Source organism: Muscardinus avellanarius (assembly GCF_963383645.1).
Source record: "Muscardinus avellanarius genome assembly, chromosome: 3".
Lineage (NCBI taxonomy): Eukaryota > Metazoa > Chordata > Mammalia > Rodentia > Gliridae > Muscardinus > Muscardinus avellanarius.
In genome coordinates, this window is record NC_137788.1 from 4,157,501 (window position 1) to 4,290,000 (window position 132,500).

General features: G+C 55.2%; 1 protein-coding gene across 1 annotated transcript; it reads right to left on the reverse strand.

Annotated features, from left to right (window-relative positions):
• Window positions 1–6,007: 6,007 nt before the first annotated feature.
• Window positions 6,008–98,269, reverse strand: NPHP4 (nephrocystin 4; the record flags this gene model as incomplete). Its single annotated transcript, XM_080691259.1, is given in 43 exon segments — window positions 6,008–6,148; window positions 7,044–7,187; window positions 7,374–7,553; window positions 8,063–8,234; window positions 8,902–8,987; window positions 9,473–9,558; window positions 9,959–10,115; window positions 14,303–14,392; window positions 14,969–15,149; window positions 15,226–15,452; window positions 18,285–18,494; window positions 20,728–20,852; window positions 27,171–27,351; window positions 28,124–28,284; window positions 40,972–41,159; window positions 41,787–41,978; window positions 42,120–42,311; window positions 43,616–43,670; window positions 44,093–44,222; window positions 44,445–44,475; window positions 44,607–44,658; window positions 44,770–45,090; window positions 45,428–45,471; window positions 46,773–46,829; window positions 46,955–47,022; window positions 47,348–47,488; window positions 50,208–50,275; window positions 50,344–50,402; window positions 50,665–50,762; window positions 50,824–50,850; window positions 59,989–60,163; window positions 60,785–60,857; window positions 60,965–60,991; window positions 61,237–61,375; window positions 66,926–67,108; window positions 70,105–70,231; window positions 70,871–71,052; window positions 74,703–74,839; window positions 81,442–81,597; window positions 83,753–83,817; window positions 84,746–84,918; window positions 91,328–91,480; window positions 98,135–98,269. Coding segments are annotated over 43 exon segments (5,589 nt in total).
• Window positions 98,270–132,500: the final 34,231 nt, after the last annotated feature.

The following is a 132,500-nucleotide window of genomic DNA, read 5'->3' on the forward strand; positions in this document are numbered from 1 at the left end:
TACTACCCACTTCTAGGGCCTCACTCAGAACATTCCTGGGCTCCTAAGGGAAGGAATCAGGCCCTCTGCTTGAACCCAGTCACACAGCCCAGTGGCTATGGAGTGTGGGAGTGTGTGCCCGTGGAAGAGCCTCGCCCCCCCCCCCGTGCCCCTTTATGGAAAGGGCAAAGGGACACCCACCTCACATCTGGGGGCCCAGCAGGGAGAGGGTCTCACAGTGCTGCGAGGCCAGGCTCTGCACCCTCCCCTGCACAGCGTGGGGTGAGCTGCACAGCCAGTGGGGCAGCAGGAGGCGCCACTGAGGGGGCAGGGTGGCGGAGGTGGCAGCTCCTTCAGGAGGACTGGGCTCTGATGGGGAATGTGCCGGTATTGGAAAGTTGCTTTGGTATTAATTTCAAAATGTAAAAAGTAGTCAGGGCCTGGGTGCTGCGCAGACATTCAGACAGAGGTCCCAGCACCAAAAGTAATTAGGAAGAGCACAAGAGTTGTAGCCCAGGGCCTTCATATTTTAAAGACAAAGCCGGGCATGGTGGCACACAGGCTTGTAATCCCTGCGCTTGGGAGGTGGAAACAGGAGGATCGCGCTGGTTCGGAGCCAGCCTCACCCTGTTTCCAAATAAAAAAAATACAAAATAAGTCTGGGAGTGTAGCCCGGGGGTAGAAGGGCTTCCAGGAACCCCAGTGCCACCAAAATAAATAAACAAACATATTTTAAAGACAAGTTTACATAATAAATAACTTTTAGCAGATAAGCTAAAACTCCCCAAGGATGCGGGAGGATGGTACAAGCCTTCCTCAAAGAGGGTGGTACCATGTGACCCCTGACTGTTAACCAAGTAACACATCTTGGTCCTAACAAAGGCCGGGCTTACACCTGACACAGGGACAGGACAGGCCCGCACCTGCAGGAGGAAGCTTTGGGTCAAGCAGGATGTGAGACAGTAAATCCTGTAATTATTTCAAAAGGTTTGTACTGGAGCTAATGGGTCGGGAGGAAGACTACTGGTTAGACAGATGGAAGATCGATCTTTACAAAAACTCTTCTAGGTACAAAAGCTTCGGTGTGTCACCTTCAAGGCACTCCACTACATCTCTCTCGTGCTCTCTGAAGTTGTGTTTTAATAATTTCTACCTCTTCTTTCTACCTTCATAATAATAAAAATTGCTGGAGTTTGCAGCAGTATAGTTCGGCTATTTTTTTTTTTAATTAGCTAAGAACAAGAACCCGCAGCTCCATCTCACACGGTTTACAGGCTCCACACTGACCGAGGGCTGGGGACAAGCCAGGGAGAGCCAGGTGGGGGTGCCCACCTGGGCACCTCGCCCTCTGCCCCTGGCTCCTCCACCCTCCCTCTGTCCTCTGCCCGGGTGCCACCTGCCCAGGGAGGAGCGACTCCTGGTCTAACACCTACATCCCCGTCTCCACACCCAGTCCACTTTCCATCCTCGGCTTCCTGTGGCCTCACAGGACGCGGTGTGCCTATGCATCCCTGTCTGGGCCCCAGTGAAGGGCTGGCTCCCAGGGCAACAGCGTCCATCTCACAGAGGAGCACTCGGCCCCGAGTCCAGGCAAGATGGTGCGTGAGCAGGCCAGGGCAGGGTTTGTCCTGAGGATGGATGGTTCTGTGTGAACCCAGGGTGTTCTGCCTCTGAGCTACACTCCCAGCCCTATTTTATTGTTTATATATATATATATATTTAGTGGTACTGAGGATTGAACCTGGGGCGTTCTACATCTGAGCTACATCCCAGCCCTATTTTTATTATTTTTTATTTATATTTTTGTGGTATTGGGGAATTGAATCCAGGGCATTCTACACCCTAGCTCTACTTTATTTGTTACTTATTTTTTTGTGTTACTGGGTTTTGAAACCAGGGCGTTCTACATCTGAGCTCTACTCCCAGCCCTATTTTTTATTATCTTTTATTTATTTATTGTGTGTGGTATTGGGGATTGAACCCAGGGCATTCTATTTGTTATTTGTGTGTGTATGTGTATGGTACTGGAGATTGATCCCAGGGGCATTCTACCTCTGAGCTACACCCTAGCCCTATTTCATTATTTATTTATTTATTTATTTGTTATTTATTTTTTCTGGTGCAGAGGATTGAAACCAGAGGCATTCTACCTCTGAGCTATACCCCTACCCCCTTTTACTTTTTATTATTACTGAGGGCCTAATGCTGAAGCTGGCCATGAACCTGATCCTTCTCAGGGTCCTAAAGTACTATAGGCGTGTACCACGGCGCCCAGCTTCCTCTTCCACTCTGAGAAGCCGGCCTGGGGCGCGGGCAGTCACCAAGACACTGACCGGGCACTGCCCCACCTCCTGCCCCACTCGGCAGGGACACACAGCTCTGCACAGCCCTGCAGGGGCCCGTGAGGTCCTGGACTAGCAGGCGGGGCAGCCTCTGGGGCCCAGGCCTCCCCGCTGCCGGCAGCCCCACAGCCCGAGGCCCAGGGAAGGACACACCTGCGTCTCACCTAGCTCTGGCCCTTCCTGATCTTAGCTGGTACATTTTGATACTCATGAGGAATATGCATGAAGAAGCTCCTTGTTGGTACATCTTAGGCATATAATTCTTTTTTGGGGGGAGTACTGGGGATTGAATCCAGAGGTATTCTACTACTGAATGACATCCCAGCCTATTTTTTTCCTTCCTTCCTTCCTTCCTTCCTGTACTGGGGATGGAACCAAGGGACACTCCAAGCCCTATTTGTTATTCTTTACTTTGAAACAAGGTCTCACTGAGTTGAAAGGGCCTCACTAAGTAGCTGAGGCTGAATGAGAACCACGATCCTCCTGTCTCGGCCTTGCTGTGATTCCAAGTGTGTGCCACCGCGCCTGACTTAATTTCTTATTTTGAAATAGGGTCTAAGTTACCGTATTCTGGCCTCTAACTTGTGATCCTCCTGTCTTAGCCTCCCAAGTACTGGGATTCCAGGCATGTGCAACCACACCCAGCTTAAACATGTCTTTTTTTTTTTTTTTTTTTTTTTTTTGGTGGTGGTACTGGGGTTCCTGGAAACCCTTCTACCTCCAGGTTACACTCCCAGACTCACCTGGTGTTGAGAGGTAAGAGAAGTTAGCATCCATCTTGTTTAAGACAGCAGCATCTGTATCAGTATTAGGAAATGGCCTAAAAAGATTTGAAAAAGACGTTTTCATTATTAATATATATTTCTTTTTTCTTTTTTTTTTTTTTGGTGGTACTGGGGTTCCTGGAAGCCCTTCTACCTCCGGGCTACACTCCCAGACCTATTTTATATATTTTTATTTTAAAACAGGGTCTCTTAAGCCAGCGCGGCTGGCTCCGAACCAGCGCGATCCTCCTGTCTCCACCTCCCAAGCGCGGGGATTACAAGCGTGAGCCACCACGCCTGGTGTCATTATTTATATATATTTCAAAAATTGGTTTATAGAAAGTGGAGTTCGGATCTGTAAAAAAAAAAAAAAAAAAAAGCAGAACCTGGTTACTGCCAGACACTCAAGTAGCCGTTATAATGCAAACTATCCTCACCAAAAGTAATTAGCAAGTAGATAGAGAAGTTGGGACCTAGGACTTTGACTTTTGTTGTTGTTGTTGTTGTTGTTGTTGTTGTTGTTGTTGTTGTTGTTGTTTGTGGTACTGGGGTTTCTGGAAACCCTTCTGCCTCCAGGGTACACTCCCAGAACTATTTTTTATATTTTTATTTGGAAACAGGGTCTCTTAAACCAGTGCGGCTGGCTTCGAACCTGTGGGATCCTCCTGTCTTCGCCTCCCAAGTGCAGGGATTACAAGCGTGCGCCACCACGCCTGGCTGGACTTTCACATTCTAAAAACAGGTTTGCATAAAAATTCCCCAAGAGTATGGGAGGAGGGCACTGACCTTTGTGAAAGGGGGCAGATAACCACATGGCCCTTGACCTTTTGAATCATTCTCGTCTTAACAACAGAAACCTAGATTTATACCTGCAATTAGGCAGGAAGGGTTTTTTGCCAGGCCAGAAATCCCTGTAAGTATAACAAAAGAAGTCTACATGGAGTTAAGGGGCAGACCTGCACCTAGGTTATAGGATTACGTGGTAGAGCAAGATGGGGGACTTTGTATCTATACAAGCTGTTTTGTATTTTGAACTCTGGTGACTTCCTTTCAGGCCACCCCCTATATTATCCTGCGATAATATAGGGCTGTAACTGTATTATTTCTTTTTATTTTGTAATAATAAACTCATTTAAGTCTTCAGCAGGAGTTCAGACTAGTGTATATCTATCCTAAGTCTAGACAAGAACCTGCGTTTACAGGAATAGTTTCCGGGAGCCTGACAGAGGTCCCCAGGAACAGTTCCCCCAAACCGTAGCAGTATCTTGGGATCTCCATTACCGACAGCTGAATCAACATCACCCCCTGTCCATCCTCTGGTCTCAGCTCTCCCAACACCGCACGACCTCTGAGCCTGCACCTGCCCTCAACAATGTAATCTCGCAGCTACTGCCCATCTGCTTCCCTAAACGCAAACAGCCTCCTGTCCCCACACCTACCGCTTGCTTAGAACCTTTCTGCGGCTTCCTGACGCTTTCTGATCAAGATAAAAGCCCACATTGTGGTCTAGAAGGACCCTGTCACGCCCTGGACACTTCAGCCTGCTGTCCTTCTGTGGAGTCCTCCCCTGCCCCGGGTGCCCCCCCCTCCTCCAGGGCACGGCGTCCTCCGGGCCTTCCCAGGAACTTCCTCTCCTCCCAGGAGGCTGCCGTGGACCTTCCTGCTCCGGGCCCAGCCACAGCTAAGAGTCCTGTTACCATCTGCCCCCCACCTCCCTGACAGGCAGGCCGCAGGCGCCAGGAATGCAGGAAGGATGGACTGTCTTGGCCCCGTGATGTCGCAGAGCTTCCTAAGAGGAAGGTCTAAAGGGGAGAAGCAGGCTTTAGACGCGTCTACTAGAGGGACGTGTCTGTAGGACTGAGTGTCGAGCCCAGGGGCACGCTGAGGAGCTGAGCGCTTCATGGAATGGCTCCGGCTTCTTGAGACCCCAGGAGCCTCTTTCACAAGGACCGGACAGTTGTTTGTTTGCCTGAGCAGGACTCAGCACCAGGCCTGTCTAGAGGAAAATCCACTCCCTCCAGAGGAGATGCGGTCCACACTTGGCCTGGTGCATTAGAGAAACTGGAGGTTTCAGTGCATGTGGGGCTCCCCCTCCGCAGCTCTTCCCTCAGGCCCTGCAGAGGGAGCAGCAGAGCCCCCCACCCCCGCTCCGGCCTTCAGGACCAGCTAAACCACACGCATGATTCTCTCTCCAAGACAGACCACATCCCGGTCAGAGCTCCAGCAAGGCTGACCACCTGTGAACAACGGGTGCCCGTGGGGTCTGCGCTGTCTCTGAGGTCACTGCCCGGCACAGCACGCCCCCTCCCGCGCTCCCTCCATCCCAAACACAGCTCTCTGGTGACTTCTGGTCTCAGCCCCGATCCCTGAGGCCCAGGCCCACGGGACTCTCCTCGGCTGGCCCCAACCATGTTCTCCAGGGAAATGCAAGCCCACACCATGCTTACGCTGACGAAGCAGGCAGGAAAAACACATGAAAACTGTCCAAAAATGTACAAGAGTATATTCGTATGATAATCTAAAAAACAGATACAAAATAATATAGTATAAAACATGGTGTAGCAAATGATATATTATGTCCATACAAAATCCAGTAAGAAAAACATAATTTAACATTTAGGACAATTCAGAAAACACATCTTGATAAAAGCAAATTAAAGTTATAGACGGCGGCGACCTCATGGGTCCGAGGATGCCAGGTCTGTGTGTCCGCAGGCAGAGCCTGGTCCCCGCCGCACCGTGGGGCTCCGTTCACGCGAACTCACTCGGAACTCAGTTCACTCAGAGCTCGGCCCGGAGGCCTCAGGAGGTGTTGGCGGGGCTGACTGCACACAGGCACCCTCTGTCCTCAGCCAGGCCCATAGGCGGTGTGGACAGGCCCTGGGGTGGCATGCGGCCGAGGCGGGAGGCGGCCCACCACGCTCACTGGTAGATGACCTTCACGCAGAAGGTCTCTTCGTTTTTGTCTTCGTGGTCGTTGATGTAGATCAGGATCTCCTCCTGTCCCGCTTTCCCACCAGGCGCGAACCGCAGGCCGATGGTGTAGGTCTCACCTCCTCCCACCTAGGACGCAGCAAGGCCTGAGTCCAGCCCTGAGCCGCCCACAGTGTCCCGCAACGACCTTTTATCCCCCTTAGGTGCCGGGGGTGGCACCAGGGCCTCGCCCTGCTACACAGTGCTCTAGCACTGAGCCACAACCAGCTCTAGCCGCTCCTAGAAACGTGGGGCAGGGCAAGGCGTGTCCCCACACAGGCACACCACGTGGGCTGCTGGCCACGGGCCACTCCTGCACAGGCTCAAGGCCGCGTCTCTCCCGGGCCTCTTCCCCAGCACCTCGAGACGGGGCCCCAGGCTGCCGCCTCCCTCAGGAGAAGCCCGGCTATCTGGGAATGAGAGCCCTCCAGACGTGTGCCAGGAGTGCAGATCAGTGGTAGAGCACACACCTGGCACCGGTTCAATCCTCAGCACTACAAAAACTAAACACAGAGCTCACAGACTGATGGCCGCCAGCCACCTGCCACCGCCCCTACGACCCTCAGGATGGGAGGTAGGCTTTCGGACACCGGATTTGGGTCAAATGGATGGGAAACTGCTGGGAAGGTCAGTGACCAGGACCCTCCTCGCCACAGTGCTGGCTGGGTCTGTGGAGACGGAGGAGCCTGTCAGAGGACTCGCTGGCCACCGGAAGCACCGCACCAGGACGCAGGGGCCCGTCACTGTCCCAGATCCTCTAGAGACGCCCATGGTGACACAGAGCTGCTTCCAAGTGCAGTGCTAAGCACCCTGCGTCAGGGCCCCAAGCGCCCCGAGGTGCCACTGCTGCGGGGAGGTGCAACCTGGTGGCCCCGTGCAGCCCCAGACACACCTGAAGGAGCCCTAGCCCCCGTGCAGCGCCAGAAACACCTGGAAGGAGCCCACCCCCACCCCCACACACACACAGGTGCAGCCCCAGCCACACCTGGAAGGAATCCTCCTTGAACTGCAGCAGGTCGGGGCGGTCACTGTGCAGGTGGTAGGCCCTCCGGGAGGGGTAGGGGTTGGTGTAGGTGATCCGCTTGTTGGCACCCTTTCCTTCTCCCACAGCCATGGTGATCTCAAAGGCCTGGGGGTGAGGGGGGGGGGAGACCTGAGCACGCCTCCCTGCCCGCAGCTGCTCCTCCTCCTCCTCCTCCTCCAAGTTCTCCCCAAGCTTCCCACACCCTGCAGAGCCCTGGATCTGGGCAGCCGGGGTCACAGGACCACACGGCGCCCCAGGCTCAGAGGCCCCGCGCTCTGCCCGCGCACACACCTTGGAGATGAGCGGCTGGCGGCAGGCGAGGCACAGGAGCCAGGAGGCCAGCAGCTGGTGGTGGTCCACATCCACCAGGTTCAGGTGCACGAAGCGGCTGCCGGCCCTCCGGGGCCTCAGGGCCACGTGCAGGTCCAGCACCGCGTGAGGCGGCAGCACGAAGGCGCCTGTGGGGTCCGTCTTGGAGAAAAGGAGGCAGGTCAGGGCGCGGCCTCTCAGCTTGCCACCAGGTCCCCGGACCCAGGCCCACCGGCCAGGACAACGCAGAGCGTACGACTGCTCAGGTTCCAACACAGCACTGGCCGGACCACCAGGGCTGCAGCCTCGACCCCTCCACCCAACGTCAGCATTCCCGGGTCACCCGTGCCCCACACTTCAGGTCCCCTTGCCTAAGTAATCTTGGTTTAAAACACGCAGGGCCGGCTAGGACTGTGCGTGGCCTCGGTGCCCAGGGTGTCTCTGGCGTCGTCAGTCCAGAGGTCCGATCAGTATTTCACGCCCAAGACTTCTAGACCCTGGCCTTTGGTTTATCATCCTCACCCTCAAGGTCACGTCTAACAAAAGGCGGTCTCACGACCGGCCAGAGCGCGCTGTCCAAGCCATGTTGGCCGCACAGCCGCGTCCAGTGCCATTGCCTCTGCAAGCCCGCCAGGCGCGCACAGTGAGGGTGCCAGCCCCAGCGGCTATACCTTCAGCTCCTGGGGGTGTGAGGTGAAGGCTCTCGCTTTCCGCACCGTCTGTGTCCCCCGAAGGACGAGGGACAGGCGGGTCAGCTGGCCTGCGACACAGGAGACGTCCACTCGCTGCAAGGAATGCAGGCAGACCTGCCACGTCTGCATGGGCGCTGCCAGCCAGCGGTCCCTGCCAGGGGAGGAGCGCCATCAGACACGCGGCCTCTCCACAACACACGGGCCACGGCACCCAGAGCCCAGCACTGACTACACAGGAACGCAGGCCCACATGCTGTGACACACGTGACACATCTGCACAGGTGGTCAGGAGGAACTCACCAAGACGCTCACCCGGCACGGGCAGCCAGCACAGCCTGTACCCCTGAATGCGGAGTACCCCCACCCTGTCCTCGGAGCCCTGTAGGAAACCTCCCAGCTTGCACTCATTTTTAAGGGGCTTCGGAGGAGGCAGGCGAGGCGGGCTGTGTAGCTGGGTGGGAGCATGGGCAACAACCACAGCTGCAGAGGATGGGGTGCTTCCCAGCCCCCCGAAGGCCAGGCACCCGGAGGAGAGGAAAAAGGAGAGCTGTGGTCCCTCCAGGGCTCTGCCCGGTGACCCTGGTGGGCACGTAACAGGTCGTGGCTCCAGCCACCTGAGCCACTCTGCAGAGGACACCCTCTCCAAGGCCCTGACGGCCCTGAAAGGCAAGGTGAGCAGGAGCCTCCTGCAAAGAGCGAAAAACTCACGGCCACCCGCTGCACCCCAAGGCTGGGACGGGTTCAGGGCCTCTCAGCACCCCATAGCCCGGCCTGCCCCTTCTCCCCCCACCCCCGATGACCAAGGTCTACATACGTACGTATAAATGATGACAAAGAAGTCTTTGATCTCTGGACTTGGGCCACTGGCCACCTTGAGAAACACGTCCCGGGGCTCCCCAGGGCCCTGCCAAGCAGACGGGGTACGTCAGGACCTGGCGCCACGCAACCCCAGCAGAGGCCAGTGTGAGCCGGCCCCTCCACCGTCGGTTAGCAGTTTCCCATACTAGTCAGCACTTGCGGAGCTGTTTACTGCAAGTGAAAAGCATTAGCTTCTTGATCTTGTATTGATTTCAATAATTATATCCCGCAGACTTTAACTGGCTCCTAACCCATCATGACCAGTCGCTGCCGCTGCCCTGCATACATGGTGACTACAGAGCCTTAGCTGCCGCTCCCACTCACGCTGTGCCCTCTGCTTCACGCCTTTCCTTGAAGTGTAAAGGGAGAGATCACAGAGCCGATCTGCCAGCAGAACTGAACTCATCCAGGAGGCGCTCGTGAGGATGTCAAGAGCGCCCCTCAGCACCTCGCAAGAAACCACTCAGCCCGGCCTGCGGTCAGGACACGGGTGCCGGGGGCGGGGGCCCTGGATGCGGCCCCGCCACCTACCACACTCTGGGCCTCACAGATGACGTTCGGGTCGCTGCAGCGAACGTGGAGTGGGGGGTCCTCACCCAGCCTTCCCACGGGAGCACCTGCGACAGGAAACCGACGCCATCACTGACCAGCACGCCTGTGGCACGTGGGCACCCCTACTGTAGCCTGGCACGCGTTTGCCCTTCCCTGGGGAGCCATGTAAAGGGGGACGGCGGCGCCATGGGGCACAGATTCACTTGGTTCCAGGGGTGCCAGCAGGGACGGCAAGCTCCCCACACCACCCTCCTGGGTGTCTGACGGGACAGACCTGGGCTCGAGGGGTGGAATCAGCCACAGGCGTGCACCCTGCCACCCCAGAGGAGGCAGGAAGTTTCACTGCAAACTGTAAAGGCAGGTGGCCGAGCGCCAACGCACCACAGTGCCTCCTGCCACCTTGGGGAGAGGCCTTGCCAGGCAGCCGAAAAGGCCAAATGGCGGGCGCGGGGCGCAGGGACCTGCCTGGGAGCGTGTGCCAGGGAGGCAGGCGGATGGCCTTCTTCAGGAAGGTGAGCTCCGGGTGGTAGAAGCGGAAGACCTGGTCCACCACGTGAGGCTGGGGCTCCACGGTCAGGCAGAGCACGGCGATGGGCTTGCCGCCGCTTCCTCGGAACAGGACCTGGGGGCAGCAGCAGCCCGGGTGTCAGGACAAGCACACGGCTGGGGGAGGCTCTGACCCCCTCCGTGGCCCAGAGTCTCACCACCACCCCAGAAGAGGGATGCACAGACATCATCAGAGCGCAGGGATGGGGTCTGCAGCTGCAGGTGCGCACCCCGAGGGGACCTGAGCCAGGGTCTGCTACCTCGAGGTAAGGACCACCTCAGTCCTAATCCCGCCTCCCGCGCACCCTGGGTGTGTGCGGGAAGTCCTTCCTGAAGGATCTCGCCATTAACCTCCCCAGGGCCTTGTGGGTGGCAATGGGTGGCTGTGTTCCTGGCTGAGCACACTGGCATGAGCTCGATTCCAGATGGCAAAAGAGGAGGCTGTGCCTAAGCCAAGAGAGTAGAAACAGGAACTTTCCTCTGAAAAAAGAAGTTACTTACTGAAAAACCTATTTGTCCAAAAGAGACATCGATTTGGACAAGTGATGTGACGGGCATTTTTGTTTTGTTACATGCACACACGTGTGTGTGCACAAAGGCCTATGCTCACACCCTTGCACACGTGACACACAGGAGAAGCCAGTGGGGGCGATGGTGTAGAAGAGGGAGCTGTCTGAACCTGTCTCACTTTTCCGTTTGGTTGTTGACGCCTATAAATATTCTTAATTAAAGGAAGGAAAGATCTATGTACTGTAAGCAAACTAGTCTCACTCTTTATCAAAATGGTGATGTAACTACCAGAGAAGAATTCTTTTAGAAAGTTTTTGTGTGTGTTGAGTGTGTGATACTGGGGTGGAACCCAGAGGTTTTTCTACCTCCGGGCTATACTCCCAGACCTATTTTATATTTATTTGGAAACAAGGTCTCACTAAGTTGCTGACTCACAAAATAGCTGAGGCTGGCTTCGAACCTGTGCGATCCTCCTGTCTCAGCCTCCCAAGTGCTGGGATTACAAGCGTGCGCCACCACACCCGGCTCTTTTAGCAAGTTTAAAACACAGGGTCATAGGACCTCGGAGCAATCGGCACCTCTCGGAAGCCTTAGCAGCAGCCTTGTTCAGTATTCTGACATCCAGAGGCTCACAGCCCAGCATCAGGACCAAAGGGGCGTGGCCAGCATGGCCAGCAGACAGCTATGTACAGGGAAACTGGGCAACCAAGCAGATGGTGGAGAGAATGGGCGCCAGGTTCCTCACTAGCAAAAGTGGAAATTACAATATGGAACTGAAGACTGGAGGAAGGAGCCCTGTGGTGGTGGACTGGCACTGGAAGAAGTCATGTGAGTTTATGGTCTTCAACCTACGCAGACAGGTCTGTGCGCACGCAGACACATGTATCCATGAATGCCTCCGTGTTGTGCATGCACAATATGTACACGTGTGTGTGTATACATCTGCATATACAGGCACACACCTCCTGGGTCTCTCTGCCCAGCAGCAGTGACACCCAGTGAGCAGGGAGCCACCCAGCACCCAGCCTTGGCTTCTAAATTTCATTCTCCGCGAGACGGAACCGGAGCTAAACAGCTGATTCCTGAAGCTGAACAGTGAAGTGTAAGACGGGCCAGGAGCTCCTTGTGGTGCCAGGCACTCAGGAGGGGCTCAAAGCATGGCAGGGCCATGTCAACTGGACCCTCGGGAGCCAGTCTGAAGGGGCTGCCAGCGTCACCAGGGTCGGCGGATTTGAGCGCAAAATAAACCATGGTAGTAAGAGCCTGGATAAAACAGGAACCCGCAGTGCGCGCGGCTGCCAAAGCACACTGGTGGAAGGCTGGACACAGCGAAGGCAAAGCTCCGCCTCTCGGCTGGGACGCCGCCGTGGGGGTGGAGCCAATGACGCTGGAGAGCCAGGCGCCGTCTCCAGTGGGCAAGACCATCGCTGCTCGCTACGGCCAGGGGGTGAGCGGGCAAGAAACAGAACGCACACGGTCTCGGGATGTCTTGTGACGGTACTTACTCACTGCCTTCCAATGACTAAGTACAAAATACTTAATGTTAGAGAGACGGGCATGACAGATGCTGTCTTAAGTAAATGAGAAAGTGCACAGCAGCAATGAGACAAAGAACGTCGTGTTCCCTCCAGGTCTGAGGTTCTGAGGACGACAGTGTCCTGCGGTGTGCCCGCCCCGACGCACAGTCGGGGAAAGGCGTGAACCCCACCCAGGGTGCTCCGCAGGACTGGCCACCCGGAGGCCCAGCACTGCCACAGGCACAGCAGGGAGCCCGACTGCGGCACGCCACAGCCTGGCAGGCGACAGGCTGGCACCAGGACACGTATAGAACATGAACGGGGGTTCGGTGAAATGACATAAGTGGCAATTCGTAATCCTCAGAGATCTCCATTTTCAGGACAGATGAGGCCCAAGTTTCCTTGCATACTGGGGCACTGGGTTGATAGCATATCCTCAAAGTCTTTAGAAAGAAATATGCATACATATAGCCGGGCGTGGTGGTGCACGCTTATAATCCCTGTGCTTGGGAGGTGGAGATGGGAGGATCGCGCTGGTTCGAAGGCAGCCCCGCTGGCTTAAGGGACCCTGTTTCCAAAAATAAATAAAGTATAAAATAGGTCTGGGAGTGTAGCCCGGAGGTAGAAGGGCTTCCAGGAACCCCAGTACCACCCCAAAAAAAAAAAAAGAAAGAAATATGCATATATAGAGAGAGAATAGTAAGGTCAACATGGCAAATGCTAACCACTGGGAAATTGAGGCAGACAGCACGAGAATTTTTTCTTGTATCTTTCCTCTAGACGTGGAATTGTCTTGAAATACTTTTCTTAAAAGCACAGAGTTGACCTGAAAGGGACGAAGGTGGAAAGGGAGGACAGTCTTAGCACCTCCAGGATGAGAAACCCCACATGAAACCCATGAGTTCATGACGAGATGCCAAGAAGCCCGAGGACCTTGGAGGTTGCTAGGCCACGACTCATCATTTTGAAAGTCGATAAGTAAAAAGGAAGGAATCTAACATTTACCCTAACATTATAAGGCAAAGTATATTTTACGGCGGCTGAACTGCTGACGGAGTTTTGCTTACAGAAGAATCAGCAAGAACGACAGACCTGGAATCTCTCCACCTCCTCCCAGTGGGACAGCCGGCGGGGGCGGACGGCGGCGGACAGCGTAACTGACGACCCCACCGCAGCCTCTGTGACGTGGCTGGCCCACGGTCAGGCAGGCCAACGTGGAGACCAGTGAGCACAGCCTGGACCCCAGAGACGCCCAGGACGGCTAGGCCCAGGGGAGAGATGACAGCGTGTGGTCAGGATAAAAAGTGCTTAGCAGTCTGAGAGCGACACTGAAGCAATTCTGGGGAGACTTCCGGGGTCTCCTTAAACTCCAGGTGCATGTGAAAGGAATGTTTTGATACAAAGATCATTTTAAATTTGAAGCCAGGCATGGTGGCGCATGCTTCCAATACCAGCACTTGGGAGGCTGAGACAGGAGGATCACACAGGTTCCAAGCCAGCCTCAGCTACTGAGTGAGGCTCTCAGCAACTTAGTGAGACCCTGTTTCCAAATAAAGTATAAAATAGGTGTGGGAGTATAGCCCAGAGGTAGAAAGCCACTGGGTTCCAACCCCAGTACCACAAAAACAAATAAATAAATAAAGTGAAAAACACTTGAAATCTTATTCAGACTTCCCTTATCTGACCGATGTGGCATTGCTCCCCTCCATGGGGTGTCCTGCAGGCGCTGGGGAGCAGCCAATCTCCCTGGTCCCCGCACCCAAAGCCGAGGGAGCCTCCTCCCATGCCTTCCCGCTGGAGCTCGGGGCGGCGCCTGCTGGGAATCTGGGTACCAGCTTTTGCCTCTGACCCCGGTGCTTAGAGACAAAGCATCTGTCCCTGTCACCTGCCTGCACCCCCACTAGAACCTAGGCTGGTGGACCTGGGGGATGGCCAGGACTCCCCAAACACACAGGAAGGCAGTAATCGCCTGAGACTCTGCAGCAGAGATAAAGAGCAGACAGACTCTTCCACAAGCCACAGCGACGTGCTGGGTGTAGATACAATAAAGCACCAGACGCAGCCGCTGCCGCCCTGTTAGAACATGGAGAACCCCCCAAGGCCCTGTCCCTCCCCACCAACCCAACCCCAACCCAGAGCCCTTCTCCGCAGGAGGACACAGGAAGTAGCAGGGTCAGGGGCCGTGCCCCACGGGGCCTCGGGGCATCGCGGACCGGCCCGAGGCTTCTGCCTTTACCTTGGCGTGTTTGGTGGGCATACTGCTAGTCCCCGGTGATCCGGCGTCCACGCCCTTCTCAGAGCTCAGCTCAGCGGAGGTCTGTGGAAACTATCGGCGGTCACAAGCAGGTCACAAGGTGGCCTCGGGGTGGCGGACACTCGGGCCACCCTCCGAGCAGTGATTACCATTAAGCAGCCTCACCCACCACACAGGGGGCTACAGCTGTCAGAAGCTCCCCAACGGCAGGCCCAGGGCGACCCTGCTCTGTCTGGAGCAAAGGCCTGGTCTCAGCCGCTGCCCCCGGCCCGCCCGGAGCCAGCCTCTCAAGCTCACGTGAGAGACGGCCTCATCCTATGGAACTGACCTCAGGAGGCCCTTCATGAACTGAAGCACACACCCCCAAACACATCGTGCACAGCCTCACCCAACACCCCCGGGCGGGTTCCATGTAGCGAGCACGCCGACCCCGGTGTGGATGGGGAGGCACACTCCAGCCGATCTGTTCACCCTGGCTGGGGAGACCAGGGTCTGGTCCAGCCTCGCCGGCCTGTCTGCACAGCACAGGTGCAGAGGGCCTGCCGGCCAGGCTGGATGGGGCTGGCTCCCCCTGCCCGGCACGTCACAGGGGGTGCACTGTTTCCATCAGAGCTGGAGCAACTCCCCACCAGACGAGCCTCCACGCACCTGCGCCGGGCCCGCGGAGAAGCTCTGGTACTTGAAGGGGATGTGGGTGGTCTCCCGGGGGCGCAGGTAGAGCTGGGGGGCCAGGCCACCGCCACGCAGGTGGAACATGTCCTCCTCCAGTGGTGTGTGCAGGCCCGCGGCCTCCTTGAAGTACCTCCACTCCCGGCTGTCCACGATGACGCTGGGGGCGGCACGGTGAGGACCGGGCTGGGAGGAGCCTCCCGCTCCCCAGGGCCACTGGAGGGGCTGGGCCTCACCTGAGCTCAGGGCGGTCGATCTCAATGGTCACGGTGTGCTGCGTGTTGTGGGGGTTCTTAAGCGCGAACTCGAAGAACTCGGCTGTGCCCAGGGTGGCGTAGAGCGTGTGGCGCGTGGTGATGGCCAGGCTCAGCACGCTGGCGATGCTCTCGGCCTTGATGCGCTCCCGGTAGGCGTCGATGACCTGCAGGTCCCGCGAGTGCTGCGCACGGACGCTCTGCTGGGCCTGTTAGACACAAAGGGCCGCCTGGCACGCGCTTCTCCCTTGGCTTACTGACCGCCCCCCACACCCAATGGACAATCACTGCAACCACTCTTCCTTGACCATGTGCTTTGGTGGAGGATGGGCCACCCCCGTCCTGGTCTCTGTCAGCCCTGGGACAGAGAAGGCGCGCATCTCTCCTCCCTCAGAAGCTTTACACAGCACCCAACGTCTCTGCCCCGGGGCACTGTGCCCTGCGTCTTCCTGGTAGACTGCTAGTACACTGCCCCCACTGGGATCCCGGCCTCGCCCTCCCTCTCCTCTTCCCTTTGGGATCCGCTGCCTGACGACAGCATCTGGTGCTCATGGTGCTCCTGGCCAGGCGGCAAGTCGAGGGACACTGTCCTCGCCTGCAGAGAAGTCCTGCCTGCCAGTGACCCGGTGAGTCTGCCATACCCCCAGGACGTGCCGGGAAGCCTGTCTCCTGCCCCCTGGGCAGCTCCCAGCATCCGCGTGCTCAGCAGCCACAGCCAGAGCGGCATCCTGGCCTCCACGCTGCACTGCTTCTTAACCACTCAACAGGCAGGAGGGGTGGTGATCTGCTGGGCCCCGAGGTCCCCAACACTCAGCACATCCCTGCCTGGCCCCAGTCCTGGTTCAGAGATGAGCAAGCCACCCAGCCAGGGCAGTGCAGCAGCCGCCACTGGCTCACTCCACTTCAAGAAAGCAAAGCTCTGTTCTGAGACCTGGCACAGTGCGTAACAAGAACCTCGGAAACTGCGCGTCCCTGCGGGGCCCAGGTGCGTGCTGGAGTTAGCGGATGGGAGGAGAGGGTGGGGCTGGCACCCAAAAGGACAGGGAGGTGCCTGGCCCTGCTGATGAGATGCAGACTGGAGCCGCCCCGCCCTGGGACTGTGCGCTCACTGCGTGAACAGCTGCAGAGCATGCACAGGGGCCAGAAGCCAGGCTGAGGGCAGGGGGCCTGCTGGCCCGCGCATACTGGCTTCCTGGCCTCTGCCACCCGAGTTCCCCCGCACAAGGAGACCAGCCCACTGGCCTTTCTTCCCAGCCCAGCCTCCACAAAGTGCATGATCTCCACCACAGGCCTGCGGCTTTGCACACGCAGCAGCTACCACTGACCTACAGCAGTTCCTATAGGCCAGGCGCTGACCTGCACCCCGGGCACAGAGCAAATTGAGTGACCCTCACGAGAAAGGCAAGGTACCCCAAGTGTCCCCAGGCACTGTGGGGGTTGGGCTCCCTGGCACTCACTCCCAGCCCTGGGACGCTTGCACACCCGGCCTCCTGCCCAGGCCTGTCTCCCTTGGTCTGCAGCGAATGCTATAGATACGACTCTGGAAGGGAAGGGACAGGCCCAGCATCCTCCACTTCCTGGTGTATGACCTTCCATGCCTGTGTCAGGATGCAAGGAGCTCGCCACACCTGAAGACCAGGCGGGACATGGCGGGCCAGCCCCACAGCACACGGCCTCACAGTCCTGCCCTTCCTAACACAGGGCTCTGGGGGCTCCAGAAGCGGCAGGAACCTCCCATGTGTGGCAAATTATGTTGTTTTCACCTCAAAATCCGGTGGCCTCCCACCCAGAGCATCATTAGAATCTAGTGAAAATCACTCTTGTGTTTATTTAGTAACCCATCATGATCAAACCTACTGCTGCGTTCAACATGAGGGCTCTGGGCACTGACCTCTTTATCAGAGCACACTGGCTCAAAGGGAGCCAATTAATAGCAACAGCTGGGTGCGGTGGCCCACGCGTATACTCCCACTACTGGGGACGCTGAGACAGGAGGATCCTAGGTTTGTGGCCAGCCTCAGCTACTTAGTGAGGCTCTGTTTCAAATAAAGAATTAAAAAATAGGGCTGGGGGTGTAGCTCAGAGGTAGAATGCCCCTGGACTCCATTCCCAGTACCACAAAAACTAAGTAATAATAATAACAACAACAACAACAACAGCATCTGCCCCTCTCCCAGGACCTGCTGTGCACCAGGCCCACCTGAGGGGGCTATCAGTATCCCTTGTGACAGCTGACAGAACAAGCCCCTCCTGCTTGGTGGGAGGAGGAACAGTGTGCTAAGACAGGTGGAAGCCCGCCCACGTCCCAACCCTCCAGAGCCTGGTTCACAGTCGCTCCTTTGCCCCGACCTCTGACCCCTGACCCTATGGCCCTGCACACGAGTCCAGGCTCCCCACCAGTATCCACTCCTTTCCCCTTTGGACTGAGTCGAGTGTTTCTGTCTCCCTGACTGAACCCCAGCCTGCTGGCAGGGACCAGCACTCCTCCATCCCCGGTGCCCACCAAGGGCCTTGCTCCAGCAGGGCTGAATGGACAGATGCAGGCTGTAATGTCCCCTGGGGGTCCTCAGGGGTGGCAGCAGCATCTGTTCCGGCAGATGCCAGCCCCTTAGGGATCTTTCTCAATGCCCTGTGGCTCCTTAATTCTGTGAACCCAGAAGGTATGACACCCCCTCCTCCATTTCCTAGTTGCAAAATATTACAGCCTATTTAGATTCTCAACCAGAAAAGGGAATGTTTTTGGCCAGAGTGATTAAACTGGCAACCAAAGTCATTCAGCTCTGGCCCTGAAAGCTCAGAATCCTCCACGCTTTCTTAAAAACCCCGGCTCCAGGGCACCCCAAGCCAACTGGAAGCAACCTCCAGGGGCAAAGCCCAACCATCAGCGTGTCTTAGAAGTTCTGAGGATTCCAAGCAGATAACTACCCTTGGTGGCTGAAGAGCCCAGTTCACTTGTCTCCTGCAACTAAGGCTTCGTGGGAGGTTGAGAGAAGACAGGGGAGAAGGGGAGACAGGTCACCACGGCCGGCAGGCGGACTCACCAGCAGACTTGTCCTGTGGCCGCTGGGCTCCCTTCCGGACTCAGATTCGCGCAGGCGCACGGACCTCATCCTCTCCAGCTTGCGCCTGCGGACGGCGTCCACCTCGCGGCCGGCACCCTGCGGGCCCGGGCCACCCCTCGTGTGGGTGAGCAGCACGGCAGCCAGCTCGCTGTCCACGTCGGCCAGCTTCTGCGCTTGAACCACGTTTTTTCCTGCTGAAAGGGTCCAAAACAGGAGTCAGGGGTGGGCTATGGAGGCCATGCTCTGCCGGCAGACCTGGAACAGCTCTCCCGGGCCACGGGTCTAGGTCCGATCTGGACAGTTAAGATGCTGGTAAAGGAGGTAACTCAGAGCCTGGTCCCCAGGGCCTCCCTCTTTCACCAGCCTCTCAAATAAAAGAAATTCAGATTCAGGTCCTTGGATGTCCTGTGACCCATACACCTCTAGGTAATTATCCAAGGAAAAGCTAACTCACGGGGGACTTAAAGGGCCCGCAACACCCACCCACACTCAGAGGCGCTCCTCCAGAGAGCGCTCCTGCACAGCCGCGTCCTGAGCTCTGAGGCTGGAATTCCCACCCCCACCACATGCAGTGTCACAAGCCCCGAGTTCAGGTCAGGAGGGGGGTCTGGCGAGGCTGCGGCCCCTGGCTGAGGGACCCTAGTAATCAGAGCAGACGAAGCTCAGGGCAGAGCTGACTCCAAAGCTGGGTTCCCGCCCCTGGGTCTCCTGTGGAGTGACAATTTATACCTGAGCACACAGTGAGCCACCGGCAGGCAGGACAGAGGCCCCCTTCCCCTCCTTCCCATGTGGAGCCAGGGCTACAGGTGTCAGGGACTGTGTTCAGTGACCGGCCATGCCACAAGCTGACAAACGAGATCCCATGACAACCTCAGCCCAGGAAGGGCAGGTGGAGGGCACCCAGCTCAAGACCTGGGCCCTCCAACCCCAGCACGGATTCTCTGCCCCACCCCTGGCCTAACCCTCCCTGTCTCCGTTAAAGAGTGCTGCTTCCAGGTCCCAGGCACAGCGCAGTACTTGGGAGGTTGAGACAGGAGAATCACAGGTTCGAGGGCAGTCTTAGCAAGTAGTGAGACTCCTCCACCTAGTGAGACGGTGTTTCAAAATTTTAAAAAATAAAAATAGGGCTGAGGGTGTGGCTCAGAGGCAGAATGCCCCTGGGTCCAATCCCTAGTACTACAAAATAAATAAATGATGCCATTTGATGGCGTTTTAGATACTTCCCACAGCAGGTGGCTGAGGCGTCTTAAGTGACTGTCCCACAGAAGCGCGCAGCACAGGACACAGGGCAGGGTGCAGGCACGCGAGGGGAAGCCCAGGAGGAGCCAGGCAGGGTGCTCAAGGGGATCTGCAGGACGCATGGCCCCGCAGGCACCCTCCTGGCTCGGTGAAACCAGCCACAAAGCTCCCCGTGGCGTTTCTCACCACAGTGGTCCTCACTGATGCCAGCTCCTGGGCGTGAGGGCTTCCTGCTCCTGGAGCTGGCTCTGCATGGCCCGTGGTGGCCAGAGGGACCAGCTGGGCACAGACACCTTGACAGCAGGCAGGAAGTCCAGGTGCTCATCCCAAGCCCCGGCCCAGCTGACCTCCATCGGCCTCAGTTCTACTGAAATGAGGTGCTGGCGTGGAGTAGACCGCAACCTGCTGGGTCTTATTATCAAGGGTCCTGGGTCCCCTGAGCATCTGTCCCATGCACGGCCCCTCTCTCTGGAATAATTACAGCTCTGCCTGGGGTCTCAGTGACTGGATGTGTGGGATCCCCCTAGCCTTCAAGACGGATCCTAGAAGCCCCATCCAGCTCCAACAAGCCCCAGGTCTGGCATCCCCTCCTACCTGCCAGTCAGGCCACCACACAAAACAGCTCGTGGCAGACTTGGAGTCACACAGGCAACGTCCCGTATCTGGGGAAATGCTACTTAAGGGGCCTTCCCACTTCCAATTCAAAGGACAAGTGTATATTCAGATACATGAGGTCTTTGATGTGAAGGGACAGAGAGACTTCCAGAGCTTCCCTGCTGTGGGAAATATTTCCACCAAACCCAGATCTTTCCCTCCAGACCCAAGCTTTTCTTTCCCAAGCTCTGTAACGGGTCAGGAAACCAACGGGTAGTTTCTACCCGCTTTTAAAACTCAGTTGGTGTTCACCCTGACCTTTTCCTCCTCGTTTCCTGGTCCCTAGGTGAGCAGGGACAGACACAAGACGCCGCAGGACCGTGGCTTCTGCAGAACAGCGCAGCAGCGGCAGGCCACACAGAGGCCCACACAGAGGGGCGGCGGGGCCCAGAGACCTACAGGACCACCGACAGGGCCCTGAGCTGGACACAGGCCATCGCCGCCACGGCGCGGTGCATGCGCACTCACACGCACACAGGCTGCCCCCTCCCCTCCCCTGCCCACGCAGGGCCCATGGTCTCCACTCACATCTTGGGCCTCCCCTCGAGAGAAGGCTGCCTCCGGGGAAGCGACTGGCTCCTTCGTTGGAGATGACCTGCGATCTGGAAGGTGGAAGCGAGCCGGCCTCCCTCGCTGTCTGTTCACTGGCGTGACCTGGTGAGAAGCGCCAGCATGAGGCCGGAGGCCAAAGGGAAGCCGAAGTCCAGCCAGCCTCGCCCCGAGCCTCAGGCTCCAGCTGGACCCCAGCGCCCAGTGCCCCGGCACCCCCCGAACCCGTCTGCTCTGAATGCAGCCTCATCTCGGAGACCCATCCTGCCATCGAGTTGCTGGCGGCCCCAAGACGGGAAACGCCACCATTCCCTGGCTGCCAAGAGACCCTGGGCAGAAAACAGATGGGCAACGCAGGACAGGGGCCCTCGCTCGTTCCGTGGCTGCCAGGTAACCCTGCAAGCAGGCCAAGGAAGAAAAGTCACGGGAGGTGAGCCGCTACTGCCTTGGGGGTCGGGATATCCCGGGAGGGAGGGTTGTGTGGAAATACCAGGGCATCTGGAGGTGCCTAACAAACACGGACCCCAAAAGTAAGGCTTCCCCAGGAGGGGCCAGGCCGGAGGGAAAAGCAGTGTCTGAATTCAAGAAACTCCCAGGAAACGGGCTGGGTGCTCAGAGGGGAACACACGCATCGGTCACACCAGAGCGGCAGATACAAGACACTTGTAGGCAGAGGCTGAGTCTCTCCCAGGAGGGTACCCAAAATGCAAGATTAAGGACAAAATTCTGGGTGATAAGGTGAAATAATCCAAGCCCCTTGCTCTAGTCCTGGGGAGGCCAGCCCGGGTGGAGGGTGGACAGCCCCACCATATAGAGCCGCTCCAATTCCCAGGGAGCAATGGGTCTTGTTAGGACCCATCTCTCATGTTCCCAGCAGCTCAGGATCTAAACCAAGAGCCCCCAAAACTGCCCGGCCTCTGGTACCAAGTCCTTACTGTGCCTGTGCCTCTCGAGGTGGGAGGACCAGTGTTCTAATGTCCGCAGTAAACGCTGGACTTCGAGGAGCTGATCAGTCCGCAGTAGCAGCGGCCTGAGCAAATGCCCGGTGGCACCGTGGAGGACCATCACTTGAGAGCCTACCTGCCAACTGCAGTAAAATCCGCACTCTACACAACTGGCAATTCCTTTCGACCTGGCATTTCCTTTTTTTTTTTTTTTTCTGGTGGTACCGGGGTTCTACCTTCTGGCTACACTCCCGGAGCTATTTTTATATATTTTTTTTATTTGGAAACAGGGTCTCTTAAGCCAGCGAGGCTGGCTTCAAACCAGTGCGATCCTCCTGTCTCCGCCTCCCAAGAGTGGGGATTACAAGCGTGCACCACCACGCCCGGCTTCAACCTGGCATTTCAAACCCCAAGTGAAGCCCCTCTAGTGGGTCATTAGGTGGACAATGTATATATTAGAATCAATAGAAGGTTGTCAAGCTTATCTTCAATGCCATACAGAAAATAGTTAAACAGAGACAGTTCTAACCAAACCTCCGTAGATTACCAACATAATCTCTTGTCAAATACCTTCAAGAACGAGAGCTGCCGTATGTTAATAAAGGGTGAAGAGTAATAGTGTATAATAAAAGAGGAGGGAATTGTGAGAAATAATTAGGTCTTTTCTGTCTAAGGAAGAGTCTGACTTGGCTCCATGCTGTAAAACTGCCAATGTGTTGTATTGTGTTTGTATTTTGTAAAGATTGTGAGTGCCAGCCCCTCCCCTGGGGCCCCTTCAGCCAATGGAGGACTGTGAGGCTTTGTTCCCACCAATGGGAACAAGGCACAGGAGCCCGGCAAGTTCCCGCCATGGCTCACTGGCGGCACAATCCCTTTTTGCAAAAAGTACAATTCGTCTTGCTGAGCTGCTTTCAAATATATGTCTTTTTTTTTTTTAAACAATGCCATAAAAATTTACTTCTAACTTGGTGATGCCAAAAAGACCAGTGAGGGTGAAGGTCCCGTGGTGGTGGAGAAAGGCAGATTTGGAAGATACAGATTAAAGCCAATTCCCAGCAAACTTCTCTTGGGGAGGTCCCCTAAGTGAGGGAGACAGCGTGTGCAGCCCTTCCCGCAAAACCTTGCATTCCGGCCAGGCGTGGTGGTGCACTCCTGTAATCCCAGTACTTGGGAGGCTAAGATAGGAGGATCACAGGTTCAAGGACAGCCTCAGCTAGTAGTAAGACTCTCATCAACTTAACGAGACACCCTGTTTCAAAATAAAAAATAAAATAGGGCTGGGGTATAGCTCGGAGGTAGAATGCCCCTGGGTTCCATCCCCAGTACCACACACACACACACACACACACACACACACACACACACACACACTCCTTGCATCCTGATCCCTGTTAAACCCTCTGCTCCGCTGGAGTGTTTCCGTGTCTGGGCGGCTGCAGGGCCACCTTCCTGCCCCCCGCAGGCTGCAGTCCGGTCAGGTGCCCCCACCCCGGCTCCTTCTCAGGCTCCTCAAAGTCAAAGCTCAGTGGGAGGGCGTGGCCTTCAGCCCTCCTCCAGCTGCTGCGCTGGCCCTCCCACGAGGAGCTTCCAGGCTCCTGGGGTGTCACACGTGTGCTCAGGCACCCGCTCAAAGCCTGAGGGTCTGCTAAGGCAGCCAGGCTCTGCCCAGAACTGGCTGCCGCCATCACTAAGGGCGAGACGGCAGGCACATCCCCTGCAGCGGCACCCAACGCCCTGAGCCACTCCTCCTCCAGCTCCTCCTGCTCCTGCTCTTGCTCCCCCTCCTCCTCGGCCTCGATGCCCGCAGCCTTGGCCCTTTGGCTGAAAGGCCCACCCACACCCAGAGATGCAGCCTCAGCTTCTCTCCCTTATCCTGCCACTGTGCTCCCGCCACTGTGCTCCCGCCACTGTGCTCCCGCCACAAAACTGTCTGCTCCTAATCCTGCTGCTGACCCCACGACACCTGGCTGCTCCAGTCAGCCCCGTAAGAATGAGGGGCCTGCCTCTTAGGACGAGCCTCTGGGCCGAGGGGTGCTCCTGGGTGCCTAGGCTGAACACCAGAGACTCCGCCAGCCACCACCCACCTCTGTCCCTGCGCTCTCCACAGGGCTCTCCTCTCCCCACACCAAGGCCCTCGGGCCCCCAACCTGAGGCTGTCAAGCCTGCACCCAGCACATTCGTCTCACCTCCCTGGGGTGCATTTAAGCCCTGGCATCAACGTCCCTCACGCTGCCACATCTTGCAGCCTGACTTATCTTCGAGGGCCAAAAGGACAGAATTCCCAGGCAACATGAGCACTGGACAGCCCAGTGAGCCACTGTTAGTTAGTCCACCACCACAAGGACTAGGGCAAAGGCCGTGGCAAGTAGGAAAAGCGTCCCAGGAGCCCCCGGGCCAGCGGGATGGCAGACCCACGTGCTGGCCAGAGCCAGAGCTGGCGCCAGAGCACCAGAGCGCCAGGCACTGATGGCCCCGCTGGAGCCCGGCCTTGCCCAGGACACCGAGCACCCGCTGGCCCCAAGCCCCGGGGCCTGCCGCCTGAGCTCAGGGCTGCCCAGGCCCCCGCTGCCCTGCTGCCCCTGGAGCTTCATGGTAGGCGGTGGTTTGTGGGCTGACAGGTCTGGGCAAGCTCGCTCACCACCTGAGGACCCGCTCCGAGTGGAAGCAGACCCTCCCTCACCAGTGGGCGGGCGCAGAGCACCTCCGCTCACGCTGGGTCAGCAGTTCACCGCCCGTGGGGAAGCCGGGAGCCCTCCGCAGCCTTCTCCACCACCTGTCTGGTGGCTGGAGGTTCCCGAGTCACGGCCGAGGAGGCCTTTGGTCCACTGCACCTGCCTGCAGTGGGCGCTGGCTATCTGGAGCCTGTAACGGGAATGGCTCTGGCAGACGCAGAGACCCAGTACACCGTCTCAGGTCGGGATGGGCTCAGGCCGTCTTCCCCAGAGCTCAGGCTTGCGAGAGGGCGGATGAGGACGGTGGCCGCAGCCATCAGGGAGAAGAGCAGGGCCACGTGGACAAGGACGCTGCTGGGCCTTGCTGCCATCTTCTCTCGGGATCTTCATGCTTATGCTGAGGCCTTGAAAGAGGACTCGCTGTGCGAGCCCAGCTCACACTGCACGCTTCTCAAGAGCAGATGGGTGTGAAGGCACTGCGCTGCAGCAGGGCCCAACGGGCCATCGGAAGCTGTGAGGGTTTCTCCCCTTTCGGTGAGACAGAGGTTATGCTGTGGAACTGCTCGCCTGCTGCAGGTGTGAAAGCCCCGAGCATGCAACCTGATGCAGCCCTGCGGCTCAGCACAGCCCACCACCACTTGCTGTCTGGCTCCACCCCTGGGTGCCTGTCGGTCCTTCACCGCGCTCTCCTTGAAGCGTGGGCTTTGCTGCCATTCGTCCCCAAGGACGGTCCCTCACCCTGTGGGCCCAGCTGCCCCTCCAGGAGGGCCGCCGAAGTGACAGCCCAGCCCCCAGCTGCCCCCTGCCCCTTTTCACAGCCATGATCACCAGGACAAAAAAAATACAAGCCAGTTTTTGCAATCCCCTCATGGCAGAGACCAAGAAAGATGCTTCAAGGTCAGGATCCGACCACCACCCGGGAGACAGCGTGAGGCAGCTGCTGAGGGTTGAGGGCCAGAGAGGAGGCCAAGCGGACGGTGCTGCTCTCCCCCACAGGGTTCCAGGAGCCCAGGCAGGGCTGGCGGGCACCTGTCTCCATCAGCAACACCTCCAATGGACCACTCACGGTGCCTGCAGCCAGCCCTGATCAGGGCCCAGGCAGAGACCAGGGTGCAGGCTCCACCCTGCATCTGCAACCAAGGCTTCCGCAGCCATCAGCCAACACCCTGGCCTGTGCCCACTGCCCCACGCATAATAAACACTTGTATAAAGAAATGGAAGGCCAAAGTTTACAGAGGAGACCAACCAGCCGTGCCCGCGGGCGGCATTTGTCCTTCGGCAGCAGCCCTGCCCGCCCAGCCCTGCCCGCCCGCCGCACACACGGAGTCCTCCAAGCTATCTCAGACTCTCTGTCCCACGGCTTATCTCTCGCTCCCAGGCAAAGTATGAAAATGACAGCTTAAGATAACATATAATGGAGCCCATCTTTCTTCTGAAGATAAGATTTTAAGGCCGGAGTCACTGCACAGTTGTGGCTGGTGGATTAAACATAGAACAAGCACCACGGCCCGGAAGCAGATGCCGCCCGCAGCGCCGCATTGCTGGGCTCCTGAACAGCGTCTGCTTCTTGCACGCGGCTCATTTATTTCTCCAGAACCTAATTGAGTTTTGCTGTTTCCATATTGTCTGTTTTGCAGGCTGCCTTGGATTCTACATTTGTAAACGAGCAGGCAGAAACCTCCCCCAGACCTAATGAGCTGAGCGCTGCCGCCTCGACTCTGCCGCCCTGCGCTGTCGCCGCGTGGTGGATGGTGCCCGCGGGGCTCCAGGACACGGAGTCGGCTGGGTCTGGAGGAATGGAAAATCCCCTAAAGAACTGACGGCGAAGTCTTCATCCTGTCCTCGCCGATGCCTCCAGAGACCTCGATGCCTCAGGCTCCTTGCGCTTTCAGTTTTGCCCCCCCTTTCAGAGAGCCCTCCCGGGGGTCAGAGGCTGTCGCTAGCCTCACAGGGCCTCATCTCAGCCCGTTGGCCTGGAGTGGACACAGGCGTGCACCCATCTTATACCTCAAAGCCTCTGCTCCACAGCCATCCGCAGCCCCTGCTCAGTCCTGGCCCTCCGCAAAGCCTCTAGAGTCTGAGGTAGGACTGCCCTGAGCCAGTCCTGGCCCAAAAGTCCTGCCCGCCTTGGCAGTCTCCAGGCTCTTCCCGTCTCTCTGATGAGCACCCTTGGGACATCGGATACGAGGTCACAATGCTCCAGAAAAAGGCACCTCCCCCTCGCCTTCCTGAGCTGCCGGGAAATGTCGAAGCATCTCTTTCCCCCCCTTTCACGGGGCAGTTCTGTGGGCTGCAACTCCAAACAAGAGAGCCCTCCTGGAACCCGGTCACGTCATCTGAGGGCTGCCAGAGATGGCCCATGGAGAGCATCAAGAGATACGGTGCAGCCAAGCCTTAGATGACCAATGATCTCAAGGCCGCGATCGAAACCAGGAACCCAGCCAGGTGCCTGTGATCCCAGCGCCTGGGAGGTCACGGCGGGAGGACTACAGGGTCGAAGCCAGCCTCGGCCACTTAGCAAGACCTTCAGCAGCCTACTGAGACCCTGTTTCAAAGTAAAACAGTACAAAGGGGTGAGGATGGAGCTCAGAGGTAGAACATCCCTAGTTTCCATCCTCAGTTCCAAAAGAAGGAAAGAAAAGGAGGCAGGTGGAAGGGAGGGAGGAAAGAATCAAGGACCCGGATGACGGGCCAGGCCAGCCCTGAGCCGGGCTCCCAGAGCCCAGCTCCTCTCGGGGGTCTCCTGAGAGCGTGCGCCCAGCGCAGGGGAGGCGCGGCCCCCAGGGCGGTGGCACGAGCCCACTTACCCACGTTGGCCAAGGTCAGGTGCAGCCGGCCCCTCACCACCGCGTGGACGCCGATGGGCTTCACGCTGCCGAGGCTGGCCACGTCTCCACTCACTACCATGAGGTCCTGCTCATACTCAGTCGCCACGACCTCCAGCTCATGTGGGACCTGCACGGCCGGCCGCCCTTGACGGAGGAGGTGCTGCAGAGCAGAGACGGTGCTCGGAAGGGAGGCCACCCACAAGCCCTCCCAGGGGCCGGGCAGAGGGGCTGGGAGGCCAGAGGGAGGAGCGTGGTGCCTGGAGGACCGGAGGACGGCCCCCAGGAGCACAGGGCCGCGGAGGGCAGAGGGGGCCACATCTGCGTGCCACGCCCACCCCCACAGAGGCCATGAGGACCGGGCAGCGCGGTGGTGGGCGGACGCAGCCTGCCTCCACCCAGGAGTGGGAGGTGACGTGACTCTGACCCGCTGGGGCCCCCTTCATGTAACGGAAGAGGATGGGAAGAAGCCCCGGGGAGGAGTGAGGAGCTGCGGGCCTTGGTGCCAGTGTGAGGAGAATGGAAACGCCCAGCAAGAGAGACTCCAATTCTAACTGCGACCATTAAAGAGCAACTCCTCACGGATACCGGGCCCACACAGGATCACACACTCCACCTCGAAGGGCGCCTCTGACGGCCCGGGGAGGTGGTGGCAGGCAGACCTGGGCCCTGCCGCCGGGAACTCACGCCGTCACCTTTGAAGGAGTGGCGGCAGCGTGCCCCACAGGCTGGCATGCAGAGAGCTCAGGGGGCAGGCCGAGCCTTGCCGGGCTAGGCTTGGGGGGAAGCGATCCTTTCAGCGGGCAGAGTGCTGGGTACCGCTCTTGATGGCTGAGCAGAGTCCAGCGCCGGACAGCGACAGAAACACTGGACAGACAGATCCAGTGGGGACACGGCACCTGCCGCATCTGTCCTGCAGGAGGGAGGGCCTCTACCTTCATCTGCACGGCCGCAGAGCCAATGAGGAGCAAGGAGTCTCCGTCCCACACGTCGATCTGCAGGGTCTGCACGGCGAGGTAGCGGATGAACCAGCGCTGCTCGCCCGGCTTCAGGAACCCGGGGCCCACGGTGTACCTCAGCTGGAAGCCAGGAGACCCTGCACAGAGGCCCCACACGGCCAGAGGTGACTGGAGTGATCTGTCATCTTTTTTTCTTTTTTTTTTTTTTCTCTTTTTTACTAAAGTATAAAAGAGTATTTATCTTGCATAGAAAATATAAACTTACAGGTCTTCAACTATATATGTATTTTACTTTAAGACAAGCAGCATCATGTACTTCTTTCAGGCATTAGGCAAGTGGGAAAACACAGTTTTGACTTTTTTTTTTTTTTGCATTTTTGTTAACTTTATTTTTTTTTAATATAACAATTTTTTTATTGAACATAAATAGTATACATTTACACTATATTTGGTGCCCTCCCCCCCCGCCCACATTTCCCCCCACACACACACCAATGGTTGTCCAGGTTAACCATGTCTTATTCATAATTTTACTCATGTTCAAGTGTAGACCCTTATTAATCGAGACCGGCCTTCCTCCTCTCCTATCTTACCATCCAAACTTAGCTAGTATTTCCCCTTCAATATCTGGAGTCTCTCTGGTATTCTTTGTGTTTCCTAGTTTGGGCATATTAGAGGAAACATATGTATCTTCTTCTTCTGTGCTTGGCTGATCTCACTTAACATAATGTTCTCCAGGGCTTTCCATCTTCTTTCAAATGATATAATTTTGTTCTTCTTTATGGCTGAATAGAATTCCATTGTGTGTATTTCCCATAGTTTTGCTATCCATTCATCTGTTGATGGTGATCTGGGTTGGTTCCATATTTTGGCTATTACAAATTGTGCTGCTATGAACATAGGTATGCATATGTTGCTGTAGTTCTCTGAATTCAACTCCTTTGGAAAGATACCCAGGAGTGGTATAGCTGGATCATATGGTGGATCTATTCCCACCTTTCTTAGGAATCTCCACACAGATCTCCATAGTGGTTGAACTAGTTTGCATTCCCACCAACAGTGTAAAAGAGTTCCTCTTTCCCCACATCCTCGCCAGCATTTGTTGTTATTTGATTTCTTTATGCTTGCTACTCTGACTGGGGTTAGATGGAATCTCAGTGTAGTTTTGATCACATCCTGGGACACAAAGAAAATACCAGCAAATTCAAAAAATGTAATATAATTCCTTGCATCTTTTCAGACCACAACGGAATAAAAGTAGAAATCAACAACAGGAAACTCGAAAGAAAGTATTCAAATTCATGGAGAATGAATGATACACTATTGAATGACGAATGGGTAAGAGCAGAAATTAGGGAAGAAATAAAGAAATTTATGGAAACAAACGAAAACAGAGACACAACCTACCAAAACCTATGGGACACCATGAAGGCAGTACTAAGAGGAAAGTTTATTGCATTGAGTGCCCACATAAAAAGGACGGAGAACCACCAAGTAAAGAACCTAATGACACAGCTCAAGGATCTAGAAATTCTGCAACAGTCTATTCCCAAAACTTTTTTTCTTTTTTTGGTGGTCCTGGGGGTAGAACCCAGGGGCTTTCTACCTCCAGGCTATACTCCCAGACCTACTTTATACTTTATTTGGAAACAGGGTCTCACTGAGTTGCTGAGAGCCTCACTAAGTAGCCGAGGCTGGCTTTGAACCTGCGCGATCCTCCTGTCTCAGCCTCCCAAGCGCGGGGATTACAAGCGTGCGCCACCATGTCGTCTGTCATCTTTGCATCTTGAAGAGATTTCTGCTCTAGTCATGATTACTAATTTCTGTTTCGTGATAGCGATAATAAACACATTAATCAAAAACACTGTAAAGTACCCAAATTAACAAAACCAAGAGTCACGTTCAGAAGACTCTGCTTCTCTCCGGTACATACGGAAAGCTCCCAGAAGACCGATGGCCTTCACCGCGACCATGGAAACCGGCACTGCGGGATGGGAGCAAACCCCGGTGAGGCTCACAGGGGGCTCGTTATTCTGAGCAAGCCAAATCCTAGGCAAGACGCAGCTACATCCACTGTCAAACAGGATATTCACACACACACACACACACACACACACACGCACGCACGCACACACTCACGCACACTCGCACACACCCACGCACACTTGCACACCCTCACAACACTTACACACTCACTCACACACACCCTCACACACTCATTCACACACTCATACACACTCTCTCACACACACACACACACACACACACAGCACGTGTGCATACACAGGGCTCAACCAGAGGTGGCCCTGCAAATCTGCCATGTGGGAACTTGGAGCCAGAATCAGGGGGGTCGCAGGCTCCTCTGAGAGGTAGGAGCCAGTGTGCAGCCTCTGCCTTCACCCTCAAGTGGCACTATCATTAACTCTAAATCGAAAGCCGGGCGTGGGGGCGCACGCTTGTCATCCCAGCATCCGGGAGGCTGAGCCAGGAGGAGTGCGGTTTGCAGACGGCCCCAGCTACTTAGTGAGACCCTCTGCAACTCAGTGAGACCCTGTTTCCAAAGGAAGAATAAAAAATAGAGCTGGGGTGTGGCTCAGAGGTAGAATGCCCCTGGGTTCCATCCCCAGTACTGCAAAAACAAACAAACAAACAAACAAACAAACAAACTAACTAAATTGACAAAAACGCCACTGACTCTCCATGAGGTGGAGTTGACGGAACCCATTCAAATCAGCATTTCCCGCTCTGTGAGCAGCAGCAGCGGGCCAGACAGCCCCGGGCGCAGCCTCGCTGGGGCGGGCGGGCGGGCGAGGGGGCTCCGCCCCGCACTGGCTGAGGTGAACCCACCGTCTGACCATAGTCCTCTCTGTGACGCCGTCTCTGGTCCGCTCTACCCACAGGGTGACCACAGGCCAGTGTCCCATCTGCTTCCCCCAGAATGGGCGACGGTGCGTACATAAGTGACAGCAGGTAAGGATCCAGAAGGCCCGAGAAGTGATCCATAGAGGAGAATGTCCACAGATATACAGACGTAAAGAGAGACTGACACCTGCAACCATCCCCCAAGAGCAAAGAACACATCCCTTCAGATACCTTTGGAGGTTACTAAAGACTGACAGTGTATTAGACCACAACGCGAACCCAACTGTACTCTACGAAGTAGAAACAACACACGTAATATTCTTTAATCACAATGCAAGAGACTAGAATTAGTAGCAAAGTTTTTTAAAAAACAAATTCATACCAGGCGTGGTGGGCCGCACCTGTAATCCTAGTACTTGGGAGGCTGAAATAAGAGGGTCACAGGTTTGAGGCTAGTCTCAGCAAGTTAGCAATTCCCTTAGCAACTTAGTGAGACCCTGTTTACAAAAGAAAATTTTTTAAAAATAGATTGGGGTATAGCTCAGAGGTAGAACACTCCTAGGTTGAATCAACAGTACTGGGGTGGAAAAAAATTAACTCTGTGCCAAAGGGCAAACAGAATCATAAAAGACTTTCTAGAAAATAATAATGAACATACCATTTATTAAATTCTCAAAACATAGAACCATCATTATAGGAAAATTCATGCCCTGAATGCTGTATGTTCATAAAAACAAAAGAATTGGGGTAAATGAGCTACTCAACTGAAAAACTGGGGCAAATAACAACAAAGGATACCAAAGAGAGGAAAAGGAAGGAAACGCTAGAGATCATGCAAAATGTAATTAATCAGAAAACAAAAAACTAGCAAACCCCATAGGAGGTAGCCTTGAAACTCTTCAGGAAGGTACAAAAGAGCAAAAATGTCCCAGTGGAAAGCTCCCTTGTTCTTGGACAGGGCATCTCCGACCAGTGCGCCGTGCCGTCTCCCCTCATGAGCCCTCACACTGAGCAGAATCGTCCTCGAGCTGCTGATACGTTCCCATGGAAACCTAAACAAACGAGGATGCCCAGGAAAGTGTGCAGGGCAGAGAGGCGGGGCCGGGCGCGCCAGGAATTGGAACAGCGCGCTGGGCAGCGGGGTCCGAGGGATGCAGAGGCACAGGCTGAGCTGAGCTCAGCACACCGCCCCGCAGGCTGAGAATGCTTTGCACAGTTTCAAAGTGTTGTTAAGAAAAAAAGAAGAAAATGCGACAGAAACCATATGTGGACCAGAAGGCCTGAAATGTTTACTATCCAGCTAGAATAGAAATAATTTGGCAATCTCTGGCCTAATGGAACAGGAGAGCCAGCAGTAAACCCAAGCGCTTAGGGAGGCTGGGCTGCGATGACAGGCGACCTCTCAAGTCACTGGGGGAAAAGGCCGACTTCTGGGTCCACCTAGACAGGCATCCACAAAAGAGAAAGCCGAGCCTGTGTCTACCATCGTACAGCAGGATAAACTGAAACAGGATCAGGAATCTAATGAGAAAAAAAAAAAAAAAGAGTCCTACAAGTCCTGGAAGAAGACGTGCCTGAACCTCTCTTCCCACCAAGACTCCTGACTCGCTGGGCATGGTGGTGCACGCTGGTCATCCCCGCGCTTGGGAGATGGAGACAGGAGGATCGCACAGGTTCGAAGCCAGCCGCGCTGGCTTAAGAGACCCTGTTTCCAAATAAAAAAATAAAATAGGTCTGGGAGTGTAGCCTGGAGGTAGAAGGGTTTCCAGGAACCCCAGTACCACCAAAAAAAAAAAAAAAAAAGACTCCAGACTTCAGGGGAATAAGAAAGGACTGACACCTGAGACTCCCTCCGTGACAGCAGCAGCGTCATACAGCAAACCCACCACAAGCCAAGGAGAAGACGAAGGACACGGTAAGGAACCTATCTGCAATTGGTATCAAAGGCAGTGGTCAATCTTTAGAGTTGCTAAAGCAGAGAAAGTAGGGAATAGAAGCTTGCAGATGAAATATAAAAGACACCCAATGTTACTGAGATGGATCTCACACCTCTCTGAAGACACAGTCCCACAGTTGACACTCCGTGTTGAGGGCAAGGTCATGGGGAAACGGGTCACCTCACCAGCGCGGGCAGGGCTGTGCAGTGATGTCCCTCGACACCCCGCCATGGTCTGCATGTGGTTGACTGTGTCTTCCAGAGGCTCCTGTGCTGGGCGCTGTGAGGTGTGGGGTGTGTGGTGGTGGGACCTTTAAGAGGCGGGGCCTAGTGCAAGGCAGTCAGGTCATGGGGCTTCACCCTGGGGATGGACTGAGTGAATTCTCCCAAGAGTGAGCTGTCATAAAGAGCAGAGCTGGCCCTGAATTCCTCTGTTCCCGTCTTTCCATGAGATTGCCCCTGCTCTGTCCTACACAGTGACCATGATGTGACGTAACCAAGCCCTGACCATAGCTGAACCAGTGGGGCCACTCAGCCTTCAAAACTGGAGCAAAAGAAACCTCTCTTGTTTATACATTACTCGGTCTCAGGCATTTTGTCATAGCAACAGAAAACAGCAAGGCCATCTTTGAAGTGTTTGATCCTGCAGTCCCTCTTCTAGAGCCAGATGCACAGCATCACTTGAAACAGCAAAGTACCAGAAATGACCCAAATGTCCATCAGTAGGAGACTGGCTGAATAAACGACAGATCGTCCACTCACTGGAGTTTTACAGCTATGGAGTAAGAATTCAGATAATCCCTATCTGCGGCAAAACCCTGGGTACAATGTTAACTGCAGCCTCCGAGGAGCAGCGTGTGCCTGGTGCGCTCCCAGCCGGAGAAGACAGACAGCAGCCAACACTTACAGATACGTCATTTTTTAAATAACAAAATGAAACACCTTTAGAAGGATAGACAAGAAACTCAAACCTGCAGGGGAAGAGAGACGGGCAGTTGAAGCCAGTGTCACAGGTGCCAGCCGGGCACCTGGTGGCAGGGACCCGGGCGGAGAAGAGCAAGAGGGGACAGGATGGCCGAGAGCCTCGAGAGCACCCCTGGTTACAGTTTTATGTTTTGAGCAATGGAAAGGTTCCAAAAATACTGAATAAAAAGGGAAGAAAAGCACACATAATATTGAAATCAACTAGAAACAAATGAACCCTACTGACTATCAAGTTGGTAACATAACTACACAAAGAAAAGAATTGTTTCAGCCAGGTGTGGTGGTGCATGCTTGTAATCCCAGCATTTGGGAGGCTGAGACAGGAGGATCGCAGGCTCGAGGCCAGCCTCAGCTACTTAGTGAGGCCCTCTGCAGCTTAGTGAGACCCTGTTTCAAAATAAAGAATAAAGTGCCGGGCATGGTGGCGCACACTTGTAATCCCCGCGCCTGGGAGGCGGAGACAGGAGGATCGCGCAGGTTCGAAGCCAGCCTTGCTGGCTTAAGAGACCCTGTTTCCAAATAAAAATATATAAAATAGGTCTGGGAGTGTAGCCCGGAGGTAGAAGGGCTTCCAGGAACCCCAGTACCACCAAAAAAAAAAAGAAAGAAAAGAAAAAGAAAGAAAGGCAGGAAGGAGGGAGGGAGGGAGATAGGGAGGAAAGAAAGAAGGAAAGAAAGAAGGAAAGAAAGAAGGAAAGAAAGAAAGAAAGAAAGAAAGAAAGAAAGAAAGAAAGAAAGAAAATAAAGAATAAAGCTAGGTGTGGTGGCACACGCTTGTAATCCCAGCACTTGGGAGGCTGAGACAGGAGGATCGCACAGGTTCGAAGCCAGCCTCAGCTACTGAGTGAAGCTCTCAACAACTTAGTGAGACCCTGTTTCCAAATAAAGTATGAAATAGGTCTGGGAGTATAGCCTAGAGGTAGAATAGCCCCTGGGTTCCAACCCCAGTACCACTAACAACAACAACAAAAAAAAAAAAAAAAGGAGAAGAAGTAAAATAAAGAATAAAAAATAGGGCTGGAGGTGTAGCTCGGAGGTAGAATGCCACTGGGTTCTATCCCCAGTACCACAAAAAAAAAAAAAAGAATTGTTCCCAGGGCTCTGGTCACCCACACGGAGCCCAGACCTCCGTGGGATAGAGCTGAGGACGGACGGCTGCAGAGACCCTCGGCTCCATCGACGTGCTCCTGATACTCACGTGAGCAATGTGGTTCTGAGGCACACGATGCACACCGTAAGGCAGAGTGAGTGAGCATGTGCTACCAGGAGGCACCGGGGACGGGTTGGCGGCTCAGCCACAGGTGACAGCGAGTCGCGTGTGTGTCTCCTGGCGATGCGCCACGAAGCACACGGCGCGGACAGTGACGCGTCTGCACTGAAGCCAGAACCAAGCTGAGCCCTGCCCTAGTGCCCAGGGCGCGAGAACCGCTGGGCACAAGGCGCAGACTCGGCAACTCGAGCAAACCATGGTGCGGACGCACGACGCGGGAGGTTGAGCAAGGTGATTACAGAACGATGCTGACCCTGGTTCGAGTCCCTGATCAACCCCCACACGCGGGGCTTGCTGGGAGACTCCCTACGAGACGCCTATGGCTCCGACGTGGCGACGGAGCTGCACGTGTCTAAAAGGCACCCCATGAGCCAGACGTGGTGGCGCACGCTTGAAATCCCAGTACTTGGGAGGCCGAGACAGGAGGACTGGGCAGGTCGAAGCCAGGCTCAGCTACTTAGCGAGGCTCTCAGCAGCTTAGTGAGAGGTAGAAGGCCCTGGGTCCCATCCCCAATACCACATAAACGGCACCCCGTTATGAATACGTGTGCACAGCAGACTTAGAGGTAAAGCCTCACCACATCTGCAAACTGCCTTCAAACGGTCCAGGGGGAGATAGACAGGCGGCTGAGGACAATTCACGGGAGCCGGCAGCTCCTGCTGGCAGGGGCCTGGGGGGCGGGGACGCGACTCTTGCAGCAGGACAGGAAGGGTGAGGCCCACTAGGGGGACGGCGCAAGGCAGAGCCGGGCACTGGTGTGCCGGGCCGCCACTCGGCTGGAGAGCTGGGCACAGGGAGACGAGGCCCTGGGCTGATCAGGGCTCAGTGGCTTCAGCACTCACCCCAGAACCAGCCCGCAAAAACACCCAAGGAAGCATGTTAGGAAAACAGACGTCCAGGCCAGAGCAAAGGAAAAAGAAGGGAGGGAGGCCGGGAGGGAGGAGGAAGGCAGGCCCGCACCACGTACATGGCGGGAAACGCAGACCAAGCGAGGAGAGCAGAGCATCACAGATTTAGCAGAAGCTTCCAGAAGGGCGCAGGGATGCTGAGCGAGGCAAACACTCAAAAATCAGCCCACTTCTGAAGACAAAAGGGTGACAGAAGGATGCTGCCGGCAACTTAGAACGCTGAACTCTGAGAAAACGCCGTCTACCTGGGCGTGGTGCGCGCGCTCACGATCCTCATACCTGGGCGGCTGAGACAGGAGGGTCACGGGTTCACAGCCAGCCTCATCGACTTAGTGAGACCCTGCTTAAAATAAACACGAGGGCTGGGGTTGTAGCAAATTATAAAGTTAACATTCATCCATGATTACAAAATATTCTGAGCTGGGCTGGGTGCGGTGGGACACACCTGGGAGACTGAGAGAGGAAGGTTAAGCCTCAGCAACTTAGTGAGGCCCTGTTATTTCAAAATAAAAAGTAAAATAGGGCTGGGAATATAGCTCAGTGGTAAATATCCTGGGTCCAGTTCCCAGCATCACACACACATGCGCATGCACAAACAACACACACACACACACACAAATTAAACTTATGCTCTACAAATCATGCTGGTGAGAAAATGAAAAGGACAAGCCACAGATTAGGGGAAATATTTGCAGGACATGTACCTGACTAAAACGGAAACTTGTAAGCTGTGCTCTGCAAGCTGGGCTGAGCGCGGTGGTGAGCACTTGTAATCTCAGTACTTGGGAGGCTGAGACAGGAGGATCAAAAGCTCAACGACAGCCTCAGCTACTTAACGAGGCCCTCAGCAACTCACCGAGACCCTGTTTCAAAGTACAGAATAAAGAAATGGGTTGGGGTGCAGCTCAGAGGTAGAATGCCCCTGGGTTCAATCCTCAGTACCACAAAAACGTACACACACACACACACACATACATACATACACACATACACATACATACACACACACACACATACACACACACACACACATACATACCTTGCAACTATTGTTCCAGTGTGTGCAAGCAGATACCTCACAGAAGATATCAAGATGGCAAATAAGCACGTGCAAAAGTGTTCAACATCATGTGTCATGAGAGGAAAACAAATCGAAAACAGCACGAAGGAGCCGGGCGTGGTGGCGCACGCTTGTCATCCCGGCACTCGGGAGGCTGAGACCTGAGGATCGCGGTTCACGGCCAGCCTCAGCTACTTAGTGAGGCCCTCTGCAACTCAGTGAGACCCAGTTTCAAAATAAAAAATAAAGAATAAAAAATAGGGCAGGGGCTGTAGCTCGGAGGTCGAATGCCCCTGGGTTCCAGCCCCAGACCTGCAAAAAAAAAAAAAAAAAAAACCAGCACGAAGATCCTACTACACACCTATCAGGACGGCTAAACTCCAAAACGCTGACAACGCCAAGCGTGACGCGGACGTGGAGCGGCAGGAATTACTCACCGCTGGTGGGAATGCGAAATGGCAGAGCCACTATGAGAGACAAGTTGGCAGCGCATTTCAGAACCAAACCTACTCGTAATATAAACAACCCACCAATCACACTCCCTGGTATTTACCCACATACGTTAAAGATTTACATACACTCAAAACCCTGCACAAATGTTTATGACAGCTTTATTCATAATTGCCAACACCTGGAAGCAACCAAGATGTCCTTCAGTTGGCAAATGGATAACCAAACTGATACAGACAATGGGATATTTTCAGCAATAAAAAGAAAAAAAAAAACCTATCAAGACATAAAGAAGCCAGGCGTGGTGGCGCACGCTTGTAATCCCGGCATTCGGGAGGCTGAGACCTGAGGATCGCGGTTCGCGGACAGCCTCAGCTACTTAGTGAGGCCCTGTGCAACCCAGTGAGACCCTGTTTCAAAATAAAGAATAAAAAATAGAGCTTGGGGTATAGCTCGGAGGTAGAATGCCCTTGGCTTCCATTCACAATACCGAAGAGAGAGAGAGAGAGAGAGAGAAGAAAATTTAAATGCACACTGTTAATAAAAGAGGCCAGACTGCAAAGGCAAAACTTTAGAGACAGTAAAAAGATGAGCGGCTGCCAGAGTGGAGTGGGAGGACCACAGGGCCAACACGGGGACACGGGGCGTGCGATGGTTCTGATGATACTTCAAGGGCAGGTGCACGGTGTCGTGCATTCGGTAGAACTGGGCTACGTAATGTGAGCCTTAGTGAGAGCCGAACTTCTGCAATCACGATCCATCAATACTGGCTCATACGTCGTAACAAAAGTGACAGGCCAGAGCGGGATGTCAAGAATAGGGAAAAAATGACTGCTGTGTGCATGTGTGCCTCTAAGATGTATGATTACAATGCACCAATAAAAGATCATATAAAATAAAAAAGAACCAGGGAAGCTCTGGACTATCTACTCAGTTTTTATGTAGGCCTAAGATGGCTCTGAGAAATAAAATCCATTTTTTTTTAAATCATGGACCTGTACGTTTGAGAACCGTGCGCTTTAAAATTCACATTACAGGCCGGGCGTGGTGGCGCACGCTTGTAATCCCCGCACTTGGGAGGCGGAGACAGGAGGATCACACTGGTTCGAAGGCAGCCGCGCTGGTTTAAGAGACCCTGTTTCCAAATAAAAATAAAAAATAGGTCTGGGAGTGTAGCCCGGAGGTAAAAGGGCTTCCCGTACCATGAATAAGTAAATAAATAAATTAATTAATTAATTAAAAATACACATTACATTTCAAAAACAGAAAGATAATGGATTTTATTTCTCAGCCCCAGATGACAGCCCTCCAGAGCCTCTGATCCGACCCAGTGTGACTTCGGAGCCCCCAGCCGTGCCTATCCAGGGACCCCATGCTGCAGCTGCCCAAGGGAGCCCGGGTCGTGCTGGGAGGGAGCGCCCGCGGCTGAGACTTGGCTATGTAGACGTGGGAAGAACGTTTCTTTTGGGGGTTGCTTTTTGGACTCTAACTTAGAATTCTGGACTTTGACTTTTAATTCACAATGCTAAGAAAATATGACTTGGGAGTTTCATTTCTTTGGACATCAACGGGCAAGGAAATTTAATTTGGGGGCTTTCACTTCTAGCTGGGAAATTCACCATGGAATTCCATTCTAAGCAGAAGCATCTCCACACGGCTGGCCTTTCCCACGGATGTTTTCCCAGGGCGCCCTGAGGGGCTACGCAGAGGCATCCTGTCCGTGAATAATCCACTGATGGGCTCGTAACGGAATCAATTCTCAAGCGGTGGGTCACTGGGGGAGGGCTCTTGAGGGGTGTGCTTGCCTCCCAGCCCCGGCCCTTCTCTCTCTCTCTCTCCCTCCCCCTTTCCCTCTCCCTCTCCCTTTCTCTCCCCTGCCCTCCTTCCCGGCAGCCAGGAGCTGAGCAGCTCTCCCTCACCACGCCCTTCACCACCATGCTCTGTCTCACCTCAGGCCCAGAGCAAGGGACCTGGCCAGCCATGGGCTGGAACTTCTGAGGCCAGGAGCCAAAATAAGTCTTTCCTCCTCTAAGCTGCTTTTCTCAGGTATTTTTGTCACAGCAACAGAAAGCTGACTACCACAGAAAGCATCTGGCTGGCACGGGAGGCGTTCCAAAGCAGGATGTGACCTCATGCATCCTTAGATCAATAAGCAATCGTGCGCCACAGTCCCGGTGGCCATTGCTGTACCACAGAAAGGAGCAGCAGAGACAGAGTCCAGTCACCAGCTACGAAGAATCCTTGCCAAGAACAAAGCATGTGCACCTGAGCACACGTCCAGCTCTAACTCGGGAAAGTGGGGTCGGAGGAACACCTTGACTTCAGGGCCGGGAAACAAGCCACACTCCAGGCCACGAGACGACAGATGCTCCGGGCAAGTCTGTGGCTTCTTCCACAAAGAGATGACAAAGAGAAAACGGGCTGGGCAGAATGGCGCCGCTGCAGACACAACAGCGCCTGGCGCAGGGCAAGGGGAACCCACTTTGGACAAAATATTTTAGAGGTTACAAAGTTACTGGGGAACTTTAGCATATTTGATGACATTAAGGAATTACTCTAGAGTAGGATAGAATAATATTATTGAGTTTGTGTTTTTCAAAAGAAGACTCCTAGCCGGGCGTGGTGGCCACACTTGTAATCCCCGCGCTTGGGAGACAGCGACAGGAGGATCGCACAGGTTCGAAGCCAGCCTCGCTGGCTTAAGAGGCCCTGTTTCCAAATAAAATATAAAATAGGTCTGGGAGTGTAGCCTGGAGGTAGAAGGGTTCCATCCCCAGTACCACCAAAAAAAAAAAAAAAAAGACTCCTTAGTTTTTTAGAGATACGTAAGGAAATATTTATAAATAAAGTTATGATATCTGAGATATTTTGTGTGTATGGTACTCTATTGCTAAGCTATATCCCCTGGCCTATCTTATTTTTTACTTTGAAACAAGGTCTGGCTAAGTTACCATGCCGAGGCTTGCTTTAACAGAAGCCTGGCCAGGCAGGCCGAGAGGGTACACGTGACCAGTGCGGATCTGAGCACTGGTGCGCTGGCTGGTCACACCATTCTTTCAAATTTTACAGGTATAGCAAATTTTTCACAGTATTTTTTTTTCCTTTGTTACTGGGAATTGAACCCAGAAGCATTCTACCTCTGAGCTACACTCATAGCACTTTTTTACTTTTGTTTTGAAATAGTGTCTCACTAATTTGCTGAGGCTGGCCTCAAACCTGTGACCCTCCTGGCTCAGCCTCCACCACGCCCCGCTCATGAGCTTTTTTTTTTTTTTTTTTTTTTTTTTTAATGCTAACCGTCAGCTAAACCTGAGTGCAGGCTTTCTTGTGCTCACCACTACACAAGCACTTACCAGCGTCAAAGGAGCCGTCTTTATCGATAGGAACGAGGATGTGGGACAGGGGGCCAGAGCTGGTCCTTCCAGCCTTCTCCAGCTTGACCAGCTGCAGTCGGGGCGTCGTGGCGGGTGGGAAGCGGTAGAATTGGAAGGTGAAATACACGGTCTTCGGCCACGGCGAGCCTCGGTAGTCCTCGGCCACTCTGAATCCAACAACAGCTCTGATTAGTCAGCATCCACAGCAGAGAACCTGGCTGTGCTGCGCACTGGCACGGGGAGCCAGCCTGGCGCTGGCTGCGTGGGAATGGGCCGCCTCAGTCACCAGCGAGGACAGCTTGGCTGTGATCAGGGCCCGGTCGCAGCAGCCACAGCAGGCGCCGTGGCCCTCCATGCTACTCTGGCATCTAGAAGCAGGCAAAAACCGCGCACACGTGAGTTCAGGACGGAAGCCTGGGTGAGGCAGGCTTCCTGGCACTTACACAGCTCTGGGTGGGTCCTTGCCAGAATAAAGTAAAAACAGATGGCAGTTCAAGGGTTCCCAACACAAAAAAATGATAAATGTTTCAAAAGATGGAAACGCTGGTCTCTGATTTGATCGTTACACATGTACTTGCATCAAATTATCACACTGTAGCCCATAAATACCAACAATTTTGTGTCAATTAAAATTTTTTTAAAAGAACAAATTAATTAATCAATTTGAAAAACAGACGGCGCTGTTCAAACCAGCACGAGATGAACCCAGAGTGGGTGCCAGGTCAGACCCACGTCCAAGCTGCTCCTGCTTAAGAAAGCCAGGGCAGGCGACGGACAGCAAACCCGCAATCTACCTGCTAAAGGCCTGGAAGTGCAGCACTATCTCATTGCTCTGCAGACGATCTGATTCTTCCTTCTGAGGGTTAAAGCGCACGGGGTCTGCAGGGCTGACGGCTTCCGCTGGCTGCCTGCTGGCGTCCAAGATCTCAGGAAAGCCGGAGGACTGCAGGAGGACCATGGTGGCCCTGGAGAGCTGGCTCCTGGAACTGGAACACAGAGACTCCTCAGGCAGCCTCCCGGCATGGGCTGCAGACACCCACGGCCCCTCTCTGCCAAGGGCCGGCCACTCCGAGTCAGCTGCGACGGCCAGCACTTGCCGCCCCAGGCCTCCCCGCGCCACACCTCACCTTCTGGTTTGTGCTCCCACAACAATGGGGGCGTGCAGAGGGGTGAAGGGCAGCTCCTGTAAGTGTTCAGCAGTCGGCGCTTCCAGGACCGAGCTGGTCTGGCTCAGGTCGGCTTCCAGGTGAGAGATCCTGCCCTCCAGCGGGAACTCCTGCTGAAGGAAACTCTCCAGGTGAGGCCAGGAGGATCCCAACCTGTAACCCAGGGGATGCTCGGATCTAAGGGGGTACGTCAGCCTTCCCCACTAGGAATACAGGAGGCTCCATTACACCGTAATTTTAATGAAGAATAAATTTTAGTTTAAGTATGGCCCATAGTATATTTGGGCCATACTTATACAAAAACTATTTGTTTTTTTTTTTTTTTCCTGAATTCAAAGTTAACTATTTTGAGCTGGGCGTGGTGGTGCACACTTGTAATCCCAGCATTCAGGAGGCTGAGACCGGAGGATCTCGGTTCACGGACGGCCTCAGCTACTTAGTGAGGCCCTCTGCAACTCAGTGAGACCCAGTTTCAAAATAAAGAATAAAAAAAAAAATAGGGTAGGGGGTGTAGTTCGGAGGTTGAATGCCCCTGGGTTCCATCCCCAGACCCGCAAAAAAAAAAAAAAAAGTTAACTATTTTGAATTCTTCCCTGTCATGGGGCAACCCGATCTGTGGGTCAAAAAAGCAATGAGACAGGAACCATGGAGCGTAGAGACAAGCAGTGCCAGGAGGCTCTGACGCCTGAGATGGTGAAGTGACAGCTAAAGATGCTTACGCAGCAGAAAGAGGAAGCTGCCCAGAACCTGGGGTGAAGCTGGTTCCCGGCCCTGGGCAGTGTGCCCCATTGCAGGCTGGTCCTTCATGTCCTGCGCTGCCAGTTATTCCTTAAAAGCACCTGACTCCCCTCCCAGGCAGAAGAGGAGGGTCTGAGGACCCGAAGCATCCCCTCCGCTGGATCCCCACACTCGCAGCACCCGTTCACAGGGACACCATGGAATCGGAGAAAACCCTCACATCACGTGACAAAACCTAGTGATCACTTCACACATACGTGAGCCCCAGGCACGCTTCAGAACAGGGCGGCAGGCTCCGCGCCATGCGTGTTTCCAAGTGAGTAACTAAAAGGGATGGTTTCCCTCGACACACTTGCAGTGTGAGAGCCAGTGCGGCCGCCGGGGGCAGGCAGGCTAGCCTCTGAGACCACGCTCTACAGGACCCCATGGCAGTGATGACACAGGCCTGTTGTAACAACCTGAGCCAGGGTGGGGCTGCGCCACTGCTCCACAGACAGCGAGGGCCCGGCGACCGCTCCAGCAGCGCCTTCCTTTCCTTCAGGTACAGGATTCTCAGGGCAGCTGCACCTTGAGACCTCTAGTGGAATACCTACGCAGCGGGGACTCAAAGGCCGCATCCTACCTCAGTCTCAGAGACATAGGGTGGCCACACAGAGTGCAGAGGTGCACCATGCCCCACCCGCTGTCCCAGCCACCTAACGGGGACTAGCACAGCTCACAGGTCCGAGGCTGTCCAGCGCTCAGGGACGTGGAGCCACGCAGCACACTTACTGCCTGGGGCCGGGGGCCGTCGGCTGGCCCTGGACTGGGCTCAGCTGTGCGAGGCCGGGTCGGGGACCGTGGGGAAACCACCAGCTGGGAAAGAGACAACTGCAAAGCAAGAGAGCTGGGGTGAGATACTCCCGCGCATTCCACCGAATCCACAAGGCCCGGACCCACGCACACATGCGTGCACGCGCGCCGGCTCAAACCCGGGAACAGGGCACAGCTCGGGGTCAGCCAGAGCAGCAAGGCCTGCACTCCCCTGCTCCGCAGCGGCCCAGATCCCAGAACCACCTCTCACTTCCCTTTGCTCTGATTCCAGGTAGATGCAACCCCATCTCCTCCTCATCCCAGCTTGAGTGGAAACGTTATTAACAGGGAAAAGTAAGTAGAGCGGGGAAGAAGGAGGACTGGTCTGAAAGGCTTGGGCCCACTTCCGGCCTGCCTCCAATCAGCCGCCGTGTCCCTGCAGGGCGCCTCGCTGCCAAGGCAATGGCCACACAGGCCGACCCAGGTCTGGACCAGGCAGCTGGAGGGCAACCACCCTTGGATCTGTGTCCTGACCTGTCAAGGGGGCAACAGCTGTCCCGAACCGTGTGAGAACTTAGCGAGGATTCATGGGAAGGGCTTGGCACAGCCCCAGCATGCGGCAAGCTTCCATAAAGATCTCTATTTATATTTGGAAAACGAATGCCTCTACAAGGACGCTGGCGTGGAGGGCGGCCGCCATCCTGGGCACTCACATCCTGGGCACTATTTCTGGTGCCCACTGCCGTGGGCACTCACCTTCAGCAAGGACGGCTGGCACCGAGGAGGGCTGGGCAGATGAGGGGGAGGCCACATGGGGACAGGAACAGTGGGGTCTGCATGGCACCTCCCAGGAGCAGGGCCGTCCCCTGGGTCTGTTCAGATCCCCAGGCTCCCCGGGGTGTTGTCAGCGTCTCCTACTCGGGGCCCCGGGCCACGCCGGGCAGCCGTGGGAACTGCTGTGGAGATCTCTCTAGGTGAGGACAGCCGAGTGGCTCATGTGATGTCCACCCGAGGTCCAGCTCCCAAGCAGCGTGCACCACACCAGAGCTGCCTCCCAGAGGCAACTTCTCTAGAAAGCCACCTTCCAGGGTGACACTGACAGTCACCACGAAGAACAAGCCAACTCTGACGTCACTCAAAGTCACACGGCCCGAGTCGCCCGGCACATAGGGGAGTGCCTCGGCCCGCTCAGGATCCCAGTGGAACCGGGGACACCCCGGCCCACAGGGCGGCCACTGGCCAGGCCAGGAGGAGCCCTCCCCGCCACACAGGGGCATCCAGAGCCGCACAGGGGTGTGTCCCCTGCAGCTGTGGCCACGGCCACCCGCCACCGCTACACAGCCCCCAGGGCCAGCCACTGCCTGGCTCCTCAGGTCCTCTGGGCGCTGGTGGCAAAGTGTGTCTGGGAGCGGGAAGGCGTAAAGATCACGCCTGCCTCTGTGTCTCAGGAGAGATGCAGAGGCTGTCAGTCCTAAGTGATGCGCAACCATTAGACGTAATTGCCAGGGAGAACAGAATTTTCTAAGTGTTGAGACACGCTTCAGACAGCCAAGTGGAGACGCGTTCTCATCAGCAGGAAGCTGCCACCATGACGCCCGGGCTGCAAGTCCAGCTCAGTCTGTGCACAGGCCAGGAGGAGCCAAAGGCCAGCCCCGGCCAGCTGTCCACAGCCACGGGGATACAGGGGGTGCAGCTGGTTGTAAAGAGTACTCAGGTAGCCTTGCTGGGCCTAGACTTACCCTGGGTCCCACAGGTGAGTCCTGGGGCGCTGGCACTGGCGGACCTGGGGAGAAGACAAGGGGCCATCAGGATCTGTGGGTCCCAGGGGCCCCGCTGCCCAGTCCTGGTCCACATCCGCCATGAGACACCTTCAAGTGGATGCCTGACCCTCCCTCTGCCACCCTCCCGTGGCCCCGCTGCCCAGTCCCAGTCTACATCTGCCATGAGACATCTGCAAGTGGTTACCTGATCCTCCCTCTGCCACCCTCCCGTGGCACAGACCATGCCTACAACTTCCTGCTCCCCTCTGGATTCCAGCAGAACAAAAATAACAAGAAAAGACCATCTACCCAGGAGGATCAAACCCATGAAGCCCCACCACACGCACTGCCAAGGCCCTCGGGCCCACTCCACCGGTTGGTGGGGATGGATGGGAGGGGTCCCGGAAGGCAGCAGAGGCCGGGCCAGGGGGAGCCCTGGGGCCTTGGGGAGCCGACTGCCCAGCCCAGCAGGCAGAGCCCACGGTCCCCGCCTCCTAGCAGTGCCCTCACCCCGCCCTGCTCCCTTCTGACAAGTCAGTGTGGTTCCGGGAACCCTGAAACACCCTTGTCAGAAAGGCCTGCCATTCCAGAAGCTCGCGCCCCTCTTGGAGAGAGCCAGCAGACACCCAGGGAGGCTCCTTTGTGGCCTGGCGCAAGTCAGAGGAGGGTGCTGCCGCCCTGCCCCCCAGTGCCCTACCCGGGCCCCCTGAGCATCCCTGGCAGACAGCGCAGGGCTCTATGTGGCCCCCGCCGCCTGCCCGCCCGGCTGTGGCAGCCTAGATGTGCAGTGGGAGCTCCACCAGTGCACCTTGACTTCATGTCACCCTAAATGGGAACTCAGAAGGCTCTGCAGGCTGATTTTGGTAACAAGGAAAAATTGCAGGAGATGGGTCCATTATCTTCGACTAAGAAAGCCTGCACTTAGGAGGGGGTGTCTGCGTGCTCCAGGCGAGGAACCCCTGAGCGCCAGGGAGCCGCTCCGCCAGGCACACCAACTCCTCCCGCACCCCGTCTCCAACTTGGGAGTCGCGAGGTACATGTTTTTTCAGGTGACTCTTTATATCGTGACTTATTATGCGAGTTTACCTTCCAAAAGAGGAAAACAGCCTAAAAAAGGTTTTGGCAGCAGTGTTTAAAGACACCTGCTATAAGCCCAGGGCGAGAGCGTCCAAGTCCACATCCCCCGGAGAAAGCGGGCTGAGAAGAAATATACATCAGGTCCACAGAGGAACTCAGCTTCCCCTGAACGATGACTGGTGGGCTTTGGAGACGGTCTTGCTCATCACACAGAGAACACCAAGTACTCCTGCTCGGTGGCACCCACTGTGCCTCCAGCTCCACAGGGTGTCTGGCGGGGGGCCCTACTTCCGCCACAGCACCCCTGGGACAGCAAACAACCACAGAGCAACACACATGTGTGCAAGGACCCCTGCCAAAAACGTCCACGGCAGAACCACTGAAAAGGCCTCAAAGTGCACCCAGGCCCCCAGAGACGGAGGTGCCTACGGGGGTACCACACCCATGTGCAGCAGAAGGGACCGGAAGGGGGCAGCCAGCGCGGACACGGGAGGCAGCTAAGACAAGATTCAAGTGAAGGGACATGCTGCCAGACACGGGGCCAGCCACCTATACTAGGGAGGGAGGAAGCCACGCGGAGCTGAGCTCTGCAAACTCACAGCTGCCACGGGACAGCGTGGCACACAGGGAAGACGCCTGCGCCTTTGCGCCGGTCAGTCAGCTCGTGTCTACACAGCCAGCACTGTCAACTGCAGCTGTCCTCCCCAGAGAGTGGCCAGGCTAGGCTCCTTTCCTGGCCGAGCTCAGGACTCTGGGTTTGGTGAGCCATCTGCACAGAGAGAAGAGGGTGGAGACTCAGAGACGGGCTTGTCACGGCCACACTGGGCAGTGGGGGCCGCCGGGGCCGGGCAGCCCTGTCACCAGCCTGCCCTCAACTGCACAGGCCTCCGAGAAGGGCAGACAGGGTGCAGATCTGCGGTTCCGTGACACCAGAGTGGCCGCCATCGTGGTGCCCGCTGACGGCTGGAGACGAGGAAGCACTCTGGCCCCGGCTGCAGCAGGTCCTGCCTCCTGGCTGGACACTGGCTCTCCCTGGCACTTCATTACTCCACAATCTGCAGGCTGCAAAGCACTGTCAACAAATGTCAACTGTCCACTCCAGTGCTCTGTCCGTTTGGAGAAGCCATGCACCCCACACGTGGCCAATCCCAGGCCTCGGGAGGCAAGGCAGGTGTGCCAGCCCAGCCTGGTGCAGCCTCTGAGAACAGAGCGGCTCAGACCGCACTCCGCGTGAGCAGAACAGCAAAAGCTACACTGTGAGGAAGCCACACGCAAACTGGTCCCAGGCCCAGACTCCCAGGATGCACGTGAGCCCCCCTCCCACAGGCCCCAGCAGAGGTGGTCCCTACTCATGCACACTGGACAGCGAACTGCTCAGATTAGCACCACCAGAGCCGGGCGTGGTGGCGGGCGCTTGTAATCCCCGCGCTTGGGAGGCTGAGACAGGAGAATCGCACAGGTATGAAGCCAGCCTCAGCTACTTAGTGAGGCTTTCAGCAACTTAGTGAGACCCTGTTTCCAAACAGAAAATATAAATATCTGGGAGTATAACCTGGAGGTAGAAAGCCTCTGGGTTCCACCACCAGTACCACCAAAAAAAAAAAAAAAAGATTAGCACCACCAGGAGCAGGACCAGAAGCAGAAGAAGCTCTCTGGCCACGCCATGGCTGCCCCATCACCACCACCCCACCAGGCTGCAGACAGGGCTGGGGCCTGGGGCAGGAGGGAGGTCACCTCCCTGCAAGGCTGGCACCTAGAGGGCGGGGCTGGGTGTCTGTCACATGCCCAGTGGCACCGAGAGCCCTCTGTCCTCCGAGGTCCTGTACATCACAGGGCCACACAACAGTAAAAACAGGGACCCGGAGGAAGGAGGGGAGGAAAGCGTTTGGAGCAGCTCTTCCCGGGTCCTCTGGCTCATTGGCCCCACGCACTGGATGGCGTGGAAGAGGAGAGGCAAGCAGCACTGGGGCAGGAGGGGCAGGCTGGAGTGCAGAGGTCCTCCCAGTACAGGAGGCAGAGCAAGCTCCCTGGAGCCTGGGCGGGGTCCCCAGGCAGGAGAGCCCGGCGCAGGGCTGGCGTCGGGACCCTTTGCCTTCCTGAGAAGCCTGCGACTGTGGCAAGGAGACTCCACGAGCAGACAGGACGAGAGGCTTCAAGGAGGAAAGTCTCAGCTTGCTGAACAACTGCCCAGTGGTGCAAACCTGCCAGAGTCTAACTAAAGGGCCGGCTGCGGATGGGCGAGCAAAGCCAGAGGAGGAGCCAGAAGGGGCGGCAGCAGGAGGCTGTTGCCTAGCAACCGCATCGGTGTAGGCGAAGGCAGGGAGAGTGGGCCTGGGCTGGGCAGAGGGGCAGCATGGCCACCCTGGCCACACCATGGAGAAGCAGGGCAGAAGCAATCGGCAGTGTCAGAAGATGTCGCTGGGATTACAGGAAGATGCCCACAAGTAGTGTCCTACCATCAGCCTGAAAATAAAGGATGAATCAGTACTTAACAGTCCTCTAGACACCAAGGGTTTACAAGGCAGGCCCGTGGGAAAAGCTTTTCCTCCTATTCGTGGGTGAGAGTCATCCTTCTCAGGCTTTCATCACAGCAGCGGGAAGCAGGGCAGATCTGGGAAGAGGTTTGATGATGGCGTGGGTGTGGGTCTGGGTGCGGGCCGCAGGCAGGCAGGAGGTCACGGTGCCCGGCGTGGCTCATCAGGCCCAAGTGGAGAAGGCAGGCGCCACCTCATGGCCGTCTCAGAAGCACCGTCTCCCACGTGAAGGCCACACTCTGACCCACCCTCTGCTGTCCTTCTCCAGCAAAACGCACTGTGTGATGGGCACAGCGGCTTCCAATCCTTTGCTAATGGGCGTCCAAAGGCTTTGTGGCGGCCCTACACTCTTCCTCGATGCTGCGTAACTGGCTGAATAGCCCTGATCTGCGGCCAGGGTGCTGCCAGTCTGAGGACATTCCCCCGCAGCAGAGCAGGCAGGATGGGGCACCAGCACACCTCCACGTATCCTAGGAATCGCCCCAGCTGCACGTTTCCAAGAGCCCCTGTACAGGGCTGTTTTCAAATCTATTAAGCAAACAATCCAAAATTCTGGCACCACTGGAACATTCAAAAGCAAAATATGGGTCAAGGAAATTGCAAAGCTGCGAAATATAAAGATTGAGTGCCCCCTAGTGGCTCCGGGCACACTCTTTTGCCGTAGATGATGAATAGACTGCTCTGCTCGCTGGCAACTTTATAGGAAAAATAAAAAGGATTATTCATAACAGAAAACCAAAGTACCTCACTTAAAGTGACAGCCACATGTCATTAAGATTTCCAGAGGAGCCGTATAAGTTGGTAAAATATTGAAGTAGGAAAAGTTTCCATCATAAGTTAAACACTGGTGGATATTTGAGTCTCTTATAGCGGGTCTTGAGAGGCAATGTCATCAAATGTCTGGAACCTGAGCTGGAGGCAATCATATTAACAGGGCTGAATGCAGCCATAAATCCAAATTAAATAAACCAAATGAAATCAGCTTCCCTTGGTGTAGCTCGGCGGGTCCCACAGGTAACAGACGCACATCACGCCGCCACGGTACATTTGCACAATGGCTCAATTGTTGATCCTCCCAGGAACCAAAGCAGACTCCTCTCTGCCAAGGACGTGAGGAGAAATCTTGTAAAGACCTAAAGTGTGCGTACCCAACAGCTCTGCATCTTAAGAAGCCAAACTGCCACTCGCTGCACCCAGCGGAAAGCAACACCCTGGGCTGCCCGGGCCAGGGGAGACGCAGAGCCGCCTCTGGGAGCCTTGGCTCGGGTGCTCTCCCTGGCTTACCGCACCACTCCAGCTCTGGACGACCACTGGGGACAGGCCGCTGCTCACCAGTCTTAGTCCTTCTGAGATAGCAGGAAGAGGGGCAGGACCACAAGAAACTATCATCTGATACTGGTGAGGTGCTTTCAGGAAAGCTGGCAGGGCTAGAAGGCCACCATTCAGTGGGGGGGGCAGTGCCAGGAAGAGCCGGGACCAGGAGTCCAGACCTCGGCCCTCCATCCGTGGGGCCGCCACCCCTGCCCGTTTCAACCATTCCAAATACATCCTCTTCCTGGCTTTGCTTTGGGGAACCACCCTCAAGGCTTCGGCCATGCCCCTCACCGAGAGGCATGCGACCCAGGACCCAGTGTCCACAGCCCGTCCCCCTCAGCCATGACGGGCACAGGCAGGTGATAGAGTGAGCAGCTCTGCTCAGGCCCCTACCGGAACAAGAGTTCAAGGAGCTGCGGGCTGGGACTGTTCAGCCCAGGGCGACCTTACAGCCCCTGGGGTCACGCCGCAGAGACGCTATGGAGGAAGGAGAACTGAGAGGGCAGAGGTGGGCCTGGGCAGACGAAAGGACAGAGGGGCCTCAGACCCAGCCATGCCTGGCGCCAGCTCTGCCGCTGAGCCGTGTCAGGGCCCAAGAGACGCCTTGGCCTGTTTCCGCTCTTCCAACCCTTGCACACAAGAGCTCTGATGGATCCCGTCCCCCACAGTGCGTTGCTGTGGCCCAGGCCCGCTGCACAGTGAGGAGGAGGGCGAGTCCCGGCCCCACTGCTAAGACGCCCTGGTGACAGTCCTGGGGTTGAAAAAGCCGGCCTCTCCCCACCGTCGGCACAAGCGAGGACATCGGGTCCTATGTCTGGCTGAGCACATGGCCAGTGAGCCAGCGAGTGGGAGGAGCAGGGTGTGTGGCTTCTGGGCAGAGCCTCCTAGAGGTCCCCTTCCTTCCCAGCCACTAACCGACAGGTCAGGACTGCGTCGGCCATGTGTGCCCTGCAGAGCAGAGCCGCCCCCAACAGCAAGCCCACAGAGCAGAGACAAGCGGCAGGCCCTGTGTGAGCCGCTGAGATGGAGGCACGCCTGCTCCCGAAGCGGACCCGAGCCGCACACCCCACGAACAGTGACTAAGGAGGGAACAGAGACAGGACGCTGGCATACAAACTGCACACAGCATCTGCAAAGTGCTGCGCACGCTGGGGAGAGGGCTCCGCCCTGGAGGCCCCGGCTGGGCTGCAAAGACCAGAGAAGTTTCCCTAAGAAAAGGTGAGACGTGGACTTCCGGGAAGATGGCGACCGAGAAAAGCGGGGCTTAAGAGCCCCGCTAACAACCAATCTCCATTACCACAAAATCAGCGCCTTTCATAGCCAGAAAACACCATCAGCAGAGAAACAAAAAAATCACCAGGCTCCAGAGAGAAAGCGGACTGAGAACAGAGCTCAGAGCCACAGAGGAGATACACCGGCCTCATGCCCGAGGACGCGGCAGCAGCGCCATACTGCCGGCGGCAGCGGCGAATTCACCGGACGGCTACAGCAAGCCGAGGTGAGCCGCTGCGGAACAGCCAGGCGGGATTTCTCGGCGCAGGGAGCATCTAATGCTCCCAGTGGCTGAGCTCAGCACACGCTGAAGGGATTCAGAGTGGAACTCAAAACCAAGAAGAAATACGCCAGCCTCACGGCTGAGGGTGTAGCAGCGGCGCCATATTGCCACCGGCGGCAGCAGCAGAGAATTCACCGAGTCCACTACAGCTCCATCTGCGTACTCAAGAACAGTGAGTCAAATTGCGGGCCACAGAGGAGAAATCCCAATACTGTACTCCCTGGGACTTGACCCAGTGGGGGAGTGGCAGTGGCAGAGATATCACACCATAGGAGAATGTGCAACCTGGCACCCCCCACAGTCTAAAGCAGCCTCTATCGACTCTCTGGGACGGAGACTCTGTGATACAACCCAGTAAAGGAGTAGTGGGGTCCGAGATACTACTGACTCGAGATCCAGAACACCTTAAGTGAAGTCATAGTGACCCAAGGGAAGAACCCAGAGAAGGCACAAACTTCCCGAAATCATGGGAAAGAGGAATAATACTGGAGCAATGAATGCCCACAACCCCACAACATCAGAACCCGATAAAACAGAAATTCAGAGATTTCTAGAAGATCAAATCAGGAAAATAACTTTAGAAATAATAGAGGTGCTTTGAAAAGAACTCAGAGAGAGCCAAAAAGAGATAAAGGATGCAATTAATGAAGTAAAGGCCTCAATTCAAAGCACAAACAACCGATTAGACCACATGGAGAACAGAATCTCGCTCTTAGAAAATATGGGCCCATTTTAAGAGAGCTAACCTAAGAATAATTGGAATAGAGGACGGAAAAGAAAGTGAAACCAAAGGGATCAACAATCTCTTCAAGGAAGTAATAGCAGAAAATTTTCCAAACATAGAGCAAGAGGTCGATACACAGGTCCAGGAAACTTATAGAACTCCCTTTAGACAGGATCGGAGAAGAGGATCCCCACGCCACATAATTGTCAAAATGACCAATGTGGAAGCCAAGCAGAGAATTTTAAAGGCAACAAAAGCAAAGGGCCAAGTGACATTCAGAGGCAAACCGATTAGAATCACTCCAGACTTCCCAAACCAAGTCATGAGACCCAGAAGGGCTTGGAGTCACATATTCCAAACTCTGAAAGAAAACAACTTCCAGCCAAAAATTTCCTACCCAGCAAAACTTTCTATCAAATTAGATGGGGAAATAAGAAGCTTCCATGACAAACAGAAACTGAAGGAATTTATGTCTTCAAAACCAGCACTAGAGAAAATACTCAAAGAGATTAACTACAAAGAAGAAATAGGTAACACACAGCAGAACCAGAGAAACAAGATTTTCCATCCAACAGACAACTAAGATTGGTTATCTGTGGATATTCATTATTTATGTTAGTCTTTTACCTATCTCTAAATGGTATCGTTTGCCTTTATTGTTGTTAATTTTTAGGATTTCTAGTTGGAATATTAATATACCTTCAGATATAGCATTTGGAAATATTTTATCCCATTCGATCAGTAACTTTTAACTCTGTTTACATTGTCTTTGGATATACAATATTTTTTTTTATTTTTTAGGGAGTTTGTATACTCTTCTGTTGCCTGTGCCATTGAAATCATATCCAAGAAATCACTGCCAATTTCAATGTTGTGAGGTTTTATGACCCAGATTTTCTCCTAAAAGTTTATAGTCTTAAGATTTATATTTAGGTCTTTTATCTATTTTGAGTTAATATTTGTATATGGGATTAGGTAAGGGTCCAATTTTATTCTTTTCCATGTAATTATTATTTTTCAACAATATTTAGTTAAAAGATTATTATTTCTACCACCAAATGTTCGTGGAAACCTTGTCAAAAATAACTTGACAATATAGGGAAGAATTTAGCTCTAGGATTTTATTTAACTCCAATGGTTTATATATCTGCCTTTAGAATAGTACTACACCGTTTCAATTATTGTAGCTTTATATGGTTTGAAATCAGAAAATATATATCTTCTAGCTTTGTTCTTTTTCGAGATCGTTTTGTGTATCTAGAGTCCATATTCCATATTAGGATAGATTTTTTTCTGAAAAATAAATATATAAATATATGATAGTTTCACCTAAAACAATAGAAAAAAATATTCTCTGGTAAGAAAGGTAATTAAGAGGAAGCATATAAAATTTGAATTGAATTAATTGAAAATAAATATTAAATTAGAAACATAAAAAAGGAACCCTTAAATAAAACTGGGCACTGGTTCTTTAAGAGACTCGTGACCTGGAAACACCTGAACATAGAGAGAGAGGCCAGAGTCTCGGGAGGACACCAGGAAGGAATCTGATCACAGACACAGGTTACAGCTGGGGAAATGGACGCAACTTTAGGCCAACATCTCTGTAAACTAAATGAAGTCGCCACTTTCCTAGAGGATATGCATTCCAAAATGTAACACAAGATGTAAAGTGCAAATGGACCGATGATCACGAGAAGCAATTCAACGATGGCCAGTCCCTTGAAAAGGCATCAGGCTCCCACGGACGACAGGCAAGCCGCACCGACCTGCAGGACACAGGCCCTGCCTCCAGTCAGCGCTCCGAGAGCCTGGGGAATTGCCTCGTGACGGGGACATGCCAAAGAGGGCGAGCAGACCAGGAGTCTGCACACCGCAGGCCCGGGGCAAGCTTGTGCAAAGAACGTGTGCTGGACGCAGCCACGCTCACTCACCTACGTGTCATCCCGCGGCTCCCAGGACACACACACGCTGCAGAGATGAGCAGCCGTGACAAAGACCGCCGGCCCACGCACCTAAAATATTATCACTTGGCCTTTACAGAAAAAAGGTGCTGGCCTTTGCCACGGGTGAACCTCCACTCTCAGCGCTGAACTCCTGAGCGAGAATGACAGGCAGATAGCCGGGCGTGGTGGGCACGCTTGTAATCCCCATGCTTGGGAGGCTGAGACAGGAGGATCACGCAGGTTCGAAGCCAGCCTCAGCTGCTTAGTGAGGCTCTCAGCAACTCAGTGAGACCCTGTTTTCAAATAAAATATTAAAAAAATAGGGCTGGGAGTATAGCCCGGAGTAGAATGACTGGCAGAGCTGTCAAGCCCCCCAAGTCCCTCTCTGGCCCTCCACCCTTCCGTGTTCTCTTTGCCTGTGTGCTCACGAGCGTGTGCACACATGCACAGGTGTGTGTGGTACTAGGGATTGAACCCAGGGACGTCTCACCACTGAGCTGCAGCACCAGCGCCTCTTTTTATGTGTTTTATTTTGAAACAGGGTCTTGCTAAGTTGCTGTGCCTTGGCCTCAGACCTATGATCCTCCTGTCTCAGCCTCCCAAGTACTGGGATTAAGGCATGTGCCACCATGCAAGGCGGATGAGGAGAGGAAGAAGAGGAGGGAGGAGGAAGAGGAAGGGGTAGGGATGTTTTGTTTTCTGGGCAGGTTTTTAGGTCTGCAGCAATACTGAGTAAGGTACAGTTTCCACATGCTCCCTGCCCCACCATCAGCATCCCGCCCCGGGGTGGCCGAGCTCTTTTTGCCCTTTAACATGTGTGGCTTCCCCGTTATCTCTTTTCAAGGTGTGAGCCCTGTCAGCACAGGAGCTACCAAAGCAGTGGTGCATCACAGATGCCACGCCCGTGTCTGGTGCCCGGTGACACCTGCTCTCCCGATGGGGTCAGGGCATCGCGGCTGTGGAGTCGAGGGGCTCCCTGGAGACACACTACAGCTGGCCATGCCCTGGGGGCCGCAGTAAGACCTGTGGCTCCGCCACAGTGAATCGGCTGAAAGGGTCTGTCCGTGGGTCACCGCCCACTGATGGGCCGCGGTGTGTCATGGGGGATGTGAGGCCTCGGCCCCACACAGGCAGGGCCGGCTCATCAGCGCACGGGCCCACCACGGCCTCCGCGGGCTGAGGCCTCTTCCGCCCATTTTTCTTCTCTGTTGCTCATCTACTTTTTATTGATTTAGAAGCACTCTTTCTACAATCTCTCTTCTTTCTAATCTTCTAATTCTTCGATGAACTTTTAATGGTGGTACGTTTTGCAAATATTCTCCGTCTGAGATCCATCTTCTAACTTTGTTCACAGACAAAACTTTGCTGATAGAACAGTGTTTCTATATTTTAACGTGATTCTGCTCCTAATTCTTCTTTTTGATTTATGCTCTGGCACTCCTGTTTAAGAAAGCCTTTCTAACCCAAGGCCATAATGTTCTCCGTTTTTGTTTCAGTTTTTTTCTAAGATTCCTTAAGCTTTGCTCCTTGTATTCAATCCCATTTTACAGAAAGCTGATGGGCAGAGGCGGGAAGCCGCTGTCTGCGATGGTCAGCTAGGAAGTGTGTGCTCATCAGTGACACACGCTGTTAGTTTTGAAAGTTGATTAAACGCCACCACTTGTGTGCGTCTCCTTCCTGAACCTGCTGAGTTCATTCGACATAACATGCTGCAGATTTCCATAATGATATGTACAGAACTATTTCTTTCACTGGTAACTGGCATACAGTGCCCCATTATTTAAATAAATCAGTTTATCTATCGACTCCCTGACTGGGAAGCATTTTGGAATTCTTGACTACTAAAAGCTGTTGCCAGCCAGGCATGGTTGCACATGCTTGTCATCCCAGCATTCAGGAGGCGGAGACAAGAAGATCACAGCTCGTGGCCAGCCTCAGCTATTTAGAAAGGCCCTTCGCAACTCAGTGAGACCCTATTTCAACAATTAAAAAGACTAAAAAATAACAATAAAACAGGGCTGGGGGTGTAGTTTGGAGGTACAGTGCCCCTGAGCTCCATCCCTGGTACTACAAAAAATAATTAAAAGCTGTTGTCATAGCAGGGTACAAAGCACATTCCTGTAATCCTAGTACTTGGTAGGCTGAGACAGGAGAATCACAGGTTTGAGGCCAACCTCAGCAACTTATCAAGACCCTCAGCAACCTAATGAGACTCTGTTTCAAAATTAGAAATAAAAAGGGCTGGGGCTGTAGCTCAGAGGTAGAATGTCCCTGAGTCCAATCCCTAGTAGCAAAATAAAGAAATAGCCTGTTGCTGGGAGTAGCTCCAGGCCCATTTTCTTGCACAGAGGCCTGGAAAGGCATTTCTGGGCTGTAAGCACTGGCTGAACACCACATGTGCGCATCCCAGCCCCGCGGCGGGAGGCGTCCTCAAGCCCATCCTCACTAACTCAGCGCGACTAGATGGTGGGACTGGCCGGGAGGAGTGAAATGAGTCCTCATTTTACTCTGCATTACTCCAACCACTGGTGAAACCGAGCACCTTTGCACAGGATTCTCAGTTACTCTGGCTCCTGCTCTGCCCTCCACACTCTCTGTCCATTTTTCTTTTTTATTGTTCTATCTCTAATTGATTGGAAGGAGCTCTTTGTGTGATCTTCTTTCTAATCTTCTAACTCTAAATTTTCCCAACATTTCTAAAGCTTTATTTTTAGTCTATCTGGAACTTATCTCTGTAAATGATACAAAATTAGAATTAAATTTTATATTTTCTAAACGGACAACTACCTATACCAGCACCTCTGTTGGTGGGCCCATCCGTACTCCTTGGGTAGGCAGAGTAGCTGCTCCCACCCCCAAAGATGCCCACATCCCAGTCCTCAGAAGCAAGAAACGGGAAGTCACGTAGCTGGTCATCTGGGTGGGTTCACTATGCTCACAACTGTCCCTGCATGTAAAAGGAGGCAGTGAGAGGCCATAGCTGGGGAGGCCGGAGGAGCCAGCCTGCTCCTTGGCAGACGAGGGAGGGAGGGGCCGAGGCACGGGCCTCTCGAGGCTGGAAAAGGCCCAGAGACGGATTCTCCCGCTGCCTCTGGAAGGAACCAGTCCTGCTGAGCCTTCAGTTGAGCCTGCTGGCTCGCTCTGGACTTCTGACTCCCAGAACCGCAAGATGACCAGGCTGCCTTGTTTCAAGTCTCTAGAGTTTGTGCAATGTGTCGGATCCGCGACAGGAAGCGCACAGCCCTTTCTGAAAGTTCTCGTGTATTGTACTTTATTTTGCCCCGTTACCTACTTACCTGTCTCTGCACTAACGCCATGCTGTTGTAGTTACTCTAACTCTACACCAAACTCTGCTGACCAAGAAAGATGAAGTCTCCCTCTTCAAACTATTCATTCTTCTCGACCGTAATTTGTTTTCTTGGTGGTACTGGGGTTTATGGAAGCCCTTCTAACCTCCGGGCTACACTCCCAGACCTATTTTTATATTTTTATGTGGAAACAGGGTCTCTTAAGCCAGTGCGGCTGGCTTCGAATCTGCGCGATCCTCCTGTCTCCCCCTCCCAAGCGTGGGGATTACAAGCGTGCGCCACCACGCCCGGCCAACCATAATTTTTTTTTAATTAAAAAACAAATAGAATATAGCCAGGCGCAGTGGCACATACCTGTATTCCCAGTACTTGAGAGGCAGAGGCAGGAGACTGCAAATTGGAGGCCAGTACTCAGTAACTTAACAAGATGTTGCTTCAAAATTAAAAATTAAAAAATAGGATATATCTCACAAAAAAAGAAACGCAGGCACAGGGGCAATACATTCCAAGCAGAAGGTAAAAGCCGAGACCCGAGAGTAGTGAAAACAGAGGCACAGGCAGCAACGCGCAGGCAGCGGGAGAAGGCGTCAAAGCCACTCACGCCTCGAAGCCATCGCAGCAGCCAAGACTTCTGCTTCCCCCAGGATGGGTAACGGTAGCTAGATGTACCTCCTATCTGAAACGAAGTTTTATAAAACAGACAAAATAGTAAAACAATGGTTTTGATGACACTGGACTTCAAGCAGCAAAGAAGCGTGATCCTGAGGGCGGGACCCAAAGGAGCCCCCGCCCACCGCCTGCATCCTGCAGGTCCAAGGTCAGAGGAGGGCAGGAGCCTATCCAAGCACTGCGGCCTGGCTTTGAGAAGGGGGAAGCCTCTGAGAGTTCCGAGACCCAGGAAGCTGGCGTCCGAAGCACACGGCAGAAGACGGGTGCTGAGCCTTGGGTACAGAATGTCCCCTGGACATGCTCATGTATGACAAAGCAAACATGTTCAGAGGTGAAATAAATGGACAAGGGTTCCCGTCTCATCAGTGGATAAACTCATCGATGGCTTAACAATCTGAACAGGCTTCCTGGGTGGTGGCTGGGCAGGGAGGGTGACTGCAGGTGTGACTCGGGACTCGATCTGTCCCGCGCCCTCCCCTTGCTCTCCCTGCCGCCACCGCCATTTATAAATCTTTCCTCCTCTAGGTTCTGTGTGTGCGGGGCTTAGATCCCAGTACTTAGAATGCAGACCAAAATACGGTGCGGTGTGCTGGGCAGACGGCACCAGGCAGTTACAGAGGGACCCGCTAACGTCCGGCAAAATGCTGGCCAGGGCTTCAGCCACCTGAGAGGGCGGCGGGGACAGTCTTGGTGCCGAGGCCAGACAGCGCCTGCTGCACCAGCAAGGGCAGACTCCTCACTCACAGGACTGAGCGGAGTGCCTGGGAAGGGCCGTCCCTCAGCGGGACAGTCAGCCCTACACCAGCTCTGATCCAGCCCCACCGACAAACTGAGAGCAAAGCCAGGGGGATCTACCCCTCCCAAAGCTCAAAGGTTCAAGTGAGAAAATGCTCAGTACTAAGAAAATCCCCAACATCCAGAATCCACTAAGCAAATAGAGCCCAAATCAGAAAAGAATGGACCCTCGACACTAATGACCCAAGGTACTAGAGTTAGTTATCACGGGGGCGGGGGTCCCAGCAGGTACAGTTAGCAGTAAAGTAAGTTCCGGGGTTCTACTGCACTCAGGGTGGCTAGGTAACAACGACATGCCGTGTATTTCAAAACAGCCGCAGAGCGGATTTTGAGTATTCTTACCATAAAGGAATGATAACGGAAGTGATGGACACGCTGACTCCCCATCTAGACGTTGCACAACAGACACATGTTGAAACGTCACACCGTGCCCCAAGAGCATGGACTATTATTTTGCACCAACTTAAAATAAAACTTAAACATGATCTGACTGAAAACTGAAGGCAAGGATATCCAAACGGTTAAACAAGGATAGCAAAGCAGCTAAAACTGTACTTCAAGTAAAATGGAGACGTATTCTGAAACGGCTCCGACAGAAGCCACTAGCCAGCCACCAACCGGCGAGTCCCCGCAGACGTCCCGGCAGCACCCGAGAAGGAGGGGTGCCCTGCGCACCTCTGCGCCCCACACCCCACGAAGACGAGACTGCCGGTGTGCACACTGCTGGTAAACACCGCTCTGAGAGCAGCCTGCTGACAGCAAGCAGCCGTGCGTCTGAGGACACGGGAAACACCTGCGGCAGAGTTTGGCGCCAAGCAGTCGACTGGAGTGTCGGCATGTGAATATATTTTAAAAACTCAGAAAATCCTGAAAACCACGAAAATGGAGGTCAGTACACCAAGCGCCCCGCCAGAGAGAGAAGTGAGCTCCTGCCATTAGCTGGACAAATAAATTCAACAAGACCAGTTTCCACAAGCTACAATCTCAATTCCTAAAGAAAGTCACTCCCAAGCGGTGGGACCCAGGCTGGAGCCCTGCAGACCCCAGGGACTCCCGCCCCTCTCCTGTGGCAGGATCCCCTCAGCCCAAGGGGTGGCCACAGCAGAAGATGCAGGGCCATCCCAACGCTACACTGGGCATCGTCAACAGCTCGTCAACCATGGAGACACAGGCAGGCCTGCCCCCTCAGGCAAGGACTGCCCCTATGCTGGGGGCCCTGGCCGCTAGCACCCTGCTTGGAATCCCCTCCTTAAACGACATCCTGAGATCACAGCCTCCCAAGGCAGCGCTTCAGGCGAGCTGGAAGTCAGCTGCGTTGATGGTGCAGGACAGAGCCGGAGCGTGCCTGGGGCGGCCTGACTCCCCGGCCCAGGTTGGCAGGGTGCCCTGCGACGTGCCCTCTGGCACCACTCACAGCACATCCACAGGGCTGGGCCCGGAGCTGCCTGACTCCCGGGCCCAGGTTGGCGGGGTGCCCTGCGACGTGCCTTCTGGCACCACTCACAGCACATCCACAGGGCTGGGCCTGGAGCTGCCTGACTCCCGGGCCCAGGTTGGCGGGGTGCCCTGCGACGTGCCCTCTGGCACCACTCACAGCACATCCACAGGGCTGGGCCCGGAGCTGTGGAGTAATGAACCAAGTCATGGCTAAAACACAGGTGAAAAGCCCCAGGGACGCTTTGTCATCTGCCCACCACTCACAGGGTCTTAAGCAAAATGCCAGCTAATTGGTTTGCATTAAAGCAGTCTGCGGCAATTATCCTGTACACTGACCATGAGCAACGGGCCGTGCTGGACTACGTGTCTTTCCTGGAAAGAGGAAAGCCGCGCTGCGTGCCTAGGGCCTCAGCCTTCCCTGACACCCACCTGCAGGGGACGCGGGGGGCCTCCTGCAGGACCGCCGCTCTGCCTTGGGGCCACTGGCACGCTCCAGGGGGCTGTCGGGGTGCTCGTCGGGGCTCAGCGAGAACTGGAACTGGATGGTTCCCGACTCCACCTGCTGCACCTGAGATAGAGGACAACAGAAATCAAGGGGGCCGCTCCCTCCACCAGCAGCACAAGGGGCCCCCAAACTCCAGGACAGGTCTCAGTGAGACCCGCACGCTCCAAAGCCACGGGTTCTCGGGTTACAGTCAAGTAACTTTCCGAGCAGAAAACAATCTGTCATGGCAATCCCAGAAAACATTATCTCAGAATGGCATGTACCCAGGTAAAAGTGCATTTTAATGTACTTAATAAAGCATACTACATTCAATTATTTAACATGAACACTGACTTTTTAAATTTTGTGTGCAGTTTCAACATGATATGCACAGCACCAGCCTCGGGATGGAGGCAGCTCCACCCCGGCGCGGTTGCCCCCTGTGCTCGCGGGTGCCCACCTCACCCTGGCTTCTCCAGCACCACAGCTGGGTCATCTTGGGAATGGCAAATGAGCAAAATCTAAGGACAAGGAACTTCTGAGACGGGCTTCTTCGCTCGCCATACAAGCGCAGGATTCACCCAGGCCGCTGCGCTTGCGTTGACAGACGGCCGCTTTCCACTGCTCGGGGTATTCTGCTGCGTGGCTGTCAGTTCGCCCACCCGTGGCTCACTGGGAATATCTGGGTGGCTTCCACTCTGCTGCTTCTAATCGGAGCGGCCATGACACTGCGGTACAGATTTCTGTATGAATGCAAGTTTCTATTTCTCCACGAGGAGGCCGCTGAGAAACATGGTTTGCGTATATTTGACTTATAAGAAACTACCAAGCTGCGCTTTGCTTCTGGGCTCTGTTCTGCTCCATGAAGCCACAGCAACCTCTCTGGTGGCACTCTGCACTGGCTGCTAGCTTTCTAGCATGCCCCAAGAGTGTGCAGTATGATTTCTTCAATTTTATTGTTGTTTTTCCAAACTGTTTTGTTGCTGCTGCTGCTGCTGTTTGTTTGTTTGTTTGGTTGGTTGGTTTTTGTTTTTTAGCAGAACTAGGGATCAAACCCAGGGGTATTCTACCTCTCAGCTCTACCCACAGCCCTATTCTTTGTTATTTTGAAACAGGGTCTCAAGTAGGTGAGGCTGAACTCAAGCCTAGAATCCTCCTGTCTCAGCCTCCCAAGAACTAGATTGCAGGCATGCACCACCACACCTGGCAAGCTGTTCTGACTCTTCTAATTCCTCTGCTTTGTCATACAAATTTCACAATCAGCCTGTTTTTATCTGTAAAAATAATTCTGCTGGCATTTGTGCTGAAATTGCACTAAGTCCATAGATTAATACTGGATAGAGCTGCCACTTTACCACGTGGAATCTTGCAGTGCATACAGATATTCCATCTCTCCCTTTATTTAGTTCCTTTTTACCTAAGCATGACCAAAATGAGAATAATGGCATCGGCAGAGGAACGTATGATAATTTTCAGCGCACAGCTCCTGCGTGCATATTCTTAGTTCATGAGGAGAGGGTTTGTCTGTGTTTTGTTTTCTGCCTTCCAACTGCTCCTCGCTAAAGAAACATGGACTGGTTTCACGATGGCCTCCTGTGCTTCCTGAGATCTCACTGCACTCACTTTATTCTGGAAGTTTTTCTGTCGATTCCTTGGGATCTTTTACACAGACAATCATGTCGTCTACGACAGGAATGGTTTTTACTTCTTCCTCACGACGTGAATGCTTTTCTTTCCTTGACTTACTGCGCTGGCTGGCACTCGACGCTGCCGTTGAACAGATGCTGAAGGCTAAGAGTGGGTATCCTTTACCTGTGGCCGGTCTTTGGGGAACTCAGTGTCTCGCCATTGACTATGATGTTAACAAACCTGATCTGTTGAGGAGGTTTCCTTCTGTTGCTAGTTGCTTGGGACATGTGCCATAAACGGAGGCCACACTTTACCAAGTGCAAATTTTTGCTGCACTTCCATTATTGTGAACCTGGTTTTTGTTCACCCTATGATAGTGAAATACTCCACTGACTTTCAAAGAAAACAGAGGCCTCTGTTTCTGAGATAAACCTCCACTCCGGCATAGCCTGTTGATCCTTCTGCGTGTGCTTGGGTATAATTTGCGAATCATTAGTTAAGCATTTTGCATCTCTGTCTATGAAGGAAATGGATTCCCCAGGTTCATTTCCTTGGTCGTTTTCTGGTTTCAGTATCAAGGTAATACTGGCCTCATTTTAGGAGTTAGGACTTGGTCTCATCTCCACTTTCTGGAAGTAAATGAATAAAACTGAGGTTACCTCTTCTTCAAGTTTGGTAGGATTCAAGGTGAAAGCTTTGAATATCCTTTCCCAAGTTTTTAAACGATGCGTTTAATTTCTGTGAGCACTGCAGGACTATTCAGGTCATCGCCTGCTCCTTCTGATGTTTCGTTCTGGTCTCTCTCCCGCCTTCCTTTGAATTACTCCATTTTATCTGTCTATTGTGTTTTTAAGTATCTCCTTATGTTTTATTTTTAGTGACTACTCTGAGGGTTTAAATATAAACACTGAAGCCTTCCCCATCTACTCTGCTTCAGGTGAAGTAGAAACCCGTCATCATATAGCCCTCTGCCTCCCTCCTTACAGTGCGGTCTTATCTACTACATCCGCATGTCTTGAACATCTCATCAGACAGATGTCTGTTTAACCAGCTAACATGTTTACAGAACTCAAGAGGAGACGCACCCTCTGGTTATCACTGCCAACGGCCCTCATTCCCCGCTGGCATGGCCTCCCTGTCTGCAGACGCTCCCTCGGCAGCCCTTCTGCAGCGTGCCCCGGGAGCCCCTGCGGTCCATCAAGGTCTTTATTTCACCTTTGCTCCTGCGCCGTTCTCACTGCGTACAGAGCAGAACTCCGGGTGCCAGGTCATGTTGTCGGCAGCTTTAAGATGCTGCTCTGCCTTCCTCCTGCCCGCCGTGCTTCCCAACAGGATACAGCCACCCGAATCACTATGTGGTTTGTGCCATCTTCCTACGGCTGCTTCCATGATCTCTACCTTGAATGTCCAGCAGTGTGTGTGTGTGTGAATTTCTCTGCATTTCCCTCTGCAGTCCACTGAACTTCTTGGATCTGTGGGTTTATGTCTTTTACCAGACTGGATAAGCTTTCAGCCATTATCTCTTCAGCATCATACACTTCCCCCTCCACCGGGTCCATGTACATGGGTGCTGGCCGCTTGGGTCTTGCTCCAGCGCCTGCCACCCCTCTGCTGTGGGGCGGGCCGTCCTCCTCTCCTCGGGCTCGCAGGCTCCCTTATCATCTCCATCCTGCTATGGGGCATTGTGCTACTTCTTTTTTTCCTTTTTTTTTTTTTTTTTTGGTGGCACTGGGGATGGAAGGGGCTTTCTACCTCTGGACTACACTCCCAGACCTATTTTTATATTTTATTAGGAACAGGATCTCACTAAGTTGCTGAGAGCCTCACTCAGTAGCTGAGGCTGGCTTCGAGCCTGTGCAGTCCTCCTGTCTCCGCCTCCCGAGTGCGGGGTTACAAGCGTGCCCACCACGCCCGGCTGCTACTTCATTCCTTAGGTCTAGAGCTTTCATTTGGTTCTTAGTCTGTCTTCTGTCTCTTTACTAAGACCTTCCAGCTTTCCATTTGCTTCAAGAGTGTGAGCTCCTATTTCCCAGAGCACTGTATGGCTCCTTTAAAGTCTGTCTGGCCAGACCAACGTTTGTGTCAGGTCAGCGCTGGTGCCTGGTAAATGCCTTTTCCCTACAAGTAGAGATTTTCCAGGCTCTCTGTATGCCAATTAACTTTAGATTGTATCTGGACATTTTGAAATTTACACTACGAGGCTCTGAGGCTGGTTTACATCTGTGATGAAAGAATGTTAATACCTGTGTTTGGCAGGAGTCGGCCTAGGGAGTCCAGGCCGTTCCTCCTGTGGCTGGTGCCCCACCCCCAGGCCATCCTCAGTGCCCGTGGGGGAGGGCCCCGGGATCTCTCCTCATGTGCCCCTCCTGGCCGCCGACCCTGGGACAGGCTAGGGCAGTAGTCCACCCAGAGCTCAGTTCCCAAACTCTGTGGCATGCTATCAAGGGTCAGATCCACTCGTGTGATGCCTGGGGCGAGCGCAGGACTTTGGGGACTGCCTTAGCCCTGCCTCGCCCCAGGGAGCGCTGTTTCAGCACCTACGTGCACACTAAGGCAAACGTCCCTGGACAGGCTGCTTCCCAAGCTGCCGCCTCCATGGCCCCTGAAGCCTTCCGGCTCCCCGGGCCCCTCTCTCCTCTCCGGCCACGAGTACTGCGCGGTGTGTGTACTTCCTGAGCCTGCACCTGAGTCCAAGGCCACGCAGTGACTTTCACAGACAGGCGAGTATGAAAGCGCTAATGTCCTCATCTGTCATTATTGAAGCCAGAGTATAATGTCTAAAATTAATAAACTAAGAAATAGCAGTAGAAGCACATTATTTAGAAAACAAAGGTAAATATCATAAGTCACTGCTAAGAACTGAAAGTGGCAGCTTCTGGAGATATAAATTTTAAAAAAGACATTTATTTGTTCTGGAGAAAAACAGGAGTTATTTAAGGAAAAAAATGTAATTGTGATATGTTATTCTGTTCCACAGTAAACAATAGAAAATGCTCATAACAATCAAACCCTAAAATCTACAGAGTCAAAGATGATGGGGTATTTATGCCATTTTTCTGTGACTACTATCTGCCACTTCTCAGCTGTAAATCCCTGAGGTCAAGGACATTTCCCTTAGTGTGCACATAGGAGACAGTGCTCCCTGGGGTGAGGCGGAGGTGAGGCGTGCTAGGGTCCAGGAGGCCTGGCCGGCCAGACAGGTACCCAGACCATCAGCAAGGGGCACAGGAGAAGCCGAGAGGGCACGTGGGCCACGGCTGTGGCCAGCTCCGCTCACCGTGTTCATCGTTGAGGGGAGTGGATCTCAAAGAGTCATCAGCCATGTCTGCAGACGTTTTGGGCTCTGCAACTCGGGGAGGGGGGTGCTACTAGTGTCCAGTGGAGAGGAGGCTGAGCATCCTCTGGTGCACAGAACAGCCCCAGCAAAGAAGGGTCTGGCACCAAAACATTAATACGGAGATAAGACCTCTCCCACGCTCAACCTGCTCCGCTCCTTCCGCGCTCCAGTTTCAGTGGAGAGGACCAGGACAGTCAGTTAGAGCTGAGCAGCTCTGCCACAGGCCTGCCGCTCTGTGCGTGGCTGAGAGCCGAGGTCCAGAGGCAGTGAGTGGAGGCACACGGGCTGGGGCTGGGAGCTGGACCCCCGGCTGGCCCCGGTCCTGCTCACCTTCATGACGCCACGCCAGGCCGTCCTCCAACGCACAACACACCTGCAGGGGGCGCACAAGGCAGCTCCTCGAAGGGGAGCGCAAAGCACCGTGTGTGCACACGGCCAGCGAGGTGCCGCGCGAGGGGCGCGTGGACGGGGACGGCGCCCACTGGCCTGGCTGAGTTACATCTGGCCGCGGCTCGGCCATCATCTTTGCCTTTTTAAGAGCACATCCATGACATGAAAAATTTGTGAAATATCTGCAAACGATTTGTCACCTTCTGGTCCTGACAAGGAGTGGATGCTGGAAGCTCACAGGAGAAGCGCCAGACGTAAGAAGGGGGTCTGCGGCTTACCTCCGCGGAGCTCATGCTGGCCGAGGGCACCTTGTAGACCAGACAGTGCGCAGGGTTGGGCTGGACCCCACCCTGGAGAGGCAGGGTCACCCTTCCGGAGCCAGCATCCGGCGCTGGGCTCCAAACAGCCCAGCGAACCATGTGCATGCATGCCAAGCTCGACAGAGACGTGCCCGAAGCGGCCTGGAATGGAAACAGAGCATATCCACGTGAGTCCCCGCAGACGTCACCTGGCTGCGTGAAGTCAAACTGGAGCCCGCTGCAGCACGGCGCAGGCACCACAGCTCCATTTCCAGAGAAGGACTAACGTGGGAAAGGACTGCGCCCCTGGTGCAGATGGCCCATCTTGAGACCCGCTGGACCGGACCCCTCACCCACACGAGTCTCCTGTTCCTGGATCAAGACAGCAATGGCTTCCTTCCCCAAGATGAGCACTGGAGCTAAGCCTCTCCTTTTCCCACGGGCCTTCCACCAGGTTCGTAAACTCTGTACCTCGCCAACTTCAAATCCATCAGGAAAATAGATACCAAGAACAGCACTGGGTGTTGATGCTCAGAAACCTTACAAAATGATGAGAGTAGGTGCTATTCACTGTAGGGGCTGAGCACGCCTGCTCGCCAGTGAAGCGCTGGCTCCGAACGGTGCATTTCGTGTTGGAGCGGACAGGAAGTGGGACAATCGGCGGGGTCAATGTCTATGTGCGAAATCTTCGCCTCCTCCACTGCTGGCCAGATAAAAGGAACAGACCCCAAGAAAACGTGTGGGTCAGCAGCACTTTGGAAGGGGCCCTCAATGCACGCTGCTGGGGGGCCCAGGGCCCAGAGGCTCTCTCCACCTCTGTTCATCACTGGTATTTTCCACAATCAAGTATCTTTAAAAATGCACATGCCAAAATGTTGACAAATGTGATGCGAGTACGCCCGGGCTTGCCGGCAGCAACTGAAGGGTGTGCGCGGGGCAGGCGAGGGCCGCCCAGGAGGCCACGCCCACAGCGCTGCCTGGTGTGTCCATGTCCTGGGACGCAGCTCTGCAGTGGCAGAGCGCATGCCTAGTCTGCAGGGGGCTCTGGGTTCCATCCCCAGTGCTGGGGAAAACAGAGGAGGAGGAGGACAGCACCCTCGAGGCATCCATGAGTTTGGAAAAGCCTCCTCCCAGTCAGGGTTTTGCTTTGTCTTTTCTGTGGCGGGTGCTGGGACTCAAGCCCAGGACCTGGCACATGCTGGGCAGGCCTCTACCACTGAGCTGCCCTCAGCCCCGACTCGCCACAGGGGCAGAAGACGCTCCCACAGGCCACAGCTAGCAGGGGTGCGCTGTGCGGTCCCAGCCGGGCCAGGCCTGCAGAGGAGGCTGCTCGGCTGGGGCCTCGTGTTCCCGCTGCCACACAGCCTGACTCCAGGGATGGGAGCCGGTGTTCTCTAACGCCGTCTGGCTTCACCTGTTACTCCCCTAACTTATTTCATTTTCAGTGTTGCACACAGCAGGTGATTTCACACCCAGGAAGGTGTCCTTTCCAGACCACATGGAGGAAAGTACACTTGGTGGCAGGGAACGTGAGCCGGTACCCGTGTGGCCATCACCCTCCACGTGGAAAAGAAGAAGCCAGGACACGTCCAGAGACAGCAACAGTGCCCAGGCACTTTCCATGGGCTGTCTTAACAGCTAAGTACAACAAAGGCAGGCTCTATGCTGACAAATAGGCTATAATCAACGTCCCCTAGCGAAGAGTCTAGAGCACAGGGCCCCCAAGGCACCCGCCCCGTGCTGCCCCCCACCACCCTGGCACACTCCCACCCGCACTGGGCAGCAGCACCCGGCGCCCCACCAGGCCAGGCACCCGGTGCCCCACAGTGCCCTGCAGTCCGTGTCTGCTCCTTGGCAAGTCAACCCCCAGCCCCAAGCTGCACTAATCCCACCCATCCCAGAGTATCTGCCCTCAGTTCCAACTTAGCTGGAATTTGGTAATAAAGAAAGCAGAGTGGGCCGGGCGTGGTGGCACACGCTTGTAATCCCCGCTCTTGGGAGGCGGAGACAGGAGGATTGTGCTGGTTCGGAGCCAGCCTCACTGGCTTGAGAGACCCTGTTTCCAAATAAAAATAATACAAAAAATAGGTCTGGGAGTGTAACCCGGAGGTAGAAGGATTTCTAGGAACCCCAGTACCACCGAAAGAAATAGATAAATAAAAATAAATAAATATAGCACTTTTAGCCGGGCGTGGTGGCGCACGTGGTGGCAGCGGGAACACGAGGCCCCAGCCGAGCAGCCTCCTCTGCAGGCCTGGCCCGGCTGGGACCACACAGCGCACCCCTGCTAGCTGTGGCCTGTGGGAGCGTCTTCTGCCCCTGTGGCGAGTTGGGGCTGAGGGCAGCTCAGTGGTAGAGGCTTGCCCAGCACGTGCCAGGCCCTGGGCTCGAGTCCCAGCACCCGCCACAGAAAAGACAAAGCAAAACCCTGACTGGGAGGAGGCTTTTCCAAACTCATGGATGCCTCGAGGGTGCTGTCCTCCTCCTCCTCTGTAATCCCCACGCTTGAAAGGCAGAGACAGGAGGATGGCGCAGGTTCAAAGACAGCCTCGCTGGCGTAGGAGACTCTGTTTCCAAATTTAAAAAATATATAAAATAGGTCTGGGAGTGTAGCCCAGAGGTAGAAGGGCTTCCAGGAACCCCAGCACCACCCAAAAATAAAAATAAATAAATAAATAATGTGGTTTGGGTTTACCAAAGAACCGACGCCAGTGATGTAAAGGACGTCTGCGCACCGCATTTCTTCCCAGTCCATTTATGAATTCCCGCTCTTAATTGTGATGTAGAGACGTTAACGTCCACTCCAAGAGGCCATCTATCACTGTGCATACTCGACTCTGCGACACTCAACACCATGGAAAGCACATTAAAATGGCCTCATTTTTCAAAATAATTACTGATTCAGTAATTGGAAATTAATGCTATCATGATACATAAAGCTTACTGAACTGTGTTTTACTATCAGCCAAGAGAACATGCCACTACTACAAAGACAGAGAAGGACCAGAGCCGAGCCCGCGGGAAGGTGCTCGGGCCGCACGTCCGTCCTGCTCCCAACACACAGCTCTCAGCAGGAAGGAAGGTGTCAGTGCCCTCTGCCTCCCTCGGCGCACAGAGCCCGCCACCAGGTGGGACCCGAACCCAGGGAGGAGCCTCACGTTGCCGTCCACTCCCGAGGGGCTGCTGAACACGTACTCCAGCTGGAAGACGACCACGAACGCCGGGTGCCGGGCCATCTCAGGGAGGCGCAGGCGGCTTCTCACAACCAGAGCCTGGTTTCCAGAACTGGGCCAGAAACACACACCGGGAGCCGTTAGTCTGCCTGGCCGCCGTCGCTCCTGCACGGACGGCGGGGGCCCGAGATGTGGACTCAGTGAGGCCGCTGTGCAGGTATCACAGCCAACGCCCCAGGGCCAGGGCGGCTGCGGGGGTGAATGGCACAGCCCAGTCACCAGGGAGCGCCAGGAGGGAGGAGCCCCTCCTCTGGGACCACTGTGCAGGGACGGCCGCGCTTGCCGGTGTCTGAGAGGCTGTGGTGAGGCTCGGGGGCATGGGTTTGGAGCACTGGGTGAACAGAGCGGCAGGACTCTCAACCTCTGGTTTTCCATCATTTAGGAACTAATCCCAGGACACATCTGGATCCGGCCTGCAAGGGCCTCCTCAGACCCTCAGAGCCATCACTGGGAAGAATCAAAATGCTAACTCCAAAGTTGTCGCAGCATGAAAATGGCGTTTCTCCAACTCTCCAGCTCTGGGCTCTGTTCTGAACGGGTGTGACCGAGAGGGGAGAGGGTGATGGGGAAGGTCCCCTGCATGGCGCGTGCACCTGCACCTGGCCTGCTTGACAGCCTGGTTCCCAGGATCCCTCCACGGCCCGCCCACCTCTCAACACCAGGCCCAGCCTCAGGGGCCCAGGGAGGATACCTGGTCCTGGAAGAGGAGCTGACTTTCCGGCTGAAGCTGGCCGAGCGCGTCAAGGCCACGTCCATCTCAGGCACCAGCACGAGCACCTGGGGCCTCTGCACGAAGCCCAGGCCGTTGTGCACGCCCACGTGGAGGCGCCGCTCCAGGACCTCCAGGGCGCCGCCATCCAGCGGGCCGCCCCCCTGCGGGAGGCGCAGAAAGCTGGAATGAATCTCACAAGGCTGGGAGAGGAATCGCCAGAGAAGCTCCGGGTACGCGGAGGGCAGAAGCCGAAGCGGAGAGGCAAGCTCATCCAATGCGGGGCACCTCAAAGGACGAAGCAAAACCGAGCCTGCCTGCCGCCTGTGAGGCTTCCTAGTGACTCGGGCTCCTACCCACGCCGCATGGTCCTCTCCACGCAGCACGCCCCAAGGCGCCTGAATTGCCACGCACACCTTCGGTCTCCAAGGCACGGTGGACGATTCTCAAGATACACCCACCCTTAGCTCAAGGTGTGCAGACAATAAGCACATCCATCAGTTAGCTCCATCAATAAGCCCCAGGCCCCCAGGATCCGGGAACTCAGTGATGGAGAGGCACCCTGAAGCAAGGCACGTCAGGTTTCAACTCTGTGTACCAGAGACTGGAGACTGGGGAGAAGGCGCCATAAGGAGGGTGCACGCCTAGGCAGTGAGTCATAAACCATCAGAAACGGATCTGCCCAAAGTGAGCACAGGATATTAAAGTGTTTCATCTTCTCAACAAATGAGCAGGCGCTCTAACAAGTGAACGGGGACGGCCCTCCGGGCGAGTCGTGCTTATTAAATTACGTGATCTTTGCAAAATGATCTCTGAATTTTCCAGTGTTCTTCACTGCCCATTAATCAAGCTGAATGGATCAAAATTCAGCCTATTAGTCTTTGGATAATGAAAATAAAACTACAGCGATAACTGAACATCTACCAGTAGGAGGGGAACAAAAACACAAAGAGTAGAAACAGGTGATAAAGTTGTTTGATGGAGATGCGCAAAACAACAATGAATGGACCTTCAAGCATCTCTCTGCTCTGAAAAACAGGATGACAGCCAGAACTAGAGCAAGAAAAGGCGCGGCCGTTCCTGTGAGACCACGATGCCTGGAACTGCATCTCCAGGGAGAGAGGAGCTGAGTCAGCCCAGCCCGGCACCATCAGACGCACAGATAGACCTGACGGCCTGCTGCCCTCACAGACGACCAGAATGGAAAACAAATGACTCGGCAGCATCCTCACGGCAACGTGACACGATCGCCTACCACAGGCCGACACCAGTAACGCACATGGCGTGCTGTGGTGAAGTCCCTGTCCCCGGGCGTGCACACTCGCTAGGACACAGACAACCAGGACACTGGAAGAAGCCAGGCACCCCCAGAGGGCTGGGCACAGCGCAAGGACAGTGAAGCGGGGGGCTGTGGAGAAGCCTGGTAGGGAGGGAGGGGACTCCCAGGAACAGGGCAGGGGTAGAGTCAGGGCCCATCCAGGGCACACAGGTTGGAAGTCTGGGAAGGACTGCGTACTCAAGGGAGTCAGCCAGGTGTCCAGAGGCCCAGGGGCCCAGCGCAAACCCATGGCAGGCTTCACCCGCGCGTGAAGCAGCTCTGAGCCAGGGAGACCAGCAGGGATCACACCCACACTGCAAATACCAGGGCCAGGAGAAGGGGGAGGCCAGCGCCAGTAGGTCTAAACAGGCGGGCAAGCCAGGGACCTGTGTTCCTCAAAGGCCTCTGGGTAGAGGGGTGAATGCACGCTCTCGGGGACCCAAAAGGACACACAGATTGGCCCTCCATCACGAGATGGCCTGCGCCCAACATGCATATGCAAAAAACACACAAGCAGCAGAAACCACCTGTGGCCACCGACCAAGGAAGGTACACGACCGAGCCTCTGGAGCTCCAAGGGGGTGGGCAGGCCTCCACCCTGGAGCAGGCCAAGCGGGGGAGATCCAAGCGGCCACCAAGGCCCCGTGGAAGACACCCCATCTGCCTGGCCGAGCCGGCTGGTCTAAGGCGGCTGTGCGCAGTCTCCTCCCCCAGCAGAAGTCTGAGCCTGTTCTCACAGAGGCAGAGGGTTACCGAAGGAATCAGCAGTACATGGACACTTTCAAGCCTCTGTGTTAAATCTGCTACTGCTGCAGTGGCCGAAGACAAACCCTGGCCCAGTGCACAGTCACAAGGCTGCGCGTCAGGGCCATTTCCAGCAGCCCCAGGTGACCTGCCATCTCACTGCACAACCGAGGGGCTTCCTGCCCAAAGTTCACCTGGTAAGAGGCAGACACAACACAAGAACGTTCCAGGAGGGTCACGATGGCCCAGCTGCCCGCCCACAGGAAGGCAGACAAACCAATCACAGCACGCTCACCTGGAGGAATCCCATACAGCAAAGAAAACGAGCACACACGCTGCACCACCTATCCATGAAAGGCACACAGTGCTGGGCAAGATAAAAAGAAGAGTGCGGTTTCGATGAAGTAAAGGTCAGAAGAGGAAAGCCATGGAGCTCAAGGTGCATGTAAAGCTGCAACACCAGGCAAAAGCGAAGATGAGCTGGCTGGTCTGGGCGGGGAGGACGACAACCAGCAGGCCCGGCTCCCCGTCTCCTCGCTGGGTTGATCATCCGCCACGGTTGCGCCACACACGAGGGTGCTGCAGCAGCCTCTCGGCCCTTTGTGTCGAGGCTGCTTTGTGTTTGGGGATCTTCCAGAGTATCAACTCTCTGGCCCGCAGGAGGGGGACAGGAGGCAGTTCACCCCCGTCCAGCCCTCGTGGCCCATTCTTTAGAGTGGAGAGAGCAGACAGGGCTGCCCTTTCTCATCATGGAAGGCAGAGCTTCCACGGCCCATTAGCCCAGGAGCAAGGGCAGGCTGGCACCAGGCTGAGCTGCAGGGAACAGGGCACAGCGCATCTCAAGGAGGCCTGGGCTGCACAGCGCATCTCACACCAGGCCGGGCTGCAGGGAACAGGTCAGAACCAGGCAGGCCCAGATGTGACAGCAGCTGGGCCCATTTCTCGAAGAAAAAAGCAAGAAGTCCCCAAGCCAGCAAAGGCTTTTCTGAGGATCTTCTGGTACTCACACAAGCTCAGCACAGAACATACAAGCGAGGCCTGGTCATGAGAGGAGGCCAGGGAACCACGCACGGCCCGTGTGCCGCACACGCGGCAGATGTGTGCATTGGGGCTCTTCGGGCTCTGTCCTTACAGGCCTTGTGAACACCCCTGCCTGAAGGGCAGGTAAAGCCCTCCAAGCACCCCAGGGCATTCAAGCACACCCATGGCAAACAGCGGTGCCCCACGCGCAGGCTCTCGGGCTACACGGCAGCTGGGCTTAGTGTGGTGGGCGAGGGAAGGCCTCCACCACAACACTTTGCAGGGTGAGACGTCGGATGCCTCCTGCCTCCTCCTGCAGCAAGCTACAGAGCTGCAAAACGTCCTCTGCAGGTACAGAGTATTTCACAGGTTCCCTGGCTTCGTTTGGTGATGGATTTACTTTTCCCGAGGACTGTACGACCTACTGAGATTAACGTTAACTGGTGTCTCGGGCTAACAGCACCTTCATCACCCTCCAAAACAAGAGGTGCGGGATCTGTGGGGAGCTTAGCCGCGAGGAAACGGGTCCTCTAAGACCTGCTATCCATGGCACCTTCAAGGAAAGAAAGAACGCACCTCTTCACTTAGAAAAAGGACAGGACCCACGTCGCATGGCCACACTGCCCAGCCCCAGGGCGCCAATGCTGGCTGGCAGCTCGCCGAGCCCAGCCCCAGGCGCACGGCCTCTGTTCAGACCAAGCTACCGTGGTGTGGGACGGCGGGAGACAGCACCTCCTGGCAGCGGTCGCCCATGAGGAGTTCCAGAAGCTCCTCCTCGAACTTCTCAAGGGAGGGGTACAGGGTGAAGAATAGGTCGTCCAAGTGCCACGTGGTGGCCTTCTGAAGGCGAGGCTTCCGGAGGACGTCACCTGTGGAGAGAGGGCTAATGTGAGGCCCTGGGACAAGCAGAGGGCCCGAGCCTGCCCGCCTCAGGACACAGGGAGGGACCTCCGGGCAAGGGGCACCTGCAGACCAAGGGAAATATACCAAGTGGTGTGTGTATGGGTTTATCTCTGACTCTCACTATGACATATAATTACAGTGCACCAATAAAGGTATTTTAAAAAAGAGAGGAGGAGGAAGTAGCTGCAGCCACTGGGCCGGAGCACAGGAAACCTGTGCGGGTCAGGCCAAAGCACCTCACTGGCTTAGCCAGGGCCAACTGCGTGTGCAGCCCACATTCTACCCAGACCTCCTCCAAGGGCAAAGCCTCCGCTGGGCGAGCCGAGGACGGCAACAACAGAAGCTGAGCAACGTCTGCTCGGTCCCCCGACACTGACTTCCGTAGCAAGAACACAGCCCACCGTGGGGCTCGGCCGCGCTCACCTTGAACCACTGGAAATGTGGGAACATTTATGCGCACGTTACGGCAACAACAGGACACAGACTGGACTGGCGCCACTAGGAAAGCATCCTGGTCCTGATCCAGAAGCTCCTGCTGGGGCTCCCCAAGGACCGGGGAGAATGATGGTCCAACGGAGCCCAGGGACTGGTGCCGGGCGGCGCACAGCGGGCCTCGACCTGGCTGCAAGGTCAAGACTCACCTCTGATCCCATGAGGAGGACCCTCTCTTCTGACAGCCCTGTTACTGAGCAACAAAGGTGCTGCCAACCCAGACAGGCACCACCCAGCACCACCCTCTGCCCGTCTTCACGCAGCACTGCCCCTGACCCGTGTCTACACCTCAGGGTCAGAAAGGGGAAGCTCAGTGCCCTCTTCGCCCACTGCTCCAGCTGTCTGCTCTGGGCCCCACTTCCTGAGGCAAATAAATGTTCAAAACCCAGGCGTGTCTGTGCAAGGCAACCAACCACCTGGCCTTACGCAGGCCAAAACACACACGAGGCAAACAGTGGGAGACTGTCACCCGTGGGCTCGGCCGGAGAGCAGCAGAGGACAGCGGAGCTGCAGGGGACAGAGAAGAGGGCACACTGAAGGCCCTCCGCAGGGGACAGGCCAGCTGCAGCCACCAGAAGCCCCTGGCCCCCAGCCCATCGCCGACGGGAGAGGCCGCAGCCCACGGGAGCGGAGGAGCAGCCACAGGTGCACGGCACCGCCTCGCCGGCTGTCCAGGGTGCTCACCAAAGCGAGAGGCCACAGGAAGAGGGCAGCACCTGGCCGCCTCAGACTCCGGGTCCTGGAGGACAATGGCACCCACCAGGGAGCACCGAGGCACGGGCTACCCAAATATGGCAGGCTTTGGAGCCAGACCGTGTGAATCTCGACTCTGCTCGTGGCCCCGGGCCCGCCGCTCTCCAGACCCCAGTTCCACAGCCGAGCGAGGGAGGACACAGCACCCACAACATCAGCGTGGGGCCAGCTGCCCAGTGGGTTCTCGGCACCCGCGGAGTCACTGCAGGACACTGTGGGCGCCAAGCCAGCGGATCGTAGGCCCGCACTCCCAGAAGAGATGCGTGTGTACACACACAACACAGATTACGGCCTCGGAGCCTGCAACAGCGCATCCTGTGGACTCCATGTTTGACTTAGCAAAGGAGAACACGGGCTGGGACAGGGTCGGCTGCCTCATCTGACCTGAGCGTGAGCCTGCCCGCCTCAGCTGAGCCGTCACAACAGAGACCCTACACACATCCACGATGATGGAAACCTACTATGCGTCAGAACTCCAGGGAAATGAACCAATGTTAGTGAACAGGCAAGTGTGCCCAGACAAATGACGAGACGCGAGGACTGGGAATCGGAGCAGAGCTCATTCGGTGGCCCTGACACCAGGCTCTGCGTGGACAGGCCGGTCCCGTGCACAGGTGTGTGCAGCCAGACAGGTGGACCCAAACCTGCTACCGCTGCGGCCAATTCTGATCATAACATGGTCACGTCTAAACTAACTATGCTCAGTGTAGTGGACCCCGTGACATGCTTCTTAAAGAACCCAGTTCTCTCAGGAAGGATCGCCTTGGGCTGCACTGCCAACCTCCAAGGGCAGCGACTCAGAGGAAGGAGCGGAGTCGCTAGGGCGCTGGGAAGGCAGCAGAGCCAGTGTTCCCGGGAGCGGCCCCAGCCTGAGCCAGAAGCAGGCTCTGGGCATCCCACACACGGACCCGGCGCCATTACCACAGCAGCACAGAGTAAGGAGGTCAGGACCCACAGGAGAGAAGACTGAGCAGCCACTGTTGCAGGTAGACGCCTCGAGGTCCTAGAGCCCGGAGGGTCAGGGCTGAGCACCTCCACCCAGCAGCCTTCGCTGGGCCACGTCCTGTGACCACCACGGGCTCTGGAGCCAAGGGCCTGGATCCCAAGCTCCGCTGGAGAAAGAAGAGCTGGCGGGAGCTGAGTCCTCTCACCACGCGTATATAGAGCTTTAACGAGGAAGGACCAGACGTCCAGGGTGTGCTACCAAAGGGGGCGTGGATTGGGGCTGAATTAGACAGGATCTGAATTCAGGACGAAAGAGCAACGGCTCACGCTTGCTGGGTACTCACCCAGCGTCCAGTGCTAGTGCTGGACCGATCCATCTCATTTTCCCCCCCAACGGAGCTCAGTGAGCAGCCCCTATTACTGTCTGCGTTTTATAGAGGAAAAGCAAGCCGCAGGCTTAGAGAGGCCATGAACTGGGACAGCCACCCAGATCACATCCACTCTAATCTGCAGACACTGACACGCGAACTTTCACCAAAGCCCTTGACAGCATCTCCCACTTTCCAGAGCCCCAATGCACAGCTCGCCCTGCACCCGCCTCCGGGAAGGCAGCCGTGGCCCATGCTGCTTCCCTGCCGCTGTGGGGGGGCATGGCCCCTGAGGAGGGGAGAGCTCTGGGCAGAGACTTTGCTCCGTCCTCCAGAGCTAAGTATACCAGGAGAACTGAGTCGCACCCTCTCCAAGCTGAGCACCCTGCGAGACCTCCCTCAGGGGCTCCGTCAGCCCTGGCCTGGCCATGGCCCAGGTCTCCATTCTAGAAGGCAGCCCCAATTGGGCCTGTGGGAGTGAGAGACCTCGCTCTACAAGTGTGAGCCAGCCTGGCTGGAGCCCTGTCCTACAGTCGCAAGCACAAGTGGCCAACCAAGACCTCAACAAAGACCCACCTCGACCCTCCTGCACTGCAGCCTTTACAAATGAACAACTAGCCAACACCCCGTGTGGCCTCGAAATAAAATCAAACCACCGCAGATCAGACAAGTGACTGCCACCACTGAGCAAGTCCCGGCCCTGCCGGCACAGACCATCACCCAGCAAGCCCTCCTGCAGGGTGAGCCCGGGGGCTGCACGTGCCCGGGCAGGACTCCCGGCGGAGATGGTAACGCCGCGGCAGCCCCAGTCTGCGGTCACGAGGCATGTCTTCACCCTGGCATCTCACACACAATCCAAAGCCAAGCGGCACAGTGCAACGGGCTTCTTCTCCAGATGGCCGCCCCAGGGGAATGGAGAGCCGCGCCCCTCTGCTCAGAAGCCAGTGCAGCCAGCGCCTCTCCTGCTTTCAAAGTCCCTGCTCGCTGGGTTTTAAGCGACAGCGTGACTGTCCCTCATTTCTGCAGTCCTAGGGCACCACCTACCTATCCCAGCACCGCGGTGCCAAACCCGAAGTTGGCTGAGTGCTGAGACCGCACCTCTGCCAACTCTGCTCCTCGAATCCAGAGCTCGGCTTGCCCCCGCACAGCCCCTGCGCCCCAGCCTCACACGAGGTCCAAGGACAAACATGGGGCTGCCTGGGCACCTACACTTCCCGTTCACCATCCCAGCACTGGCAAAGGCAAGCCCCCGGGACTCCCAGAGATGAAAGAGAGCGGGCCAGGCACCGGCAATGCCTTCTGTCTAGTTCCCGTTTCAATGACACCTGCTGGCAAGGGTTGGATATATCTCAGGTCCCAGAATCCCAGGTCAGCAAGACTGACAGAGTTGACCTAAGCCCCACAAATCATGATGCTCCCAAGGTCAGCAGAGGCCAACAGAGGTGCTCATAGGGCCTCCCGGCCCCAGAAGCCAGGCCCAGGGGACATGCCCAGGGAGACAGACTCCGTGAGCAACCCCAGGAAGTCATTACCTAATGTGACTGAAGCGCACCTCCCAGCATGGACCAGACGCTGTGCCACCCACGGGACGCCGGCACAAGCACACCGCACCAGGGCGGGGCTGCATCCTTCTTCAGTGTCTTCTTGAATGTTTCCACGAGCCACACCCACAGCACGCCGCTGCCCCCCCCCCAGCCGCCCACACAGAGCCAAAGCCAGCTTTCTCTCTAACGGATCGGGGAGGTGGCCACCCAAGACGCCCAAGGCTCTGGCAGCGCCACTGCGAGGGACGGCCACAGGGAAGGCTTCCAGAAATGCCCAAAGGAGCAGGAGGCCAGGGCGTGGCCAGCTTCCGTCACCATGACAACGACCTGAGACCATGCAGCCTAAAAGGGGAGGTTCACCTCGGCTCACGGTTTCAGAGGTCTCCATCTCTGGTCACTCGGCCCTGTCGCATCAGGCCTGTGGTGGCACAGACCGTCAAGGCAGGGCACATGGAGGAGGAGGCCTGTTCACCTCACGGCGGAAGGGCTGGGTCGGGCACCCAACACCTAACCTCTTCCACTAGGCCACGCCTCCTAAGGCCCCGCCACCTCCAGAGGCAGGGCACCGACCTCTAGGGAACAACCCAAGTCATGAGGACTGTCCTGCAGAATCCACTGCCTAGAACACCAACAGTGGACTCCAGCTGTACAAGAGCTGACCCAAGCCCATTCCTGGAGAGTCACTTCCTGAAAGCCACACATGAGGGCCCTTAGCCTTTCACGTGAACTTCAGTCTCCTTTTCTTTTTTCTTATTTTTGTGGTACTAGGGATGGAACATAGGGTCATTGTACCTCCAAGCTACACCCCCAGCCCTATTTTTTAGTCTTTTTATTTTAGAAACGGGGTCTCATTGAGTTGTGAAGGGCCTTGCTAACTAGCTGAGGCTGTCCCCGAACCGCGATCCTCTGGTCTCAGCCTCCCCAATGCTGGGATTACAAGCGCGCGCCATCACACCCGGCTGGACTTGAGTTTTCAAGTTCACTGCACATCTGTGTTCACAGCAGCCAGAAGATGGAATCAACCCAAGGCCACCAACAGACGAGTGGATAAACAAAATGTGGTCCACCCAGGTGATGAAATGTTATTACGCCTTCAAAAGGAAGGAAATTCTGACACTTGCAGTGTGGAGACCCGGACGACACTGTGCTGCGTGTACTGGCCAGTCACAAAGGACAAACCCCGTAGATTCCATGTACACGAGGTCCCTAGAGCAGTCACGCTCGTACACACAGATGCAGAGTAGGGTCCCAGAGCCGGGGGTAGGGTTTATAGACACAGACTTTCAGCTTGAGAAGACAAGAAATCATCCTGGAGACGGCGGTGGTGATGTGCTGACTACCCTCAACATCCACTTACAAACAGGTCACGTAGTGAACTCTACGTTATATATATTTTAGCCACAATTGAATATAATAACAGTGCTGGGCATGGTGGCACATGCTTCCAGCATTCGGAAGGCTGAGACCAGAGGATTGCAGTTCGCGGACAGTCTCAGCTACTTAGTTCGCGGACAGTCTCAGCTACTTAGCGAGGCCCTTCACAACTCAGTGAGACCTTGTTTCAAAGATAAAAAGACTATAAAAAATAGAGCTGAGAGTGTAGCTTGAAGGTACAATGTCCTTGGGTTTCATCCCCAGTACTGCAAAAAATAAAAAATAAAAAGAACTAGCCAGGCGTGGTGGCGCACACTTGTAATCCCAGCATTCAGGAGGCTGAGACAGGAAGATTGTGGTTCGTGGACAGCCTCAGCTACTTAGTGAGGCCTTTTGCAACTCAGCGAGATCCTGTTTCAAAATAAAGAATAAATAATAGGGCAGGGGGTTTAGCTCAGAGGTCGAATGCCCCTGGGTTCCATCCCCAGACCTGCAAAAAAATTAAAAATTAAAAATTAAAAAAAATAGGCAGGCGTGGTGGCGCACGCTTGTAATCCCTGCACTTGGGAGGCAGAGACAGGGTGATCGCACAAGTTTGAAGCCGGCCACGCTGGCTTAAGAGACCCTGTTTCCAAATTTTAAAAAAAGTATAAAATAGGTCTGGAAGTATAGCCTGGAGGTAGAAGGGCTTCCAGAAACCCCAGTACCACCAAAAAAATAAATAAAATAAAATAAAATAAAAAGACTAAAAATAATTAGAAAAGGGGGTGTAGGTCAGAGGTCGAATGCCCCTGGGTTCCATCCCCAGTACCACAAAAATATAAATAAATAATATATATATGTATATAGGAACAGTAATCACAAAGGTCCTGGCATAGTACAGTGAGGTCCAGCCATGGCGGCTCTCTGGCTCTCCTGGCCACGGTCACAGAGGCGGGGGCTGTGTGCTCGCAGAAATGAAGACAGATGGGGGTGAGGTGAGGCTGCCACCGCTGCACAGGCACACACAGCCCCGCCTGCACCCTCCCTCACCCTGGAGGAGGCAGGTCCTGAACCCGCACCCTCAGTGCCGAGGGAATCGCGGAGCCTTACCCGGCTCCCCGTGAGCAGGAAGCAGGCCGGGGATCTGCTGCAGGCCGGACACCAGGAGGTTCTCGGGCAGGAGGTGGAAGGCGGGCTCCAGAGGCGGGTGAGGCCTCAGGGTGTACTGCAGGCTACAATTCTCCACAAGGGTCAGGTGCTTGTTTTCTAGGGAAGAGCACCAATGTGAGGGCAGGAGCCACGGCCACCGCCAGGCAACCGGCCAAGAAGTGGAAATTTAGAGAAAACAGCACAATCTGTAAACCTCTGTCTAAGGAGAGCAATGAACAACTCTGCCTAAAACTGCAAACTACAGAGGTGACCCTGTTTGGGTTCTGTTTGTATTTCTTGTGTTTGGGGTGTTGACTGTTTGGGGAACAGAATCTCACTACGTTGCCCACATTAGCCTGGAAGTCCTGGGCTCAAGCCAGCTTCCCGCCTCGGCCTCCTGAGAAGCCCGGGGGACAGGCAGAGACCGCCACCCCAGCCCTGCAGCAACACTTTTAGCGGGCCAGCCCTCCCGCTGGATCCAGCTGGCATCATGGCCCTGCCCTCCCGGGGAGGCTGGAGACGCTCTGGCCAACGGGCTGCCTTCCTCTGGGTCGTAGCCTGCGGTCCATCGAGCCTATAAAGGAGCAGGACGTCGCTGGGGCTGGGGGGGGCCAATGCAGTCAGAGCCAGACCCCGCTCTGGGCTGTTCTCCTGCACTGGGCTGAGACACAAGCACCGGGCTTCCATCCTGCACAGGGGATGGGATCTGGACCACAGCAAAGGTAAGGCAGCTGGGAGTAGAGGTAAAGGGAGCCCCTGAGGCCCAGAACAAGGCAAGCTCCTGCAGAGCGCTCGGGACACCCAGGGAGGGGCCGGCACCTGAGGGGGATGGACAGGGTGACAGGAGTGGAGTACCCGTGCGCCAGAACCACAGGCCAGGGCATAAGAGGGTGCCGCAGGTGCAGCCTCCTGGTCCCCCAGTGCTCAGTCCTGTACTCCTGGGCTTGATTTCCTCCACTCCCAGAGGCACACAATACCATCACGGGCCACTTGTGGCTACTAAAATTCCAGATGTGGCAGGACGGGGAGGGCTGCACCAGTTTCAAATTCATCTCATTCATTTTCTGCTTTCACAAGAAAAGAGCTAAGTGTGAACTACTGGAGTCCTTAGAAACATGAGTACAACCGTATTTTTACCACCTAACCTCTCCAAGCATGGGCCCTTCACAATTTAAAGTGGCACTGGAAGGCACTGTATGCACATGGCCGGTCAAAGGGAAGACTGGCACAACCTCGGTGGGCAGCAAGAAGACAAACGCCAGCCGCTCGCCAGCCTCCCCTCACAGGGATGCCGGTGCCCTGGCCCTCACCAGGTCCACAGGGCGTGGCTTGACCGGGCTCCTTCAGAGCTGCCCAGGGTCACCCGCACACCGCTCAAGCTCCTGGATTCCCCTGACCATGCACAGGAAGAGCTCTGAGAACTGTGTATCTTGCTTAAAGGCCCTGATTCTAAGGACACTTCAGGAGTGGGGAATCTTGGCAAATAATTTAATTTGATTGAAAAATAACCTAAAAGCCAATCTTTATAAATAAAATTAAGTTCCTGATTGCTCCCCTATCTCAAGGTTCTCACCAAGTTCACTGGCGAGGGGCAGGCTCTCTGGCATATGAAGAGAGGCTACGGGGCACCTGGCTCCTCTCACGAAGCCTAGGCCCATCTCCAAGGACAGACTCATCCCCACTACTCCCAGTCCATACACCCTGGGGCCTCTACGATGTCCTTCTGGCCATTCCCACCCAGAGCCCCTCTGCCCACCTTCCAGCGGGCAGCAGCAGGGGCCGCGCACCCCTCTGGCTGGCCACCAGCTGGTGTCCCTCTGGCTGCTCAGGAGGCATAGCGGAGAGCCGCCTCGCTGGGGCCACACAGGGCCCAGAGCAGTCTCCCTCAGGGAGGGAGGGTGGGAAGGCCGCTGTGCTCATGCTGACCCATGACTTCACAGTTTAAGGTTCACTGGACAGTTAGTGGCCGGTGACCACGAGCAACAGCTTCATGCAAGAGGCCAGGAGACCGCCTCCCCGCCCCAGGTGGCTCCCACGGGCCACACCACTCCTGTGCACGCCTCACAAAGTGATGGATGGCCTCCTTTGGGGCTGGTCCATTACAGTGCTTTAAATTATGCAAAAATGCAAGCCTGGACACACTTGCCGGAAACTATTGAACAACTGAACTAAGCTGACAGTGGTTTACATTCAGAGCCGACAGGACAGAGCTGAAGTTGGGAACGCTCTCAGCCAGGAGCTCGGGGAGCGTGGCCAGGCCGGCTGGGCTTACGTTCCACGGGGTCCTGGAGCAGCGGGTGCAGAAGAGCACGGGGGGTGCCGTGGTACAGCCTCAACCTGGAAGACAGGACCGGGATGACGTCAACCACCACATCCCGCATGAGTCAGCTACATTCTCAAGGGAAAAGGGCAGGAGACCCACCTATACCACAAGCCGAGAGCTTCCAAGCGCTGCCAGTCATGTCTCCGCCCAGCCCTGGTGCTAAAAGCCAGGCCAAGAATGTCTGCCACACCCGCCGCCCAAGGACTGGGCAGCTGGCATATGCTGGGGGAAATTCACCCACCCTGAAATGTCCCAAGCAGGACACTGTCTGAGAAACTGCCATGCATGTCACTAGAGCAGAGCTCTCACCCAGGGACGACTCTGCCCAGGGCCATCTGGCAATGTCTGGAGAGGATCTGGTTGCCACAAGGGGCGGGGGTGCTGCTGAGCACCCTGCAGTGCGCAGCGGCTCCCACAGCAGAGGACGGCCGGCCCACATGCCAGCGCCACCAGGGGAGAAGCCCTGGCCCTGGCTGAAGTCACACGCAGTCCTGTCCATCGCTGCATGCCCAGCTCCTAACCACAGCCTAGCACACGGTCAGTGCTCCACCACGGCTGGGTGTCTACCGCTCCAGGCTCCTGCATGTGAGGCCCACACCGCCCAGTGCCCAGTAGCCTCCCGGGTGCAAATCCTTCTCCCACATACAGATGTTTGAACAACTTCCTGAAATCCCACCCGGAGCAAGTGGGAGACCAAGACATAGGCTCGTATGCAGCCTACAACAGGCCTAGCGCCCGTGGCCAAAGCCCGTCCTCACTCTGGCCTAATGAACAACTCGGCTTGCTGAGAAGCAGTTAACAAAATGAAAACCCTCCCACTCTACGCTCTCGTGAACACAAAACACCTACCAGGACAAACTAAAACTCTACTGCCACCAGGAGCAAACAGTCAAGTCACCCTGGAGTGAGGCCGGAGACCCACGCTGTAAGCAAGGCAGTTACCGTCTGTCCTGGGGAGCAGAGGCCGGAGACTCTGGCTTGTTGCTGAAGATCCGGAGAATTCCAAAGCCACATGACCAAGCTTCAAGGGTGCCATCCCGCCTCTTGCCCTCCGCGACCACTTCCACCACGGCCACGATATTCGGGTGGTTTAAGGTTGTATGGAAGTAGAAAGGCTGCAAAACAGAAACCAGAGGCCAGCTAGATGGCAGCCGGACAGTGGGCAGACATCCACAGCTGCAGAGGAGGCAGAGGAGGCCCTCTCCACGCGCACAATACGAGCATCCAGGACTCTACTCGCCCCGGTCCAGTGCCAGCCTGTTCAGGGTGCGAGGGAGGGAGGCAGGGCAGTACAATCCCTCCTTCGGAGATGAAAGATATGGCAGGGTTCCTGGTTCCAGGTGCTGAAAAGACTGCGCACCTGCCCCCAGGACAGGTGACACCAGGCGGCATCATGGTAAGACAGCCCAAGACAGAACAAGCCCGCTACAGACACACCCGCTGACCACCTCATAACCGGCCTCAGCTAACACTCAGTGCGGAAAACACCAACGGTGGCTTGCCGGCGCTGACTCGAACCCTGCTGTCTGTGTATGTTTCACAAAGTTCCGTCTGAACTGTGTTTAAACTAAGAAGGGGATTCTTAGATTTCTTTAGTGCTAAGTAATTATCCCCCGTTCAATGTCTTTTTTTTTTTTTTTTTTTTTTTTTTTGCAGTACTGGGGATGGAACCCAGGGGCATCCTACCTCCAAGCTATACCCTCAGCCCTATTTTTTATTCTTTATTATTCTCTATTTTTGAAGCAGGGTGTCACTGAGTTGCAAAGGGCCTTACTAAGTAGTAGCTGAGGCTGTCCTGAAACCTCAATCCTTCTGTCTCAGCCTCCCAAATGCTGAGATTACAAGCATGAGCTACCACGCCTGGCTCGCAATGTCTTTTATGATGAAAACCACCTTGAGACCTTTTCATTAGAAGATCTGGAGAAGGGAAGACAACCAAGGAGATGCTATTCAAATTGAACTTAAAAAATTTTAAGTTGTAGCCTCTCCATCCTGGACAGCCAACGAGAGGGCTCTGGCTCCCGCTGCCCAGGACTGAGGGGAGCCGGAGAGCTGGGACGGCAGGGCCCATCATCTCCGTGTCTAGCACATATGCTCCCTTCCCTCTGCCGCTGCTCTCCTGCTCCGTTCAATGGAATGCAGCGTTTCTAGTTAAACTGACCAAGACGGGCACGGGACACAGAAGGGGAGCTGCTAGCTGGGTCTGCCAACCCGTGGGGTATCTGCGTCCACAGCACTCACAAGGGGCGCTGAACTGGCTTCCAGACTGAGCTGGCGCAAATAACGGGGTACAGCCAGCTGGGTACAAAGACCACCCATGGCGGAGAGAGGCTGGGCAGAGGCTGGTCTGCGCTCTGTGATTTAAACTCAGACTAATCCTCCTATTAACGAGTCATTACCGTGGTGTCACTGGGAAAACGTTTACTGTAATCACAGACTGTCAGCCCAGGATAACAGAGAGACGCATTAAAACATCAGCCATGAGATATAAATCGTTATTCTATTATCTTTTATTGCAAAATGATAAAATAATGACCACTTACAGCTGACAGGTGGTTGGACTGAGCGAGAGTTATGTTTCTGTTTCTGAGACTCAAGAACTACTTAAAAGCCCGACTGTGAGCCGGCTTGTCAGTCTCACCTCCATATTTATACCTGTGCAGATGCTTTTATGAACACGGCCCACTCTTCCTTTTGGCAGTAAAACAAACATTTTAAACTCGCTACGAAGCAATCATCTCTCAGCTTAAAGGTCACCTTGAAGTGGCTCTTCCTGAAGGCAGCGGGACCAGCTGCTCAGGACTTCCCCAAGCGTGGCCCGACGGCTGCTTTCTTCCCCTCCCTACCACCAGAAGACAGTTACCTTAAGATCACACGCACGTGCGCACACACACACACACACACACACACACACACACACACACCAGCGACAGTCCCTGGTGCTCATCTCAGCAGCCAACCTTAGAATCTAAAACCCATTTTTTCATCAGAAGAGCCAGCCTACAGCAAACACATGGGCAGGTCTGTCAACCCAGTATTGGGGAGGCCTATACAGGATGATCACAGGTTCAAGGCCACCCTTAGCAACCTCACAAGACGCCATTTCAAAATATAAAAATCAAAGGGGCTGGGGTTGCAGTTTGGAGGCAGAATGCCCCTGGGCTCAGTCCCTGATACCCACCCCCCCAAAAAAAAGAGTCCACCTTCATGGGAAGCGCAGCATAACGAGAGGCGTTTGTGCTCAGACAGCCGTGTCAGCGTTGCGATCGGCTCATGAAGACACATGCTCTTTTCCAAAAATCACTTACTGACCCTCCAATGTGGAAAGAACCCTGCTGAAGAATTCATAAGGAGCCCAGGAAACACCCAGCCCTGAAGAGGCCCAGGCTTGGAGGTTCTATGAAAAACAGCTACGAACGTGAAAACGCTGCTCAGGCGCCAGCAGCCCCGAGACAGATAAAAGCCTCCCGGGCTGGAGACTGACCACCGGTGGCCGGCCCACAGTCACGCCCCCTGGACCGTGCGTGCCCAGGAGCGCCTGCCTTCCTGGTATGCAAATGGGATGCCGCTGGAATCCCAACAGCACTCTGCTGAGTGACCCCTGCAAACAGGTCCTCCGTCCGGGAGAAGTTAATTAACACCAACACCATACACTTTGAGAGGAAAATTCTATGCATCAACTGAAATTGCATGATTAAGAGTGTAAGTCAAGCCCATCGAATTACCTGCAGAAGGCCACTCCAGACAGAAGAGCAGAGCGGGCTCCTCGGCCCCTCACTCATCCGCATTGGCAAGCTCCCTCCCTGACAGTATAAACAGATTAATAAATCATTTAAATGCTCCCGTCCTAATGCCTTCATCTTCAAAAACACCGACACCATTCGCCTCGGGCCAGCAGCCATTTCTCACCCATGACAGGATGGAAATTGGGCTCTGCCGAGGTGTCCTTAGGAAGAGGCTGCACCGGGCGTCCGGGCCGACAGCCAGTCAACCACTAGGTAGCCACAAGCCAGGGGAGAGGGGCTGAGCAGAAAGTAGACCCTTAACAGAACACCTTCAGGAAGGGTCATAATCCAGCAGCTCGGCCTCACGCTGGGGATCAGACAGTTTCCTGGTCAGGGCGCCCCACACTGACTGCCCTGGGCGCAGCCAGCTCAGCAGAGCCAAACTGTCCTCCAAGACACGCACGATCCCAGGTTCCCAAATAGAAAGCGCCCCCCCCACTGCGGGGTGGGCAGCCAAAGCAAAGCGTCACACGACCACTGCCTGCAGCAGAGAACAGGGGACTAGCCAGCCCTAAACACCAGCGGTGCCGAGGCTGTGAGGCCCGATCCAGGTAAATGGCGCGCTTCACCTGGCTGAGAGGCCGCACGTGCCTGTCCATCCCTGCACACCCAGCCCCCAAACACAGCCTGGCCCGGGGCCGGTGCTCGACCACTGCTCCGCCCGCTGACTGAGTGCCTCCTGCTTCCAGGTGCCGCATGTGAGGCACACTCCCGTGGCCTCCGAGGTGCAAGTCGCTCTCCCACATAGAGGTGAGCAGTTCCAGCTCACAGTTTGAGCGACGTGCCTGAAATGCTGCCGGGAACAAGTGCGAAAGCAGGACCTGGACTCATCCGCAGCCTACATCAGACCCAGTGCTCGTGGCCAAAGCCAGTCCTCGCTCTGGCCTAGAACAACTCCTCTAGCGGGGCGTGGTGGCGCACACCTGCCGTCCAGGCGCACTCGGGAGGTGGGCACAGGAGGACTGAAGCCAGACTCAGCAGGTTAGGGAGGCCTCCAGGAGCTCACCTGGAGCTTGTTCTACCAAAGTTCTTCTGGTGTTCACACTTGGATGACAGAGGACCCCGAGACAGCTTCCACTCTAGAACGGGACTTCATGGTTCCGATCACACTGACGAGGAGGGCTCAGGACCTGCTGTCCACTCACTCGGGATGGGAGGCGTGTCCTCGGTGAGAGCAGGTGCACCTATCTCTGGAGGGACAGGATCCCTTGCTCCGGGTTTGGTTTGATTGTGGGGTACAGCAGGGCCCCTGTCTGGTGACCCTAAAGTAAATAAAGCCTGCACAAGAGGTGGGGCCGTGGCTAGCTAGGGAGAGAATTAGAGGGAGAGTTATGTCCGTCTCAAAGAGGAAATGTAAAAATTGCAGCAGTACTGTGGCCTCCAGGATTATTTTTTTTTTCAAGACACTCTTTTAGAGGCTGAATGAATTATTAACTGTCTCAGAGGAAGTGAAAGGCAATTCCTCTCCAGCAAGGAAGGGCTCAGCAGAGAGCTTAGAATTGAGGTGGGAACGGAGAGGTCTGAGGACTGCTTGCTGGGAACGGAGAGGTCTGAGCACTGCTCGCCTGGGTCCACTACACAGAGCCCAGAGGGAAAGAAGCCAGCATTACAGAGAAGTTCCCAGCTCGGGGTCAGGGCGGTGTGGGCAGCACAGGGCCCCATGGGCAGCGCAGCACAGTGAGGCTGGCATGCACCAGGTCCGTCAGCCCGTGAAGGCCGGGCAGCCATGCCGGCCCACGGTACAGCCCCTGATGGTGGATGCTCACCACGGCCAATCAGATCACCCCAGAAAGCAGGAAAAGATCTCACCCAGACTCAGAAGCACCTCTAAAAGACAAACAGGAGAGAGAGAGAGAGAGAGAGAGAGAGAGAGAGAGAGACACAGAGTGTGTGTGTGTGTGTGTGTGTGTGTGTGTGTGTGTCTGTGTAAGTAACCAGGTCATCTACCACTGAGCTACACACCAGCCCTAGTTGATCTTTTACTTTAAACAGGGTCTCACTAAGTCACTGCGTGCTAGTTTCAAACTTGCAATCCTCCTGCGCTGCCTCCCAAGCACTAGGACTGCAGGTGTGCACGCCTCGCCTGGCCAGCAAACGTTACTGTCTCCATTCCAGGGCGTGCTCCCAGAGCAGCTCATCAGCGCGACGTGACCCTGGCCACTGCCCACCCGTGGGAATGCTGCCCACCCCACCACACGTGCACATCAGCGCGCATGCACGCACACTCACAGTGAGGGGATTCTCCCGAATGAACTAAACTCGACCAGCACCTCAGCGCTGTATTCGGAATGGCTGGGAAATGCAAGGCAGCTGCCGGGCGTGCAGAGGTGGCCACGTGGCCACCAGGCTGGAGTCTTCCCTGGGCCACCGCTGGCCCCTGCTGCTCACTGCGGGCATAGCAGCCGGGGAGACACAGGCTCCCACCCGCCTGGGCCCAGGCATGGCCCCGTGACCACGAGGCGCTGGCCACCTGCCTGTTCCGCAAGCTCGCTAACCCAGGCCTCCCTGGGCACTCTGGTGACACCGGGACTATGGCCAGCAGGTGGCAGGTCACTGCAGACCCATGTTAAGGCTCCTCACTCCTCCCCACTTAAGTCCAGGTGTGAGGTAGCTGCAGTGTGGGCTACGCCAGGCTCTCTGAGTAAACTCCCGGTATCCCCAGGAAGACCCTGCAGCACTGACCAAGGAGGCACACGTGGCCGCCAGGGCCTGGCCATCCCCGTGGGGCCTTTGCCCTGCCCGAGGGTCTGCTGCTCTCTCATCCTGTAGGCCCAGCCTCACAGCAAGACCAGCCTTCACAGCCCTCCCTAAGCAGGTCTCCTGCTTGCCTGCTGGTGTCCTGAGAACCCATCACAGCTTGACAATGCTGCGTACCCTGCCTGGGTCACCCCGACAGATCGAGGCATGGATGGGCGAGCCCCCTGCTCTCCCTTGCGCCCAGTGGTGGCCCGCAGAGGGCGCACTGACCATGGGCCCGTGCACTCGGGGCAGCCACAGGAGATGGGGCGGCCCAGTGTTCAGGGTGGTCAGCCCCAAACTACCTGGGGGCAGGGGAATTGGCCAGTGCCCGTGCCACTGCCCAGTCTGGAGACAGAGGCATGGGTCTGGGTCCACTAGGCCAGCTTCTGCCCAGGCAGGGCAAGGCACCATGTCTTGATTTCAAGAAAGGAAGAAAGAAAGGCAAAGAGAGAGAAGGAAAGAAAGAAAAGAAGCCAGGCGTGGTGGCGAACACTTGTAATCCCAGCATTCAGGAGGCAGAGACAAAAGGCTGAGGCGGTCCACGGCCAGCCTCAACTACTTAGTGAGCCCTTTGCAACTCGGTGAGACCCTGTTTCAAAATAAAGAGTAAAAAATAGAGCTGGAGATGTATCTCGGAGGTAGAATGACCCTGGATTCCATCCCCAGTACCACAAAAAAAAAAAAAAAGAAAAGAAATGAGGGAAGATGGAACAAAAGGAGGAAGAGAGGGAGGAGAGGTGGCGGCGATGAGATCAGTCATGTCCTGACCTGGCTTCAGGAACGCCAAGGTTTCTAGCAGGAGCTGGGCCCCCCGTGTACGTACGTACGTATGTACACACACACACACACACACACACACACACACACACACACAGCGGGCACTTTCATCTGCTCAGGACGGCTGGCTTCCACTGTCTGGACACAAGCACCCCAGGAAGAGGCTGTGCGGTGCTGCTCGCAGGCCCCCTGCGTGGGTCCTCCCTGGCCCAGGCCCACGCACCTCATTGAAGACCACCCTGGGCGGCTGCCTGGAGAGCTGTCTGGTCGGCTTCACCGTGGTTTTACACGTTCTCCCAAAGAAGTGTCGGTAGGTGGCATCAAAGAGAGACACCCGCAGATGGTAGTCAACCTCCGCCAGCACCTCCAGCACTCCCTAGGAGACAGCAAGGAGTGAGCCGCAGCGTGCCCGTGTCGCGAGCCCCACACCCACCGAGGCGCTGGTGGCCCCCACCCATGTGGCCAGCTCTCCGCGGCCCAGTGTCCTCTTGCGGAACCACGTCTGTGGCAAAGCCACTCGTCTTTGGGGTTAGAAATCAGAGCACTCAGCCCTCCCCTGGCCAGCGAAGATAAGGGAGTCCGCTGGAACAGACACAGACTGAAGACACACCCAGCCAACAAGCCAAGAGCCCAGCTCCTCAGCTCACAGGAGGCGGCCTACGGCTGCAGGCAGCCACGTGGCCACCAGGTGGAGCCACGAGGTGAGAGCGTAAGGCCTGCTGCATTGCCCCATCCAACCACACCTGCAGCTTTTTCTGGCTACAGATTTGTCTGTTAGGAGAGCTAATAACTCACCTCTAATTAGGCCATTTTAGAAAGACTCCTTCCTAGTCATTTGCAATCAAATGAGTCCCTCAAAAACCAGGAACTAAATCCTCAACTTGCTAGAGTTATTTTGGGGTGGTATTAGCAAAAGAAAAGCAAATCGTTCAGGACTGACACACCATGGCTACAAATACAGAACAGAGCGACTCTGAAGACAACCCCTTTGCCCTCCACGTCCACCTGAGCGCCAGTGACGCCCAACCTCCTGGGCGTTTCTGCTTTCACCTTAGTTCTTCTGCTCCTGGTTACCGCCACCAAGGGCCCGTGCCGACCTGCTCTCCTCTCGTGCCTTCATCTAACAAACACTGATCAAACATGAATGCAGTGTCTACTCTGCTAGCGCTGTTCAGGCAGTAAGGACGCAGGAAGGATCGAGCAGACAAAATCTCTGCTCTCAGGGTAAACACGGAAGATGCAGGGAGGCGGAGACAGTGGGTGAGCCGTGTTGGACCTGCCAGCCTGGGGAGGCGCTCTTAGGAGACAGCACCTGACCACAAACTAAGGAGACAAAAGGTGCAGGGGCCTGGGGCAGAGAACCAGGCAGGGCACAGCAGCGTCCAAGGACATGGTAGGAGAGCTGGGGCGCTCGGGGCCAGCAAGAAGAGTGCTGACTATTTCAGTTACAGGATTCTACCTTCTTGTTTGCTGTCTCCTCAATGCTCCGGCCTCTGGGGCCTCCCTGACGGGCTAATTCCAGCGATGGCAAGTGGCTTGCCTATGGGAACATCTCTGACCAACAGGCCCACTGATGTAGCGCCTCTGCCCTCCCAGGACCAGGCAGCTGGGGCCAGTTCTACTCTCCGTGGCTACCGCAACTATCCAAAGTGACCAGTCCTGGCCTGCTTACCTGCCTTGCCAGGCCTTCCCTGCACCCCCTTCTACCTCCTGACCGGCGCCCTGGCCTGCTGCTCCTGGGGATCAGAGAAGGCCGTCCTTCAATGGCTGCTGTCCCCTGGTCTCAGGCCTCCCCACACCCAAGGAGAGGCAAAATTCCTCTATCGGGTACATTCCACAACAGAGAGCCCGCAGGGCTGCTGCAGACCAGGAGAGAAGCCAAGAGGCCCGGGGGCAGCTCCTGCAGCCCGAGAAGCCCAGCCTTTACTCCCACAGAGAAGAGAAGCCAAGGGAAGATCCGAGCAACAACCACCCAACCTGACTCAGGCGTCTCTGAAGACACCTGCGCTGCCATGCTGACAGAATGTGGGGCAGGGGCTGCGGCTGTCCAGAGGTGAGCCTCCAGGAAGCTGGCCTGGATGACGGGCGGCGGGAAAGGGGGCAGGAAGGAGAGGGGGTGGCCGCCTCACTGGACAGCCTTCCCCAGGCCCGGCTGACGCCCAACCTAGTGAAGGGCGACAGCGGGTTTTCTATCTGGGCCAATGGGAGAGAGGCAGCATCACTTTGGGACAGGGAGTTGGCAGCGGTCTGGGGGAGGGGCGCTTCCCATGCCCAGCCCTTGGGGACCACCGCGCCCTGCCAGTCCTCTGGCCCAGTCTACTGCTTCCCAAGTGACCGTCACCTCCGACTGGAACGTGAGCACCATGAGGAGATGTCCCTGGAGTGCTGGCTTCCTGGGCCAGGCCCTGTTGTAAGGCACTCGGCTCCCTACCAACCAGGACCCAGCCCTGCAGGCTTGGCCTGCTTCCCACCCAGCCTCGCCTCCAAGTGGCGCTCCGCCCGTTCTATTCAGGTAAGTTCCAGTCCCTCTGCCCATCTGGGCTCGGAGCTCCGGACAAACAGGGCCTGGGCAGAGCCATCCGTGCCCCCTGCACAGGTCCAAGCATACAATAAGTCTCAAATTCGATTGAAATATCTATCCCAAGTAAATACATAATGTTCAAAATAAAATTAAACTCAACAACAAAGTGGGGAAAATGTGCTAAAGTAATAAAGTGCCCTGAGCTCAAAATAAGCATGTGACACAGCCAGCTCAGTCCCTCCACAGCGACAGTTGCCACTGGCCAAAGCCATCGATGCTCAACTAAAATAGTGGGAATTTATAATTCCATCTAAGTCAAAGTGTGTGTGTGTGTGTGCATGCGCGCACCCACATGTATTCTGTTGGGGATTAAACACAAGGGCAGCCTACCTCCAAGCTACACCCCAGCCCTATTTTATTTTTTATTTGGAACAGGTTCTAAGTTGTTGGCGCTGGCTTTGAACCTGCAATTCTCCTGTCTAAGCCTCCCAAGTACTGGGATCATAGGTATATCCCACTATGCCCAGGCAAATTTTCTTTCTCCACATCCATTTCCAACTTTACTTCTGTTTTTTGTTTTTTTGTTTTGTTTGGGGTACTGGGGACGGAACCCAGGGCTAGTCCACCTCCGAGCTACACCCCCAGCCCCATTTTTTGTTCTTTCTTTTGAAACAGGACCTCACTGAGTTGCAAAGGACCTCACTAAGTAGCTGAGGCTCCCCTCAAATCTCAATCCTCCTGTCTCAGCCTCCCAAATGCTGGGATTACAAGCACGTGCCACCAAGCCCAGCTTCTCCTCTATTTTAATGGCTCTTTTTGTGTAGAACCAACTTCGCATTCCTGCACGGACCTGACTTGCTCATGGCACATTATTCTTTTTACATATATTCGTAGACTGGACTTGATTCCTAGTATTGGGGGGATTTTTATCTTGAGGATATCAGCCTGTGCTTTTTTATAGTATCCTTGACTGACTGGGCATCAGTCATTGCGCCCTCAAGAAAAGCACTGGGAGGTATTTTCTCTGTTCCCTTAAAGAGTTTGTCTAGAATTATCACTATTTCTTCATCATTTTATGAAATTCAACATTGTATGTATGTGTATGTGTTACTGGAAATAGAACCTAGGAGCGTTCTACCTTTAAGCTCCACCTCAAGCCCAATTTTATTTTTTATCTTGAATCAGGGTCTTGCTAAGTTGATGAAGTCTTCACTAGATTCCTGAGGCTGGCCTCAAACCTGTGACCCTCCTGCCTCAGCCTCACAAGTACTGGCACGCACCGCCGCGCCCAGTTTAACGTTGCATTTTTAACATCTGTAGGGTGTGTAGTGATGCTTCCTATTGCATTCCTAACATTGGTAATCTGTTTTCTTTTTTTCTCTTGACAAGTCAAGCTAGTGAGTTATCGCTTTCATTAATCATTTCATCAATCATTAATTAGCCAACTCCTACCTCTTTCACTGATTTTCTCTATTATTGGTCCCTTTATTGATTTCTGCTCAGATCCTATTTCCTTTCATCTATTTACTGTGCTTCATTTAATTGTTTCATCGAGGTTCTCAGCGAAGCAGCACTGGTTTTATACTTTTCTTATTTTCTAGCAGTTATATAAAGTCATAAATCTCCCTCAAAAGACTACCACTAGCTACATCTCACAATTTTTTTATTTCCTCCCAGAGCTCATTTCAAATTATTTTCTAATTTCCCTACAAATTCCTCTCTGACCTGAGGTTATTTGGCAGTGTGTTAACTACCGACTATCTGAGGATTTTCTAAGTCAATTATTATTGATTTCTAGTTTAACACCGCAGTAGTCAGTGAACACACTCTCTCGAGACACTGTGCTAGGCTGGTACTCGGTCTGTCTTGGTAAAGGCTCCTGTGTACTTGGGAAGGTTGTGTATTTAGAGCTGTCAAAGCATTTGGTGGTACTCTTCAGATCCTCCAAAGCCTTGTGGGTTCTTTATTTACTTACTTATTTTGTTGGTCTGTCCTTCCATCATGTTCTTCCTGAGAGAGGGGCTCTTGGGCTCTGACCGGGAGTCTGACGCAGCCCTCCCCTCCCACCTGACTTAGCCTCAGGCATCTGAAAGCCTTGCTCCCGGTCACCATGGGGCCTCAGAGGCCCGCTTGCTGGGCTGCGGTTGGCTGGAGCCTGAGGACTTGGATTTCAGAGCCCCCCACACCATGCTGGCTTGCACCCGGAGCCTGGCACCTGGGTGTGCTGGCGACACGCCACTCAGGCAGTCTCCACTCACTGCAGAAGCACTGCGTCCTGTGACGCCGCCGGGGAGGGCCCTCAAAGGCCAGGCGCTCTCCCCTCGCCTTTCCTCTGCATCCATTTGCTGTAGCAGGTCTTAGCTGTGGGTCCTCTTAGAGGATCTCCAACCTAGAGGGTGGTCTGGGAGCCCTGCCAGGGCTGCAAACACTTCAGGACTGAGGTGTCCTCTTGATGATCCTCTAATGAAAGGCCTTTTATGGCTGGAGGTGCAGCTCAGTGGTAGAGCTCTCGCCCAGCATGCACGAGGTGCTTGGCTGAACCTCCAGCACTGCAAAATAACTAAAAAAAAAAAAAAAAGGAAGAAAGAAAGAAAGAAAGAAAGAAAGAGAAAAAGTGCCCTTTACCTCCGTTAACTACTCCCGTTACTCCCGTGACGTCTACACTTTGTCAGACATTAGCACAGCCACAGGCATCCTTAGGGTTATGTGGTTTATCTTCTTCTGTTTATTACTTCACCCTGTTTATGCCTTTAGGTTTAAATATACATTCTTGTAAACAGCATATAATATGGTCTTACATGATAACTTTCAACATATTACTTTGGATCAGGTATTCAACCTGTAGGAATTATTACAGAGACATGTATACACTAAAACATTTAAAACTGAGATTACTCACTGAAGCGGTATCTATAGACTTTTCCAGAATATGACCAGAAAGAGCCTACCTAAATAAATGATGGTCCATCCATACAAAGATATACTATGCAATTTTAAGAAAGAATAAGAGAATTTTCATGGGATGACATGAACAATCCATAAAACATATTAAGTTCTTTGTTTTTGTTGTTGTTTGATTGTTTGTTTTTGCAGTACTGAGAACTGGGAATTGAACCCAGGGGCATTCTACCTCCAAGCTACACTCCCTGGCCCTTTTTTTTTTTTTTTTTTTTTTTTTTTTTTTTTTTTTGGGGTAATCCCAGCATTCGGGAGGCTGAGACAGGAGAATCGTGGTTCTTGGAAAACCTCAGCTACTTAGTGAGGCCCTCTGCAACTTAGTGAGACCCTTCAAAACAAACAAAAAAGTTGGGCTGGGGGTGTAGCTCAGAGGTCGAATGCCCCTGGGTTCCATCCCCAGTACTGCAAAAAAATAAATAAATAAGGGAGGGGGGGATAATAAAGGTATATTTATTTGTTGTGCTTAGAATTTCTGGAAAGTTGTACAAACAACAGTAAACGCTGGCTGTACTCTAGGACAGACAGTGGCACCGTGGGTGAGTCACTTTCCCTGCATATTCTTGTGAATTTTGAACTACATTACCTTTAAAAAGATAAAATAAGGTGGAGACATAAAATTTCCTTCAAAACAATCCCAGGAAGAGCAAGCCGTGACCATTCCCGTGAGCTCCTGGCAGCCGGGCAGCCACACCACGCAGAGTTCATTTCTCACAGGCCCTGCTCCTCTTCCTACATCTCAGGGCGGCCGTGAGGGCTAAGTGAGTCAGCACACTCACCAACAAGTAAAGCTGTGCGCGTAACCGCCACCGTGGTGCCGACACCATACCAGACCCCGCAGGGCTCCCGCACAGGGCTGGGAACTGAAGCATGGCGGACGTCAGTGGCTTAGCATCAGTCAGCCACTCACGGCCGGCGCTCCAGCGACTAATGGGGCGGGACATCCTCTACCAGCCGTGAAAGGCATGCGCTGAAGAAACGCCATGCTCACCCTGGCAGGGGCAGGTCCTCTCGGGCATGCCCATGGGCCATGACACTGAGCCTCACCAAGGCAGACAGCCAGGGCCTGAGCCCTGGAGGCAGCCCAGCCTGCCCAGGAGGAGGTGGGGCCACCAGACCAGCCCGATGTACAGAAGGCTCAGATGCATCCAGGCACCAGGGCTCGGACAAGCCCCGAGCAGAACCGCCCAGAGTCCCAGAGCTCTGCCCCCGCAGCCTAACTGCCAGGCCGACAGCAGGCTGTGCCACGCCGTGCACCAGGCCGCAAGGCCACATCTTGCAAACAGCCAGCTCACAAATAACCCCGCAAGTCCAATTACCTGGGTTTTTTAACTGCTCCACTGTGGGCAGAAATAACCCCTCTCCCAGTGTCAAGGTGCTGACCAAGTCGCTGCATCCCATGTTCGCTCTGCCGATGGGCCACTTTGCCCACAAACGCTGCCAAGGCCAAGGGCCGGCCGTGATGGGACTCGTGTAGACAAGTGAAAATCAGTATGCTAACTGGAAAGCTCATCGCAGCCAAGAGCATCGGACATCAACAGCAAACTTCATTACCTGCTGAATTAGGGGCCCATCAAGCCACTTGAGAACACACTGGAACGCAGTGGACTCCTTGGAAGGCTGGCGTGCTCGCTGCGGATGAGGGGGCACGCGCTTGTGCTCGGCAAAGACCCGGTGCCACTCACTCATCCTGCCCGCCTCTCACCGCCTGGGCCTCCGGGATTACCTGCACCAAGTTCAAATGAAGACAAAGTTGCCAGGGCCACAGAGGTCAGAGCAATTCTGAGTTTCCCAGAGGGACCTCCACCCCTGCAATGCCACCCCACAAACCCCAGGGCTAGCTGGCCCACGCCTGCCAGCCTCCCCCAGCGTGTGCCCACCGTGATCCAGAGAACACTCTGCCCCAGCCACGAGCCCTCAGAGCACAGCTACCCCGGCCTCAGAGACTAGCTCGGGATGGGCACACGCAGGGCAGCTCTGTGCCGCGGTGGGCTGAGCAGTGTACGAGGGCACCGGAGGTGAGTGGCGGATGCAGCCCAGCCCGCCACGGGCATCTTGGAGGGACCCAGGAAGCGTGACCCAGGCAGAGCCAGTAGCTGCACATCTCAGCCTCTGCAGGTCTCTCCGGGAGGGAAGCCCAGCCCAGACCCGAGGCCATCAGTCTGATGCTGCCAGGGGTCACCATAGGGACAGCCACCTTGAGATGAATCGGTGAACACCGTCATCCCAGTGCTTGGGAGGTGGAGGTGGGAGGATCATAGGTTCAAGGCCAATAGTCATTAGCCAGGCATGGGGATGCACACTTGTCATCACAGTACTCGGGAGGGAGGCTGAGACATGAGGGTCTCAGGTTCAAGGGACCACCTGAGGGTACCAATGGGGTAGTTAGTGAGACCCTGTTTCAAAATAAAAATAAAATAGAGCTGGGGGTGTAGCTTGGAGGTAGAATGCCCCTGGGTTCAATCCAAGAGCCATGAGAGAGAGAGAGGGAGGAGAGACAGACGGACAGACACATATACACACACAGGATCCAGGGCCAGTGGGCCAGATGTCCTGGGCAAAGCGCTGGCGGGAGGGTGCTCTAACACCAGTCACCCCGGGGCAGTCGAGCTGAGCGTGGTCCCTTGTTGCCAAAGCCAGTCTGGACGGGCGGGGCTCAGGTATCACAGCTGCTCAGGGCCGGCACCTCAGGTTTCTATTTGGCACCTCCATCCAGGCAGCACCCCCAGACTCCCTTCCGCTGGCGCAGCATCGGGGCCCTGGCCACACCCAGGGCTCAGCCCAACAGTGAACAGTGAGCAGGAGGACCGGCAGTGGCTCCGGGGTGAGGCTCGGTATCTGGAGGTCGGAGGTCAGTGGGGGGGGGGGGTCATCCGCGCTGCTGGAGCAAAGCAACGGAGCCCAGCATCACCCAAGGGAAACTGATCCTCGTCACATTCCCTGCCGCACAGTGGGGACGTTAGCTCCGCCAGAGTGTGTCCTTTGCGAAGCCGGGAAAGCTTCGCATTTTATTCCACCTTGACCGCTGGATATGCACAGCAAGATTCTGTGAGAAAAAAGTAAGAAATACACAGAAAGCATTTCTGCTGAGACCCGAAGGACACCAGCCATCCTACGGGAAGCCTGAAATGAGCTTGCGTTTCCATTCATTAACACCATTTCTTTTGTGTGTGTGGTGCTGGGGATTGAACCCAGAAGGGTTCTGCCACTGAGCTATATCCCCAGCTCTTTTTTATTTGGAAACGGGGCCTCACTGATTACCCCGTGCTGGCCCTGAACCTGTGATCCTCCTGTCTAGGCAACACCACTGCGCCCGGCATTTAGAACATTTGTACTAAAAAGAATGCCTAAGCGGAGCTACCGTGCTCCAGCCTCCAACACCTGGCAGACACTTTCTCAACGTGAGCGCAGTGAGCCTGTCACTTCAAGGAAAACCACCGCAATAAAAATGGAGTTTTCAAGCAACAATGAGAATTGGGGACATTTGTATCCTCCTCCATGAGCCCAAAGCTTCACACTTCAAGCTGTTCCTGGATGAGAAGGGCAGTGCTGTAGCCAATGTGCCCTTCCGGAGGAACGGCAGGGCGAAATGTGCCAGCATCTGGAAGGTCTACAAAACGCAGAGAACCGGTGTTCTCCAAGTGAAGGGGCATCACGCAGGTACAGAAGTGCACAGTGGGAAAGGTTCTGTGTGCTAAGAAACACCACGGTAGAATGAATCTAAGAACTACTGCTTCTGGAGTGCAGGCGTAGCACTGAAGAGCACCTACGACCATCTGAGGACAGATGACCCTCAGGTATTTCAATAAAGCAACACGGCACAGTAGATTAAGCCCCACAACAGGAGATGCTGTTTCTGTCCACTAAGTCAGGCATTAAAGATACTACAAAAATACAAAACCAGCTTTTTTTTTTTTTTTTTTTTTTTTTTGCAGTACTGGGGATGGAACCTAGGGACATTCCACTCAGAGCTATACCCCAGCCCTATTTTTTATTCTTTATTTTGAAACAGGGTCTCACTGAGTTGCAGAAGACCTCACTAAGTAGCTGAGGCTGTCCGTGAACCTCGATCATCCTGTCTCAGCCTCCTAAATGCTGGGATTATACACATGTGCCACCACCCCTGGCTCACCAACTCTCTTCTTAACAGTCTTTCCTGTTTTGAAAAATATCCTTGGTATTCATTTTGTCTTTGTGTGTGTGTGTGTGTGTGTGTGTGTGTGTGTGTTACTGGGGGTGGAACCTGGGAACCTTTAAACTCTAGGCTACTTCCCTAGACCTATTTTTATTTTTTATTTGGAAACAGGGTCTCACTAAGTTGCTGAGAACATCACTAAGTTGTTGAGGCTGGCTTCGAACCTGTGATACTCCTGTCTCAGCCTCCCAAGTACTGGGATTATAAGCGTGTAGAAATATACCCCAATAGCTTTCTTTCTTTCTTTCTTTCTTTTTTTTTTTTTTTTTTTTTTTTTTTTGGTGGTACTGGGGGTAGAACCCAGGGGCTTTCTATCTCCTCCCAGACCTATTTTATGTTTTATTTGGAAAGAGGGTCTCACACTAAGTTGCTGAGAGCCTCACTAAGTAGCTGAGGCTGGCTTTGAACCAGCACGATCCTCCTGTCTCAGCCTCCCAAGCGGGGGTGGGGGGTGCGCCACCACGCCAACAGCCCACCGCCACTGCTCCCCGCCCCGCCCTACTAGTTTTCAATTTCAAAACGTCTTTATGTTGCCAGGTGCAGTGATGCACAGTTATAATCCCAGTACTTGGGAAGCTGAAACAGAAGGATCATAGGTTCAAAGCCAGCCTCAGCAATTTAGTGAGGCTTTCAGCAACTTAATGAGACGCTGTTTCTAAATAAGAAATAAAAATGGGTCTGGGGGTATAACCTGGAGGTAGAAGGCCCCTGGGTTCCATCCCCAGTATCACCACCAAAAAAAAAAAAAAAAGTTATGTTAACATGTAACTGGTTTGTTGCTTTTTTAATAAATTAGTATTTTTAACAGTCTGTTTTGATTTCTAATATAGTAAACATCAAAAGATATAGCTCATAGAAACAAAACTTCCTTGGGGCCCTCAGCTGTTCTAAGGGGTCACCTCTCAACACACACAGCAGTGCATAGGAAAGGAAAAGGATTCTGCCCCCAGGACCCCAGGAGCCTTGGCCGGAATCCTGCCCTTCCCTGGAATGAGCCCTGCCAGCCAGGCACCCCACCAGAGGCCAGAGCCAGCCTGCGCCCTGGCACACTGCTTAGCTGGTTTTCCTCTTCTTTGTGGGTTCCTGGATCTGTTCAACATCCTGTTCTGTGGAAGGACTCTGCTATGGCTTGGGTCTGGAGGGTCCCCCAAAGTCCCATGGACTCAAAGAAGCAGGGCTCTGGCCATGATTGGCTCACTGGGGCTCTGGCCTCATCGGCAGAGGAATGAATGGGCTAATGGGGCTGGGACCTCGTTGAAGGAGGCGGCTCGCTGGGGGCGTGCCCCGGGAGGCCCACCTTCCCTCCAGTCCCCTAGTCTCCCACCCTCTGCTCCTGGATGCCCTGAGCTGAGCAGCCTTCGTCCTGCATGCTCCCTCTCCAAGAAAAGAATAGAGCCGCTAACCATGGGCTCAGACCTGAAACGAAGTCAAAATAAGTCTTTCCTCTAAGCTGTTCTTGTCAGGGATTTTGGCCAGAGCCATGAAGAGCTGCTAGCAGAGACCCTCACCCATGTCCCTGCATGAGGAGGGTAGCCCCCAACTCCAGCCAGAGATGATCAGTGCCAGGTTCAGAGGCCCACGCTGAGCCATCAAAGGTAAAGTCCTTCCAAGGAGGCCCCGCTGTCCCTCCTGCAATGCCCAGAGCTAGCCAGACCTCCCCAGTCTGGAGCCCCTGGGGCCAAGGCAGGCACAGGGAGACTCCCAGTGCTGAGGCGGGGAGGGCAGATCAGGCCACCAGGCCCCCCCGGGGGTGGGGGATGCCGCAGAAGCTGAGTGACGGGCCAAGAAAGGCCCTTGGAAGCTGCTCTTCCTCTGGCAGGCTCAACAACGCTTCCAGGGATGCCTATCCCCCCCTGGAGCCCGTCGGTATGACCCCTAGCATCCGTGACTGATGTCAAACCCCTTGAGGTGGGGAGACTTCCCTGGATTATACAGGCAGGCCTGATGTACTCACAAAGGTCCCCCCCAAGGGACAGGTGGGGTCAGAGAAAAAGTCAGGTGTCAACCAAGCAGGGAGAGATCCGGAGATGGAGGGAGGAGCCACCAGCCAAAGAATGTGGGTGGCTTCTAGAAGCCAGAAAAGGAAGGAAATCGAGCCTCCTCCAGAAAGGACCAGTCCTGCCCACGCCCTGACATTAGCCCAGGGAGACTGGGCCTGGACTTCTGACCTCCAGAACTGCAAAAGAACAGATCTGTGTTGGTTCAAGACACTGCGTTTGTGAGACCTTGTTACAGCAGCCACAAGAAACTCAGAAACTCATAGGGCTGTCTGCAACCTAAAAGCAAAAGAGGCCTGGTGGACACTCAAGAGAGCCGCCTGCTCTGGGAGGGCCTCGGAGCTCCTGGGCCTGGCCTCCAGCCAACAAGGCCCCTGCATCTGTTGGTCACCATTCACCTGTCTTGCACTGGTCAGCTCCTGACAGAAGGGCACCTGATTCCTCCCCTCTCCTTGGTACCCAGCTCTCCAGCAGACTGCAATAAACATTCACAAAATCAATCAAGGCCTCATTAGAGATGACCCTGGCACCTGGCTCTCCCCACCCCACCCCAGTAAAACACTGTGTTCTGATTGCCTCCTGATGAAGTGGAGACACGCACCTACTGAGAATGCCTGACAGCCAGGCCAGCCGTTTCTGGAGAGACGGACTCCCTGATATAGACGCTGCTAGGTCCACTGCCATCACTCACGCCTCCTTCCTCTTTCCTGGTGCCCTGGTGACCTCAAGACACAGCCCCACACAGAGCTGCTGCTACAGAGCAAGAACGTGCCAGCCCCCTCACAGGGTGGCCCGGGCTGGAGAAGCATCCATCCTGAAAGGGCCTGCCTCACGTGGAAGCCCAGGTGGGCAGACAGCAACAGCCTCAGGGATGAGTGACACCTGGCCCGGGACAGGGCCTCTCACCCCCCTACCCCACAGGCCCACCTCCTCGGTCCCCACCTCCACCGCTCCCAAATGACCTTCACTGTCCTGCAAGTTGTGAGCTCTGTGAAGTCAGCGCCGGGTCCTCAGCAAGGATCTTAGCGACTAAACAGGAATGCCCTGGGAAAAGGGCAGAGCACCACTGGGGCCAGATGAACACTAACTAGAAAGAGAAAACAGGGACGGCCCCATGCTTTGAACCCAAGAACAGGGTACAAGTAAGCTCTCCACGGGGAAAAGACATAATGACCCACTTCCATTAGGCCCCTATTGTGAGCCAGGTACTCATGAGCATTTCCACATTTATTCACTGTAGAGATGAGATTGAGATTCAGAGGGTAAATGGCCAGAATCACACAGTTAGTGGTGACCAGCCTAAAGCTATGAGAGGCCCCTTCCCCGGCCCGGCCAGGAGAAGCCAAAGGAGTCAAGACTTGGAGGGTAAGGAGAGAACACAGGTGGGAGGGCCTGGGGCCCAACTTCCTGATAGACCCTAAGACTCCGCCTCCCCGCCTATTTCCAATCTATAAAGCAAAGGCTGTGAGGTCTTAAGGTCTTGGCTTCTGCGGGTCTATTTCAAGAATATTTACCAAGCACCTACTGTGATCCAGATGCACAAAGATGGTAAATGTCCTATCTCCAAGAATCTAACAATTCAAAGGAAAAAGCCAGGACCAGCAGCACTGGAACTGACCCAGCCTCCTCTGGGAGCGCCAGCTGCCTTAAGATCACAGGAGTAGCTCCCTAGTGAAAGGAGCCAGGGGTGGAAGGCCCTTAGCCCCGAGAAGCCCCCTTCCCAGCAGTGAAGGAGATCTGGGCACCTGAGACCCCGGCGCTGGGATCTTTAGGGAGGACAGGGAGACCCATTAAGGGATGCCACCAGATATCACTCCGTGCTAAGCCTGGAGACGCCCTCCTGAAAAGAGCAGACGAGCTCTGCTGCCCCCAAAAGGGATCCACAGAGGAGCGAGGTGGAGACAGGTCACTCACAAGACAGAAATGTAATCAGGAAAGCTGGAGAGGCGAGCTGTAACGGAGGCCAGGGTTGGAACCGGGAGAGGCCTGCTCCAGAACCCCTTTCCCGGCACTGCAGGGGGCGGCAGGCTGCCTGCCTTCGCAGAACCAGAAACCTGGAGCGCCGCAGCGGGCGCAGGACCAGTCTGAGCAGGCCGGCGGGGTCAGCAGTGGAGGGGCTGGCGCTCCTGACCCAACTCACTGAGGCCTGGGGCCGGAGGGCTGGACAGGGCCAAAACTCGCGGGAGCATCGAGGCAGCGGGGCAGCAGGGAAGGAGGTGCGTGGACGACGCCACGGGGCACTCGACAACTGGCCTTCGCAGGAGCCCAGCGAGCGCAGCGTCCCGCGTGGGCTGGGGGCTGCAGTGGGCAGCGCGGCAGAGGTCAGCCCGCAGGAGCCCACGGTGCCCAACGGTGCCCGGCGTCCCGGGCGCCACTACTTCCAAGGCGGGGGGTGGAGGGTGCCACCTTCGCGGGCACGACCCCGGCCAGCGCCCGGCCACCGCGCCTCGCAGACGCCGGCGCCACGCAGAGGTACTCCGCAGCATCCCAGCGCGGGGCGCAGGGGCCGGCCCGCGTCGTGACCACCCGCGCCCGGCCGCGTCCAGCTTCCCCCGCGGCGCCGGCCCACTTGGTTCCGCCCGCCCGGGGCCGCGTTACCTAGGAGACCGGCCCGCCGCAGCCGCGCGGAGGGCGACCAGGCCCGCGCTTTCGACAGAGTCACCGCACCAGGGACCCAGGACCCGGCGGCCGCTGCCCAGGGGAGCCGCAGGCCCCGCGAACCCGCACCAGCCGAGGGGCGCTCCCGCCTCGCGGCCGCCGCGGCAGAAGCCCTGGATCGAGGCGCGCGGCGCGCTCGGGCCGAGAACCCGCCCCGCGTCACTTCGGTCGTCCGGACCGCGGAGCCAATCAGAGCCCAAATCGAAGGTACTGCTCCGAGGGCGCAAGCCAATTGGCCGGGCGGCGGGCCCGCTCTGATTTGCATAGACGACGGTCCCTGAGCCAATGGTAATGTGACTGGCGTGAGAAATAGCCAATGAGAAGATATCAAGGGCGTGGCTACAGGCGTCCCACGAGGTGAAGATGCTGCGGGCGGAACCTGCAGGAGCAAGCGGGATTCGGGGGCGCTAAAGTCGCAGGGGCAGGGCGGGACGGAAGATCCGGAACGAGGAACAGGATCCGGAGCTGGAGCCCCCAGGTGAGTGCAGGGGGAGACCCCGGCGGGCCGCGCCTTCCAAGGACTTACGCCGGGAGGGCAGCAGCGGGCACTGCGGTCCCTCTCCATCTCCTCTTCCCCGGCCCTACGTCCCTGCCCCCGCCACCGTTCTCACCTCCTCTTCAGCCTCCTCACCTCCTCCATCCTGTCCCTTCCCCCACCCCATCCTCTGGCAGCTTCCCTGTGTGTCATCCCGCCTGACCTTTCAGCCCGCACTCGGACCCCTGCCCCAAACTTCATCCCTCTCCTGACCGGCCTCTGGCCCCTCCGGTACCGCAGCCTCACCTCCCCCACGCCTCCATCCTTCTCATCCCCTCTCCCGGCCTCTGCGCAGCCCCATCGGAGCGCTCCTAGCCCCAGTCTTCCCCACCTCGGTCCGCGTCGCTCCTCGAGGCTCTGCCTGGTCCTGGCTGCCCCTGCGCCCCTCCCCTCCGGCACCTGACCCCATCCGCTCGCCCATCCCGTTCCCAGCCCCTCCTGTCTCTGGGAGTTGGATCCACCTTGCTCTGCATCAAAGGACCTTGACACTCCTTTCCGGCACCAGTTCCTCAGGCTTCCTCCACCCCACAACCCCATCCCAGGGCCCTACCCCCACCGTGAGCTTCACCCGCCGCCTGCACCTTGCAGCAGAAGCCACAAAGCACTTCACCTCCCTACCTGCTGCTGCTCCCGCGGGGCGCAGAGCCTTGGCTGCTTGGTGCACTCCTTCCTGCTGCAGTATCAGCAGCCGGGCAGACCTGCCCACCTGCCCACCCTCCTGTCCAAGTGCATCCTGCTTGCTTCTCCTGGCATCTGTCCTGGGGTGGGGGGCACCCTAAGGGGGACAGTACACTTTGCCTAGCACATCCTGGGCTGCTCCAGGTGGAAGCCCTTCAGCACCCTCTCCTGCCTTCCTCCCTGGCCACCATCTCCCTCCCCTCCCCACCCCCATTTTCGTGCTCAGCCTCACTTTGTGATTCAGCACTTTTGGGGGTTGGTAACTTTCTTTGCTTCCTGGCATGATAGAGATCTGGCTGAAGGCAGGTGGTCTGGACCCGGAGGCAGACACCTTAGAAACCAGACCTGAGCCGCCTGGTTGGGAGAGGGGCTGGCGCCGGGACCCACCAGTGGGAGTTGGTGGCCTTTCCCTCCCTCTCATTGGTCTGCCCGGTGTTGAGCCATATGCAAGGGGAGATGACATAAGTAATAGCTCCTGGGGAAATGGGCTATTAGCATTTATGGAAATTAATAATCCACATCAGAGGAGCAGGAACACCAAGTTCAGGCCGCAGCTGTCCCGCTGTCTGTCGCTTCTGAATTTCTTCTTCCTCTGCAACTTCTCCTCCCCCTCAACAGCACCAGATCCCCTGAGTGCGAGCGAGCTCCCACTCTGCTCTCCCGAGCCGCATCCCGGCCCCGCTTTGCAGGGCTCAGGGACCTGCGTGTGGAGCATCGCATCTGTCCACCTGATTCTCGCTTGGCAGGCACGTCCACTGCAGAGCCTGGGACAGTTCTGCCAAAGAGAGACGTGTCTCAGAGCCCCGTGCTTTCAGGGCCCAGGATTCTCAGAGTGCACTCGGCTCCCCAGGTCAGTCCACGAGGTCCCATGCAGCCTCCTGGGGAAGCGCCATCCTAGTCTGCGCTGGCTTCAGTGCCACTGATGGTGCCTGGGAAGCAGCCTGGGGGAGGCTTCCCTTAAGATGCTGAGACCCCACCCTGTTCTTCCTTTTGCTGCACCAGTGGGTGCATGCCAATCAGGACCCGGGACTGAGCCAGGCAGTGGGGTGAGGGGTGTCGTAAAAAAGCCTCAACTCCTTCTCACGTGTTTCTAGTGTTCAAAACCCTTGTGGCGCCGGGCGTGGTGGTGCACGCTTGTAATCCTCCAGCTTGGGAGGCAGAGACAGGAGGATGGTGCAGGTTTGAAGCCAGCCGCGCTGGCTTAAGAGACCCTGTTTCCAAATAAAAATATAAAATAGGTCTGGGAGTATAGCCCGGAGGTAGAAGGACTTCCAGGATCCCCAGTACCACCAAAAAAAAAAAAAAAAAAAACCCTTGTGGGTCTGGATACAGAGCCTAACCCGGCCAAAGCAAGCACAGAACTGGCTGCCCCCAGGAGATAGGGCCAGGCGGGACTCGGACCGGCCACGGTGTCAGGGAGCACAAGCACAGACAGCTCCGTAGGCCGGCCAACTTGAAAAGGCTTCGTACTCTTGAGCTAGCTTCCTTTTCTTTCTTTTCCTTTTCTGATCATCTTCTAAACTCAAATGATTCAGGAGGAAGTAAGTAGCAGAGAGTTTGATTCAGCAGTTTCCGGTAAGGGTGTGGAGGGAGGAGCTTCTTGTGACTGTTGGTGTTCAGGTGGCAACTAGGCAAACAGAGTCTCTGCCTAAGTCTAAGGAAGGCTTGCTCCACTCTTAGAATCCGGGGTGGTGGGGACCATGTTTTAGTTTCCAGAGATACTAGCCAGTAGCAGTGTGTGTTTGGTCCTTGGCTGCATTCTCAGCAATCACGATCATGTCTCCAAGGTCCCAGTGTCAGAGCATTTTCCTGGAGTCCCTGAATAAGGAGGCAGAATGGTGTGTAGCTGCGGGAAGCACTGACGCTGGAGGTATCCAAGGCCAGAGACCCGATGCCTCTCTGCATCCCTGCTCCCAGAACACAGGAGGTCCCACTTCAAAGGATAAAGATACTTGAGCAGCAAGGGTGGGCAACAGCTTCTCCAAGGTCACACAGAGGCCGGAATGGAGCTGGGTTAAGCCCTATGCTTCCCGCTTATATGGGCCCAGTCCCCTCCATGGCTGTCCAAACTGGAGGAAGCCAATGCCCCAAGGACATGACCAGCTGCCCTTTAGAAAGACCGCCATTGTGGTATCACTGCCGTTCATGAAAAGCTCAGGTCCAAGTCACTGGAGGGGCTATTGGGAGAGGGGAGGCGCCATTAGCCACAGAGAATTCTCAGGAATTCTAGTCCTGCCCGGCCTGGCAGGCACCTAGCCTGAGGTCACCATCATTCACAACCATCAAAGACGTGACCAGGTAGTTACAGGGGAGGCAGGAAGCCAAGGCCCTGGAAGAGGGACTCCTAGTGCTAGAACCACACAGCAGGGTGGGCTTGTCAGCAAGTACAGGGAAACTGAGGCACTGGGTAGCAATGATGACCTCGAGTCTCTTCCTTCCATCTCAGATCTCTGTGGCAGGTGACTCCTCCACCTTACGGCCAAGGACCAGCAAATGCCAGAAGTCCTCACCCCCATGTGGCTAGGAGACCAGGGCAATAGCTTTCCCCGTTTCGCTTTCTTTCTTGGTCCTCCTTCTCACCCTGGAAGCAGTCAGCTGGGCTCCCCCAGGCCCTTCTGAGGACCAGGCATCCATTAGATGCTCAGGTCAGGATTGGGTCCCAGGCCCTAGGGGATATGGAAACTCCTTTCTTGTGAATGGAGAGCCCCACCCACACTGCTTGTCCCCACATCGCCCACCACACTCCACCCTGGCCATCTTTGGAACATGTGTGTTAAAAGGTGGGGCATTGGTGACCGAGGTGATCTCTGGGCTCAGTGGATGCTGCAGAGGCCAAGGGAACAGGGGGTGGCCTGGAGAGCACATCACTGCCGGGGCGGGGATGGCACACACCCGGTCTTCATCCTGCTGCTCTGCCTGGGCTCAAGGCTTCAGCTCGGCCTGGCTTGGCAGGTGCGTGAGTCTCCTTCAGATCTCTTCACATCCTTTACCGCATCCTGGGAAGCTCAGAAAGGCCATGGCTAGGGCTCCTCTTCTGTGCCCCAGTCCATCCCCCGGCACCAGTGCTCCCAGGCGCCTAACTCATCCCTCATCCTTGCTGGACAGGGTCTCAGGAGGCCACTCCTGGCTCTGCAGAATGACCACAGAGACCTGGGGTGTTGGTGATGTAACGTCGTACATGTCCCTTGCCAGAGCCAGCCCCTCTGCCTGTCTTACCTGTTCCCCTGCACCTGCCTCCCTTGAATTCCTCCACGCAGGCAGCCCTTCTCCTCTGTCTTCCAACACACAGGCACCTGAAGTTGGCTATTCTGAGGCCAATGCTGGTCGTTGATAAAATAGGGCAGAAAAGGGGGTGGGGGGGATACGGAGAGAGGTTGGGAATCACCTCCCCCAGCTCCCACTTGCTGCCCAGACCCGGGCAGGATTTTCCTTCCCACGATCTTGCCAAGTTGTTATGTTGTTCAATTCAGTGGCTGGAAAGCCCAGTGTTTTTAGCCTGTTTTCTGTTGCTCTAACGAGCTACCCGAGACCAGGCGATGGATGAAGAGTGGGAGTTTACTTGGCTCACGGGTCTGGAGGCCGGGGAGTCCAAGAGCATAGCTCCAGCTCCGTCTTCCTGCATCAATACGTGGCGCGAGGGGCCACGAGGCAAGACAGGGAGAGGGTGTTATCTTGGGCCCTCCCTCCACATTGTAAGACCACCCATCCTGTCACAGAGACCCCGCCCTCATCACCTCTTCCAATCCTGATTACCTCCCAAAAGTCCCGCCTCCAAAAACCCTCAAGATAGGGATTTGGGTATTAAGTTTCCCATACAAGAATCTTGGGGAAACCACGGCAGAAGGCCTCCATATCTCCCCAGCTCCCTGCACCAGATCCAAGACAAGCCAGCAGCCACTCACCGCGTGGACAGTCTCCCCAGTGAGTGCGCAGCTGTCTGTGTCCTGTGGACCTCTGTCACTGGCCTTGGCCCTTCACCAGTGAAGAGTTAGTTCTCCCAGTTTCTGGCTCTCATTGCCGCTAAGCCACCTGGCTTCCTCCTCCTGCCTCTCTTTATCTGGACTGGCCAGCAGGCCCCTCTAGAGCAGGAGCAGGAGACCATCCTGGCATGGAGCGGGTTCAGTAAATGTCAGCTCCACCCTTTCCCGGCAGTCTGAGCCCCAACCATCACCCTGCCTGGCACCAAACGGAGCCCCCAGGAAAACCAGGGCAGAGCTGCTTGGGTTTCATGAGCCCGCTGTGGCCTCCTTGGATAGGATGCCCGGTCCTTGGAAGGGCCTGGGGGAGCCAGCTGACTGCTTCCAGGGTGGAACAGAGGACCAACAAAGGGGAATGGAGAGAGCCTATTGCCCTGGCCCACAGAAGCAGCCCCTCTGGGCCCGGGACTCACGCCTTGCCCCAGCTTCAGGCCTGCAGGGCCAACGAGCCTGCTGGGGATTGGTCTGCACACCTGCCTGTCTGACCCCAGCAGCCCACAGGCAGTGGGGGGCTGCAGAGCCAGCTCTCAGCGTACCCCTCCCCTTCAGTCCCTTGGCCGCTTCCTGACCTTTCAGACTAAAGTCAGCCCCTGATGTCCACAGTGGTCCAGCGTAGCTCAGGCCAGAAAGAGCTAGAACTCCACCTTGGGACCCCGCCGTCCTGAACTCTCAGTGGTATCCCTTGTAGATGTGGGAGGGCCAGGGACAAGGAGATCCGGATGAATCCATTCATTAGAAAATAAGTTTACAACAGTATTTAACCCATAAGTATCAGTGATGGGTAAAAGCCTTTGCAGCAGACATTTGAGGGGCTGATGGTGAACAAGACCCACCCAGCGCTGGCCTCTAGGGGCTAAGAGCCAGGAAAGGGATGCTGTTGCTGCAAGCCTGGAATGGAGGATGCCCTGCTAGGGGGACGGAGGCAGGCGAGGTTGTGATGGTCAGACCTGAGGAAGGACTGTCTGGGAGGGGTCCCTGCTGGGGCACGGCCACGGAGGGAGGACTGGGATGGTTGGCGCGTGGCCAGAGACCAAGTGTGATCAATAGCAGGAAAGTGAACATGGGTGAATGGAGTAGAAAGGAGGGTGTCCCTCCGGACAGTGATGGGCGGACAGAGCCTCTCAGTCTTTCCTCACGGGTCCACATGGGCTGCACAAATGAAAAGAAGTGGGGCAAGAAGAGGGCTCCCCGACGGGAAGCACCATCCCAGACCATGTCCCTGCTGGTTGTGCCCACAGATACTGAGAAGTAGGACTGGGGTCCAAGGGAGAGGTGGGATGTGGGGGTGCTGCCAATCACTTCCAGGTCACAGCCATGACAGTGGACGAGGTCATCTAGGGATGGGGACTGGCCGCGGGTACAGGATTTGAGGAGGGAGATGAAGGTCAAGGAGGAGGAAACTGAGCCGGGCGTGGTGGCGCACGCTTGTAATCCCAGCACTTGGGAGGCTGAGACAGGAGGATCGCAGTTCATGGACAACCTCAGCTACTTAATGAGGCCCTTTGCAACTCAGACCCTGTTTCAAAATAAAGAATAAAAAATAGGGCTGGAGGGTTAGCTCAGAGGTAGAATGTCCCTGGGTTCTATCCCTAGTACCACAAAAAAAAAATTACAAAATAAAGAAGTAAAAATATAGGGCTGGGGGTGTAGCTCAGAGGTAGAATGCCCCTGGGTTTCATCCCAATACTGCAAAAAAAAAAAAAAAAAAAAAAAAAGGAGGAGGAGGAGGAAACTTGGGTCAAGTGTGGTGGTCCATACCTGTCATCCCAATACTTGGGAGTCTAAGACAGGAGGCTTACACATTTGAGGGCAGTGCACAGTAACTTAGTGAGACCCTGATTAGAAATAAAAATAATAATAATTAGGGCTGGGCTGTAGCTTAGAGGTAGAGCACCCCAAGGTTCAATCCCCAGTACCAAAAATAAAGGAGGAAACCTGGGTTATTCCTAAGCCCATGGGGGAGCATGAACTGGGCGTGGGGGGCCATATCCGCCACAGAGGAGGCTGTCTGCTCAGGGAAATAAAGCCAGGCTCCCAGAAGCAGCAAGGGTGGATGGAGGCCAGCCTCCTGCTAACAGCAGCCTTCCCGCCACACTCCAGCACCTGGTCACCCCTCACTAATGGTCCTCATCCGTGTCTGACTGATGCAGAAACAGGCCCCAGAAGTCAGTGTGAGTCTCAGGAGGTCCCTGAGCAGCCGGAACCCGACGCCAGGCTGTTTGGGGTCAGAATTCGCACTCTGCTGCCTGAATGGCTCTTGAGAAACTTGAATAAAGGAAAGTGAGGAACGGAGGTGCCCAAGGGCTTGGCGGGCTAGAGGAGGGAAGCCACGTGTGCTCACCCACTGGACCCGCCAGCAGCATCCTCTGCACCCGCGCTCTTGTAGACTAGGTCCATGGCATATAATTCTGTTTCTTGACTTAAAAGAGCATTTCTGGGGACACTCGTGAACTCTGGGGCTGCGGCTCATCCTTTTCATTTCCAGTGGCTCTGCAGGGTGCAGCTGCAGAGAGGGCCAGGACGGGGATTGGAGGGGACCTGGGCTGGCAGAGTCATCATCCCACCATCAGGCCTGCAGGTCCTGGACATCCCCGGGAAGGTCCCAGGGCAGCTGGGCAGGCTCCATCAGTCCCTGGTGACTTCCCGGCCGTTCCGAGGCCAGGATCTGAGAAACGCTTCCTGGCTATTTTGGTGTGTTGAACTTTCCCGCCTCGACCTCTGAAAGCGGCACACAGGAAATGCACTTTGAGGGCTGAAAGCGCTGGTGGGAAGCGCTCCGCCGGGGTTCCTTTAACTCCCAGGAACGTGTGAAGTCCACATTCCACTGGGATGACCCACTAGCTTCTGTCAACCTTGAATCTAAAACTGCTTTTATCCTGGTGCGTGCTTGGCAAGAGGCTATTGTTAGCTTCCCAGGCCTCTCGGAATGTGGATTGTCCAAGGATGCCCAAGCACTTGCCCGCTGTCGGGAGGCCAGAGCCGAGTAGAGGGGGGACCCAGGTCGCTGCCCACCTGCCTGGGTGCATCTGTGTGAACCCTGTCTGCGCCCCGCCTGCACCCTGGCTCCCCTCTGTAAAGATGCGTCCTGTGGTCTCCTCTGCCTTCTCCCTCCTCCCCTCTGGCCTGCTCTCCCCACCTCTGATCACAGCTTCTCTCACCCCCGGGGGGTATTGTCTTTCCCCGCCAATGAGTAGATGGTATTTTTAGTCGTCCAGGCCAGGAGGTGTTCAGGTGTCATGCACAGGAGACCCGGAGCCACCTTGTCCCTTCTTCCTGCAAAGGACATGGGGTGCCTGGAGCAAGAATTGCAAACTCCAACCTGCCCTTCCCGCGGGGACACAGGTGCGCTCTGCTCCTCACGGAGAGCCACGGTCTCCTTGGTTACTGCCTGCTCGTTGGAGAGGCAGCAGGCGGCTCAGGGGACATGAGCCGCCCTGGGCTAGGGCACCAGGGGACTCAGGATGCTCCACACACTATCCGCATCCTGAAAGGCGGATTCGGGGAAAGCCCGTTGGAGCCCGTGGGCCAGCTCCTATGGGGCATGGACCCATCACATAACAGTTACCAGTAGGGCCCTGAGTAGAGGCAATCGAGAAAAAAAACAGCGAGGACCCCCCTTAAAAGGACCGACTCAGATGACACAGGAGGGCCAGCCTTGGGGCCTGGGTTTGCACCTGGGAGCCCCACAGCATGGCGGCAGGCTGCACTGTCCCACTTCCGCTCCCACTCTGCATTGGGGCCTGTGGCTGGGGACTGTCGCTCAGTCCTAAGAGACCCTCAGATCAGGAGCATGGACGGGGCCACTGCCCTTAAGGTTGTGGTGATGGGAGAGGGGACCGTGGTCCAGAGCACCGAGGAGCCACTGGGCCACAGGGAAGTGCCTGCAGCCCCATGGACACTGCAGTCTCCACGCAGCAGGAAAGGCAGAGGTGGGGTAGAGCCAGGCCCGAAACCAGTGGCTGGAAGGCAGCCTTAGCTGGAGAGCTGGACATGAAGGGAGAGGGCACCTGGCTGGGTGGGAAAAGATCTCGGGGCCCAGGCATCCCTAGCAGACACCCAGCTTCCTCTGTCCTGAGCTGGGGCACCCACCCAGCAAGTGGGGGCAGGGAAGCCAACCAGGTCCCACTCCTCACACCCCCATCCTCACACCCCCAATCCTGCATATCTCTCTCTCTCTCTCTCTCTCTCTCTCTCTCTCTCTCTCTCTCACACACACACACACACACACACACACACACACACACACACATACACACACCTGTACCCAGCCAGGCCCTCACCGCTGCATCACCCATGGCCAAAAGGTTCTGGCAAAGCCCACAGGGTGCTGTGGGGAGGATGCTGAGGAGAGGGTTTCTCCGCACCCTTCCGCAGCTGGTAACCATGGCAACCATGGGGAGCTGCTGGAGTGGCCCAGCCACCTGCTGGGCTGTGTGGGTGCCTGGCGGGGCCTGGCCAAGCCCCAGGGTGTACTGTGTGCATCCCTAGCATGGCGGAGAGTGGAGGGAGCCCCGGGCCAGAGGCCTCTTGCCCCAGCCCCCAGAGGGAATGACAGGGCACCTGTCCATGGCTCAGCAGAGTCCCCAGTCTCTAATGCAGCCCCAGACCTGGCTTCTCTTGCTTGGCATTATGGGACTGGGGTCCTGGACTCCCCCGCAGCCTCAGGGGTTCCACTCTGATGCTTATAATGCACCAGCTTCATTTAGGAGGAGGGAAACCAAGGCAGTAAAGAACCATGCTCCTTGGTAGTACCTGGGTTACCATGTAGCTCTCAAGCCCAGCCCCTCACCAGCATCCAATAGGCCTCTCCAAGAGCACGCTCTGCAACGGTCATTTCTGCCAACATCCAGCCCCTCCCAGGCTGCAGACCCCACGAGGATGGGGCTTCCCTGTCCCCCTCACCCTTCGCGCTCTGTGGGACTGTGAAAAGGCAGGACCCAGCCCCTGGGCCTGGTGGCTATCAGCTGACTGAGGACCATCAGAGAAGGGAGACCCCGGGCAGAAACCACACCTGTGCCAGACGCCCCTCCCCTCATCCCTGCTCTGCACACCAGAGGCATCCCTCAGCCCGGGCTCCCCTTCTCTAAGCCAGATGGCCTGGACTCAGTCCTCCAGGCAGCCCCTCATGCACGATGGTGAATTTTATTCATGCAAAAGTTAGTCCACTATGAAATGCCGGGTATGGTGGCACACGCTTGTAATCCCAGCATTCAGGAGGCTGAGACAGGAGGATCAGTTCGAGGACAGCCTCAGCTACTTAGTGAGGTTCTTTGCAACTCACTGAGACCCCGTTTCAAAATAAAGAATAAAAAATATGGCTGAAGGGTGTAGCTCGGAAGTAGAATGCCCCTGAGTTCCATCCCTAGTACCACAAAAAAATAAAAAATAAAGGTGCCACCCTGCATCAGCCATGTGTGCGCTCGCTAGCCCCAGGCTGAGTTCACAGAACCCTTGGGGCTCGCACAACACTCCTAGGACCCTCTGCCTGCCCATGTGTTGCTGTTCAGGGCTGCGAGCTGCATGCAGACGTGAGTAATGCAGTTCTAAAGAGTCTGCTCTGGGGGCACGAGCATGGCACACCTGCCCCTGGCTGCCCCTCTGCCTGCTGCACCCCAGGGCACTCATTTGGAATGTACCTGCTGCCTCATAAAGCCTCAGGATGGAGCCCAGGCTCCCTGGACCAGGAATGACCAAGGCTGACCACACCCCCGAGGCCCCACCCCCAGGTCTCTCCCCTGACCCGGGCACAGTCCTGCCCTGCACACCCTGTACAGAGAGCAGTTCCCAGGAGAGGACAGAGGCAGCCTCAGCCCCTGAGGCCCGGCACCCAGCCAGCCCAGGCAGGAGACAGGGTCGGCCTCCGGCCAGAGAGGGCGTCAAAGCCAGGTATATGGGGCCTGCGCAGAGGCAGCTGTGGTCTGGAGCTGCCACCCGGGCCTGGCGGCTGGACACATGGGCTCCATCTCCCCAGCCCTCAGCCTTCCCATTCTGCAGTCTCCCCCAGACTAGGACACTGTCTGTCGTGTTTTTGCAACAGAGGCACTTAATTATTTGGAGTTAATTCCTTTGAACTGCAGAAGCCATCCCAGGGCGTACAAATGGAGTGTGCCCAGGTGGCAGGCAGAGGAGGCCCAGATCCCAGGAGCAGATGTACGGGGGAGCCCTCTAGGCCTGCCGGGCGGAGGGGGCTGAGAGCTGGCAGCGGAGGACACTGACGCCGGTGCTCACTCTCATTGGCAGCTGGCGTTTGTCGAGGGTTTGCTCTCTGTCGGGCCTGCTTACTACCTTATGGTGCCTTTACTCTGTGTGTGTGGCACCGGGGGTCGAACCCAGGGGCATTCTATCTCTAAGCTACACCCCAAGCCCTTTTTTTGTTTTTGTTTTTCTTTTCAAACAGTCTCACTAGATTGCTGAGAATCTCGCTACATTGCTAAGACTGTCTTCCGGCCTGCAGAGGACAGAGCTAGAATGTGACCAGGGTGGACACTTGCCCCAAGCCCTAATATGCCCCCTTAATGAAGCAGTGCTCCCGTGGCCTCTCTCCGAGCCAGGCTCCCCAGGTACACCCAGTAAGCGGAGACCACAGGCAGGCGTGGCGAGGCCCGGCCCGGCCCGGCTTGCGCTGGCTGTTTGCTGCAGGCTCGACTGCGACTGCGGGATCTCCAGTCCTGCCCTGCCATCTTGCTTCCTCACAATGCACAGGCTCCACCAGAAAGGGGGACCACTGAGGCAGGACCCTTCCCACTCACCTTTCGTCCCCTGAACACACACCTGGCCCCCCCCACTCGATCCACCCTACATCGTACCACAAGGACTTTTCCAAACAGGGAGCGGTCACGAGTGGCCGTGTCCCATCCTCCTCCTGGTCATCTTGTTTTTCTCGAGAGAGCTAAGCATCATCCCATCTTCTCGCCCTCCCAAGCGAGGTGAAATGGGCACTCCTGGGCAGCTGCCTTCGCTCCCTGACCTGGCGGAGGGAACGCTACGTAAGGAGGATTTCTGGATCCCGGGCTGTGGACCTGTACAACCCAGTCGCTTGCCCAAAAGGTTGGGCCCGAGTCCCGGAAGCCCCACCAGCTCCGTGCCGCGGCCTCCCCAGCAGCGAAAGTTTCCATTTGGAAGCATGTTTTCCTGTTAATTACGTGACTGAGAAGGCGCAGGGCCTGATGGTTTTCTTTTGCATAGCTCTTTAACTCAGCAGAGGCTTTAATGGATGTGGTAGAGTAAAACGGACTTGCAAATTGCTGGTGTAGCGCCGCACGGGCAAGATATTAATCTTTCATGCCTCAGTCACGTGGCGACAGGATGGTAATCCTCTTTGAAATCATTTGTTGTTTATTCTTACTGTCCCCTGGAGAGCTGGGAAGGAGCCCCCATGTGCCTGGTCCACAATTACAAAAGCAGCTTAGAGCTGCAGAAAGGTCTGCTCAGCTCCCCCTCTCCCCAGGGTGGGGAGCAGACCCACAGCGGTCCCTTCCCCCAAGAGAAGGCCATCTCTTGGTTTCTATACATTCGCCTCAGTTAGAGGGTTCTAAAGATCAGATGGGTATGCAGTAGGGGCACGCGCACACGTGCGTACACACACACACACACACACACACACACACACACACACACGCACGCCACTGTTTTCCTTTCTTCAGTTTTAGATAGCCTGGATCAACCTTGGTCTGAAAATAGTACCTGGAAATTACCAGGAATAAACAATTTGTCAATTTTAAGTGACTTCTATTATGGCATGTTGCTGTAATTGTTTTATTTTATCATTACTGATGGTGGTTAATCTCTTACTCTGCCTAATTTGTCAATTAAACCTTATCATAGGTATGTATGCCCAGGGGAAAAAATGTAGCCTATATGTAGAGTTCCATACTCTCCAGGTTTTTAGGCATCCTTTGGGAAGGTCTTAGAATACACACACACACACACACACACACACACACACACACACACACACACACAGGGGCACTACCAGATTAGTTTCCTGAGACCACCAATGGCATGGCTCAAAATAGTCATGCTTATTCTCTCGCAGTTCAGAAGTCCACACGTTCAAGATCACAGCATGGGCAAGGCCGGTACCTTCTGGAGGCTGGCGGGGGACAGGGAGTCTCTTCCAGGCTCCCTGGTTTCCCGTGGCTGCCACGAACCTGTTTGTAAACACACCACCGTAGTCTTGCGTGCGTCCCATACCCCGCGTCTATCGCCTCTCCTAAGGCCCCGTGTATTCTGTGTCTTCTCATAAGGATCCTTGTCCTGGGACACAGGGCCACCATCAGCATCCTAGCGCCAGATGAACTCATGCCAAGACTCTCCCCTTAAACATCTGCAGGCACCCTTGGACCAAACAAGGCACTGGGGATTTGGACTTGGACATCTCCTTTGGTGGGCACATTTCAGCCCACTACAGCGGGTTTCTGCTGCTGATCCCCTCCCCCCACCCCTCGTTCTCCCTCCAGAAGCTTCTGTGGCTTTCCATGTTGCTGGCCAAGGGGCGAGGGTTGTGCGGCAGGCCTGGGGTTGGGCAGTCACATTGGACCCGTCCTGTCTCAAGAAAAACCAGCTGCGAGGGCCTTGGAGTTGGGGCCAAGGCTGTGACTAGGAGTGAGATCCAGTATGGGCTCTTCTCTGCTGATTGGTTGGAAGTCAGGGCCCTCTCCTGGTTCTGAGAGCTCAGCATCCTCAGAAGGTGGCAGGAAGCCCAGGCCAGCCCCCCGCCCTCAGTTACGTGAGGAGGAAGGGCACGTGGGACAGGGCACAGCCTTCCACCAGGGAGGAGCTTCTCAGGGGTTATGGCTCTGCTTTTGTTGGTGGTAGTGGTGGTAGTTTTTTGTTGTTGTTGTTGTTGGTGGTGGTGGTGGTACTGGGGATAGAACCCAGGGGTATTCTGCCTCCAAGCTACACTCCAGCCCTATTTTTTTAGTCTTTATTTTGAAATAGGGTCTCACTGAGTTGCAAAAACCTCACTAAGTAGTTGAGGCTGGCCGCAAACCACCATCCTCCTGTCTCAACCTCTGAAATGCTGGGATTACAAGCGTGCGCCACCACGGCCGGCTGCTCTCTTTTTAAGATGCCAGCCTGTGACTTCCCTGGAGGGGTCAGATCTGTGCAATGTGTCGAAGAACACCCCAGATGGGCATCCTCTGGGTTCTCGGTGTTCTAGTGCCCCTAAAAAGTGGGGTGGCATCAGGTATAAGAGGCACGTCGCTGGGACTTGCTGTGGAAATACCAGCATCTTCCTTCCAGACTCCCGACTCCTCTCTGTGACTGGAGCCAGGGTCTCTGCCCCAGTATCTCCCAAGGGTCTCATGCTGACATCCACCTGCCACTCACTAAGTGCAGTTGTTGAGTGACCACACTCCCCGTGACCGAGCTCAGACTGGCCTGAGGCTCTGGGCACCAGCAGTGGCCAGCCAGCCTTATTCAGTGCCAGGCACCAGGCTAGGCACAGCAAGATGCCTGGCTGGACACACGGCCAGAGTGTCCTGCACGGGGCTGCCTGGGGGTAGGCAGCCATCGCCACAGCTGTCAGTTCAGCCCCTGCAGCTGCCAGAAAAATTCACGTCACCTGCACCCAAGCCTCCCTGCCCAGGTGCTACGTGGGGGCTCGCTGCCTCCAAGTACCAGGTATCTAGAAAGAATGGAGCCCGACCCCACCTGGGGCACGGCCAAGTGGCCAGAGGACTGCTCATTTGCCTCGTGGCAAAGGAGGCCAGCATGACCACCACTGTAAAGTGATTCTCCCTCTGACACTGCCCATCTCTCACACACTAGAATGTGGACTTCTCCCTCCTTCCCCACCTGGGTGTGAGTACGTAAACCACCTGTTCTGTCCCGAAGCCAGGGCTGCAGCTGGGAACCGGTCCATCCACCGTCCACCCTTCGGTCCTCAGGCTGGGCATCCCCACCTTCCCTGCCTTGCTGAGTCAGGTTCCAGAACTTGGTCCTCCCCGGGAGAGCTTCTTGCTTTGCTCCCCACCCCCACATGCCTTTCTTTCTCCTGCTCTGGCTCACTAAAACCGTAATCTGGCCCTGAAAGGAGACTCAGCATTTTCCTTACCCCTCTACGATCGATGCTGCAGAACAGAGAGGGAGGAACCGGGCTCCGGGGCCAGGGTGCGGGCGTCGTCGCTGTTGCGCTAGCCTTGCTGGGGGAGAAGTGTGTCCTCTAGGCCCCCCGCCATCAATTATCCGGCCATATGTGGCGGTTCCATCTCTCTCCAACGCTGCAGCCAGGTAGACACCACTGCGGCATCAGCCTGGCCCGGGCGGGGCTGCAGCAGTGGCCGCAAGGTCCCTGCAGTTCAGTGAGACCTGGGGTGTTTCCTGCAGTCCTCTGGGTTTGCAGGGGGAGCTGGCAAGTGTGGGTTCAGGGGCACTGCTCAGAAGGGATCCCCTTCTGAGGGGAGAGAATTGTAGAGGTGGCATCAAGCCCTGGGGATGATTTCTACTTGGGCTGAGGGGTGGCTTAGATTTCACAAGGAAGACAGGAAGCCAAGTTCCCTTGTACCACATTGCATTCCCTTCCCCTGATAGTGGCCTGCCTGCTCCCCCGGGTCCTCTCTGGGTCCCTCTGAGAACCTCTAAAGTGAAGACCCACTGGCCCCAACACCAGAGAGGCTTAGAAAAGCTCTTGGTGTCCATGGGACTGGGCAGACAAGGAGAGGAAGCTGCAGATGGGGCCTTGGTCTAGGGCAGCCGCTCACAGCTGCCCCAGAGCTCCATCCCACTCCCCACCAGCCCCTGGGAGTGCCAGAGCCAGCCGGCAAAAGTACGGGTTCTGAAGAGAGATGTGAGGATGAAAGAATTTTTAATTCTAACGTGGGGGGACTGCCAGCCTACTATCTCTACTGGCCAACCCCTGCTCCTGGGCCAATATCTCTACTGGGCCGATGTCTGCTCCTGGGTCAATATTTTCTATTGGGCCGACTCTGGATTTATTTCTCTAGAGGTTTTTATACAGTTACAGGTCAATCAATATCCTCGTGCTATCACCATCAGAATATAATAAAGACCAATCCAAAGCACATACATTACAGATAGGTTAATCAGTACCCTCGTGCCATCACCACCTGATCTTCTCTCAGACCTTTTACTTTGAACCTACTATGACCCCAAACCTTGTTGACTCTGGGCGAAGGACAGTCAGCTGAGTCAGAAATATTCTTTTAGGGGAAAACCTTAATGGCTTCCCACATGGGAGTTCTTCTGCACCTAACCTTCACCCACTCCCTGAGCCGGGCAGAGGGGCTGCCCCTGGAGGCTGGTTTCTGCAGGAGGCCCTGGCCCACCTTGACTGTGACTTGGGCCCTGGAAGGAGGTGCCGTGCGGCCCAGCCTCATTCCTCTGGAAGCAGCCACAATAAGAGCTGTTAAGGCAAGATGTCAGGTGCATGCGGGTTGCAGAGGAAGGAAAGCTAATGCGCCCTTGGGGCACGCCACCCATGGGGAGGTGGGAACAGTCCGTTTCCTCCACCTCACCCTGGCAAGCTGCGAGCCATGCTCTGCATTCAGGTTTGAAATGAGCCTGAGCCAGACACACACGTCTCTGGAGATGAGCCTGCGGCACTGTGTGCTGGCCACCCACCTCTGTGGGGTCCTGGGCCTTGATATCACCTGCCCTGGGTGCGTTCCCATCCCCAGGTGAAGGCATCCAGCCTGTGCAAGGCGAGAGCCCTCCCAGAATCTCTCTGGGTAAATGAGCAGGCAGCAGACTTGGCCGGTGGGTAGAGCGGGCTTGTCAGTGACCATGAGTGGTCAGATGCGGCCCCTACACCCCCTCTGCTAAGCTTCTCTTCTCACTGGGTTGTTCAGAACAGGCCATCCTGCCTGTGTTCTGGTATCTCCCTTGATTCTCTTGATCAGTTTTCTCTAATAGGAGGAACTCTGACACTTTCACAAAAGGGAATATAAATTTAGTTTTAAGAGAAAAAGAACTGCAGGATGACCTGGAATTAACTCTCTGCCCTGGAGTTCCACTGTGGAGGCTGAATGCCTTCTCCTGGGATTTCTGGGAATGAGGCTATGAGGGCCATGGGTATCAGAGAGCATTCTCTGGGACCTGGTTCCTCTTCCTGTCCTTGTCTCTGTCTCTCTCCCTTTCTGTCCCTGGCAGGCACCTCTCACATTGCGGTCATTGACCTTTTCTGTCTGGGTCATATGCACGCACCCCCAATCCTATATCGTAGTTTTTATGTTCCTGTTAGTCAGTAATACTTCTTAAGAAAACATTTTTCTTTTCCTTTTAGTCAATTATACTTATTAAGAAAACAAGTCTAAGCCGGACATGGTGGCGCATTCTTATAATCCCAGCATTCGGGAGGCTGAGATGGGAGTATCGCGTTTTGCAGCCAGCCTCAGCTACTTAGTGAGGTCTTTGCAACTCAGTGAGATCCTGTTTCAAAATAAAGACTAAAAAATAGGGCTAGGGATGTAGCTTGGAGGTAGAATACTCCTGGGTTCCATCCCCAGTATTGCAAAAAAAGAAAAAAGAAAAAAAAAAGAATCTAGAGACTTATCCCTAGAACAAAGGGAAAACCAGCATTACTTGTCATCTGTAGGAGGTGACTGGAAAAGTTAACTAGGCGTCACACTCTGGACCATCTCAGTGGGACCCGCAGTGTACAGAGCTCTTGGGAAAGCCCTGCCTTGTGAAGGCCCACCAGGAGCCACCAGCTTGTTTTCCAGGAATTCAGGCATCCACGTGCCGGTCAGCTTCTTCTCACTGTGACCAAATTACCTGAAAAGAACTTAAAGGTAGAAAGATTATTTTGGCATCATGGCAGAAGGGTGTGGCAGAGGGAAGCTGCTCAGCTCATGACAGCTAGGAAGGAGACAGACGGACAGATAGACAGAAAGACAGACTTAGACAGACATGGAGAGAGGGAGGGAGGAAGGGAGAGAGGGGGGAAGGAAGACCTTTCCAGGGCACACCCCTCCTGACCTACTTCCTCCAACCAGGCCCCACACCTACAGTTTCACCCCTCCCAGGAATCCATTCAGCTGCCAGTGGGCTAATCCACTGGTGGGATGAGAACCGTCAGGAGCCAGTCACTTCCCAAAAGCCCCACCTACACTGGTCCCCATTAATACGCTGGGGAACCAATCCTTCAACACATGAGACTTTGGGGGACGATCCAAACCATAACGTGCCACCTGCCCCTCCATCTGCAGCCATCCCCAGGGCCCAGAGTTCACAGGTGTTCACACCTGGTCAAAGGCCATGCACACTGTCGAGGGGTAGCTGAGGAACAGGGGGGTGCAAGAGATGGAAACACCTAGGGTGGGCCGGTCAGCCTGCATACACCCCTGCTTACCTGGGCAGGAGAGGTTTTAGAGGAATAAGGGTACTCAGGGGCTAAGATAGCATCACGTGTGAAGATTTAAACCAGAAAGCCAGAGAGAGTGTTATTCTCCAGAAATCACCTTGGAAATCTAGGCCAAAAATGGTGGTAAGTTCACCAAGTGTTGGCTTCGTGGCTGGCCAGACCCGCCCAGCTCCTTGCTTCTCAGAGCTGTGTCTCAGAACACGCAAGTGGTTGAGGTATTACAAATGGAAAGTACAACCAGCCCTCCACACTGCTGCCCACTCACGGGATAACCACTCTGCGTACCACAGGGTGACCAAGACCTAGCCAGACCTGGGACATGGCCCCTGCAGTGGACCCCAAGGCTGGTGAGAGCCCTAGCAAGTGGGGAGCCACAGCATCCCTCCAGGGAGCAGCAGGGGCTGCCACAAGCACAGGAGCGAGAGGAAAAACAGGTACCCACGTGTGCAGGGGAAGAGTGTTGGTGGGGTTCAGAAGGGGGAGCAAGGGGATCGAGAACCGGAAAGGGAGACAGACCAAAGCACTCAGGCTTGGGGCTGCAGGTGCTGGGCAGCCACTGAGGGCTTTAGAGAAAGGTATCACAGATCTATGTGGAGAAATAGAAACAGAGCTCTGGTGACAGGCAGGCAGACAACTGTGGTCTAGGCAGGAGACGCAAAGGCCAGTGGTTGAGGTAAGAAGAAAAGGAAGGTTCTGGGGATCCCCCATGGACCGAGCCAACGGAGAGTGCAGAGTAAACAACTGGGCTAAAGGGATGGCCACAGGCCCTTGGGTATGGAAGTAGAACTATAGTTAGAGAGGTAGGAGAATTGCCTTAGGGCCGGAGGGGGTCCAGGAACTGAACACTGAAAGGTGGCGTGCTTGGAGGAAGAGGAGCTGGCCTAGGATGGTGGAGGTGGAGGTGATAGAGGTGGAAGTGGAGACGTTAGAGGTACAGGTGGCGGGGGTGGCGAGAGAGGTGAAGATGGTGGAGCTGGAGGTGGAGATGGTGGTGTTGGAGATACAGAGGGTGGTGTTGGAAGTAGAGGTGGTGGAGGTGGAGGTGATGGAGGAGGAGGTGGAGGTGGAGGTGATAGAGGTGGAGATGGTGATGTTGGAGGTGGAGGTGATGGTGTGGTTGTGTTGGAGGTGGAGTTGGGAAAGGTCTAGGTGGGGGTAGTGGCTGTGGAGGTGGAGATGATGGAACTGGAGCTGGAGGTGATAGCAGTGGGGTTGGTAGTGTTGGAGGTGGTAAAGGTGGATGACAAAGATGGTGTTAGAGGTGGAGATGGTGGAAGTAGAGATGGTAGTGGTGTTGGAGGTGAGGATGACAAAGGTGCTGAAGGTGGAGATGGTGGCGATAGAGGAAGTGGAAGTGGTAGAGGTGGAGATGGTGAAGATGGTGGTGTTGGAGGTGGAGGTGATGGACGTGGAGATGGAGCAGGTGGTGGAGATGGAGATGATGGAGGAGCTGGAGATGGTGATGGTGGTGTTGGAGGTGGAGTTGGTAGAGGTGTTAGCGATGAACATGATGGGGGTGGTGGAGGTAAAGATGGTGATGTTGGAGGTGGAGGTGATGGAGCTGGAGATGGTAGTGTTGAAGGTGGAGATGGTGATGTTGGAGGTGGAGGTGGTAGAGGTGGTGGAGGTAGATATGATGGAGGTGGTGGAGGTAAAGATGGTGGTGATGGAGGTGGTGCTGGAAGAGCTGGAAATGGTGATGTTGGAGGTGGAGGTGGAGATGATGGAGATGGTAGAGGTAGAGATAATGGAGGTAGAGATGTGTTAGAGGTAGAGATGATAGAGGTGGAGAGAATAGAAATGGAGATGATGAAAATGGGAAACATGGAGATGGTGGAGATGATGGAGATGGAGATTGTGGACATGGAGATGATGGAGGTGGTAGACATGGAGATGGTAGAGATGATGGAGGTGGAGATAGTGGAAGTAGACATGATGGAGATGGGAGACATGGAGATGGGAGAGATGATGAGGATGGTAGAGGTAGAGATGATGGAGGTAGACATGAAGATGGTGAAGATGATGGAGGTGGAGTTGGTGGACATGGAGATGATGGAGGTGGTAGACATGGAGATGGTGGAGATGATGGAGGTGGAGTTGGTGGACATGGAGATGATGGAGGTGGTAGACATGGAGATGGTGGAGATGATGGAGGTGGAGATAGTGGAAGTGGAGATGATGGGGATGGGAGACATGGAGATTTTAGAGATGCTGGGGGTGGAGATGGTGGAAGTAGAGATGACGGAAATGATGAGGATGGTAGAGGTAGAGATGATGGAGGTGGTCAAGATGGAGACGGTAAACATGGAGATTTTAGAGATGATGGGCATAGAAGTGGAGATGATAGAGGTAATGGAGGTGGAGATGATGGTGTTGGAGGTAGAGACAATGGGGATAGAGGTGGTGGAGGTAGAGATGATGAAGGTGGCAGAGGTGGAGATGATAGAAGTGGAGATGAAGATAATAGTGCTGTTAGAGGTGAAAATGTTGGAGGTGATGGTGTTGGAGATGCTGGCAGAGATGCTAGTGGTTGTGATATGTGTGTGTGCATGTGTGTGCTCTCGTGTGTATGTACCCATGAATGCATACCATGAGATGCCTGGCTCTACACACATGCTCCATGAGCCAGAGTGTCCTGGTCGGGGACTGCACACCTAGCAGAGACTGTCCAGTTGAACCATGGCCTGAGAGCCCATGGGCCTCTGTGGCCACGCTCCCGCAACAAACGTCTTGGAGGAGGCTGCAGGGCGCCCTCTGTCTCCCTGGAGGGGCTGTGGAATGCAACCTCTCGCCATCCCACCTCTTTCAGCTCTGCTGGGCTTCAGCCTCACGCTGTAGTCTGTGTTATCTATAAACAGAAAGTGCCTGGTCAGAGGCAGGCTGGTTGCCTGTGTGCGTTCAACAAAGACATGCCAGGCACTGAGGAGGTGTCAGGCCCCGTCCAGGCACAAGGGCTCAGCAGGAAACAGGACAGACCCTGCCACCATTCCCTGGGGCTGGCCATCTGGTAGGGGACAGTTAAGCAAGCAGGCGTCACAGGCTGAGGTGTGCACTTGGCAGGATGTACGAAGACATAAGGGATGGAGCTGGAGAGCTGACAGGTCAGCGAGGAGCTGGACCTGCAGAGGCCCTGTGGCACAAGAGAGAAAGCCACTCCAGCCAAGGGTTGAAGAGGACCAGAGAACACAGCACCACTGTCCAGTAAGCACCTCAGGCCGGCTCAGCTCCCCCACCTGGGGAGCCAGCAACTCATCTGCAGAAATCCAGAGGCCACTCTGCACTCCTGTCCTCTTTTGCACCCCACATCAGCCACCCAGAGGGTCCAGCATCCCGATTCCTGGTCCCCTCCGTCATGTCTAGCTCCCCGAGGCTTCCCCCGCTCACAGCTGATTGCTGCAGACATTCTGCTGGTGCCGGCACCAGGATGCGGCTCGTCAGATCACCGAGGCAGGCTGACTTCGCCTCTCCAAACCTCACTCCCCAGCTTCTCAGCTGTGGCTAGTAATAGCAGCAGCCTCGCAGGATTCAGGAGCAAGAATAAAGAACATAAGTGTACGTGTGAAGACCCTCACCCAAGGCTTTGGTGGGCCACCAAAGCTCTAACACCCATCCCTGCACTGGGACACGGCCCAGGGCTCCGGCGCAGAGGCCTGGGCTTAGGCTCCCATACCCACGGCACGCAGAGGGCTCTTCCTGTTGTCCCCGGACCTCAGGCATCCACAGTCTGGCTCCAGTACAGAACCTTTCCCCCAGGGACTGGACCAGTCCCTGCGCCCAGAAGAGGGAGGCCCACACCCCTGCCCTGCAGAGTGCACCTAGCCAATTTCACACGAAGCCAAGGGCTGGCACGGGAAGCCAGGTGGCGACTCTTCGACCAGCACCCTCCAGGTGCGGGGCTCATCCGCAGTAATCACGAGGTAGCACGAGCAGGCTTTTAAAATACTACGCTCGTTTAATTCAGCACAGGAGAAATGAAGGGAACACACAGTCTGTGTGAGCAACTCAAATCAAAAATAAATGAGGCAAAAGGAGACTCCAAAAATAGTGCGGCATTAGCGGCGGCAGGCTGCGCGGCGGGGCCAGCTGTCCTCAGCGCTCCACCAGCAACGAGCGGCTTCGCAGAGAGCGGCCAGGAAGATGTCTTCATGCTGTTCACTCCGGAAGAGATTAATCAGGCCTGCAATCCAAGGATAAACCAGAGTTGCTGTCAAAGGCTAAAAAGGCAGGGTCCCTGCACCTGCTCATCCTGTGACCCCGCCAAGCACTGCACTCGGGGGCTCAGCAGGCAGCGTGGGGATCGCCTGGCCAGGAAGCCCCCTGCGCATCCAGCCTCAGATGTCCCCACAGGACAGGCCGTGGCTTGGGTGCACAGAGCCTCAGCTGCTGGAGCAGGTGTAGTGGCTGTGGCACTGCATATCATTTTCTTTTTCTTTTTTCTGTTTGTTTGTTGATGGGGTTGTTTTTGTTTTGTTTCGGTTTTTTGGGGTGTTTTTTTGTGGTACTGGGGTTCCTGGAAACCCTTCTACCTCCAGGCTTCACTCCCAGACCTATTTTATATTTTTATTTGGAAACAGGGTCTCTTAAGCCAGCGCGGCTGGCTTCGAACCTGCGCGATCCTCTTGTCTCTGCCTCCCAAGCGCGGGGATGACAAGCGTGCGCCACCACGCCTAGTTCATTTTTTTTTTAATGTGGTAGATCAAGGGCCTACAAATCACACCCCAAAGGCCAAATTCAGCCCACCACTTGTTTTTGTAAATAAAGTTTTCTTGGAACACCACCACCTCCTGTGTGGACATAATGTTGTCTCTGGCCGCCACTGCACCCTGGAGTCGGGGAACTGCACCAAAGACCAACTAGCCACAAAGCCAGCAGCATTCACTCGCTGGCCCTGACTGCAGATACTGGCCCTTCCTGGCCATAGATTATCATAGATCAGTGTTTGATCGCAGGATGCTTGAGTATCCCGGGGAAGCTTTAGTGTGGTGACAGCCACCACCAAGGTTGGGGGTTTTGTTTGGTATTGTTTCTAGTATGCTGGTGTTGATTTGGGGCTTTAAGAGACATTGCTTTTTAAAAAAAAAAAAAAAAAAACTGCAATAAGGCTTTTTTTTTTTTTTACGCAAAGAATATGTTTTAGCCAGAACGTTTAGTCACATGATTAGCTGCAATCCCTGCCGTACGGGAAAGCACTTATGTTCCAGCCATGAATACCCACGTGCCCCTGCCCACGACTTCAGCTGTGGCAGAGAAGGCGGGGTCCTCTGGGCCACCTGCTAGGCCAGCCTCCTACCCTGTTCCTGGGACAGCTGGGACGGGGAGCAGATGGGGCTCCACTGGGCTGGCCCGGGAGAGGGGTCCCTTTCCCTGCAATACACTGACATTATCTCAGCTGTCGCTCCGCTTCTGTGAGTCACGGCGGAGCTATTTCAAACCTCAGGCCGTAGCAACGCGTCTACCCCTTCGGGCCAGCGGGGCCCTCAAGGGAGGGGATCCTTTCCACAGATCGTGGAGCCAAGGTATAGAATTAGATTCCGCCTTTCTTCTCGGCCTGTCTTGAACGTCTGAAATTTTTGCCTAACATGTCACTGGGCACGCGTCTGCCCTGAACGAGGAAGGTCCACTCACACACAGCGTGGCTCAGGTGGGGGCCGAAGGACAGAGTGGTGGAGACCCTGCTGAACACACACCGACAGCGAGCCCCAGCAGACTGCCATGTGATACTCCAGGCAGAAGCCACCCCACCTTCACGGACCTTCTACATCAGCCTTCCTCCCCCGGAGTGGGTTTTGAAACAGGGACGGGTCAAACGCTCCCAATCACGCCGCCGCTGAAATAGGTCTGCCCTCTGGGTCTCAGATATTACAGTGGATTAGCGCATCAAATCCTCAGGAGAAGAGGTTATGGTCTCGTAAAAGGAAAACTCAATCCGGAGCCAGCTGAAAGGCAGCAGACCACCTAAGATTCAGCCAAACGCACTGGACGAACAAAATACCAGGAACCAAGTGTACACAGAGGTCGCACCGAGAGCCCTTCGTAGGTCAGCTCGCGTCACTGAAATACCAGCCAAACAGAGGTAAAGTCCTGGAGTCAGGCGCAGAGAATGCGTACAGGTTCGTGGGGCCGGGACACAGGTGCAGAAGCGGAGGTGCGCGCTCAGCAAGGGCGTGTGTTAAGCAGGCAGGGAAGCTGCAGTGTCCGGAAGTGAGGCTCAGCTTTCTAAAAGGCTGCGCTCCCAGAAGAGATGTTATCCTAGTCAGGGACCGGCAGATTTTTTTTTTTTTTTTCCGTAGACCAGACAGTCAATGTTTCAGACTTCTAGGTGATAGGATCTCTTCCAGGTGACTTCACAATGTCCCGGACTCGCAAAGGTTCTGCATAGGGCTTTTTGACTTCATGGCAGGTTTACTCCCTACTCCTAGGTATACATCTCAATCTCTCAATTTATGTTGGGTTTGTCAAGTCACGGCCCCTTTGTAAGTTTACTGCATCTGGACTCGGCTCTGCATTGTAGCATGAAAACAGCCGTGGACAATGGCCAGAGGTGCTGTGGACTAAGCTTGTGTCCCTCAGAGTCATGCACTGAAGCCCTGAATCCCTGTGTGATGGTGTTAAGAGATGGAGCTTGCCGGGCGTGGTGGCGCACGCTTGCAGTCCCAGCATTTGAGAGGCTGAGACCGGAGGATCGCGATTCGCGGACAGCCTCGGCTACTTAGTGAGGCCCTCTGCAACTCAGTGAGACCCGGTTTCAAAATAAAGAATAAAAAATAGGGCTGGGGGTGTAGCTCGGAGGTCAAAAGCCCCTGGGTTCCATCTCTAGACCCGCAAAAAAAAAAAGAGATGGGGCTTTAGAGGAGTGACTAGGATTGGGTGAGAACCTGTAGGTGGAGCCCATGATGGAGTTTGTATCTTTATAAGACAAAGATGTGCTGGGCGTGCTGGAGGACACCTGTAGTATTTGGGAGGCTGAGAAAAGAGGGTCCCAGGTTAGTAAGACTCTCAGCAACCAAGTTTCCAAATAAGAAATAAAATATGGCTGGATGTGTAGCTTGGAGGTGGAATGTCTCTGGGTTCAGTCCACATGAAAAAGAAAGGGAGAGAGGGAGGAGGCCAGACTTGGTGGCACACAGCTGTAATCCCAGTACTTGGGAGGCCGAGACAGGAGGATCTTAGGTTTGAAGACAGCCTGCACAACTAAACAAGGCCCTGTTTCAAGATAAGAAGGCTGGGGGTATACCTCAGAGGCAGAATGTCTCTGGGTTCAATTGGACTACAGGGAGGGGGGTGGAAGGGAGAGAGAGAGAGAGAGAGAGAGAGAAAGAAGAAGAAGAAGAAGAAGAAGAAGAAGAAGAAGAAGAAGAAGAAGAAGAAGAAGAAGAAGAAGAAGAAGAGGAGGAGGAGGAGGAGGAGGAGGAGGAGGAGGAGGAGGAGGAGGAGGAGGAGGAGGGAAGGGAAAGGAAGGGAAGGGAAGAGAGGAGAGAGGAGAGAGGGAGGCTGAGACTGACTCTAGAGCTGTTCTCAGCTCAGGAGGACCCAGCATGGAGTCCATCCATGAGCCCAGGAGAAGACCCTCCCCAGGAACTGAATCTGACGCCACCCTGTTCTTGATCTTACACTTCCAGCCCCCAGAACTGTGATACATAAACATCTCCTATGCGAGTCGCCCAGGCTCTGGTTTCCTATTACTGCAGCCCAAGCTTAGACAGGGTAGCACAGCTAGGTGCCATCCAAGCCTTATTTATGAACACCGAGATTTGAATTGCATGTAATTTTTATGAGTCGTGAAATATTCTTCTTTCGGTTTTCTTTCAATCATTTAAAATTGTTGCCAGGCGTAGCAGCACATGCCTGTAATCTCAGTATTTGGGAGACTGACATAGGAGGATCACAGGTTCAAGGCCAGTACAAGGTAGCTTAGCAGGACCCTGTTTCAAAACAAAAAATAAAGTTAGGCAGGCATGGTAGCATATGCTTGGAATCCCAATACTTGAGAGGCTGAGATAGAAGGATCCAGGTTCACGGATAGCCTCAGCTACTTAGCTAGGCCTTCCACACTTAGAGAGAACCTGTTTCACAATAAAGGATAAAAAATTGGGCTTGGGGTGTAGCTCGGGGATAGAATGCCCCTGGGTTCAATCCCTAGCACCACTAAATAAGTAAATAAATAATAAATAAATAAATATAAAGGAATGGGGGTGTAGCTCAGTGGTAGAGCACCCCTCAATCCCCTGATCACCAGAAAAAGAAAAAGTAGAGTTGCTTTTGTTGAAGAGCCATGCAGACACGATCCACGGCGCAGGAGGTGGGCCTTGGGCCACGGGAGTTTACCGTCCCTGTCCCAGGGCAAGGGCCACTTGCTGCCGGCCAGACAACCTATAATACTGGTCTGGGTTCTGGCTGCCTCCAGCATTTCAGGAAGGACGTGGATACCCTGAAAAGCCTTTCAAAGAGGACAGACTGGGTGTTGATGTCCAAGGAAACCGTACAGCTTGCCGGCTGAGCTAGTGTGCCAGGGTCTAGAATCAGGCACCGGAGTATCAAGTTCCTGCTCTCCAC